This window comes from Plectrocnemia conspersa, unplaced genomic scaffold (assembly GCF_051122295.1).
Source record: "Plectrocnemia conspersa isolate PC_06_02 unplaced genomic scaffold, ASM5112229v1 ptg000009l, whole genome shotgun sequence".
Lineage (NCBI taxonomy): Eukaryota > Metazoa > Arthropoda > Insecta > Trichoptera > Polycentropodidae > Plectrocnemia > Plectrocnemia conspersa.
The window spans coordinates 14140716-14279833 of NW_028277173.1; the positions used below are offsets into that span (position 1 = coordinate 14140716).

Sequence of the window (139118 nt, forward strand, 5' to 3'; positions counted from 1 at the left end):
AACTTACATTATGAAATAGCTATTTATTTATGTAATATGTGTACACAATTATAATAATATTATAATATAATAATAATATTTTATTGTTGTAGAAAAATCTAAAGCACATCACTTATATTCATTATTTATGTATACAGCTCGGTATAAATTTAACGACACTTTGAATTTCAAAGACATCGATTAAACCTTTTCGAATTCATCATCGCATTTAGCCCTTGTCAGCTCAGTAAAAGAACTTCATTAAGATACATTATTTTTCTTACTCGAATCCCATTGCATTAAATCGCAATAGAAATGCTCAATCCTCCTAAATGATCATTACAACCCATTTGTAATTTTAGTCTTATAAAAAAATACAATTTTGAAACTCTTATATAAATATTGGTTTCACAATTTTAGCCTATACGTTTTATTATTAATATACTTAATATTTTTACGCTTTAAATGTTCAATATTTATATCGAGGTTTTTGCTATTTTATATAAATGTAGTTGTTTCCTTGCAGAAAAAAAAACTATAAATTTGATTATAAAATTACCTCCTTTATAAAGAATTACTCCCCTAGTCTTACTTTTGGGACTCGTTCATTATAATACTAGATAGCTTTATTTTAGTATTAATTTAATTTAATTTAAAATACACTAATATCATATATGAAATCTCACATACTCAACCAATTTTTTTACATCCAATCTCAAAATGTCCCTTTTGAGATCGTCAGAATATTCTGATGGTGAATGAGATTGACAAAAACTCCCGAAAGGGTGAAATACTCTTTTTACAATCGGCCGCCATAGATTACAAACTGTGTATGATCACTCAAATAATTCAAGAATAATCAATGTAGATCATCTGAGAAACCGAAATGCAACTTTTTTTTACTAATAACTTTGTCAAAGGCTTTTTCAAAATCAGTATATACGACTACATAAAGATATTTTGTGACCATTTTTTTCATTTATTGTACTCAACCATACTGTTGATTAAAATAAATAAACTCTATATAAAAAAAACGTATTTATTAATTAATTTTCTAACTATGAACATGCCTTTATAATTGCTCATTCTGCTACGCCACTGGGCGTCTGGATCCACTCACACCCAGATTTCATTATCGCCTCGAGAGCAAATGAATGAAACCTCTGAGGGTGCGTGATCTATGCCGGCTAATTAACAATTCTCCTCTAATGTAATCACATCCGGTCACCCCTGGTCCGCGCGCGCCTCGTTAACCTGCAACAGGGAATACTTACCCCGCGATCGCTTCCGCAGCTCGTTAATTGGATTTCCCATTTCAGATACTGAAATCAAAATGGCGAGTGCGATAGGGCCTAATACTCGCCCGAAGAGCGATTGAGTTTCCGGAAGAAATTTGCTTAAAACCGGACCATCTAATTGCGCCCTTAGGTCCCGAATGGCCATTTAGTTTCAATAATTGGTATGCCAATCGAGTATTTAACATGTATGTATGTATATATATACATATATGTATAATACAAGCAGTTCCTTTTTATAATACAAGCGATCGCGTCATTTCTTGTACTACAAGATATCAATCAAATTTAATGGAACAAAAAACAACTATACACTTGTTTCTTTCTATACCTTTTTTTGTAATCTTCAACTAGTAAATCGCTTTATCTACTGAAGACAAATACAGTAAAATGTTTTATTATTGCGGTTATGCATTAATGGGAATTTTTATGAGTCATCTAAACAGACCTAATACTCGGGCCAATTCTGGGTTCCCTAAAAGGCCGCCATTCCACGACGACAATGAGGAATTTGCTTCCGGTACCTCCAGGGCACCTGCAGAGGCAACTCTGCAAAAAGCCCCACAGAGCTCCACCCCTAGCCAAAATGACCCCTACTAACACTCAAAATCTACGCTACGGAGACTAGGCCTCTAGAAAACATGTCCCAGCTAGAGAAAGCTTATACCGTAGCGCCTGCCTCCCCTATAAAACCGATGCCACTAGAGCATCCCTCAGTGAATGAAGGCTTTAGATGTGTTAAGTGACGAGAGTGAGTGAGAAATAAATACATGCAATTGCACCTGCTTATCTCTCACTCACTCTCGTCACTTAAACGCGAGCGAGCGAAAGGAAAAATATCTCACCAACTGGCCCTACGTCTGAAGAGACACCGATATGCAATAGAAAATACGGATAACCGTGGTGTTGCTAGACATCTTTTTGACAAAATATTCCAAACGTAAATTTCAAATAAATTTAATGTTAGTTACTGTATCATTGCTAAGCAATTTTATATTTAAATTTATAAATATATTATATATATATACACATACCTACATTTACAGATGTCTGAGGGTCTCCAAAGTTGGTTCATCTAATCGGGCCCTAAGGTCTTTCGCGGCCATTCGTTTAAACTAATTAGAGTCCCGACTCCATTCCAAACATAGCGATTTGTGATTAACAATTGCGTATTGATAATATGAAACTTTTCCGAATGAAAAAAGTTAGACGCGTCACAGACCGTGTGATATTGGAAAAGTTTAGATGGCGTCAATCGCGAGTTCAGGATGTTAAATTCAAATTATTCTTGGATTTAAAATAGCACAGACCTTTATTTGTTACTAAAGCTATTGTATCATCAATTGGTTTATATACGTAAAATAATTACATTTTAAAATATACAACGCTTTATTTACAAGTTTATTTTTAATATTATTTAAAATGACTGAATGTTTTCTATCTCCACTTTTGTTTATTTTATATTATACTTTTTTGTGCGAAGTTAAAATAATAGTAAAAAATCAAATGATTTTTACTCGGTTGACAACGTTTGCGTTAGGATCTACGTGACGTAGCATAGTTCACAAGTCTTCTTAGAGTGAGAGAGGCAAGCCGAAGTCTAGCTACTTTGTAAACAAATATAAAAAGCAAATTACGGAGGACAGTCGTAGCGTAAATGAAGGTTTTACTGGGTAAGAACCTCATACTATCGCCGGGATTAATTAACATTGGCTAATAAAATCCCCTCCCCTTAATTAAAAAATATATTATCTGTTACAGCAGAGTTGCGCTTCAATTGTGAGTTTAAAATTATGTCGTGTTTTTAAACAGAAAGATATCTACTATAAAATATAATACAAAATATCGTTTTACTAAAAAATATTTAATTTCAATTAATGTCATTACTATTAACATAATTTATTTTATTAAACAAAAAAATCATCTTTAATTAAAATGATTTTAATATCCATAGCACGGCCCCTATTTTGACTTTACAGCGCTTCAGGCCTAACCTGTACCATCAGTCTCTCTTGCGGGCCAAGATTGTGACTGATGAACTCACTAAAAATATATTAATTTAAATACCTAATTAGGAAATATTATCAAATATTTTACTTACTATCAGAAACTATGCATGTGTTGAATTCTGGGAAATAGAGCAGACACAAGACTTATATGAAGTTGTAACAAAGAAACCTTTTTACAGACTTCATTGTAGTCAATGGTGACTATATTTAAAAACAAATATATATACATTACAACAATACCGTATAGATTCTGAAACAGGAATTCTAATTAAACGAAAAATGTATAATTTTGTCATCAATAAAAATCGAAACCTTGTAATAACCAAGTTTTTAAAAACCACCCAAAAAATGTAAAAGTTTATTGATTCAATAAATCAGTTGTAGTACTTTTATTTTACTACCAGTAAACCAGCAGTTTTAAACTCAGAATTAGCAGAAGCTTTGAATGTGGAATGCCTTATATATCGCAGATATATGTATTTATGTTCATTGAATTAATATGTAATGTATATTTTACAATGGAATCAAAATCTCATCAAATTATTAATAGTTAAAAAGTTCAAGAACGATTTCTTCCAATTTTTCATATTCTTAAATGATTCGCTTGGAATACAGACTTTGGTATTTATTATCTTTGCTAGTATTTTTGTAACTATATTTACAAAAAAAATCTTTAAAATAAACTTATAAAAAATTAATATCAATAGGCAAGAGGTTTGTGTATTTCTTTCTCGTTTTATTAAATTCCAGTTTACATGAATTTCTTACATATGTAAGTAAGAAGTTACTAAAAAACTTTTCAACAAAAATAAACATACCCTTTCCACAGATTTCACACTAAAACTGCAACAACCAAATCATTATTACAAATAGCAGTTCACTACTACACCTTTAGTAGAAACAAAGGTCTACTCTATAGTACGTATATTATTTAGTAAAATAAATGTGTAAAGTAGTTCACTACATTTAAAAAGAAACCATTGTCAAACAATAGATGTCACTCATACAATAAATTAATTTTATTATTAGTTGTATACATATATACAATGAATATGAAAGGCTTTTACTGACTAGTGTGTGAGAAATTTTTCATTTCTCGATTTCTTTAAAATCATTCCATCATCTCCCAGGGAATTGACCGTAAACACCGTAAATTTCATCTGAGAAAGAGTGTTGCACCAATATCATTGCACTTATAGACATTTCGTCAATGTTTCTAATTCAGATAGAAATAAAACTACAAATTTCAATTTTAATATAAAATCGTTTATTTTTTATATAATGTATGTATGTGCTATAATGCTACATAGATTTTTACCAACTTATGGCAACTGAATAATAGTATTTAGGCGTTTGTATTCGACATTATTACTAAATCATGCATTTATTGCTTCTCATATAAATCGAAAAATATATATGAAGTATATTTACCATATGTATATATGTAATATTTTCACATGTACACAATTACAACACGTGACGTTAGCTTATAAACTTTTTAAAGGCGAAAATGTTCATAGGATAAAATAGGACATGTTCCTTACTTCACATATGGTGCAAAATAACTAAAAACCTATCCATGTAAATATTCTTTTAAAAAAATATAAAACTGTTCACTATTTTTCGATAATTATTATTACATTCTCTTGACCTATATAAATCTCTCATTTTTAAATTTCATATATAAAAATATATATGAGATGCACCATCGACAAGATTCCACAACAACAAAAAACACATGAAACGCATTATGTAGTTGGTGATGTTTCCAAAGCACAAAGGAATGTACAGGTAACAATAACTCACAAGCATAAATGTAAACATACAAAAATATTAGTCAGCTTATGCTTTATGATTTTTAAAAGCTAATGAAAAAATATATATAATTTTATGTAATAAGGCATATATGAATATTTGACGAAATTTATACATTAACTAAAAAAGCATAAAAATATCATCTGTATTTTAATTATTTTATAAGATCAAAAAAATGAAGAATAGCAATAAATTAGTAATTTTAGGATTAAAACGTTAAAAACTCACTTTGCAAATAAAATACAGTTTTTCCCCCATGGAAGAGCATTTTAAACTAACTAGTTTTGGTATTTAACTCAAAACATTAAAGCACATTATGAAATCATTATCCATACCGGATACATGAAATCTGCAACATAATTAAAGTAAGTTTTAATAAAAGAACAGATCACTTCTAAAATTTACATCCACTTTTATATTATTTCTATTAATTACTTTTATTCAAAACGAATGATAGATAAATTTATTTACAAAACTAACCATAAAAGTGCACACAGCACTAATTATTATAAGTACAATATCTACATCTTCATATTTATAATACATTCAGTCCCTTTCAATTTTTTTTATTCTTTTCAATTTTCATACAAATTTTCGTACGTATATATTTCACAAAATTATATCATTCAGCATAATTATATATAAATAAATACAATGCACATTGACCGTCGCAATGTGAGCGCTCATCGTTTCTAATGAAATAATCTAAAATAAAAAATGGAAAATACATATGTATATAATTATTTAGCCTACTTTATTAATGAGTTCATCGCAAATAGAGGTCAACTCCTCGCAATTCTTTGTTTTTTGAGCTAAACTCTCTTGAAGTGATGTAATTTGAATTTCGGACTTTTTCAACATGGCTTGGTATTTTATTATCTCCGCTTGGCTAGATTTTCTAACTGCGTCAATTTCTTGACTAGCTCTGTAACAAATTAAAACATAATAAATATCTTTTTGGACAACAAACAAATATTAAATCAAATTATCAACTAACTTATCGAGCTGACTCATAGCGTGTTGCCGTAATTGTTCATATCTTTCCGTTTGCTTCTTTAAATTGTCCTCATTTCTTACCAGAGTTTGCTTAAGTATGTCTTCGTTAGTCTTATATGTATGTATAACAGTTTTGCATCTTTCATATTTCCTAAAAATTAACATAAAGATATTATTTTTTCCCTAGATGGAAAATGTGCGATAAACTTAGTAGTACATACGCATGAATATCATTAAACGAATGTTCAATATTAGCTAGATGCGAGCTTGCTTCGTCACGTTCTCGGATAAGTGTTGCCCGTTCTTCGAGCCATTGTCTCTTTTCTACTTCGCGTTCGCCAATCAACTGAGACATGGTGCGTTCGTATTCTTCCATCACCACACTAAAATCATAACTAACATTAACCACAAATCTAAAAATAAAAATCATGAATTATGAAAATATACAAACCTCATTTGCCTATGATTTTTATTTTTTTCATTTACACGTTCAATGAGGGCCTGCTCCCTCTCTGTACTTTCCGACAATTGTTGCTGTAAACTACAGACCATTTCTTTGGATTTTTGTAGTTCCTGCTCTTGATTGCCCCACAATTCTTTTACAGATTGCAACTCTTTCAAAAGCTGTGGATCCATTTCAGGTTCCTATTGACAAATAATGACGAAAGAACAATTTATATAAAGTTTGAAAATAAATATACCAAACACACACAACATAAATTAATTAATATGTTATATACAAATTAAATTAGATATTAGAGTAAATTAACCAAACCTTTGTAAACCATTGGATTATATAGTTAATAATATTAATTTAATATATATAATAATTTATAATATAAATTTTGAATACATGACAAACATAACTCTTTGATATTTGAAACAAATCTATTTTTTAATAAATTTACAACATATAACACAGCAAGGTGTAATTCAGCCCCTTTGAAGACTAAGCAGTGCAAACACGCATTATAACCAGTGTGAATTACCTTCGGCTGAATAACAGGTGGAGGCGGTGGTGGTGTATTAAGTCCTAAGTTGATCAAACGGTCTATTGCTGCAATAGCCGGTGATGATGGCTGAAATTTAAATGAGTATGTGACGAGACATGCATAGAAGTCGAAAATAAAACCAAAAGACAATGAATAAAGAGGGGAGTATATAGTTTGTATATTGAGCATGTACATGGAACTCTTCATATGTTCTTCTAAATTATTTGGAACGCTTCTTATTGTACATATAGACAAAAAATTATAAATCCTTCACCATGAGTATTAGAGGTACTTTTATGAATATGTTTAATAATAAATTTATTATCCAACTAATTTAATTAAAATTTATTAAATACTACTGAAAAATTGAATGACTGTGTCTTTAGATATCAAACTCGTCCAAATCACTAATATATCAGGTTGAGAAAACCTTTATTTTAGTATATTTATTATTATCTCACTAAGTGTGTTGAAAATATTTCTTCGAAAAAATCTAGCAAATGGTACAAATAAATTTAACGTTTGAAAATGAAGACAAATAAATATGATCATGAACAAAGTTTATTTACGTTCCAATTGATAAATATATTAAGAAAGTTTATTTACATTATAATTGATAAATATCTTATTGACCATCGACCGATTGATTTAGGCGAATTTGACATATAACGAGACACTTAATAATGTAAGAAGGAATAGATATACATATGTAATAAAATATATATTGCAGTTAAGAATGATATTTTCAATATAATACATTAGGTTAGGAATAATTATAATGAAAACTCACCATAGAGACTTTTGATGGTGGCGGCGGTGTACAGGGCTGATATTGCCTCGCATTTTTTGCTGGAGAAACCACCTAAAAGTAATAAATTATGTTCAATAAAGAGTAAAAAAAACACTGCAATGCAGATGCCTATTTTATTAAAAAATCTATTTACAAAAGATTCTTCATTGAAACACTCATGGCAAAACGCCAAATTAATCCTTTTGAATCAGATAATAACAACATCAGCTATCGTTACATAATAATACAACACGCCGGATCAAAAATCTCTTCGATTAGACTCATAAAAATAATATTTTATTACCTGAGTTGGTTTCTCTGACATTTGCAAGCTGGTGACGCTTTGCGGTATAGCAGGAACGCTCGCTATCAAAGGCTGCGTAGTCTGACTTTGTAATGAAAGTAGACCGAGACTCTGCTCTACGGATGACATAGTTCTGTAATTGCAACAAATTATTATAGTGGTGAAATAAAAGCTAAAATTGTAATACAGTTATGTTTTACTTTAATAGAAACATCACTAGATGTCGCTATTATTTTATCATAATCACTTAGAATGCCGATTTAAGCACCGAAGTATACAAGTTTTTTTTAGGAAAATGGGATAGATGAAGTGGTTTTCGGTTACCGTTTACTAGAGACATATTTTGTACATAATTGCAACTTTTTAATTAGGTGGTAAATAATTATTGTACATAAAGTAATTAATAGTTGCAATTAAAGTATGTATCTTTGGTGATAATCAGGCTTTTTAATTAATAGTGCAAATTATTAGATTTTACTATCGACGGTAATCAAAATAAGGACCTCTTAGAAGTTATGAGCAAGAGCATTTATCTACTTTTAACATTATAAGATAATACTTTGATTTTACATTAACCCTTTGAGCCATACATGTATGGTGGACATATAACTAAAGAAATAATATTTTTTTAATTTGATTTAATAAAAATGATTTATATAGAAAATAATACAAATAAATTAAAAAGTACGAAATAAATGAACATTAATTTTATAAAAAATATTGTGAACTTTTAAATTGATATAATAAAAGATGCCTGAAAAGCCAAATAATATATAAAAATAAATTGACGAAATTTAGTAACAAAAGTATTAAAATAAATAATTAAAACACACTAATTCAAAAAGTATTGAAATAAATCAATGCAATAAAACGTTGAGAACAACTATTTTTACTATAAATGCAATAAATAAATAACACCAGAAATATTTATGGATAAATACGTCAAATTAACTCACTCCCAGGTGTATACTAACAAATTAACAAATATGTATAATAAATTAACTCACTACTCAAAGGGTTAAGATTTAAAACAATTATATTTACCCTGATGCTTTCCCTTGCTCGGCACTTTGAGTTATACTGGAATCAGAACTACAACTCTCGGCTAAACCACTCGATGAACTCACATCATCTGAAAAAGAGTGTCATAATTATTATTACTAAATTTTATACAGCATAATATCAAAGCCTAAAAAACTCACCATTGACTTTACGTATAGATGATTCTTCGATCCTCGACCGTAGATCCGTTTCTCTTCCCGGCCTCACGCCTTGAGGCAATCGGTTGACCAAAGGATCAAATTTAACAAAGAGGCTCTCTTTTCCAAAGTCGCGCGTTGGCACACCGGAATTTGCTCCTGTCGTTGAATTTCCACAATTCAAGAGGAAGTCAAATGCAGCTGGATCTTTGAATACTGAAAATATAAAGAAAATACAAATTAATCTTACAGTGTCAATGAATGAATGGTAAATGTTCGAATGTATCAATAATTGACACTTGTTTACGACCTGATTCAATAATAAAGATTTGCTAAACGGTCATGCACTGACGCACACACGCAGGCAAATAGTTGACCAATAAATTGCTTTGGACAGGTATCGCGACTTCCTGTATGCTATTGTCTGTATATAGCACAAAGAGCATGTTTGATATATTAGCTGTTAACAGCAGCATCACAACAGGTGTGATCACAGACACAATGGATGTTTTGCATGATTGAACTTTGTGTAACATCTGTTTTTAAAACAGTGTCTAACTTATTTGCACTGCATTTGGTCTGCGAAGGTCTCGCAAACCATATTGCAGGCTGCGAATGATCGTGACATACTTACATCCACAGGAAAATGCATAAAAAAACTTTGCAAAAAATATATTTAAGGACTTTGCTCCTACAACAAACCATCTCAACTAACAAATTTATAAAATTTAACCTTGATTCGCTTCTAGAGCAATTTTCCGACAGAGTTCACACCTCCGCGAGCGAAAAAACAGTAAAAATAAGATGGGCAATTGAGATTAGAGAGGAGAGAACGATGGTAAGAAATTAAAACAATTGAAATTTCTGCCGCATCGTACATAATAATCATCATACTCGCAAAGTAAGCGGATGTATGAGTAATCGCGCATAGTTGAAGCTCATATAACGAAGTATAGTGATGTGACACACAAATTGACATTTAGCGAGAAAATGTAGTTTTCGCTATCTATAGAGCTCTTCATCCAATTAGCCCGGCGAACTGAATGTGTCCAATTGGAGGCAAAAAAATAATAATTAAAAGACACGGCGTGGGATGGTGACACCAATTAGATGTTGACGATCTGGAGCAATGTTATACGAATTCTCCTCCCAGACTCGAGTAATGCACCACACTCTCCATTCGGACATCTGTCACCAGAGTTTGTTTTTCGATTCGTTTTTGAGCCGCTCTGTGCGTCGCGAGTTTTTTTAGACGGTCTCGGATGCGTAACCAACAGCACACATATGTTTCTAAAACAATTTAGAAACCGAGATAAGGATAGTTTGAGATAACGCAACAATGGCCAGTTAAAATATTTACTGTTGTGTAACACCACATACGCCCATCGAACTATCCAAACAAACAGATTTTAGACAAGTTTCCATATACAAGCGCAGAAATTAGAACTTGAGCAATATACACTGCTTATATGGAAAATGCGGTCAAATGTTTAATAAAAAGTGCACTCGAATACTCCGAATTTCGTTCGGTGGTTCAATGAATAAATGGATAATAAAAAGGAATTTAGTCAACAGAAGGAAAAAACAGTCGCCTAAGTCTCACACGTGTGACTTTGGAGTTATGCCGTCTACTCCGCGGCATAATTAGACGCAATTTACAATATTGTCTTCGTAGGCAGCCTGCCAAACGCGCGTAGATGAACGAGCCTGTTTTTTTTGCCGACAAGCGAAAAAAAGCAACACTAGATTGAGCTGGATAACCGTAATTGCGGTCGAGCACGAGCGCGAGGTTCGCTCACGCGATGAACAGAGCGAATCTCGAGAATGGTCCAGTGGTAACAAAACCAGAAAGATAATCATAGAACGTATAACAGCAGCAGCACCGCACCGGGGCGAAAGCAACTCAATATCTAAAACTGCTTTCGAAGATCCGAACAGTCCCGAGTGAAGCAAGGAGCTCATCGATCAAACTACTTTCTCGACTCGGGGCTATACACAGCCGACGACTTTTTCATACTAAGCCTTAAACGGCGATAGTGTCAAGATAGGGAAAAAATAACTGCGTCACTAAGATCAAGGTGTTATAACGTGAGAAATCACGCGCGTAAGATTCAAGGTGGCATATATCGATTTCGATTGCAGATTGATTGCAATACCCGAGACTCGTAGATTGATTTCGTCTTCAAAAATAAACGCAAAATACTCGTGATTGCGTGAGAACAGGCGCTAAAACAAAGGAGACACTTTCTCTCTCACCGCAGAGACAAACGCAATAAAACACTTGAAGATAATCACATCTCTGTTTTAGAAATCGAACGCTGCTTGATGAATGTATCTACTATCAATATTCACCGTCAGCATTTTATCGCCGCGATAATTTATCTCCGCAAAAATAAGTAATATTAAAAAAAACATTATTTATCTAGTTAAAAGATAGAAAGCATAATTTTAAATTAAAATATCGAAAAAAACATATTATTTGTTTTAAACTATACCATACTTAACAATAAGCCATGTATGCACTATTTAAAATAATATGTCAAGACTATGAATTACTGGAGAAGTAAAATATTGAAAGTGAATGTTCCTAACTTAAACAAGTAAAGGATATCCTACAAAATCGAAATCAGCGTATGGTTTCGTAAGTGCATGCATGTGTATTTATATACGCAAATAATTATGCACGTATATATTATATTATATATATGTATACTATATCGAGCACGTTCGAACGGTATATCGCATCTGATAAAGGTATCGGCGATAAACAATGGAATTACAAAACATGTACTACCTATTACTTTAATTACTGTTAAGTGTAGACTTTCCTATTTAAGTTTTGCAATTATCCATAACAATTCGTACAATTTCGAATATTTCATTGTAACCCGGTTTTCTTTATAAAACAATGGTTTACTACAAATATTTAAATACATATTTCAGATCCGACGCAGATCAAGTTGTATGACTAAAATTGAGGTAAAATTGAACAAGGGCGGATTGATGCCGTGCATTTTCGTGTAAAACGGCCAACTTACGCAAAAAAATCGGTAGCCTCCACAGACTCGTGAACTGCAGGGTAAGATTTAATTTAAAAATTAAGGATGAAAGTACCGACGTCTCTAATAACACTTATTAGACATTAATTCTAATATAAAATAGAAGAGGATTTGCTATTTTATGATTCACTACCTTCGCGTACTATAGCTGAAGCCATGTTTAATAGTTTGTATCATTTTATAAGCAAAAATGAAATCGAATGTATAGTGTGTTGAAATTTGCACTGACAGAACTCATGCAATGCCAGGAAAATGAAATGGATTGATTGCTTTTATTAAGAGTATCGCACCTCAAGTCAATATGTCAATAGGTTTAGGAAAAAAAACATTGGATGAAGTTGGCAATTTTATTAAGGCTCGTCCACTTAATTCCTCAGTTTTTAAAGTTAGTTAGTAAGTCAACAAACGTATTTTTAGCACTCAGCGATTTTATATAAACTTTCAATTACTAGCTCTCTAATGAAACATTGCAGATTTTTGTTAAACATCTAATGGTTCTAAAAATCAGCTTTAGGAATTATTTTTCCAGTCCTGATTCTGGCAACAACTGGATTAGAGATCGATTGAACGTAGAAGTTACTAATACTAAACATTTATTTGTATTTAGACAAGATATTCTCGTTTAATTGTCATGAGATACATCTTTGAAACTACAATTCAACAAAACTTGACTCATAATTTTTTGAAACTAGCGTTAATGACTGTGACCAAAAATAATCATTCATCAATAAGGATAAACTAGACAATAGTGTAAATGATGGGACCACACAAAGGCCCTCGTTACGAATAGAAAAAATGATTTCACATAAATAACACGCAAGGATTCTCCGGTGCTTTGAATGAATATTCTTGTGTTACGAAACGGTCACAGGAAACAATATATATCACCGGAAGACAAAAACACCGTAAGGTCGCAATATTCCCGTTGTACAATTCGACCTCGGTGATGTCCAGCAAGCAAATGTCACTTTCTAAAGACGTATACATATGTTGATGTTCTAAGAAGCGAGTGCAACAATTGGCTGGATGATCTCTGCATCACTTCCCCACCACTGCTCGGAGAAAACGATACTCGCCCATCATAGCAACTCGCAATATAATATAATAAATTATTAGTTACTAAACCTTAAAGTTACTTCTCAGATCTGATAGCCATGTACTCGCAAATAAAGCCCTACAACTATTTTATGTTTTTTATTCTATATGGTAATAAAAATCTTCATTTCTATAAATGCGCAAGAATATTAATTTAAATAACCAGCGATACATTTTTACTTATATTTATCAATTACTGTGAGATATTTGAGCCAGAAATTCTCAAGAACAATGTAAAATGGGGTGGGGTCCGCAAATAAGAAGGAACTGACATTAAATATCTCCACGTCGATGTACAAGGTTCGCAACTCGACAACAACTGTAGTACATTTTACCCAAACAACAGTCATTCCCAATATATTCTTGGAAACATTAGATGAAAGTCGCAACCCGATAACAACCATTTATTCAGTGAAGATTAATCCAAACATCAAGCGATATCGCCGATTAATATTAAAAAAAAATAGATTAGGAATAAATCGACTTGCTTCATTAGAAACAGAAAGCACTATTTTGTAAAATTAAGAAAACACAGTTCCTCCTACGCACGTACTCAAAATATTGACAATGGACTCTTTATTTCCTGGTTAACTCCGCGATTAGCGGCGCTGCGCTAACAACACCGAGTGCGTCCACCGACCAACTAACTACAGCTCCTAAAATGCAAACACAAAAGTCGCATTTGTACTTGTGCAGTAAAAATGTGACCGTGTGGATATCGAACCGTCTGCGGGGGTTTTCTCGGAGCGATGAACTTTTCTCTCGGCGTCCACCAGAAATTGAGTCGGACGAGAAGATGCACCGCACAAATAATGTGGGCGAGACGTGTTCTCCTACGAAATCCGACTTTCGATTTTTCTTCTTTCTACGGAGAGTTCAAGGACTCTGCGCAAGTACTGACGGACGTCGGCACCATAATGACTATTATGTACTAGCGATAAAGCAATACGGATCGCGTGCGGACATCGCCGAAAAGATTGCAGAAAAAATAATAGCTAATGTAACGCTCTTATGTAGAATTACAAACCAATTATTCAATTAAAGTGTCTTCAACTGGTATGAATTTTCTAAATACATCTATATAATACAGTCGACGGCATAAAAATGAAAGGCAGTCTTCGCATCCCAGATTTTTAAAGCAACTTTATACATAAAGACCAACGAGCCGAGCAAGTGACGTTATTATCGTCATCGCGATGGCATTCGTTGCAAATTGCATCGGTCACGTTCTCTAATTGGCCGGTAAGTCATATTTTGTCATCGTGCATCACGAACATATTTTGGTACTAGTAGCACTTCTGATGGTCCGTTTATGAATTACATATATACGTATCTAATTTGTAACAGTAACATCTGTTTTCAACGAATTAGATAAACGTCGCGCTTAAACTACTTAAACTACTTTAACTAGCATGTTTAATCAGAGAAGAGATGACAGCTACGTTAAAATATCATTGTAACAATGTGGTAATTTGATAGTGAAAATCTTAAAATAGCTGCTGAATGATCACGGCCTTATCGTGTCAATTCTCAGATACGTGATTTATCAAAAGACGTTTTATCTTCTTTATAGCAGTACGAGCGGATGCATTCGTTCAATCGAGCGAACTCAAACTTTGATATTACGCCAGAAGAACGAGCGCTTGGCTGCCTACACCTATGTAAGGTCAAAATCCTACCACATCGAACAATTAATTTAACGTAAAGCCGTTGAGCCGTTACTTTCGGCTACGCCCTTCGACGATTACAGGTGGAAAATTTAGTTTAACGATGAGCACCACCAATATTTTAATTCACAAGGTCGATACGAGTATCATATCATCGTTTTAAATATAATATAAACGATGAATACTGAACGCTTTTGCAGCGTTAACGGACTATTAATAAAAAGGCACGCCCGGTGACTGGCGGTGGCTAGACCGCGAGACCACGCATAGGAAAATTCTCATCGAAAAACCATTTAACGACAAAACCATAAATTATAATATTTTGGATTGCAAATGTATGAGTTCCGAGAACTATACGTAAAAATAAGTTTATGCGAGGTAATAAAGTACGTGAGCTAAATTTATTTCATACTCAGAAACATACAAAATCCCGGATTTAAAGGCAGCGTGATAAAATTGTTATTAAATAATACGTATATGACTAATACGTATTCATATAACTAAAAATATAGTAAAAAGTCATGTGAATTGCAGACTGTAAATAAAGTTGCTCGATTAAAAACGGGACATTAATGACGGTTTATTATTTTACCTATTTGTAAACCGGACAAATCATTTTAAACTAGACAGTATAACACTTTCGTATTAAAAAAAAATAATTCACAAAATTCGTTCGTTCTAAGAACAAATTTGATTTGAGCGAGTCACAATACGCATAATGTAAATAATCTATATCATATTTGCTTTATGTGACGCCTAGAATCGATATCAAACATATCACGATTACTTATATGCAAAAAAAATGGCACTGCATTTGCTAAGCTAGTATTAGTTTGATAAAACTAAAATAAAACAACCAGTGATGATTTTAAAAAAATACTATTGCTGTATATTTAGTAAAGAAACCATAAAAATTGAAAGGTGTTATATTGAAACTAGACGTCACATATGATCCATTATTATCATACAATGTCGTGCGTTGTTTGTACACCATCATAATATTATCAAAAACGATTTGAATAACCTCCTTCGACGCGCACATTCCACACACTATGAATGACCAATTATTCAAGGCGTAGTTTATGTACGCGTGTTATTTGAATAAACATCGAGAGTCCCTCTCTGCGAGCGTAAGGTCTTTATCAAGGGTCACCAGAGTGGAGACTGTGTAGGATGTGTCCGTTTGCGTACACCGACGCGACGTGCTCCATATACGGGCACCGAGTGTATTGAGAAAAAAATGAAATAAAACATGCACTCAAGGAATTCGCAAGTGCTGCCTCCGTATGCGTAAAAAATGCCGTCCTCTCCTAATACGCAATGTTTAACAATCCACTCCAAAAGTATCCGCACAACGAGCGATCCGAACAAATTGTATATTATATGGTTTCGAACATATCATACCGAAGCAGAATTGCTTTACATAAAAATTGATAAAGGAAAAAACTGACAGATAAATTCCATATTGTCGCTCACCCTCGCAAACTTTCAATTGAAATAAAATAACCCCAACGTAATAACTTACAGAAATGAATCATCAAGCCACGCCTTAATAATAAAAAATTAGACAGATGCGCTTTTCTTTTAAACACCTCATATACAAGGTAGATTTAAATAACATTGAAATAATTCATGCAAAATAAATAGCATGTTATTTAAATTTTATTTAAAAATAAAATTCATCCATCTATATAAAAAATAACGTATGTCTATGCATACTCTATATACAATCATACGCATGTTTACCAATATTAAAATTTGCGTAGTTACTCTTAAAGATCTTACTCAATACATAGGCACTCTCCAGATTGTGATTTGTCGGTTGAATATTTAAGGCTCGTCTCCAATGAGGAGAGCGCAGACACCGGCACGCCTGGCAGACGCGCCCTTACCGACAGACGCGAAGATACGGCCTGAGACTCCCGAACACGATCATTGCAGCAAGAGGAACTGAACACGAGACACTGTCACTGCCACCTACTAAACCCCTGCGGATATTCTACGGACATCATCCCTGCGCCATCTTCTCCACCACTGCTCAGAGAAAACGATACTCGCCCATCATAGCAACTCGCAATATGTAATACAATCTAATAAAATTCTCACTAGTTTCCACCTGCGTCTTACTGCGAAGTCACGCCCCTCAGGGTTAGAATACGCGAAATATGCTAGCTTGAAAAGTGACGCTGAAGATAAATACTAAAAATCCCGTGTAAACTTAAGCGTTTGAATCTCCACTTCTTGCGAATAAATATGAATTAAAGTAGACTGAAAGCAAGGAAGGGGTAATCTGGAACTTGATAAGAATGGCTGACTCTCCGACGATACTTGTATTATATATAGGCGAATCACTTTGTAATTTAATTTCGCACTCGAGCAATAAAACCGAAAATTTTGCAATAAGTCGTGCTCGACCAGCAATTTGATTCGAATTAAACAACATGGCCTGAATTTCACTTGTTTTTTATGCTTCACACTATATCTTCTTTGCTGAGACATAATCCTATTAGCGCAATCTTGTTATGAATGGACATAGGACAGCTCGCGCCGATCGTTAACCCGGACCCGAAATTCCCGACCGCGCGTTTCGAATTCTCGGACGACATGTTTAAGTCCCCTTAGTCACAGTACCGCGAATAAAATGGTACAAATCTCGCGAATGCCCAGACGGCGCACCGTCGCTGCATTCATCGCGAATCCCGAAATAGCCGCCACTTCCGGCCGGCCAGTAGAAGTCCATAAACCGAGATCTGCCCGCCGGGAAATCCGGACTTAGATGAACATCGACTACTGAGTAACGGTACGCAGAGACGCGGCACTAGCCTACATGATCAGCGGATTCGAACGATCTTATCGAGTATGCCGAATTCGAAAAGTGGGACGGACGGCAGACGATCGGCTATAGGAAAACAGAAAACAGCCGAAATATTCCCGTCTCACGAACCCACATGATTGTACAATATTTTAAGGCCCGCAGTCGCCTAATGTTCATTTAATTGTTTGTTCAAACACTATAATTTAAAATGAGATTGCGGCACAATAAACAATTGATATTAATGCTTGAACATTTTATTCGACCCACTAAAAACGCTTGGTTGATTTAAAATACGTTTAAAATACAACAATCCATCTGATTGAGAGCAAGTATGGTATTTGTTACTATTTGTGAAGCATATAAACTTAATTGATAGGACGTGGTTCTCAATTTAAAACAGCGATTAAGGAGGCCGCATATGATTCATACTATGACAGTGACGTCTTGTCGGCCTAACCTCTCCGACGAGAGGGTCCAGTGACATAAGCATTCCTGGTCACGCTAGCTGCAAGATAGAAATGTAGACAAACTCGCAGAGTATGAGAACTGACCTACAACTTAACGGTTCGCCTGACAAATAAAAAACAACAGTTTTAAGTATTAAGAAACGAGCACATCTCATTTAATTAGTATCTAAATAAGGATTACAATCAAGGTGCTTACCCTTAATAAGCGGCAAACCTCCGCAATGAGGAATAACGTCGATTAAAAAAATATTGCACAATTGAATTTGGTAGAAAATGCTTTGCTTTGAAAGCATTACATTCATTTATGAACAAAATAAATTAAGTCGAAGTTGACTCGAGACTTGATTAAAGCAAACAAACCATGTGCGGGCGATAACTATTTAAGAAGAAAAATACTTTCTTGAAAATATCTATGCACATCGTAATGTTTTATAATCTTGTTTTACCATATTAACCCACCGTCGAGATTATTTTAAAACTATGAGTTAATTTATAACAGCTTGTAAGTGAATATGAATTGAAGAATTGCAAATCATATAAAAAACGCACTTTCATAAAAGAAAAATCAGAAGAAATACGCTTTCATCGAAGAAAGTGCAATTGAAAGTTGAAAATAGCCGGCACTTAAGGATAGCCTTATCATGCATCCCTAAGTGCCGGCTGATGCTTTTGGATTCATTTTGGTATAGTTCTTAGAGAAACCTCCACAAAAGTATAGCTTAGATTCGTGAAAAATTAAATACATACACACTATCGATCAATAACATTGCTTTAAATAATAATACCATAAGTATTTCGAAATTTTGTGACATGCTTCGAAATATTTATGGTATTCTACCGCATGGACTTTTTTTATTGACAATCCATAAATTCAGTCAATTTTCTAGCGATATGTTATCTCTACTGTAAACTCGTCGAAGATTCCAGATAGGCTTTCGCCATCAATTCCACAAATCCGATCTCTATATATTGTAAGCTATATGTAAACTTTGTAACAATAATCTACTCCAATAATACCAATTATATATTTCAGAAACTCATATTATTATATAATAACTAACATATGTAAAATTGCCTTCTACTAATATGTATAAACTACTTGAGAATTATCAGCGAAGCTGAATTCGTTTAAAAAGTGACACATACTTTAGGTCAAAAATTTTAGAATATTACGCCAAAACTACAGGAAAGATTTAAACGAAGTTTGCAAAACAACGCACTGAAAGCACGATTTACAACGGCGAATCATATGAAGCCCTGTAAGTTAAGAGGATCGTTACTGACGAATGTCCACCATCGGGATGACATAATAATAGCTATATATACATATGGCTACACCACCGGAGACACATGCTAAAGAAGAGCGGCATTATTTTATGTGCAACAGCAACGAAAGTAAGGCTATTCCATACAGTATGTGCTCTGTGGCAGACTGTACTAGAAACCAGAGAACATGCACAATACATTATTATTGTATAATTAGTAAACGAATCATTGAAAGATTTCAGACATCAAAAATTGCCAAAGCAAATGGAATTTGTGTACAAATTCTTCGCCATCTAATTAATCAGAAAAGGAAGTTGGATGAGTTCATAGGATATTGTGATATTAATGCAGGTACTACCAAACAAAAAAAATATGAATTTGTTATCACATCAAATATAACTACATATAATAATACCTCTTACGAAAGAAACGTACAGGTATTAAAAAATATTCTCATATTATGAAAAGATATTGTTCTCTGATAACTTAAATGAAGTATGTATTTTTTTAGATACGCATGCTTATCAACCAATACATTAATTATGACTTCCAATAATTCAGACCCACATACATTTCAATATGCAAAAAATACTTATTATTTCAATTTAAAAAAAATGACATTAATTGTTGTTTACCCCTGCGCGTGTTAAATAAGTTCATAAGCAAGAAAGACTTGTAAATGAGGAAAAACGTTTATTTGAAAATTTATTTTTCCTATATTTTTAAATTCAAATAGCTTTTTCTAAACTTGACGTCGATTAATTCATGACTTATGTTCTACTCTTTATAAAAAAATGTCGTTCTTGCATTAAGCTCAAATAAAATAAAAGACATCTTAAAAGTTATTATAATACAAACAAATTATACTGATTCTGCATCTGCATTACACTTTATAAATAGCCATAAAAATAAACATTCGCAAAGATGAACATAAATCTAACATTTTTAGACATGTAGATAACATCAAAAAACCTCCGTGAAAACTACTTCCATATAAATATCAACAACTGGGTAGATACTAGTTAAAAAGTATGGAATAGTAATTTCATTCCTCCCAAAAGCGAAATGAGCATAATAAAAGAGGCAATTCATTGAAGACGATTTCCACGCTTTGTATTATTTATAAGAAAATGTTTCACTGCGCGACCAGTTGAAGCAATCATCTATAAAATTTATAAAAAAAAGACCAATTAACCATCGACATCACCTTTAAATAAAATAGCAATTGAAAGTAACATTTAAATCTTCGCCACTGGTTTGACATAGGGCAAGAGTCGGCAGGAAGAACCAAATAAGAGTATCAAAATGATTTAGAATTTTCCAAGAGCTTTTTAAGGGAGTGTCTGTAACCTTTAGTTTAAATAAAATTATGAGCTGCGCAGAATATGTCAGTTTCCCACTGGCAATATAATTTAAAACAATAATGACTAGTGGATATTTTTCCATAAACTGATGAACTTTTTCAAATTGTTGTTGGCTGAGTTCTGGATATTTTAATTATAATTTGCTATTTTACCCATTCGTTTTTAATAGTCAGAAATTCATTTGATCATGTGCTATAAAAAAATATTTATTGCTGTGATTTGCTATTTTATTTAACAAAAATATCAAGGCCTAATTTTCAATTAGACCGTTAATTTTAAATTAGTTATTTAAATTATAGAGTGAGATATAAACGATAATTTACATTAGACAGTATGATAGTTTATTTGACCGTGCAGAGCAAAATTTTCTAAAAAGCAAAGACAATTTAAATGAGCAATATATAAAATGATTGTTCCATAAAACGAACTGTTTGTGCATTACTGTTGGACAGATTAGGTGCGAGCGAGCATTGGTCAAAACAGTGAACAGTTTTGAATAAAAGCAACGAATCCTTTTCCAAGGAAAAATCCGAAGATTTACCTAAAAAGGTAAACGCGATAGATTGCCCTCACCCCCTCCAACATTAGCCCAAATATTCAACAATATAATGTATCTAAAATGCACACTAGATAAATAATTATATTATGTCTATATCTATAATTAATGAAAAATAGCAGCTAAAAGTGTAACGCTAAAAGATTTCGATAATCGGGTTTCTGCAACCAGCACAGGCCAGTGGTATAAGTCAGTAACTAATAATCGAAAGACCCGAGTTCGAATCATATTTTGATGATTGTTATATAATTATAATTCCGATCAATTCCTAGATTTTCCCAAGCTCGCGGATGAATAATTAAAATAAATCGAGCAAGATCGAGCACAGTGACGTTTACTGATTGTAAGCTGTTACGTGTTACACATTGTTTTAAAAGTTTGATATCACACTACATACTTATTTAGTAGTTGTTGATTGTGTTCACTTAGTTGCATTCGGCAAACGCCTCTAATATTGCAACGGATTATTTAAAATAAAATAATAAAAAAACAGTTTAGGGAGGAGGCTTATTATGACATCATCGGACCCTTCATCACATTTTATTTAACTATTTTAACGGTTTTAGTGTCAATGCAAACAACAGCTTTAAACATGACCACAGATTGAACAATAAATAAACTAATCACTGAACAATTTATCGCACGACGTTTCGCTTTGTTTACTTCGTACATAAAAAAATGCACGTGCATTCCCAATGAACTCGACCGCCTTTCGAGACGTTCGTTTGTTGTATAAATACAACAAGCACCGTATCGAACCGCGTTGTCATCGACGAAACCAGGAAAAACTCGACAGCGGAAAACCGCACAAGTGCCGCATGGAGCTGCGCCGCATTGACGAGACCGGACGATGTATCACGCCGTCCGTACCGTTATCGCCGATCGATAGCCGCCTCCGCTTCCGACGTAAGACACTCGCTCACGTCAGATGGACGAATCTGACATGGGAACGCACAGGCACAACACCACCGACCTCACAGCACGGCCGGTCTTCGCCGACTGACTCACGCACGCGCGCACTACAGCGGACATGCCCGCGGATCAGCTTTTCATTTGGCCACAACAATATAAAAATCGCTTATCAACCACGACGAACATGCCAGGCATTCTCGCTCATTTAGACCGACAGCGGACGTTTATACGTCGCACAAACACAAACGCGGTTTGAATCATCGTCTGCGCATGCGCACTCTAACGGCGGTTGCTTAATTTATTTGAATAACTGTCAAAAGAAAGTTTTTGTATTGTAATATGATAATATGAAGCAATGTGACCCGATAGCTATATTATATCGCAACTTTCAACGATTTACGTCGATAAGATGAACATTTTCACAACAATTGTATTTTACGAGTGAAAGTCAATAAGCAAGTTACAAATTAAAGTAACAACATACGTTTGTCAATAAGTGCAAAACGGAAAAGCAGCTGATGCAAAATAGCGGCGCTTCTTAATGAGTGTACCGTTATTAATTAATAATTATGTACGAAGAATATGCATATATAATTCGATATAAAAGTTCACTAAAGAATGCAAAGTATCATCGAGATTGTATATCCCCGAACTTGCTCATAGTGATTTACTTTTCATTTCCTCCTCCATAAACAACATATTTCGGGGAACACTTCTGACAATTAAAGGAATAAGTAATTATTTTGGGATCCTTTTATATTAAATGTTGTTTTTAAGTTGAATGGTTAGTTATATTTTAACTATATGTTGTTATAACAGAGAACGATAATTTACCCCTGATATGCATAAAAAAATATAAAATATATACAATTATTATAAAGTCACACATAATTATTCGAATGTGAATGTATGTGATAAAAAGATGCAGTTTCGGTATTATCGTAATGGCGGGTTAATAACCACAATCGGAAAAAAATACTGAATGTTTGTGGTCAAGTTACCGTTAATTTTTTTTTAATTACTAATGTATGCTCTAAAAAAAACAATTATTTAATTTATTGCCATTTCTAACTCGCTTGCTCACTTTCCCTCACGTATTTTGTTCATTAATCAGAGATTAAATATAAACAAATTTAAAATTACAATTAAAATATAGTTTTTTTATAGTCACTTATAAAAATATAAGATAATCAGATACAAAAAAGTCAAATCATTCATATAAATATTAAGATTGATGATTAATTACCTACAAATAATGACAAACTTCAATAGATTATATCGTACGAGACGTTGAGAGTTCATTTTAACAAGGTTTCGTTTCTTTATCATAACAATATTCTTCAAACCTCGAAGAGTAACATATAATAAAGACGACTCCAGAATAAATCACAAAACATTTAAAATAAATTTTATATCAAATGCACTGGGAACTCAACACACAAGGCGTTATCTCCGACACCCTAACAATTCAGTAATCCGAATTTTGTCTTTATGCAGGTAGTCTTGACAAGGGTTTTGATAAGTTTTACATATTAATCATCTTTATTTGTTTCTTAAGCACTTCTCGGTCACATTACATTTTTAAAAAATGTCTCAAAAACTTCTTTCATGGACCCAACCTTTCCTATGCAGCACTATAAAAATATGCAGTCATTATAAATATTTAAAAATATTCGTACAAATTTAATTTTTAACAAAAAAAGGCTATAATAATTATCTCGAGAAATTTGCTAATTTTTGAGATGAGAATTCACAAAAAACAAATTTCCAAGTTAACTCGGGAATGACTGGGAAGAAGTTAAATTACCTAACCGGTTGACGGTTAATGTTAGTTTGTCCTTAATATTCTTAACGCATCATAAATATAATGTATCTAAAGTGATATAACGATGACTTAAAGTGTAAATTGTCTAACTCCACTTTTGGGTGAAAATTACTTAATAATGTCATCTTGTACCTTTAATCGAAATATACATGCTCAAAAATTACTATCTCTAAAATCTGCCATTTATAGCCATCGATATCTATTTTACATAATAATAGTATAAAATCTTTGTTGTTAAAAATAAAATGACAGCACCCTGAAAAAAACATTATTATCAAATAAAAATCAACAAAAATTTCCCTTACTCTCCTCTGGTCTACATTTTTCTTATAAATTTTCTAGAAATTCTGAAATAACTTGGAACGGTACATATAGGGTTTCATGGAGAAGCCCACATTGAGAAGCAATCCATATTATAAGAAATACAAATTAAAGACATTAGAAGTACTATTCATAATGTATCCTGCAGTTCTATGGGGAACATTGCTAGACATAATCAAAACTATCTGTAACTAGGAATGAACTATCAAAAATTAATATGCATATGCATGGAATGAAGTAGATCTAATTTTATTTTAAAATGGTAATGACTAAAAGAATATTAAAACGTATGTTAAAAACATATTTTATTACTAAGGATTAAGTAGTAGTACAAATATGTGCGTGTCGACATTAAATATTATTATTTGTTTGCATGCCATACACAAATTAATTATTAAATTTAATCGATCAATCGATTTTTTGGATGTCTCTCAGTCTCTGGAGTTTTAAGAATATTATTATGAAAAAAACACACTACACTTTTACTACTTACTATAAATATAATATTTAAATATTTTACTCGCTTTAGTAATGAAAATAATAATTTGAAAACCTCACAGAAATTCTAAACACCACACCATTGACCTGAGCGAAGGGATAATGACCACATGATGTTATAGTAGCAATTTATATAGCCACAATTCTAATTTTGCCCTTTATTCTAGAAGAAACAGTGTTTTTAGTAAGCACTAGAAAACTTGTATAAACAAAAATATTTAAGTTTCATTTGGCCAACCCTTCCACGACATATAACCTGATTTACACGTTAATATATGAATCTGTTTTACATACATACATTAATATAAATATTATCACAAACAACACAAAACAGTCTAAATCAACAATAACTTAAAAAACAATTTTCAAATAAAACAAAAGTAAATGATGAATGATGAACGACGAAAAGAACAAAGACAATCGTTAACGTTCACAAATTTGTTAGTAGATCAAGCTGTGATTGTTTTAATGCGTACGAATGCAGGATGATGATATATCCCCATTGCCGCCAAGTGTAAACAAAGATGAAATAAAAATATATAAATAAAAAAGAAAAGCAGTACAACACTCACATTCCTCGGGTGACGTGAATCCTTCGTCATCATCAATATTCAATCCCACGTCTGCGATGTCAGTGGGGAACGACTGACCCGTCAACAGGTCGTTCTCGTCCATTTCAACGTTAGCCGATAGAGCTTCGTTTTTGCGGCTCGGCAACGTCGGCGACATTCCCATCAGATCGCCGCACTTTGACATCGGTGACAAATTCAGTATGTTAGACAAACGAGCCGCCATCTTCTTATCTTGCGTCCAACTTTCGGATCTGACCATCGGCGAGAAAGGATTGTTTTGTAATTGTTCTTTATTGTTCTTGATTAATTCAATTTCCTTTTCGGGTGTTGTAGTTGGAACGTTTGGATAATATTTACCCCTGATTGTTGAATCGGAATTGCTCGACGCTGGACTATTGTCAGAATCTGGTGTGTTGCTATGAGACGGTTTTTCAATTACAGTTTTATCGACAAAATCAGGAGAGTTTGAGTCGTCATTTAAAAAATTAAAACTATCATTGGCTGAATCCGTTGTGAGAATCGCCGATCTACTGAGTTTCGAATAAGGTGTACTAACTTCCTTATTTTCTGTTTTACTAATTTTTTCAGCAATTTTTTCCGGCGATTTATCTTCAACATCATTCGCAGATCTATCTGGGGAACGATGTATTGAACGCCTAATTTTAAATGGATTTTCAGTATCATCAAATGATCCATTGCCATTTTTAGTATTCATCGTAGGAGATATATCTCGATCTAATGAGTTACGTAATTCCTTTTTATTGGCAAAGGGATTTGGAACATCATCTTCGTTGAAAGTCTCACTTTTGGTATCGCGATCTAATGAATTACGAATGGAACTTTTAATTTCAAAAGGATTTTCAACACTTTCAATTAAAATATCAGATTCTGGAACAAGTTTTTCTGATAACGGTTCTTCTGGAACACATTTTATTTCAACAGGAGTATCAATAACACCATTGTTGGTAGTTGATAGTGACGAGTTTTCCATCATATAAGAATCGAGCTTTTCTTCTTTAACATTATCTACTTCTAAAGCACAAGTATTAGATTCAACTGGAGTTTCATTATCAACCACTATTGATAGATTTTGCACTTCAATTGTAGCCAATGATTTAGGTAATGTTCCAATTTCGTTTTTTGTTGGCACTTCAGTATGAGTATTGAGTACATTACTTTGAATGTTATCATTATCAATGGAATTGGCCAATTGAGTCGACGATTCAATAACATCTATGCATTTCGTTTCCACCGAACTATCTTTGTGTATTGACAATGATGAAATATCTCCTTCTATCGAATTGCATAAAGCATGTTTGGATTCAAATGGACTTTGCATTTCGTCGCTAATTAAATCATCAGAGACATTTTCATTGTTTTGTTGAAGCATTAGTGTTGCATTAAAATCTATTGAATTGCGGAGAGCTTGTTTAGATTCAAATGGATTTTGCAACTCTTCGTTGTCTATATCATCAGAAGCAATTTCTATGTTTTGTTGAACCAAAGGAGCAGCTGTAAAATCCATTGAATTGCAGAGAGCATGTTTTGTTTCAAATGGACTTTGCAATTCTTCGTTTATCAAATCATCAGAAACATTTTTAATATTTTCTTGAATCAATGGTACTGCATTAAAATCTATTGAATTACGCAGAGCTTGTTTGGATTCAATTGGATTTTGCAACTCTTCTTTCCTTAAATCTTCAGAAACAATTTCTATATTTTGTGTTGCAATAAAATCTATTGAATTGCGGAGAGCTTGTTTAGATTCAAATGGATTTTGCAACTCTTCCTTGTCTATATCATCAGAAGCAATTTCTATGTTTTGTTGAACCAAAGGAGCAGCTGTAAAATCCATTGAATTGCAGAGAGCGTGTTTTGTTTCAAATGGATTTTGCAATTCTTCGTCTATCAAATCATCAGAAAAATTTTTTATATTTTGCTGAATCAATGATGTTGCATTAAAATCTATCGAATTACGCAGAGCTTGCTTGGATTCAAATGGATTTTGCGAATCTTCCTTCTCTAAATCGTCAGAAATAATTTCTATATTTTGCTGAATCAGTGATGTTGCATTAAAATCTATAGAATTACGCAGAGCTTGTTTGGATTCAAATGGATTTTGCGAATCTTCCTTCTCTAAATCGTCAGAAACAATTTCTAAATGTTGCTGAATCAGTGATGTTGCATTAAAATCTATCGAATTACGCAGAGCTTGTTTGGATTCAAATGGATTTTGCGAATCTTCCTTCTCTAAATCATTAGAAACAATTTCTATATTTTGTTGAATCACAGGGGCTGCATTAAAATCTATCGAGTTATATAGAGCATGTTTAGATTCAAATGGATTTTGCGAATCTTCATTCTCCAAAACATCAGAAACAATTTCTACATTTTGTCGAATCAAATGTGCTGAATTCGAATCTATTGAATTACTGAGGACCTGTTTCGTTTCAAATGGATTTTGCAATTTTTCTTTTAAGAAAACATCATCTTGCTTTAATGTTGTTGAATCTATCGAATTTCGCAGAGATTGATTTGTGTCAATAGGATTTTGCAATTCTTCTTTTATTATATCATCAGAAGCCTTTTCCGTATTTTGTTCAATCAAAGATACAGCGTTATAATCCATTGAATTATGTATAGACTGTTTGGTTTCAAATGGATTTTCAACATTTCCATATTCATTTAAAGTATCTTTTTGTGTGTTGTATTCAACTGATTCTTGCAAACAACACTTGGTATCAAACGGATTTTCAGTTTCGCCAGTGAAAAACTCAGTTTTTATAGTGTTCTCTATATCACTTGATAAGGCACTTTCTATTAAGCAAGTATCATTTAAAACATGTTTTTCTTCTTCAATATCTTCAAATGAAACGGTTTTATCTAAACTTTCAGGAAGGCTTGAATCATTAATTCCAACAGTCTCGTTTAATCTCCCACATTCTCCCGTCGATTCATTTTGCAGTTGTAACGATTCTACTACATTTAAAATTTGATTGTATGATCGAGTATCTACAGTGTCGACGTTATCGTTCAAGTTAACAGAAATATTTACATTATCAGCTTGCAACGATGGCACATCGAAAGTTTCATTCATGTCTTTTAACTGTGTTTCATCCATATCCACGTCCATCGGTTCATCTATTGTTATGTCGAATGAATTCTGAATTTTTGTTTTAGTAGCAAACGGATTTTGAATATCATTGAATTCAAAATTTACATTTTCTTGATGGATCATAATAGTACGATTCGGTAGTTGGGTTTGTGTTACAGCAAACGAATCATCACAGTCCATCGGTTCATAAAAATCGACATTTTGAGATGGTAAAGCATCATTAACAATATTACCATTGACTTCACATTTTACAATTTCTTGTGCTAAGAATTCTTTAGTTTCAACTACGTTAGAACTATGCAGATCCATAATTATTTTATCTTTACTTTCGATTTTTGATTCACTCGAATCGCCATTAAAAACCGCAGACGACTTATATCCATCTGCCATATCTGCATGACATTCATTTTGAATATCTAACTCATTATTTCGTAATATTTTTTTGTCGACATCTTCAATACTAGGTTCACTTTTAAATTCAACAGTGTGAGATTCAGTATTGTTATTTTTAACATTACTTAGTTCCATTTTTGAAGTTCCATTTTCTTCTGAATTTAAAGTTTCATTTATCTCATGTTCATGCAAGATTATTTCGGGCTCATTAGTATCTACAATACCATCAGAATGAATGACTAATATTGAAGCTCCTGAATCACGGCGTTCGTTAGAAATATGCTCAGAGTCTAAATCAAAATCTTCTTCTATATTTTCCCCAAATTCAGTTTTTAAATTGTTGTAATAATTTTCATAAAGCCCTGTAATAGGATTTAACACATCCGTTACGTGTACATCATTTAACACACCATCAAAGCTTGCTTGAATCGACTTTTGTATATCAAATTCGTTTTGCTCTGTGACTTCTTTTAAAATAACTTCAACTGAAGATTCCCGCTCCAAATTTCTTTCATAGTCAACATTTTTATCGATTTCTAAATCTTCGGAGAAAGAGTTGTCAGTCAAAGGCAGCGTTAGAGTATTATCAAGTGACGAATGATCTTCGCCTCCACGAACAGTGTAGATGTTCGATAACTGACGGTTATTATCCAGTGAGCGTATTTGAACTTCGGTCGTACAATTCAGCGGATCTTCGCCAATTTCACAATTATCACTTTCGTTTGACGTATCCAATATAGACGAATCTGGAGTCTCGAACGACTCGGTGAGCTCGTTATAAATTTTCTGTTTAACTTTAGTTTTCAACGGCTGATGAGCGATGTTCGCATCGAACGAATGAATCTCTTCATTAAGATTATCCGCTACTGTTTAGCAAAATAAAAAAGAAAAAATAAATAAATTTGAAATAAAAAAGAACTAATTATATAAAAAGAATAATACAAATATTTAAATATGTGCAATAGTAACAAAAAAATATTTTTGTGAACTATCATGCTATTAAACAACAGGTGGAATTTTACAACATAATGATGTGATCAAACATTTAATGGTGACAAATTAAGCTATGATTTAATAAATGCCAAAGTAGTATTTATAATTTTGTGTCTCACCAGATTGTGTGTTTATATTAATTTTATTGGAAGAAACACTCGAAATATCATCTCGAGACGAGTTATCCTCATTAGCACTCCCATAGTCTAATGAGCTATCGGACGAGTCTGCAATGTTAATGTATATAAGGAAGATTAGCAATGAAAGGGAATCACACATGATTTCAGTTAGTACGCGCAAGAGAAAAAAACTTAAATTGTAAGAACAGAATTATTTACAATGGTTTTAAAAATAATTTTGAATTTGTTAACAGTCCTTTTCTTTCCATCATACATCATATTTAAAATAAATATTCATTCAAACATTTTCATATGTCTTTAAATTAATATTACATGATATGAAAAATTATTGTTTCAGTGGGATATGATTCGTAAAGCCACTCTTGGTACTTTTAAATAAAATAAAATAAATACTCATGCTCACCATCTGATATTTTATTGTTCGCATTTATGCTAACAGATGAACTCAATTGTTCGCTGTATTTTGGAGCTACTGTCTTATCATTTGCTTTCTTATTCGTAGACTGATCTCCAGATGTATTCTGAAAATAAAAACAAAAAAATCATTAATTAATATACATAAATAATAATAATAAAAAATATCAACAAACAAAAGATTCTATTTAAAAACACGTGACGCGCGTTTTTCAGATAGGTCAAGGGCGATTTTGTACGAATATTAAATTGAACTGGTTCCAAGTTCTGTCAGATGTTGAGAAATAGCTCGAATCGTTCGTGGGGAGCAATGTCACTACACTTTAGATTCGCACGAAGCTTATGCATGAAATTTTCTCTATATATAAATAGATCGCAAAGACGCAATATTTTCAGTGCGACGTCAATTTATTTTGTATAAAAATAAAGTATTATGTTATTTCTATACCTTAAAAAATGGTCAATAAGAATCTAAACACAGTAAATTCTACAGTAGTGCTAATACTAGATCAATATCCCGCCACAGTAATAATTATCATATTCATTCGCATACACAATAAAGCCACTGTCGAGTTCACTCAACTGAAAAACAGTAAAAGAGTAAAACTTTTTTAGAAGATCGAAACTCGGATACATATATTCCTCCGAGACGGTAGACCACTAGAGAATTATTTTTAAGAAAAGCATTAATTTAGAATACATTAGCGCGAAATCCGATGATGCGAATGTTTACCTCGAAATAACCAGTCCGGTCAAGATTTTTAAATCGACATCGGAATTTTTCGAGTACGCGCCTCTACTATCCACAACGTTCCCAACGTCCATTATCCCGCAATATCCACACTTTTAATTCACGCACAGATACAACCTCCTCGCTGGCGAACATGTCCCTCGCCGGGCTCTTCCCGAGCAGTCTCGTCAAAAAGTCCATGGCGGCCGGAGTTCCGCTCGTTATTTATGCAACCATGACGTCCGGGAAGAAATCCGGGTAGGTTTGTTTTTGTGAACGTGACACCAAAGGGAAATTGGTACAAGCCCCCGGCTTGGCAGCAGCGTGCTAGTCGGTCAGCTGACCGAATCACAGTGAGCTAGCGTGGAGCCCCGAAGCCAACTTCGCTCTCTGCGCATTCACTCGTTAACGCTATCCATCTATCTGGATTTTCAAGTACACAAAGCTCTGAACAATCTGAAAGAACGCGTGGGACACGGTAAAATTCTGAAAAATTACGCGAAGGATCTCTTTGAAAGATTTGATGACGCAGTCACAAATCTATCGGACGGTCTTCAATGATCGAGAATGGTGGCGAACTGCCAAATATGCGATGAAGAGATTCGATAGATTCGTCAAGTCATGAAGGAAACATTTTTATTACAAAGACTTTTAATGCTTGGAAGGCAGCAAATTTATTTTTACGTGAAATAAATAAAGAAAAGCAAAACACGATTGTGCTGCTAACAAAATGATCTAAATCAGTGATGCATCATTAAACATTGACCTATTATAAATTTAACATACATTTTATGTACCACTATTCAAAGCACATTAACTCGAATGCTATAATTATGCATAGTGTGTAGCTGTAAATGCTTTCATTGTAAAAATGTACATTCAACTTAATAAGTTACAGATGTTCAAACATCTTAATGAACTGCAGATGTCAAAATTGTTTTTATTTACATATTTAACCATAAAGACGAAGAACCAAGTCGACATTTTCTACATATATTTGGAATAGAAACCGGAATCAAAATTTGTTTTTAGTACTAAAAACTCGCGAATGGAACACTAATTGTCATATGTTTTTTTTATAAACGGATCTGCTGCGAATTTATAGGGCAACGTATAAACGTAGATAATTATTTTAATCACAGCAATATATTATAGCTTAAATAATGGGCTTTCCAAACATACTTGAATACAAAAATATTATTATTTCGACTTTATTTTCGATAAATGGCTTCACAAACGAGCAATACTTGCAAAAATTAATGAAAATTCAATGTAATAAAATTATCAATTCAAGAGATGATTTCAGTTGCAGTGCGTATATTTTACTCAATCAGCAAAATAATGAAAGTAGAAGTAGACACCAGTTTTTCAGTTGAGTCGTTAGATTCTCTGAATCCAAGCGGATTATCGCGGCTCAAATTAACCTCAAGTAGTATATTATGCTGCATAGGAATTTGTATCCACTAAAACTGCACAATGGAACGATCCTGACACATTTAAAGGCGAATATTTGTTTACGTCCAAAACCTAATTAATCGATTTAATTTTTCGCTTCAACCCCAATTTCCTAGACCTTAGTCATGACAATAATATGTTACACGGACAGAAAGACGGTCAATGTGAATGCTTCACTCGTAATAAATTTAAATCGCAATCCAAAACACTTATTGATGAAAATCATACTATGATCAAGTGTCATAAAGCATACGATATAACCACTAGTACAAACAAGATATTTCAAAATTTGATCCACTCTATCGCAAAAACTTTTTTGGATGTCACATTTCACTCACCTTTTCTTCAATTAATAACGTGATTAGTATACAATAATTTGACTCAGTAAAGTCACGAATCAAATGCGAACAGTTAAGATATTTAAAACGAAAATTTAACAATCATTCAAGAACACTTCGAGGACTCTAAAAATGGCTTTGGTTTTCAAAGACAGCCCACAAGACATGTCGCTCCCTTCAAACGTAAAAGTTATATTTAAAGTTTAATTTGGAAATAGAAATAAGAGAGGAAACGGCGCGATTTGACGCTGCTGACTGCACCGAGTTGTCTGTTCTGCGATCGATGCGACCGAAATAAAACCGCAGCAGAAGTACTAGTCAGTAATCGAAGAAGCCCCAGAACCCGAAATTGAGGGCCGAAACACACTCGCGTGAATGTAGTTCGTGCAAATTCCTATAGGTATGTAGAGTAGCGGCAGAAGCATTCATGGAGCGCGGAAGTGACCCGCAATTGACAGCTGCCAAAATCTAGCACGATGCTCCTGCTGTAGGACACAGAGTGCGAACTATGAAAATATTTTGATTTAAAATTGCAACTAAGCCATAACGAACGTGTACTATTAAAATTGGAAACAAGATTCTCACGACAATAAAAAAATCATTGTGTTAAGATTGTAATTATCGCAAAAATGGAGCAGATTTTTAACATTTAATTAAGAGTAATTTACAGAGAAAACAATCGAGCTTCTCGCGACGATAGCTATCGATGAAAACGCCGAGAGAAATTTGAAAGAGCCGGTGAAAGTAAACCCTAAAAGATAGTAAAATAACGCTGCAAACTGCTTTGTTATGGGTCAATCACGACCTTGCTCTTCAATCTGTGCAATATTGCTGTTCTACATAAACATGATTATAGTGCCGATGTCAATTTCACAAAACAAAATTAACCGTCATACAGAATCTGTATTCAACAGTGGACACGTAAAATGTCAAAATTCGAATCATTCTGATGCGTTATTACAAACCCGTATAGTACTCGTTAAAAAATCAATTGAGAATTCGTAAAAGTAGTATTAATTAAGCGAAAATTGCCGATGTAAACTATGATTTACTAACAACACATAATTAATTAAAAAAAGGTATTAATTAAATTTTCAATATTGATGAATTTGTAGATAGGTAGCTATTTTATAAAAACAGCACAATTTTATGTGAATGACATATAAGAACAATATTATTATATTTTATAAAAATCAGACAGTATTTTATTGTATCTACTATCGTTATAATTTTTTTTATATAATTTGTACATATAGTACATATGTACATACGTATTTATTTAGATATATATGCACATATATACATAGATGAACAAAAAATAATTGGTAAATAAAGTTAACCATTAATTAAATATAGATTATTTCACAAGACAACATTATACAAGGATCTGGGTGCTTATTATATGAATTATAATAAAATAACATAAGTTAAAAGGATACTGCCTTTTTTCACACTAATATAGTATTTATATAAGCTAAATTTTCCAATTATGTATGTATGTACGACTAGGGAATGCAATACTGGTAGTACCGGAATTGGGATAAAAATCGATTTTCGATATTACATGTATTAAAAAATAAAAAACCAGCAGTACAGATTTTTTTCCTTCCCTTTCCATTTTTTTTTCAGAGCCGTACATTTTATTTGTTATAAACGAAAACTCCATAGTTTAGAACTACGAAAACGACAGTGATTAATAATTTTCTACGCACTCTTCTCATGTTCTTTCGGATAATCGTAACTGACAAAAAATAATGAGTAGCATAGGAATACATTTTATTGAAATAAATTGGCGAGTGGTGATCTGGCTCCTATTATGAAAATTTAGGAGGCACCAGAAGCGGTCGATCAAAAGCGATATTTTGTCAAAAACAATGTTCCCTATATTGTTCCAAACTTATTGATCCAAAAATGAAAGATTTAACGGAAATATATACAAAAATATTCTTTCTGACAATGTAATTAATGAAAATGGGACAAAAAGGTTTTTACACACAGTCATCCTATTTATTTTTATTAGTATTCGTAAAACATACTAAAGAATTAGCATATAGAGTATTTTTAAAAGTACCTGAGGTAAGAAATATTGTTTAAAAGCTCCTTATTGTATGAAACACGAAATACGCATAAATAGACAAACGGATAATTGATCATAAATGTCGGTAACTTAAGACGAAATATCTGCTTGAAATAAAATTTCCAAAAAAACATGATTTTTTCGAGAGTTCTTTAGAAATGTTAATATCATAATACATTATATTATTGAAGTTTTTATTTATCTAATTATTAACGTAGTTCTTAGATTATCAAAGTAAATCGGTCTTATCGGGACTCGATTAATTGAAAAAATCGTAGACAATTTTTTGCCATTCAAATACTTTCGATCTCATATTTTCAAACATCTGGCACGGACCCGTCCTTTTTGTGGAGCGGTATAAAACAATCAACAGGTATAAAGCATTTTAAAATAATTGCATTAAATTAATTTTCAAAGACAGTAATGATTACATCTAAAATTATAACATAATGTAGAGAAGATTTTGCTAGAAAACTAACACAAGCAATTTAGGGTGTCTTTCAGAGAATAAGACAACGCGTTCTCGCTTAAATCAATGTATAGCTTGAGCTTTTTCCAAAGCAACTGTTTATATGTTATAGTTGTTTCATTATCGCGAATGTTATTCAAATAGAAGAGACGTCGAAAATGTATTGATCATGTATACACATTATTTGCGTCATGTCATCTACGCATGGAGAAGCAACAGTTGAGCCGATATCGATTTGTGTTGGTAAAACTGATACCTAAAAATCAACTTCCCATATATCGAATACAAAGATATGAATAGACACTTATTATCTACTACGTGTAAACACATAAATCATAGTCATCCTAAGCGCCGTCAAGAAAACGCGACAGGTTTACACCATTACGATTTTCGCACGTCCATCAGAAACGTGCGTAAAAAACGAAGACACCGCGCACGATCTAGATAGAATAGCTGATCAGTAGTAGATCAATCACCTTCATCATCATCAGAATCTGTTATCCGTAGCCGGTCGACGGTATCGTTAAACAATTAAATACACAGTAAGCGAGCGCACGCCCGCATAAGATGAAATAGGTGAAACACGAAACGCACCATCGCACACACGGCGAACGATCTGCTGCTGCACCCGAGCAACCATTGAACAGACGAATTCTACGGATACAATCTACGTACGAAGATCTAACAGCAAGAGACGTGGACGAACGACGATGCGCATGACGAACCCGACGGAGAATGACCCGCGACTCGCAAACACAACAACGCCTACCGAGATATAAAGATACGAAGGAAAATACTAGAATGCGCATGCCCTGTGTCGAGGGACTACCCCAAGGTACGGGTAGGGGCACCGGGGCAAATCAATATGGGGCGAAGCGGGAAAATTAGCGGAATTGGGTCGTGGTTCGCAAGCACGCGATAAATGCACTATATGCAATCGGGGTGACTTAGAAGGCGCAATAAAACTCCTTGCAAGGCGCTCTGAATATTTGACGATGTTTTTTTTTAAACAAAGACAGATTTGGTATGTGTGCTATAAAATATACGTGCGAACTTGAAACTTAATATAAGTTTGAAAGATACTAATCTAGGCATTGCGTGCGCTCTTGAAAAAGTTCAATGTTAGCAATCCGTCAAATCGCAATCGACCCAAAACACGATTATAACACGTGAGTCTTAATTGGAATTTATGGCCGAACCACAAAAATACTTCACCCACATTAGATCACACACATATTAGAGCCTAATATTCGTTAAAATGAATTAAAACAATTAAAATGAACATTTGAAATACAACATATAATAGTACGACAATGACGCACATGCGCTCATAATTCCGTGTTATTCGCTCATATTGAATCAAGCAAAACTACGACATTTTGAAATATGTATAAATTTAAGAAACGTTCACTCGTTAGAAACTGGTTAAATTTACATTATATATGCGAATCTATGGAGCAATATTTTAAATTTTATTAATTACTGCTAAGTGGACAAACCTTCTACGTCGCGAGGACATACCCACAGAAGATGAGCTTATGAAGGGTGTTAGATAAGTTTGCGTAGATAAAATTGCGGTGAAAAAAACGACCTAACTACGGGACATTTGTATTATCCGACGATAGCCTATCGATGTAACCACTACACTAAACATCGAAAAGTGGAGACATTGATACCAGAAGATGACGGAAAATCCCCGATTTTTCTATTTTGAAAATATCTCATGATTTTTCCATTTTGAAAATATAATATTTTGGCATACAAGATTGCTCACGCCGCTTCGGAAGCAACACCGTGTCGCAGCAAATAATGTTATTAATTGAGTTCAAACAAATCAGTGCAGTGGCACAGGAAGGATGCACCACCCAACAAGATGTTTAAAATCGCAACTTCCTGGAATATCATGGGTATTCTGCTTATCGACTATAAAGAAAACGATATCAACACAAACAAAAACAGTAATTTTATATTTTTTAATTAAGTTATATTTTCACCTGCACGTAAAACTAGAACATTAGTTATTTATGCTAGCGAAAATGTAATTTAACTGGCAGGTAAATTATATGCTAAAATATATATATGAAATAATATGCTGTTATATAATTATACATTAGGTTTAGGTTTGCACGGCAAATGGACATTATACAATGCGTATTTTTCAGTGAAGTTATATTTTCATTATTAATATAATATAAGTTCACTAAAAATGTATCAAACAATTGATTTATAATTTCAAGACAAAACAGGATTTATTCACTATTTTTTGAAATAAGGCTCGTTATTTAAAGAGCACTACATACGTCACTTTTTTGTCAAATGACAGTTTAGAGCAGCATATAATTTCACAAAGCACTTGCAACATAAAGTATATTTTCACTTGTAGAAATATATGTACAGTGATTCAATTCGAGTTTCCTATGTTGGCAGCACTGTAAATCAGACAGCTGTCAATATTCACGCGTGTACAAAGTGTCAAATCTAGTTTGTAACAACACATTTACGAAATAGTGCTATAAAATTGTTCAATTGTTCTACATAATATACGGGAAGATTAGGTAAATATCGTCCTATTGAGCGAACAATTCGCAAAGTATTAAAAAATTAAGCGCTGGAAAAAGTGTGCATCATGGTGGCGCCCGTTCAGACGAGAATATTGCTGCTGTAAATGAAAGTGTTGTCAAAGACCGTGAATTGTCGATTCGTTGGCGTTCGCAGCTTTTGGGATTTTTTATGGCTCCCTTTGGCGCATTTTGCATCTGGACTTACACCTAGACTCGTATAAAATTCAGATAACACAACAACTGAAGCCCAGAGTTCATGGACAGCGAAGAATATGGGCGAGGAAAATTCACATATGAATTACGAGACCATTATATGCGCAAAAAATGACTGTTTGGTGCATATCGTGGTCAGGCTGCGTCATTGGGCCTTACTTTTTTGAAAACGATGAAAGTCGGACTGTAACAGTCAATGATAGGCGCTATAGGCGCATGATTCGATTATTTTAGACACGAAATCGAAAATATTGATGTGGAAGGTACACATCGGATGCAACGTTCAAAACTTAAAAAAAAAGGTTGGAAACTGAAATTGGATCAACCTTTAAATCTACCGGTGAAAATGTATTCCGATACGATTTCACTGAAATGCCAGTGAAAATATATTTTCATTGATAATACACATATTATATTAAACATATACAAATAATACTGTACTAATATGTACGTCGATTAAAAGAAGCTTTCGGGGGGAAACAGAGCTAGAAGGTAATTGTAGTTGTATTATAATATATTGGCTCCAATTTTCTATGAAGCGCATTGATGAGTAAATATTGAAATATACAATTTTGATTGATTTACCCACTTCCCCACTCCGCAAACAGTATTACAGAGCCTCGTAGTATACATTTTTATAAGAGTATAAAATCACGTGTTTATAGTAACAACTTTCGATCAAAATCGTATGTGACATTCCATAACGAACATCTAAATTCAAACTTGATTTCTCACAGCAAAAATAGTAATACCGAATCAAATAAATAAAGCCAGTTTTTTAAGTTCGTCATCATAAATTGGTATTAGAAAGCTATAAAGTTTAATTCATAAACTCATTCAACGAGAGCAAAACTAACGAGATGCCATCTAGCGAGCGTCTTCCAAATCGTAAAATAAAAGCGGTTGGAAACTTAGCTACCAAACTTCACACTTTATAAATAAATAATAAACAAACAAACACCAACACCCACTGTTTACACAACAAACTAAATTTTGATCAATATTCACCACTGTTAACACAAATCACCTTGCAGCTGGGAACCTTCCTGATCGACACGCCGTTGACTTGCATGTTCCACATGAGTGTTCCAGAGAACACCAGACCCGTGACGATCTTCTTGGTGTTGCTCTTCATCTTGCCGCGTCTTCAGACCCAGCGACATTCGATCGATTCGATTTCCTCTCCGCCCATCGATAGCTGAGCAACTGTCGGAATCTTGGCAGTACCAAAATAATTTTCTTCCAAATTTGCGACAAAGACTTGCCGATGGCGGGACGTGTGCACTCGCACGCCTCTCAACGCGAACAACGAAATGTCCTGGCGGAATCCAGAGACGACGGGGAAATAAGGGTAAATGGAGCGAGGAACGGTATGCATCGACTTTGCATTTCTGCCACAACGAGATGAAAATAAAAAAAAGAATCGTCACGTGCGGTGTTAAGAGTTATTGAGCAGAAGGTGAGTTTTTGCTCCTTTCGAGGTCGATAGCTCCACTAAGCAAACCGCAAATCCTAATACGGGCGACAATTGCGAATCGTGAAAAATACATACCGACCGAAAATGGAAGTCTACTTCTATGGGAGAGATACGAGCTTGCCGCGGTATTCTTTTTCAGTGTAAATTTTATAGCAATACCAGTTAACCAGTAAGTTCAGATCAAGCGCGAAGAGGTCGCACGATGTAATTCTAATTTTAGCAATCGATAATTCAAGTATGTGGTGCAGACGTGTCGCTTTAATCTAAAACAAAGACGAGCCGCGGAAAGAAAGTATCTTTTTTATTGCGAGAACATAAAAAAATACGAGCGTTAACATGCGACAATTAATTATGTCTTTGAAAGCGATATCATTGCGTGATGCGATCGTTCTGCATGCGTTTATCATAATCATCATAAGTGGCGCAACGAAATTGCTCTCCCGATCCAGATAAAACATCAAAGTTTGATGATCGATCAAATAAATGCGTAACTTCAGATGCGCGGAAGAAACGTGCATAGTCATAGCCATTTATGAAAGCTAATTCACAAATTACAACATGCTCTACCACTCGGAACATAAATTGAAAAAATATTCTTTATCATATGCCAAATTTATGTAACATAAATAAGCTAATCAGAATTGTATTATGTTAATAAGAATGTTGTTTTCGCGTACATTAATCATGTGTATGTGAAATAAACTCGATTTGATAAGATATTAGATTAGATCATTGAAAATCTTCAAAGATTAAATATATTTATTATGCATGTTTCACAATTTAATCTAAAAAGACCTAATTATCAAACAATAGATGATAATACGTATTTTTAGTCTGATAATACGTATTTTTTTTAAAAAAACACAAATTTATGGATATCTTCGAAAAAAAATATTAATCGAACATTTTATGCATTTCATTAATTAATAAAAATAATATCAATAAATAAAGCCCCTGATTATCCTCTCTACATAATATGTTCATACTTGAAGTAATGCATATTTAATATCAGTAAAATTCGGTTGTGGTTAAAAACACATTAAACCAATAATCTCAAATATCGATGAATATGACCAAATCATACTGAAATATGAAAATAAACATAAAACCACCAAGGTCTCTAATTAAATATATTTATTAAGATCGTGAAATATCAATTCTCAGTAAACTATTTTATTTTATTTGTTATTATTACAAAGTGAATGTAGTTCTCACAGCGAAAGAACAAACGGAGACTCGAACTTCTACAGAAAAGCACACAATCCGACATAAGACACATAATGTATCCGTTTCATGTAACGCAAATAATTTGCGTCTCCGCAAAAGGGGAAAAGTCAGGGTGGTTAACCTCACCGATGATTTCGGCAAGAGCAACTCGAACATCTTTTCAGTTATTTTTAACGCGCTATAGCACTAAATCAAAGACGGACGCCACAGGAAGCAGAAATTGTCCTTCTGAAGCAAATACAAAAACGAAGAAGCTCATGTTTCAGCACCTAAAAGCATTTGGATCGAAGAACGATTTCAATACACGGCGGCGTGCATTAAACCAAACTAAACTTCCGCGTTCTGGCAATGATGTTAGCATCTCGGTAAACATTATGAGCTTCTAAAAACGGAAGATGAAATAAACTGCATTCAGGCGTACTTCGTGTTTATTTATCGTTATGAAACTGCATTAGATATTATACTTTCGATTGCGCATACGTCAATACAATCAGTCCGTGAAAATAGATCTTGAGCAATGGCTTTATAATAAAAATATATTCACAAGAATGCTGCAAGATAAATTGTTATATATTTATACTTAAACGTTTTACTTGGAATCAACGTTAAAAATAACATGCGCTCAATGCCACGACGATATGCCTAATTAGTGGAAAGATATTTTACAGATTCGCTGCGCAAATAAAATAAGGAATTTAGGATACAAAACCAATAAGTAGTTATTTTTGCATCGGTGTGAAAAGAAACGTCCCAGATCAAGATTGTGAAAAACCATAAAGACGAAGTTTGACATACGGAATGAAATATCTATACCAATTTTTTTCATAATTTGATTTGAATAGCTAGTTTTACATTCAATTAATTCATATAAAACTTTTCGAAAATAATTATTAGATTTTTGTAACAAACAAAAATATTTCAAACAACGAGTTTCCTATATTGGCAGCATTATAAATCAGACAGTTGTCAATAATCACGCGTGTTAAAAGTGCCAAATGATATTTGAAAAACGCATTTACGAAATGGATCGCTTAAACACCGCTCAACGCGTCAAAACTATTCTACAGATATAACAATTTCGAAATTTACGAGAATATTATGGTCAATTTCATCGTCCTACTGATGGAATGATTCGCAACGTAGTGAAAAAATATCAGTTGAGAATATTGCTGCTGCAAATGGAACTATGGCCGTAGACCAGGAATTGTCGATTCGTCGGCGTTCGCAGCTTTTGGGTTTTTCTTATGGCTCCTATTGGCGCATTTTGCATCTGGACTTTAGATTATAAACATTAGATGCCACAAGAACTGAAGCCCAGAGACAGCGAAGAATTTAGGCATATTTAGTGTTTTTCTTAAAAACGATGAAGGTCGGAATGTAACAGTCAATGGCGAGCGCTATATGCGCATGATACCCGATTATTTTTGGCACGAAATCGAAGATTTTGACTTTGATTTAACACATCGGGTGCAACGTTAAATGTTTTTCGTGAAAAGTTTCCAGGTCGGATTATTTCACGTTTTGGTGGCCAATTTCATGCGATTTAATGCCGTTAGATTTTCTTTTTGTGGGGTTAGGCTAAGAGAGAAATGTACGAAAAATTCATAAAAATTGCATCGAAAGAATCGTCTGCCGTTCAATTGATTTGAATTTTTCAAAATTAATGAAACACATCAAATGTTCGATTAATAATAAAAAAATCCTAAGATATCCTAAAATGTTTATTTTTTAAAAGTTTGGAAACTGAAGTTGGATCAACTTCTAAACACGATTAACGAAATGTGCGTAACGAGAGAAATTAGCCTCAATAAAATATTTTATTATTATGGTATGAACTTTTCTGATAGTAATTTTTGTTTATAAATGTCTACATATGCATGTACAAATTTATATATAAAAAACTATATTGGTTGGAAATCTATATATGTACTATATAATAGCTTACTGGCTGTTTTTACAAAATACAACAACACACAGTTCATACATATTTAGGATAATAAATATTTCGTAAGTAATTTAAGTACTTTTATTTATTCTCTGATTATTTTTTTAAGGAACATGTACATTATGTATAAATTAAGACAATAATCATCGCTTTACTAAAATACAAAGTGTATTTATTCTCTAAAAAATGTTATTTATGATACAAATATTTGCAAGACTATTGAAAAACCATCATATTGCTCACCCTAAAATTTAAAACTGATTTTTGTAATTAGGGCAAAAATAAAATAGCACGCAAGAAGATGTATGAATACTGAAGCAGTAATAACATCCACCTAAAGAGCTTACTATAATATTTGAAAACTAAGTAGCTTAGCCGTTAAACAGTGCCATAACATACATACGTATGTTTATTTTTAACTATCTTTTCTATAACTACCTAAATGGTTTAAAACTGGATTTGAATAAGTTGTAAACATTATTGCAGTCATGAGTGTTAGCACATAAACTTGCACAATCATGGTAGACCTTTCAAAACGATCGATAGAATAGAAAAATAATAACAACTTAATAATTGTAAAACATATCTCAAGCCATTCAATTTAAGAATAAATAAGCCTTAACCTATAAATTGAAAAAGAAGTGACGCTTCTTTTTCGCACGCGTAATGAAACAATGAAACAACGCAAATCGATTATTGAAACAGTTCCAACGCGCTTCTTCTACACACCTACGCATTTCACTTTTGCATTTTGATCTAAAATTAACAGAAAATACTTTCGTTTTTACTACTAAATTACCTTGGCCATCGACGATCCCATACTGCTTGATGAGCACGCACGGACGAGATGCACATTAACGTCTCAATTTTGGCACAATTTACACATGCGAAAATAACGTAAATAACAACACAATGTCACCATCATACTATGATAAATTCAAGAACTGAGTGTTATTATTAACAGTGAGCGGTCAAGGTTTACGCGCTGTAGTCTTATATGGGAAGTGGCAATTAATTCTGCGCTAGATTCGCGTCGATAGGGAGCGCTCCCAAATTTTCGATACGCGGCCACAGCGTCGGTTTCGACTGGCTCCCGAGGATCGGATCCTGCCGTTCTTGTCACATGTTCGACTATGACTGAATCGCGTTCGTCCTGCGGAGACGACGACGGACGATACAAGAGGCGTCGCGACGCAACGGACACAAACAATGAAGTGCCAAACGCGACTGACTGACTGACTGACTATGTATTCGAAGCGATGATGCATCGTAGTTTTTTGTGTTAAAAAATTACGAACGTGACATAATGATAGGGCAGGGGCAGCCAAAGGCTGACGCGCGGTCAGCGATCAGATAAAAAAAACGAAAGGTAATGAACTCTGAAAAGATTACGACTAGTCCGGATCTTTGATACTACTAATACATATACAAGCAGAATTATCATTTATACAATTATATATTGACGTAATTAAAGCCAGTAGCGTATTTCGAACCACCCGAGCTCATCTGATAATTACCTCACATGCCACATACAATAACAATCATATCGCATCATGGCGATCAATCGTATAATACCACCACAATAAAAAAAAGTCAACGAGAACACCACCCATCGTCTGTAATTGGTATAATTTAATACGTAATTTCGATCGGGCAATAATTTTGCATCCACAGATACAGACAGGGCCTGCCACAATTAACTCCAATTGGAGCCGTTTAGTGCCACAATTTGCGGAGATAAAAACTCTAACCAATTGCGTTTTCTATACAGAGAACGAAACGAGACGCGAGAGCGAACAATCTGTCCGATTTAGTCTACTGCACAGTTGGCAAAGGAACGAATATAAAATGTTTATACAAAAATAATTCGTAACATCTGCGTAATCGCGAAAGCTTTCATCGACAATCGATCGTCGACTGTTGTGTAAATACGTGAACAAAATTTCAACCACAAATTAAACTGAGCTCGATTGTATTGAAAAATTCCATATATATAAATGTACAATTATAAAACGCACGACAATGCTACTGGGTGAAAGCGTTTAAGAAAAAATAATAATGATGTACTTTTACATAAACAATAGATATGTAAATGAAATATTCTGAAAACATAAATTGTTAACATTTATCATTCGTATTACTACAGGTGGCACGTGTATATGTAGCCTGCAATATATTTCAACCATCATAAATAGACACGAAAAACGAGAATAAGACCAAATTTTATAAAAAGTAAAAAAAATATATAAAATATGAACTGTTATGTGTGAAACAACTGTGGCATAAAAATTTGAATAGTAATGATTTTCTGATTGCATATATCATATGTGTACAGTAGAACCCCCAATAACACGGTAAATTGGGGACGTGCTATTTGAGTGCGTGTAGTTGGGGGACTAGAAAACACTCATACATTTTTTTGCAACACGTACATACGAATCAGACGCGTGTGGAGAAATATCCTCCCTTTGACTCGTTCACACATAAAGTAGCGGGCATCCAAATAGTACGTTCCCAATTTACCGTGTTATTGGGGGGTCTACTGTATTTAATAACTGTATGTTGAAGCAATGGAAATGGCGTCTAAGGAAAAAATCAGACCAACATTGAAGACAAGCGAAGAAAATTTGTAAAATAATACTTTTAGAAGTAAGTATCAATAATTGTGTAATAATGAAAGATATTTATCATTGCTCTTACGAACAAATTGAACATATTATAGTAATAATCGAGAAAAACTACAAAACTATTTTTACTACGCGGCCGAATTGAGGATGATATTTTTCTTTAAATAATATGCTAAATTGAATAAAATATTCAAAAATATTAGCCAAATATTCTATATTAAAACATACATATTTTTCAATTAAAAAAAACAATTAGTACAAAAATTACGGAATATTATATGTAATAATAATATACATAGTATGTATTATGTATATTATAAATTTGATTTAGTTTTTTTATGATATTGATTTAATATTTTTTTTGGAAGAGAAATTTTGAAGTTCCGCCATTGAAACATTTTGTTTTATTACATCCAGTCTTCACAAATTTGGTCATTGTCCTATTTCATTCATTCATGAAAATAGGACAATATCAAAATGTATTAAACGCTCTTGAAAACGATTAGACATATAAAACTATCGATTGAAGTAATCAAACAAAATTATACAACCCCTAATATATGATTGAGAGTTCCTGACTAAAGGCAAATCAAGAGGCCGATTGATTGAGCTTGCAAAGTATATCCATAACACAAAAAAAAAACACGGCAACGATTTATATAATATTACCCGTAAGCGTTTGAGTCACGCCATACAGTTTTTGCACATAGCTCACCTGAAAGTCGCTAAAGTTTTTACTGGGTTGCGAAACGGCGAATAACCGATTACCGTTCAAGTCCAAGACGTTAACCAAAAAACAGATCACAATAAAGCGAGCGTGAAATCGCAACGATACGCCAGACCGAGTGGAGACGTAAGGAAAACGAGAAGACAGTGAGCAGAACCCCATATCCCAAAACGCGAGAGGAGGATTTATAATTATAGTAGTCATCATCAGAAGCATGATTTATCTGATCGCGACAGCGAGTAACGAATGGGAGGACGATGCGTGTAAGCACTATTTACGTCCTCGGTTAATTTACGTCCACACCGAGCAATTCTCACTATTCAAAGACTATTAGGCTGGGGTAGCCAGGGACAAAGAGAAGAATCTTGACGACCATCCATCACTGGCTCAGGAAACCCAACGTCGTGATCGCACAAGCGATTTATCAATTAGATATAGAATATTAAACCTGCACTCGGTAGGAGAAGAGTCGAGTGTGTCGCTGGATGTAAAAAGAAGAAAAACACGCAAAGAATCTCAACGACGAATGCCTTTTGGAGAGAGTAACGGAAGCCGTTTTTTTTTGTTGGTCCGAGGGCGTAAATATTTTAAAAAAAAAATCAGCATACTTGGAGTCTTCCTGTGTGGGATTAAGAAACAGTAACAGTACTTAGGTCATGAAAATAAAACGTGTAATATCGCATTACAACCTGTTGTTTTAGACCTGATTAAAAACTGGATGGAAGATAAGTCGAGCGTTTAGGACGACGCTTTGTATGAAAATCAACACTCATCCTTTACGATGAATATAATATATTTAGGCCATGGCTATACTGCACTATATTTTACAAAACAATCCCATTAAACACTACCATGGCAACGATACGAAAACTATTTAATGATTTTATCTCAGCGTTAAGAGATGTTATCGGGAATGATGTATATATTCTTCTTACTCTAGAATACATCATAGAAAGGCTATAATAAATTTGTGTTATAGATTAAAATGTTTAATTTACACAACATTCGTTGCCAATATTGGACCAGCAAAAAATACTTTTGTCTACAAAAATAACTGAGTAAACATTTGACAAATAATTTAATTTGGCCAACTACCAAAAGTGATCACAAGTACATAACTCCCTGGTAAGTAACATACAGATATTTTTATTATTATAATTAATTGTAAGAATTTTAAATGTTCAATAACAAAAAGCTGCCCACTAAAAGCGGTTCAACCATTATTACTTCACCAATTACATTGCAATTAGTTCGACTCGTCGACGATTAGAGACCCACCACACCTTTCTTTGGGCACGATGCTTCTCAATTTGTGTGTAAGAATTCTCAAACTTTCTGACGATTTAAACCGTCTGCAACTCGTCGAGTCGTGCAAAAGCTTTTACCCTTTAACGACCGTTGCAAGAACGAACGAACGCAAATAAAAGCAGCAGATTTGCGTGCAACTGCATGCAGTTCGATACACTGCAACGAAAAAGGCAACGAACTTGCACTTTGCAACCAACAAGATTTCAGATCAATTATGCCGTCAAGATCGAACAATGGGTTAAAACGATGCCGCGCATAGTGCTTATCTAGCATTCAAAAACACAAGGACAATGAGAGCCCATTGTGTCATGATTAATTAGCGAAACCGGAAGTGAGACATGAAATATTCAAACATTGCACTCGCGGATGTCATATATATTCGAATGGGTACGACACCAAGCCTTGTTAGGTTTGGTTTGATATGTGAAAATGCAAATGTCCTGACACTAGACCAAAATTGCGCATACATTAGGAACACATTAGAAAAATACGGAATGTGTTGAGAATAAAAAACGCACACGCGATTGAAATACATATTAAAATATGTATATTATTAATTTCAACACCCACGAAGAAATTTTATACGAAATAATATCATACCAGTTAGAAAATCGATGAAATATTTTTAATATGAAAGTACTTTTCGCAAAATTTTATGTCGTCTAGTAATAGTGACATCTGGTTTATTTTAAAAAAATAGCTAAAACATTTATGAAGGCTACAAACAAAAAAATATGATATTTGACATGACTTCTCGAATAGAAAAAAATATGACTTCTTGAAGGGAAAAAAAATCTGTATTTGACTCTTCTCGTTAGAAATATAACTTCTAGCAGTGGCGGTACGGTTGAAGAAGTTGCGAGTAAATAAATACGCTAGTGAAAACTACAGTTGTGATCAGAATTTATATTAAATGGTTAGAATTTAAATTGGATTGGTCAGAATTTGTAATAAATGGTAAGAACTATTTTGACAGATGATCAGAATCATTTTTTTCAGTTAGCAATAGTGTTATAGTATAGTGCTGTTATCACTGTAACGCTGAAAATCGTTACTACTGCTTTATATGTCATTCGCATGTCGGCAGTTCATTATCATTATTAGTGTTTTAGGGCCAACTTATTTGGTTGGGCTCGCAACATTGGCAGATGACAACACAACAAGCCAAACGTACTCTCCGACGCCGCCCTGTCATTATTCCTGCTTCGTTCGTCGCTCTGAATACTTCTGCGTCTAACATACAATTAAATAGATTCATTGAAAGTTAATAATATTTTTTTAATTCACACCTATTCAACCTATATTTTTATTCTGACCGATTGAAATTTTTATTCTAACCATTTGACATTTATTCTGACCCAGAATATTATACCAGAATAGGTTTTTGATAAAATTCTGACCGAGATTTCATTTTTATTCTGACCCAAAGTTGATTTAAATTCTGATCATTTAATTTGTGCCATTTTTTTTCATTTATCCCGCACTTCAAACTATTATATCAAATCTGGTCACTATGTATACATAAGTCAACTAAACGCGTAATACAATACGCGACGGCGACAACAAAATTTTTTACATAATTGAAACACTTAATTGACCAATACTAGGCAAAAATATGAAAGTAAAATGGGTAATAGGAAATACGCTTAAAATATATTTTTCTTATAAGCGTTTGGGCAAAGTAGGTATATTGTGTTAACGTATTTTCAATAATTAGTTATTATCCTATTGAAAGTAGTTAACAAAAATGAAATTGGAAATAAAATAAACGTCGATATTGGATAAAAAAACTATTACTATTAAGACTTATTAATAAAAGCAACTGAAAACATCTATCAAAACATTGGAATTTACTATAACTGATGAGATACAGCCATATAGATAGATAAAGTATAACTATAAAAAATATAGTAATTGTCGAATTCGAACTATTTGTATACAATATTAAGCCTTTACGCACCGCCACTAGCAAATAATATCTAGCCTTATTTTTTTGGTATAAAACTTACACATTTTGCATTACAATAGACTTCTGAAAACCACGCTTCTACTCCTCATAAACACGAACTACATATTGCAAAAAATTGTGTAAGTTAGTGACAATAAATATTTTTTTCCGCAAAAAACAATTTTAACGTTTTTTTGTTGAAATGTATGTATTTTCTAATCCCCGAGTACACGCTCCCTATCTACATTGTTATCTGGGAGTCTACTGTAACTTAGTTATTACAACTAATTTTTAAAATTACTGCAATGTTTATCTGTTCCAGTAAAATACAACCTTTCTAGTTTAACTTTTTTGTAAAATCGCCACAGCTTTTGAAATAATGGCTCTAAATTTAAGATTTGTTTTTGAGTTGTACGTAAAACAAACTAATAAACACACAATAATCACCTAAAAAAAACGACTGTTGGCGCATGCATGACAGACATGTGAGCCATCGGGCTTTAATGGTTGGACCACCATCCATGGCACACATGTTGGACCACCGGACATTATGTGTTAGCCCTTTGAACGCACAAATCGACTAAAGTCGCCCAATTGATTTTTTATCTCTTGATTTATGATTTTTAAGAAAAAAACTTCTGTTGGTAAATAAACATAAAATATAATTTCAAATAAATAAAAATTAAAAAAATTAGTACATTTAAACACAGTAACGGGGTAAAAAACAATTTAATATTTATTTTTGATTAACGCGCCCAAAAGGTTAATGCCGGTTTATCTCATGTAAGTTGCAGTAAAATTTACATTTTTAATATGACAAATCAATGTAAGTTAATGATTAATTATTGTAAGTAATGTACGTTTGTAGAACTAACTAAATATTGTTATAAAAATGAAGAGCAAAAGGACCAAATTAAATTGAATAAACATACATTTTAGATCTTTGAAATGCATACTAAATCATCATTGATTGCTTTTATTTATAAAATTACAAATGAAAATTGAATTTATTTGAACACAATGTCTCGTTTTATAATATGATATACCTTTGGAGAGTGACAAATAATGTATTACAGAAGTGACACTTGACAAAGCAAAGGCAAATATAAATCTTAAAAAACGAGGCAATTGAACATGAAAGAGCCAAACTGAGAATTGTCACAATGCCAATAATGACCAATTGCCATGTCTCCAAAATATAAAAGAAGTCCAAAAGTCATAATAGCGGCGCATAGTTAATTAAATTTCGCATATACCACAATTTAACCTGCAGTAGCGATAACGGAACGTTTATCAGTATACAATACATTGAAACAATACGTAACAAACGCTGATTCTATTAAATACATACTGAACTTTATATAACCTTCAAATATAACTTGAAACGTCCTTATTTCGAACTTTCTAAACTGTGATACGTACATTACTATCATAAATGAAACCATTAATAATATGAAAATCGATTAAACAAAATCATGTGTTTATCGTATGAATTTTTCCCGTCCTATCGCGATTCCCAAAATAGATAATTTAGGCAATTTAGGGGTTAGGGGTTGGTTATGTTACTCCGGGGTGCGTTGGTGTGCTAACGTCAATAAGTACCTACCTACATGCCCCCGAGGGGGCGGAGCGCTAGCTTTTTATCGAAAATCAATACTGACAGTCGAAGCGGACGAAGTATGATGGACGATGAATACTAGCTTTCTTCTGATGGTTCAACTGTATAGTAACGAACGACGTCGCAGTCTTCGATAAAATTGATCGTGCAAAACCGCAAGGGGACGGACGGAGACGCCTGTCGGCGAACGGCGAAACAATTGTACAGCCGGTCAGCTGTCGCAAACAATTGTGCAAACATGTGTGCGCAAATATTATTTACATTCTCAGATTTAGATTTTCTTTTAGGTAAAATAACACCTTTAATTAACATGAAAAAATGCAAAATCATTATTCTACTTCAAATATAAGCATTGCCATCAGTGGTGTAGTGCTAAAAAAAATAAGTACCAGAGCGCTGAACTTACACCCTCTCCCCCCAATTTTTTTCGTGTATTTCTTAAAATTAGCCAATATTGATTTTATAAAACATTTTTATTTTTAAAATGTTTTTGTGAGAATAAAAAAAATATGTATTAAAAAGAGTATTTTTTTAACATAGCAGTATTTATGAAGAAAAATACATTATTATTGAATATAATAAATCAAATATATTTTAAACATTCAAATTTATGATTTTCATTGTTTAATATAATATTATGAAAGTCAAAAAACTACCTATAGAAATGGACCAACTAGTTGTTTTTATTACTCTTTCATTTTACACGTGCGCAGAAAAATATAACAATTATTCTTCTAGTTATAATTCAGGATATCAAGAACAAGATTAGCGACAAGCTATGGGTTTTGTAGTGGCGTTGTTTTCACACAACAAACAACAACAATTTACACCTCTTAGCAGCGGCTGGGTTTGACATATTATAGTATGAAATATTATATAATATATACGAGGTTTGTTCAAAAAAGTTTTTGACAATCATTTTTCGTGCGTAAATAAATGGAGCTATAGAGGCGTAGTTTGGTGCAAGTATTGTGGCGATCCTATTGCGCTAGCTTGATTTTTTCCTGGCTGCAGAATATAACTAACTTCGAATTAATGAACATAAATTAATTTTAAATGTTATTAAAGAAGAACAAAAGAAATAGGATGCATTGAAAAACCACTATGGCCGTTGAGCTAATGATGAGACTTCATGCGCTATTTAAAAGATGACGTACCACTGACGCAACGTTCAAATTCAAACTCAACGGTCGGACGCGTTCTGTCAGCGGCGAAATAAACATCAACAAACCGAACGTTGTAAATCGTAGAACGAATCAAAACGACGCGATAAGGGTGCGCTTGATAGATAATCAACGAACGAGTAAGCGTAAAAAGACAAATAAAAACTCACCAAATTAATCAAATCCCTCAAAACTTCTCTCTTGATGGGCGAAGTCAAAACGTTACCCTTAGAATAATTCTTGTTCTCCATTATAGAGAAGCGTCTGAGTTGTCGAACATATACTTCGGAAACGTTCGAGAGTTTGGGAAAGACGGCGTAAGTTAGAATAAAAGAAATCACGCAACAAAGACGCCGGCTTAACCGTTCACCGAAGACACGTTCGAACAATGGCATGAAGTTGGCAGAGCTCGAATTGTTTGGTCATAACAGACAATTTTATGACTTGGAATTTAAAATAAAAGTCAAACATAGGAAACATTTATTAAAAAATAATACCATATAAATGATAAATTAATTAATTCATAATATTAAAAAAAATAAAAAAAATATCAGACTTATTGCAAAAGATATATGCGGCATCCCATTATTAACATCATAACCTTGCATTTCTCACTTTTATATTTGAAATTAATTTACTATTACAGCTTAACAAGTATTTAGTGAAAATCAATCGATTACGTTTTCGAAACGCTAAATACCTACATTCAAAAACAATCATACTCGCTGTTAATGTTTTTTTATTTAATTTAAAATTATAAAATACATATTTTAATATATATATTAAACGTACTTACAGAAGTGGTGAGTAACCTATTTACGCGGTAGGCCGCAACTCTTGTATATTATTAGAATATCGGGATTAATCGCAATTTACACTTACTTTATTTTTATATTTAGGCTGTAATGCTCCAGCCATGGTCACGAATTTTCTGTAACTGTTAAAGAAAATTCTGAGGGCATATCTGGGTTAAACAAATATCAACACAAAATTATTTAAAATAAATCACTAGAGAAGATCGAACTTCTGTGCCACACTGCACTTTAATGACGAATACCAGCGTTAACGAATCAGCGACAGTCCTTAACCACTTAACAGTTGGTTTTTGTTAAAAAAAATTGTCCATAAATTGTCACATTTTTTAAAAAAAAATAACAAACTAAATTTTTTTAAGGAAAATAATTACAAAGTAATATAATTTTTTTTAAGGAAAATAATTAGCGACTAATATAAATAATTAACGAGTTATATATTTTTAAGATCTCAAAAAAAAAATTCAAAAAGTTACAATTAATTCAAAATTTTTTTGTATGATAAATTATAAAACTTTAAATGTTCAATCCTACATCACAATCCGGGCAATAATATCTACTGTTTTTTCCTAATTGATCAATTCTGTCAACACACCCATGAAATTTTTGTAGTCCTTAACAAGTTTCGGAATTATTTTCGAATCTCCCCTTCTCTCGATTTCTACCATTATTGGATTGTGTACTGTTGATAATAATGTTACGTCCTTTTTATCCTTCTACTTTATTATACAAACTTTCCCTCTCTGGTATGAACATATTTTTCCGCTCAGGGACATCCCCACCACTAAAATAAATCAAAACATGATAAGCCCAAACGTTTTTTGGGGAAATCACTACCAAACAAATCAAAACAAGTTTAGCCCGAGCGTGGCTCGGGCTAGTCAATACACGATCAAACTCCGCGCCCGAGTCGCACTCGGGCAAAACTGTCAAGTGGTTAAAAGAGACAGCGAGACAACGAAGTACACGCTACATCGCTTCTTCCTCTCATATACATGTACACGCACACAATAACAAACCGGCATCCTTATCCCGAGCGTACTCTACCTCTTAATAAATATAAATATCCGTTTGTAAATAATTGAATTACTTTTTACGATAATGTTATTGTCAGTTGGGGGTACGCGAATTTAACTTTTAAGACCACTGCATTAGATGATTGTGCTTGTTCATTCGTAATTGAAATTGATTTTCTTAAAAATTATAATTTGTGTAAATATTTTATAAATGTTATTCAGCTTGCATTTTTTGTGACTATGTATGAACATGGACCGAACAGAAATTATCTGATATTTTTTTCGGTTCAGCTCTGATTTTCGTTCTGAAAATAATAACGGTTTTTCAGGTTTTCGGTTCCGTTCCGGTTCGAAGCCCTGCAAAGTACTAAACTGAAAAATATATAAATCAACAATATAAAAAGTGGAAGCCTCCAAAAAACTTAGAATAATATATGTTTTTCCTGTCGAATAAATATTTTTTCCACACTGGCAGCACCTAAGTGGAATGTGAAGTTTCACTCCAGCTGACCTCGTCTATTGAATTTCTCTTCGGCGTTCGGATAAAATCTGGTAATTAGTATAACTAAAAATGTTTCTAAATAGAAAACATTTAAATTTATCATTGCACTTTAAGTCACGATTTTTCGTTTCACTATCAGAATTCGTGTAAAAAGTAACAGTCGTAAAATATTAATATTCAAGCTATTTTTATTTTTTTTGTGCTACTTCCTGTTTAAGACGGGTGTAAGTTAAATGTAAATGCTATTTTTTCCTTATTCTGTGATAATATAAATGTTACTATTGCTTAAACGTGTATACGTATTTGCATTATGACAAAAAAGTTTCATTAGCAGTGTTGAACAATCTTTTAATATTTATGAAAATGATTTTTTTATATATAATTTATGAATTTTTCTTATCTATATTTTTTATCTTATAATTAAGGTACCAAAGAACGTTTTTTTTCAAAGCGTTCAATTCAAGTTTTCCAACGCTTAGAAAGTGCATGAATATCTAGAAATACTAGCCTAATGTACCCTTTACTTCCATTGACTCTAAGTAGCCAAATTTATGAAAATCACTATGGGCGAGATCCATTGAGTACGGCGGATGCTCGTGCAAATCTTGGATCATTACGTTCACCTTGTTTTTACACCTTAAATACTATCTCTGAGTTTAGTATGAATTAAAGAGCATCAGCGACAACACGCTTCTTCGTCTTACTCCACTGTGAATTGCAGTACCATCTGTTTTTACATCTCCGTATTGTTTTCGTGTTTGTATAATTATTAACACCATGAAAAGTATTGTTCTATTAAAAATTACTTTTAATGTTTTTAGACATTCAATATGTTTGACAAGGAAGTAGTCATAATCACTGGCTCAAGAACTCCCGTTGGTAAGTTGTTTGTGTAATAATTTGTGATATAAATATAGTTTATTATTTATTATTATTTTGTGCAATTGTAGGTTCATTCAATGGTTCATTATCTACATTGAAAGCATCGGATCTTGGTACTATTGTAATTAAGGACGTCTTAAAAAAAGCGAATCTGAGTCCCGATGAAGTTTCCGAAGTCATAATGGGCCAAGTAAAATAATACAAAATTATATTTCATCTTATATTGGCATGTTAACAATTGAAAATACTGAACTTTAGATTCTGACTGCTGGTCAAGGCCAAAACCCATGCAGGCAAGCAGCTCTAAACGCAGATATACCTAATACTGTTCCAGCATATACTATAAACATGTTATGTGGATCTGGACTTAAGTAATACACTTTATTTTTTATTAATTAATAAATCGCAACTCCAGAAAAACAAGATAGCAATTGTATTTTTTTTTTAAATTACTAATTTTGCACATGCGTTCTACCGAAATGGTAATAGATACATTTATAAGTTGTTTAAATTTTCATTTTATTTAAAATGTAGAGAGTATCCATTAATATTTTTCTACATGTTACTTGTTTTATTTGGATTTTAATATTTTGTTGAAAAAAATAGCCACAATTAACTATATCTATTTGATATATTTCAGGAGCGTATTTCTTGGATATCAATCCATTCTTTGTGGATCTAGTGATATCATCGTTTGTGGTGGACAAGAGAGTATGAGTCAATCGCCGCATGTTACTTATATGAGAGCTGGAGTTAAAATAGGCAGCGTAGTATTATTGGATACGTTATTACACGATGGCTTGACAGATCCTATTCACAACATTCACATGGGAATTACAGGTATGATTGTATTATATAATATATATATTTATTGGCATACTTAATATTTATTTTTAATATATTAGCCGAAAATATACAAAAGAAGTATAACATCAGTAGAGAAGATCAGGATATCTTTGCTGCTGAATCTCAAAATAAAGTCGAAGATGCCCAGAAGCAAGGGCATTTTGATAAAGAAATCGTTCCAGTCGAAGTTAAAGTTGGAAGGAACATGGTTACATTGTCTGTAGATGAGTTTCCTAGACACGGTACTACACCAGAGAAACTTTCTAAACTGCGGCCTGCGTTTGATAAAGTATTTGCTTTTTAGTAAATGTTTATTTTAGAGAAATCATGCTTGCATAAACAACTTTTTGTCAATAGGACGGAACTGTCACTGCTGGTAATTCTTCGGGTGTAAACGACGGAGCTGCTGCTGTAATTTTGATGGATGGAAAACTCGCGAAAGAAAAGGGTTTGAAGCCAATGGCTGTTATTAAAGGCATTGCTCAAGTAGGGGTAGATCCTTTGATTATGGGTACAGGTCCTATTCCAGCTATTAAAAAAGTGGCAAGTATAATTGATATTTAATTTCTTCTTTCTCGTTGATTGAAACCGCTTAATCCACATGAACGAGTATACTCACCAAAAATACGTGATCCAATTTCCCCATGAACGAGTTAACGTTTTAGTAATGATTTTGATTTACGATATGGACAAAATATTCATGACTGAGTGTACTCACTAACTGAAAATTGAAATTTAAGATGTACTTAGTCATTTCCCAGCGGTTTTTAATTATTATATTGGGTTTCTACCTAATATAATATTTCAAAAAATAATTGAAGTGATCTAGAAATTGCCAGCAAAATCTCGTGTTGAATTTTAATATCGCAGAGTATTTCATTCGTGAATTTTTTTTTAGCACAGACAAATAGTAAAACAAACAGAATTTATAATAGTGATTTTTTGTCTTATCTCATAATATATGCACATAAATTTCAATAATGTTACTACCGACTACCTGAAATGTTATTTTATAAAACTTCATAATTTAACATAATACTAATCAAATGTTTAAAATATTATTTCATTAAAGATTTCAAACGTTGGCTGGACTACCGAAGAAGTAGATCTTTTCGAAGTAAACGAAGCGTTTGCAGCTCAATCAATCGCCGTTCTACGGGAGCTGAACTTAGACACGGATAAAGTCAATGTTTCTGGAGGAGCTATCGCACTTGGACATCCAGTGGGGGCTTCAGGTATTCATTTTAATTATGTAAATTTCACAAAGCAATATTTATATAAATCAAAATATATCCTACAGGTTGTAGAGTTCTGGTGACTTTGCTATATGCTCTCGAAAGATGCCAGAAGAAAAAGGGTATCGCTAGTCTTTGCATCGGAGGCGGAATGGGAGTCGCCATTGCTGTCGAAAGAATCTAAAATCAAATCAGTATTCTCGAACGACTCGAATATTATATGCATTTATTGATTAGAAAATTTTATGATGAGTAAGAGTATTTTGACAAATTTACATTTGGGAAAAGGTTGGTTTGAGGTTTGGTTTTTGTATTTTGCTTAATTTATATAAATTTTATGTTTAAGATAAATCTTTAATCTTGTTGACAATATAATATATTTTATATGGACAATCGGACCAATGAATACTTAAATCATTTAATGCTTAAATATTATTCTAAAAATATATATCGGTGCTATACAAATATGCTTTTTATATATGCGTATATAAAATAATTGCTTTTTCAATGTTAAAATGGATATCGAAGTTATGTCAGTAATATAAACAAATCGTTGTTTGATGTTATATAGATTATAAATTTAAGGTATATGTTATGAAAACACAAAATCATATATTACTCATAAAAAAGTAATAGATTAAAAAAGCATTTATACATTATTGATCTGCTATTGAATCTAAGATTAATTACTTAAAAAAAGTATTAAAACTATTTATTTGTGAATGTCACATTTTTTATAAGAAGCTTTATTTTACATGTTTTTGTTAATGTCGTTGTATGCATTTTAAATAGATTATATTTATATTTAACTACCTCTGTTGGAATACCAAGGATTTTTTATTATTGTGCAATACTAATTATTATACAATAATAAAATATATATAAAATCTTTCAAGTTACCGCTCGAATAAAAACTTGGGACCAATATTATTTTTGTAATTTTTTGCCCTGTTGACTTTGTATTAAAATATATATCATTGAATTGAATTCATAAGAAAAAATAATATTCTTATTAATAAAATAGAAAAAATAATATCTATTTTAGTAAAAATTAATGTAACAATACTTTGGAAGCATCTGTTATTATTGTGTGTTTTTTATAATATAATTTCAGTTATCAAATTACTTTTGAAGCTCTTGGTGTTTTTATTAATAGTGTTATTTGAACCGTAAAGACGGCGGTGTCTGCTTACGAACAACGACATGAACGCCACTAGAACGTGGATGTTCGTTTCTAGTTTTATATTTTTTTTGTTGTAAAATTATAAAAGAATTTTTTTCTATACTTTTTGTGTATTGACTTGTATAAACTGGATTTAATTTTGTTTCTATAATAAATAGTGGTTCATACAAAAAATGAAAATTTTCAGAAATATTTTTTGAAATATATAAAATCATCAATATTTGCCAAAAAAATGCTTGGCATTCTTAGCATACATCGCCTAATTTCGCTTGGCACTAAAATAATTAAATAGTAAAATTTAATTCTTCTCATGGAAATTAAACATATAATGTCTTAAAAGATATGCTGTAATCTTAATTAGATAAATATTTATTATATTTATCAGATATAATATACTTTTATCTAAAAAATAAAACGAGCAATACATTAGGTGATTAACATTTATGATAAAAATATTTTTTACTATATAGAACGTACAATGTCACAATATATTCTTAAATTTCATGCATTAAATTTTTTCATAAACTAAAAATGTATATGTTCCACAAAGATGATTGAACTTATGAGTTTCAATTGACATTGTAGTTTTATGAACAACTAATTGAATGATTTGAATACATATCTGTGATTATTGTCAGTATCTCTAAAATGTTTTTTTCTGTTAGTTCAAATTAAAAACTGTGCATAAATAAAAATTATCTGGTTTTGAAATATATTTTGTGCATTGTTTTTATTCAAGAACCTAATATTTCACTTCTTGGAAATCCTGATCTCGATAGTACATGTCAAATAGTGAGTGGCATTGGGAGGCAAGATCACACACAGAGTGATTGTTTACGTTAATGAGAGCTCGGTAGTAGATAAAAAAAGTATTTGCTACACTGAATATATTTAAGGGTTTGTTATAAAAAATAAAAAGGCTTCTATGACTAAATTAAAATTAAAAATGCTGATCTATAATACAAAGAATATAGTAAAAAAGGTTAAGAATATTGTTTCAATTTATTTAATTGCATAATAAAACATTTTATGATTTTTTCTTAAAAAATGTTAATAAGGTCAATATTGTAAAACAGACATTTTAAAACTTTTTTTACTAAAAATGTGACGTATGAAATGATTGGCCTACATATCTCTGTTTTACAATGTTCGTATACCTCTAGTCAAAGATATGGATTTATGACTAAAGAATTCCAAATTATAGTAATGTAAGAATGTATCAATAATGGAAAAGCAGATAATCAGGAGAAAATAATTTAATTTTAAGAACATAATTTTGTAAAAACTTTTCCAGTTTTGTAATTCTGTGGTTGCGGGATAAGTATATTTCAAACGATACAAGTTTTAGATCACTACACACACATAAAATGTTAAGACACACTCGCAAATTGTAATTTAATGGAGTGAGGGGGCGGATTCCTCAACGTTCCCCTTAGGTACTACCCCCCAGTCGTCGTAGGCTGCAAATACCTCGATGTTCCCTTGCATTCTTTGAAGACCTAGAAGTAAGTCTGAATCTTACAAACCTTTATTCCTTCAAAGTATGACCAGTTTCAGAATCTATGAGAGTAGTCAGAAGAAATGACAGTCAAGCAGGCTATTTTAAACCAATTCTTAAGCAGAGGAATGATGTAGCAGCTTTGGGGAGACATCACGAGTATTTTCTAGTCGTCCAACTGCACGTACCCAATATACCTTGTTATTGGGGGGGTCTACTGTAATAACATAATTTTCCCCTTCTTTATCAATATGTATCCTTTTATAAATAAACCCATGTTTTTTATTAACAAGTATGATTTAATAAGATGACACTGTTCATCACAAGTTAAGCAACAAATTCATATAATCATTTTTTTATATCTGTAACAATTATTTGTTTTGTGCAATTCGGATAACCGACGTTATACTGTATATATAAAAGATAAATTTTCAGTTTAATCATTTATCAGTTACACATTATCATTGAATTACTCAGAACTGTGGTATCTTCTATCAGTATAAGTATACGAAAAAAGTGTGAACATTATTATATGCATTTAATAATTGTATTACATGGAAGATAGAGGTTAGATTAAAAAATCGTATCCATGTAGGTTTATAAAATATAATTTTTAATAAATAAATAAAACACATTTATTATAAATAATATATATTTGTATTATGAAATATAGTATTTAACAATATCACGAGTTTTATTTTTAAGTAACAAATAAAAATATAAAAATATATTCACGATTGTACAATTCTTAAATGAAAATGTTGAGCATGATTGAATCAAGTATCCGATTGATCTTGTAAGGACGAAACTATTTCCATTTGTCTCATTAAAGTTTTTTTTTGTTTTAAACTTGGTTTAGTCTTTTCCACGTGCTTGTACTTCATATTCTTCAAGTGCTTCTTGATTAGAGCCACAATATTCTTCTGCAAAATAAGACAAAATACATGAGCGCCAAATAAGATAAAAAATATTCTCCAATAAAATCTAACCTATCCCATATAATTTATCGGTTCACTCGGATAGAATCCGAGGGACGGAAACTTATCGTCTGAAAAAGTGGTATAAACATGATCGAGCGGCATGGTCGCCACTGACTTTAACGACGGTATGCATATTTTGGCATACTTTCTGATCATTTCGCTCCAAAGCGACGGAACTGCTTTTCCATTTCGATCGATTATAGTGAAGAAAGATCCCCATTTTTCAGAAATTAATAAGTCGGAATCCGGATGAGGATCTAGACTTCCGCATATTACGCCTTCAGCGGACATTTCTTCGCATAACGCGATAGTATCAAAGTTGCTTATTTTTGCCGGAGTATACACGTCTTGGATTAAATTGTCACCGATGTATACGATCTTAGGGTTATTTTTACCGGAGATGTGTGAAATTAACTTCGTTAAAGAATTCCAATTGCCTTGACTGTAATAATGTTTATTTTTAGTCAAGTCTATTTCGACGTGATCAGTTTCGGTAATGCCTTCGATTCCATAAAACGGTCTATTTTGAGTGAAGAATCCTGGTTTTCGTGAGAAAAAAACTATGACATCGAACAAATCTCTCCAACCTTCACCCATGCTGTTATCTGCTGAGAATGAAGCAAAATCAACGTGCGATCCAGTTATGAGGAAAGTAGTTTTATTTTGCCTTTTTAAAGACTTTAACCAAGATAATACGACGTCGTCGCATTTATTGTAGTACTTTTGAGGATTGGCTTTTATATCAGCGTAGTACCCTTTGTTTTGCATAAAGTATTCTCTTGAGTATATCTCTTTTAAGCCGTCCCAAATGTCTTCTATGATACTGTGATTGATATTTCTCTTTCCGTATTTGCTGATGAGCGAATCGACGCAATTTGCGAAGCATAACGGAGTCATCACATCGAAGAAGTCCGAACATGCTCTTATCTGGTTCTCGAGTTGAGAGTTCCACGCCGATAACGGATTCGTAACATAATCGTTGGCAGCTTTCCAATATCGTTCAGTACCGTAACAGTCGTCTAATTCTTGCTCCGTCATAGGAGTCGTGCCGTAAGAGCCCATCAAAACTTTGCCGTCCGGCGCTAATCGCACAACGTTATTATTAACGAGATCCAATATCAGACCTTTCTGTAGAAAGTCATAGTTTTCTTCGATCGGCCTCAAGAGATACTTCGGATCGTAGTCTTTCTTCTCCACCAGGAATTTACTCAGCAATTCGTATTCGTGATGAACTAAAGCACCCACTTTGTATCTGCATATTGTGTGATCGAGATCGAAACCTATGCAGTCATAATTGCTGAACGAGAAATGATGATCGGCGCTCATGATTGTGCTCGCAGCGTATCTCGAGTACTTTCTCGGTGAAAAAGACAACTGTTTCAGCTGCTGGAACTGTCCAGTGCATACTGAAAATATTTGCCGAGATAATTTGTAATATGTACCACTAGACATTTTTTATGATTATCTGAACTGATAACGATAAGGTTTTGCAAAAAAATAAGTTAAGCAACAGAATAACAGCGATGAAACTAACTAATCATAGAGATAAAATTATTTACAACAAAGAAAACGTCAGCAGCGGCGTTCAACTGTCGATTATATGAAAAATATCCATAACCTCAAAGTGTCAAATTAGTGGGTGGCCATATATAAAAAAAATGTATTTTATACAGTACAAAAATATAAGATTTACATACAAATTAAGAGCTTGATTTCAAATCTGGTATAGATTTCGATAGATTTTGTCATGTATTATGGCTGGTGAGAAATATTGCAAATTATCATATTTTCATCAAATATTTTTATCACAAAGTTAAGTTAACTTGAATAATATGTAAACTAAGAAGTAAATCTTAAATATATGATTGGTTTCTTGCTATATATGATATCATTTTAAAAAATGGATTTCTAATACTTTTGCATTGACAAAAAAACTAATTTTGTTTTTAATATTGATAGATTTTAATTATAGATATTTGAAGATATTTTTTGTATTATTTTTTTGCAACTATAAAAAAATTATCATTTTGTTGCTTTTTAGAAATAAAATATTTTAAAATCTATTTAAAAAATAAAATAAAAACTAATTACAATAAATAAGTACATTACGAAGATAACGAAATATATTATTTGCAAAAATATTATTGAGCACATTTTTGTAGTTATTATTTTGTAGAACCCAAAACTAATATGTAAGTAAATGTAACACGAACTATGCATACAAATATTAAATATTAAGTATTTTGCTAAAGCAAAAATATTTCAAAATTATTATTATTGAATTATTATTATGAATTATTATTAATTATTGAATTATTATTATGGAATCAAATTCATTAATTAAATTTAATCATGACTGGTGTGAGGGAGACAAGAGGAGAATCACTTCTATCTGTTGGCTCATTCGAATCTTTTTCTTTTTGTTAAACTAACAAAGAGCTTATCCAATGATCCTTGCTTTTGCTTTGGTTTGAGGATTTTGCGGAAATGTGACATTGCATTGTCATTAAACAGATTCATCGATCGGACTGCTACAGCCTTTTTCAGGTGGTGCTTGTCTGTTTCCCACATTTTACATAACATGTTTCATGTAGCTCCACCAGGTTTTGAATGTTATTCTCGTTGACCTAATGATCTTTCACAGTTTTATCGACAGCTGGTGTCATAAGCAAACCCCTCAATGCAGTCGAACACAGTTTTATACAAGAAAAATTGAGGGTTCTCTAGGTTTATCAATAATCTTGAAGCGTTTTACAATGTAGAAATGATTTTTTCAAAACTCTCAAAAGGGTAAAGTTTGTTCCAATGGTTACCTCGAAGCATCAATGACATAGTGCTTTGGTGTCAAGCTTTTTAAAGTTTGAAATAGCCTGCTTATCTATAAATCAGCAAAACATTGAGTGACAAATTATTTTCTAATATGTATTTCTTCACTTCAGGACTGAAGACCTCGTTGATCCAATCAACAAATCAGATATGAGTGACAAAAGTAAAGTTTACCTGACTCTTTTGCATTTTGCATATCTTGAAGGCTCGTGGATTCTTGCAATGATACACAAGCAGGGCTTTACTATGAAATCACCACCTACATTGGTACACAACAAGAGTGAAACGGTCTTTCATGCGGACATTGCATTCTCTTCTGCTGTAATTTATGTCCTTTTATTCCACACTCCCATAGCGAGAGGGAGAGAGAGAGAGAAAATAACCATCGGCTTAATTGTAATCATGTGATGCTCGGCAGATAAAGTATTGTAAAATCTCGCTCTTTATCAAATTAAAATGTATTAAAAGAAATTGACGTAGTATTGTGCGTTATCATTTCGAACTGATACACTATTCTGACCACATACGTATGTATATATTTTTTTAGACTTAAGATTCTACCTGTTGAGCGACAAGGTTTGTGCTATTATAGATTTGATCTCATAATAATAGGAATTAGAGCCATTATCGAACTGTATAGTCGATCAAGTTTTAATATAACACACTAACTACATTAAATTTCAACAAGTATACATTATTTAATTTGATTAAGAAAAAAAACATATGTACTTACATTTTCAGGTACATGTATGTATCTCACAGAGCGAGCTTTGATGAAGAAAGATTCAAAACCATAATGATCGCCACGCAGATCAGTATATATTGCGTCGGTCACAGTGATATTCATAAAACTGTTGAAAAAACACACTTATTAATATTTTTTATTAAATATGAATGAGTTTTAAATTAAAATGATTATAAACAATGTTTGGTGGATATGAAGTTGGGATAAAATTCATTTCATTACTTTCATATGTAAATATACGTATATTTTTGTTTTGTTAACAATTACCCATCAACATGATCTATTTCTCCAGTGACTGAAGAATCGTTTAGCAAATCGATAGTTGTACATTCACCCTCTAAAGCCTTCGCTAATCCTGTCAAGTCGTTATATAATCTATATCTTTCACGAGACATCCCAAAATCTGCCGCCATATTCGGAACGGACTTTAAATTTTTGACAGTTCGTTTGCCAGTTATTAATTTGTTGCCAGTGTAAAAAACTTTTTCCTAATATAAATAGGCTCGTATTTTCAGGTCAGAATTTTAATACGGTTGTGGTCAGAATTTATATTGTATGGGTCAGAATTTCTATTACATGAGTCAGAATTTATATTAAAAAGTCAGAATAAGCGGCCAGAATAAATATTGGTAAACATATTTCGTTGGATAAACCATCAAGCAATGCAATTGGCCCATCAACATCCGCATCTGTGAAGCGTAGAGGCGTCTCGAAACATAAATATAAAATATGTGACACTTTATCACATCGGCAGACGATCAAACGATTCGAGACAAGAAACGATCAGAGACGAGCTCAGACAGGCAGACGGTATTTGCGACAGTAAACAATATCCGAGGTAAACCGAGGGATACTTAAACTGAATAAATTAATCTTAAATGTTTTTTCGGCTCCAAAACCCGAAAAAATATTAAGGATTAATTTATACAGTTCAAAAAATGAAAGAACGAAATTTTAAAATTTATAATTTCAGAATGTTCTATCTTTACTTTAAGACATTAAAAAAATAATCTAAAAACTTTTTTAATGATTTTCTAAAGCACTTCTAATTAGATTACTGTAAATTATTATTATTAATAGTATATTATATCTTATCTATATTTTTACAAAATAATTTAGAAGTGAAATGGGAAAAAAATATGTAATTATTTTTATGGTTTATATGTATTTTATTTATCAAATTTAAAAATTACATTCTTAAATTAAAATAATTTTTTTAACATAATTAAACTACAATATAACACATTAGCTATTAAATACAGGGCCGACCCTAGGTTATTTGGCGCCCCAGGCAAAAACTAAATTTGCCCCCCCCCCCTATTAATACTTTAATAACTTATTACATGAGCGCAAAACTATAATTCAAATGATTATATTTGACACCATACTCTTTTTTGCAATTGTGGGTATTTAAGAATTTGTAGTTTTATTTTCGTCTCAATTTTACGCGTGAAATAATCTAAAGAGTGCACAGTAGTGTATACAAAAAAATAATATCAGATTATATTCTTTAACAATATTGTTTGATAATTTTAAGTGAATATTGCGCCATTATTTGGTATCACGATGCCACACAAGATCTAGCGCCCCAGGCGATCGCCTGTACTGCCTGCCCCTCGGGCCGGCCCTGATTAAATATAATATGTTTGCTTAAGTAAAAATAATTAAAACACAGACTAGAAATGTTCACAATGAACAATTAATATTAATTATAAACATAATAAATAGTAAGGATTACTCTATGAGTACACATTATTACAAAATATATTTATTAAACACTTAAATATTTTGCTTATCAAAATAATGTTATATTGATATGTACATACATACATATATATAAAAATATGCTTCTTTAAAATTTAACACAAAGTAATGAAATAATTATGTTAATAAAACGCCTTTATATTGTTTAGGTAAAAAAGTTTTTATAAGTGCGGAATGTGTTTGTAAATATAAATACTTAACATAATGTATTTTATTTTTCGTATTATGACGGTATTTCAAAGTTTTATAAAAAATATATTTATTTTTTTATAATTGTTGAGATGAAATCACAGCTATATGGATCCATATGTTTTTTTACTATTTACATACATACATATTATACAATGAGATCAACTACAGTTTTTTATTATTATTTTATATTAAAAATATATGTAATACTTACTTTAAAAAAATACTATGTATTATGTTTAAAATATATCTGTCTGAATATGATAGTTATTGCACGTGCTTGTTAAAATTACTATTTATTCTGTCAACTAGATATATTTTTACATATTTGTTTTATAATATAAAAAAATGTGTGTACGTAAACATGCAGTACACATACATAAATTATTAGTTTATTTTAAAGAAAATTCAATTACGGATACCACATAAAACCGACGATTTTGGAACGCTTTTATCTTATTTTAATGTTTTCATAGTAATGATAAATATTGAAAAAAATAAAAGAATTGCTTATTATTGTGTGCTACATCAAAAGAAAGTGCTTAATTTTTTTTCTCTTAGTAGTTGCTTTTTTTCTTAAGCATTCATAATTGATAACATATTAGCATTTAAAATCCATCGGATTTACTGATATTTAATTATAAAATTGAATTATTGAAAACCAAACTATTTTACTAACAATATAATAGGCACATGCTGTATTGTAAAGTTATATACATAAGATACTGCCTATCAATGAGAAATAGCACAGATACTTTTACAATTATTTTTTAATTTATGTGCAGTAAAGCAATACAACAATGGAATAGATGTTACTGTTTCTTATCATTGAATTTAACAGCTACATATATTTTAACATGTGTTGACCTAAGTGTTAAACAATCCATTTCTACGTAATATAAAAGTGTGGTGTTTAAGTTAATCTAATTTCAAAATCATCTCAAAACCTTCCTTAAATTAAACACATTTAATTTAATTTAATTTTGTGGGTTAGAAACATATATACTAAAATTTATTCCACTTTTTGAATCTTTAGCACTGTATCTTTTCAATTTTATTATTTTAACACAAAATTTCACACAAACTTTTACACAATAGACAGATTGTTCTTTTTGGTTAAATTATATATCGCGTATTTAAGTTCACTGGTTGACGACTTTTTAACATATGAGGTAGTTGTGTCTTGCAGCTGCTGCATGTCTTCTGGTATCGGCTCCAAAATCATCGATTGAGGTAGAGCCGGAGACAATTCTGGGGAGCTATCACTTAATACAATTGGGGATTTCTTTGGCCATGGAGGTGAGTTATTTGCTGTAGTTGGTGGGGTGATTTCTATGGTGGTGAGAGCGGTAAGACCGTCCTGTTGACTAGCTAACTTTAAAGAATCTTGATTTGCACATTGCTGAAAATGGAAAATATAACAATTATTGTTAAATATGGAAGTGGAAGAGTTACTGAAATTTATATTCAATTTTATTAACGACTGGCTAACAATAAATGCCCAGCGTTTCCTAAGATTAAGCGGTTAAATCTGTTATATTTACATACATAGATTGGTTCTTCAGAAAGTATACACAAATGTAAACTTATTCAAGGTTAACAAGACATAATGCTGTGAAATGTGTATTTACCGTAAAACAAATTTCTTTTCATAACTTATGTCATCCACAAACTCTATCAAACATGATTTTGCTAGTAAGTACAGCTTTATTTTGCTAACTCATAATAAATATCGTCAGCATCATCATCATCGTCATCGATAACTTCCCAGTCCATTATCCATCTCTGTGATATCTTTATATATGATTATACTTTGTTGAGGAATATGTTAGTGAGCACTACTAGTTTTACCAACGTTTTATAAATTTATACATTTATACATTTTGTGATGAAAAGAGACGAAGTAGAGCAGAGTCACCAATATAAATTAACTTGATTTCATTATGTTTAGAATTCATCCTCAAACCTATATTTCTAGTTGATAACTAGAAATAGCTTTCAAATATTATACTTATGTATAGTATCAATATTGTTGTTATTAGCAGAAAATTGTATTAATTTATGCTCTGTTTTAGTAACACATCAAGCTTCTTTCAAAGCAATATTTAACAAAAGTTAATGTTTGTTTGAAAGAAAGTGTATAAGAAGCATATTCGGATCATATAGACATTGTTAATAACAAAATAGTCTATGAAAGGTGTGGCAAACTTTTTCTTTTCGCTTATTTTCCAGAAAAGACGAAGATTAGTCTCAGATTGTGCAACGTCTCACATACACCGGGATGGTTATTTTCAGTTCTTGAGTTCCAAAAAATATTTTTTTAATCATTGAAGATCGTTATCGAGATCCACCAGATTGTCATATTAAGATTTTTGTTTGTAAGGAAATATCTGATAAATATGCAGTCGTGTAATTTGTAAGCAAGTTAGAAAGGATGGCCTATAAAAACTTGGATTTCATGTCTATGTTCGAACAATCCCGTAAGGACTTCTGTATGAAACAGCAGAATAGAATGGACTCTTTGTGAATCTTGATATTTGACATATGGCACTATTGATATCAGATACACTGCGGGAATAAATTTGCATTATTGCACATTAGCCTTCAAATACCAACAATTAAAGAACACTTTAATTTTCATACCAGAAAATAATATGAAAAATATTTCGTGAAATCACACTAACTCACTAAACTCGTGTATCGATGACTATGACAAAAACAACCATAAATTTAAATACAAATACAAAATGATAAAGCACATATTGCTTTAAAGGCTAAAGACAACATATCAATGCTACCAGATATTTAGTGAAATGTACTCAAATTATCACATATTTTATTGTTTTTTTTCTATATTTTCCTTTTTCTTTCGCCTAAATTGTAAAAGGTTTTTAGTTTTTTTCCTTAAATTATAACCATTGAAGTTTTATTTTATATCATTATATTTTATCAAACTGTGAATATGATAATGCTTATAAACTAGTAGAATGTAAAGGTGATCCAATTTCAGTTTCCGAACTTTTTTTTAATATAAATAAAAAATATAAGGATATCTTCGGATTTCTCATTATTAATCAAACATTATGTATTTTATTAATTATGAAAAATAATATCAATTAAATGGCCGCATCTGGACCTTTTTCAGCAGCCGATCCTTTCGATGACTTTTTCGTATATTTCGGGTGGTATCTCGGCTATAACTTGGCGGATGTTGGTTTTTAGGTGCTCAAACGTTCGGGTTTATCAGCGTAGACATGACTCATAGTGTAACCCTACAAAAACAATTCAACGGTGATTAATTGCATGATTTTGGCGTCCAGTTGATATCACCAAAACATGATATAATGCGATCTGGAAACTTCTCACGCAAAACATCCAACTTTTCACCCGATGTGTGGCAAGTTGCGCCATCTTGTTGGAACCACATATCTTCCACATCAATATCTTCGATTTTGTGTCAAAAATAATCAGGTATCATGCGCATGTAGCGTGCACCCTTGACTATTACAGTCCTACCTTCATCGTTTACAAAAAAGTATGGCCTAATGTATATCAGTATAAGGTTTAAGGTATCAGCCATAAGAAGCCCAAATCCAAAATAGTTGCGAACGCCGACGAATCAACAATTCCGGGTCTTCGGTCACACTTTTACTTACAGCAGCAATATGATACACATGCCTTACCCTATCTCCAACGGTTCCAGTACCTTCAATTTTTTCACTACGTTGCGAATTGTTCGCTCAGTAGGACGATGAAATTGATCATAATCTTCTTGTAAATTTCAATACACAGCTCGTACAGAATTATATTTCTGTAGAATGATTGAACAATTTAATGTGTTGAGCAGTGGTTAAGCGGTCCATTTCATAAATGTGTTGTAGCAAACTAAAATTTGACACTTTGAACACGTGTGATTATTGACAGCTATCTGATTTGCACTACTGTTAACATAGGAAACTGGAATTGGATCACTCTGTATAGTTAGTATGTTTGTAAAATTAATTATAATATTGAAATAAACGTATTAAAAAAAAATGTTTCTGTTTTTTTTAATTTGTCTCTACATACCTTTCCGAATAACCTTGAACGAAAAATTGTTTTTACACATCTTGGAAATGGTTTATTGTTGCCTCTTAATAGTACATATATGTACGGATCTAGGGTGTAATTGAGGAGCATCAACATGTCTGCAATTTGAAACATGATAAGATGAAGACCTGGACGACTGTTTGGTGGATTTAACTGTGCCAACATTATAGATATCTGAAATAGATATTATAAGCATTTATATGTTATATAAATATGAATGAGGAATATTTTATTTAGTTAAATAACGCACCATTTGTGGCATCCAGCATATAATAAAGCACACCGAGAGGGTCGCCATCAATTTGCTGAAGGCGATCTCATCAGCCGTTGCAGCGTTGTAGGTAATAGGGTCGTTCAGATTAGAAGCTGCCAATGGTTTTCCTTTATTTGAGTTCCTAGATATTCTTCTGACGAGCAGACGTTGATCACCGCTCTTGGAGCAACTGCGGCATAGCACTCTAATCACAGCCAAGTTGCACCAAACTAAGCATACGCACAGTAGAGTACCTATGGACAATATTTTGTGTTAGCAATTTTAGTTTACTATTTTATGGCAAAACACATAATTAAATCAATAAACACATCATGCTAACGTTAACATACACTTAGATATAGAAAAATAAATACCGAATGCAAAGTAGACAAATGCATAGGCTACGTCGATCGGTTCGGTGGCGTCCCTGTACCGCAGACAGCGGTACCTGGGTGCCTCATGATCAAAGTATATTCCAAATCCTAAGAACGGAAGGCACGTGAGCAGGGCTGCCCAGCCCCACAACACAATTAGAGCCTTCCGCACCACATAGTATGTCACATGCTGTAAAATAATGCAACATACATGTTATAAAGATGTGAATGAAAAATCTATCTATATAATATAATAATACTAATGAATATTAATGTCACTTGTACAAAATGGGCCCATATTTTGGAATCTTTACAATTATAGGTGTAGCTTAATAATATGTTATTTACAGGAAATAAATATGGAAGAGTGTGCTAAACTGAACCTATTCATTTCTAACGGTTATATAAAAATAGTGGTGGTTTTTCTATATTTATAGATATTGTATAGTAAATATTGCTTATATATTTGATACTATGTTAAGTATGTCAAAATATATAAATACCAAGATAATATCGTTCATTCTACGAAATATAAGGGTGTAATTAATCAAATAGTTGTGGTTGTGTTACTTCCATCATACAGATTGCTAATCTAAATTAAATCGATTAATTAACTTTTGTGAGTCGAATATATATGTAATGTGAATACACATCATTTTAGAATTTAATTTATTAGTAATTTATTTGTCTACTAGTTTATCTTATATAGTATTTTCTAAATAGAGTTTGAGTGCATCTTGACTTGAACTTGAATCTTTCGATTATATAATTCAGGTATTTTGAATTTTTTTGGTGAAAATATATGTTTCGGTTTAATAATTTTTTTGAGTAGTTGAGGGTTCAAGAATTATGAGTTAAAAATCATAATTATAGCTAAGAGCTCAAAGCTTTAAAACATCCAAATATGATGATGTACAATTCTTGGTTAAAATCAATTATAAAAATTAAGTTAAAATTATTTTTGAGTATTTTATTAAAGGAAATGGTTAAACAAATAAGAACGACGTTAAAAAAATCAGCATATATTTTAATATGTGTATTAATAAAGTTATCTTATATTTATGGAAAACATTTTATTATAAGCTTTTATTGAATAAATATTCGATTTATTTTAATTAATCATTCTTAAGACCATATAGTAAATTTGATTGAAAACATTATATATTATAAGTTAATTAATATAACTGGTTTTTTCGAGAGTTGATTAAATAAAATAAACGTAAAATTGTGTTAATTAAATATAAATTCACTTTATTTATAAACTTGTCCTCTTATACATTATGAGATAATTGATTTAATTGCGGTCAAGTATTTCGACCTTGACATCTAATTATTATCAACTTGTTATATGTACATGTTGAATAAAATCGACAAGAGGATGCATCATTGTCGTACACCCTTTTGATTAACATTTATGAGACTAACAATAACTTCATACCATTGGGTTTATTGCGATTCTTTGACCTTCTACTCCTTGCATGAGTGACTCCAACGATACGGGGTTGAAACAAGGGTTCAATGAGGGTTGATAGATCGAGGGTTTCGTAATGCTTGCAATCCGATTAATGCAAGTTACAAAATTGGGTCACAAATCGAACTGGCGATGGACTAGGTTGTGCAAACTGTAAACGGTGTTTTTTAAACAGTAGTTTATATTCACGAAGATATTTTATAGGGAGTATGATTTTGATTAATACTATTGTATGATCCTACATTCAACTTGAAGCGTTACCACTAATAATTTAAAATTACAGATTTTCATGTAAAATTAAATATTTATACTATAGAGAGGGTAATTATTTCATTATGAACAGTTTTCAATACCCATTGCTATTAGTTTATCGATTGTTAGGGACATATCTTTATTTTTTTAAATTGTCTTATCAGTAAAAACGGATGGCCTTCAACATCATTTCATGCTGCTTTTAATTTGCAATATTTCCAGTCGTATATAAAAAATTGAAGATAATAGTTATCGATAATAATAAATAGTTAAATAAATAATGCTCTTTTAATAAATAATTGAATCCACAACAATAAATAATACTAATCTATACTTAGGCAAGAGATAAAATGATAAAATTATTTCAAGGAAAACGAAACCATTTTTGATAGCTATTAATAAAGAAAAACATTTTTATTGTAATAAATATAAATAAGGAAAATATTTTATTATTTACTACGGCTCTTACTACAGCTTATTTTTTTTATTTAGATATGCATTTTATTTTTAAAATAAATAGCACTTGAACTTTTTCTAGGTCGAATATGAATATAGAACGAGATTCAGCAATCAATCATCACCACTTATTACATATGTATAATATATATTTGTTTATTGTTGTTATCTGTGTTTCTCAAATATTCGACAAAAAGTATAAAATACATTAGAATAAACGTTCCAAGGAATCGTTCGCTCCTAGAATAGTAAATTGCGAAAATTTATCTTCGTTGACTTTTCATCTCATTCCTAATAGTCGCCGATGAAAAATATTTCAATCGAATAAAATGTCGCTGTGTTGTTTCGTTTGTCATCTCAGATTGATTTTCTTTATTAATTTTGCTAATAGCATTTTGAAGGACTAAGAGAAAGATATAATTTAACTCAGTTGCGAAACCTAATCGGCTTACGGTTCAACGGGCCAATTTGTTGAAAGTCGGACAAAATTTTGTTTAATACGCTTTCATGTTTAATATATGAAAATAATCGTAAATATAACTTATATACAGTATGGTTCAAAAACAGCAAAACATATTATATTTATTATGTAGCACTGTCCTACTTCTCTAGAAATATACTTAGAACGCATAAACAAGTGTAGTTATCAATTTGGTTTAAATAAAAGTAAAATATTTGCTCCTTATTTGCTTAGCGTTCCGATGGCAGGTCTTTGAAGTCGGAGTCTTCGCTGACATGTCGAGTTGTATTATTGTCGGCTGTGATTTCATGGAGCAGCTGGGACCTGTCGTGATGTGTTCATATGATCCACTGATGTGCTTCATGACCATGCATAGCGTCTTTTCTAGTCTGTCTTTAGCATTTCTCACCGCGTGTCTCATATTTTATAATACGAGACAGCTCTGGCGAATCGCAAATGAGGATGTTTGCGGGGCAATTGCATCGCATCGCATTCAGGAGGATACACTCATAAAATGTGTTTAAACATTAAATTAGAAATGGTCCAGATCGGTAAGCAAATGGTAGAATAACAATAATAATGATACATGTTTTACCAATCTCAAAGCTTTTTTATATTTTACTAATATAAATAATATATTTAACATACTTAAATATTTACAAAAATGATTGCAAAAATAAATACAATATAGATATTTTACATATACCTCATTATTATAGTCACATACTAAATATATTACATATATTTTTTTATTTATCGAATATATCGAGAATTCTCGAGGAAATGGAGAAGTGAAATGAATAACAACGAGAAACTATAATACCTATGAATAAAGCGGTATTTAAAATTATTTTCTTTTTTAGAATAGTAAAGAAAAATGTTTATTCTCCCATTAGAAAAATAAGGAAAAGAAAGAATTGTCATAAATAATATGAATTATTAATCAATTTGTTTTTAATAGAATTATTTACTATACAATTTAATTTATAATATAATTTTATTAATAATATGTATTATATATTGTACATTAAGTAGTTGTTTAAGGATGTTATTAAAAATAATTTGAAATGTCTTTCAAGTGTCTAAAGAATGAAGGAATGCTGAAAATTGATGATATAAAAAACTCTCTTGTGGAATGGAAATCTTAGAAAAGCTTGATTGAAAAGCCTTAAATTCAATTTATAATTGAAAAGGTAAATAGATTAAATTGAATTTAAATTTTTAATATTAGGAAAATCTCATCTCCGTTGAAAGCATGTACTTTTCGTAATAGGCAGGAAACGGCTTATAAAGAAGTCTTAGTAGATAAACAAATTCTGTTCATTATATCGAATACACACATAAAATCACACATAAGTGAAAAAATACAAGAGGTAGAATATTAATTTTCAATTCAATTAAGGTCAGTGCTATTTCTAGATTCCAAGGGATGTATCTGTTGTGGATGCGCGATAGGAATTTTGATGAAATTTACCTTGGCATATAAAAAAGAGTATTGAGTACATAAGGAATCGTGAGAAGTTTGAAACTCTCGCACAATTTTATATGAGCATTTTATATCTTTCTCTATAGCGAGTGGCTCGAATACCACAGTTTATTGGCTTTTCAACGCTATTTCTGGGGATCAACATGAAAAGTATTCATTTTTTATATAATGTAAATATTTTTTATGGGTTTGCTGCTTTATTTATATTTATTAAAATAATAAATTATCGTGATTTATATCAAGGTACCGTTTATTATTTTAATTGTTCTATTCATAGGACATTTATGTATTCTGTTTTATACAATGTTTGCTTATTTATTTCCATATTACGTCACAAACCTTGTTTGCATATTTAACAATAGATAAACATGACGATACAAAGTTATAAAACAACGACTTTTGTCTAACTTTCCAAATTTACATAGATTATTTACATTTGATATTAAGAAAACTCGACTGTAATTTTAATCAAATCGTATTTTATCATAGTTGAGTATATGCACACATATACACTGTTTAAATAATGTTTATATATTATTTAAATATATATGTATATTTATTTAAATATTATAAAAATAAGAATATCAAACGTTAATTTCCATTAAATTTTGCATTTTGTATAGGGGGAAAAAGCTACAGTAGATTTAATTTCAGTCTAAATACCAAAAAACTTTTAGACGTTCAATAATATGACAATATTAAAATTTGTTTTCATTATATATGAGTATATTTGATAATACCCTAAATTAAGATTGTTATCAATAGCAGTTTTTGAATATATTGTCAGAGTAAAGTGTTGAAAGTCCATGAATTTGACTGAATCAAGGTGTTTATAAAATGAACTCCCTATTCTTATATAGAAACTATATTGCTTTAGTTAGACATTATAGATTCTCGATGTTTTTCATTTTTCGAGAAGTAAAAATTCTCAGTTACACATCTCGATTTTCTCGAAAATTTTTTGATAAATTTAAATAAAAAATATTAATATAATAAATAGTATATGAGAAAACAGGATAAACGTTGAAGAGAAAAAAACTTCAATAGGATGATGATTTGATTTAATAGACGCAAATAATCGAAGGACCAGAACGAATCGATCAACTTTGATTGATTACAGAGCTTTGAGCTACGAAAGACTTTCGGGCTCTCGTATTTATATCTAAACCATAGAGAAAATCATCAATATTTTTCATATTTCATATTTCAAACAAGATAATTACAAAAAATCTCTTTGTAGTATTGAAAATCGATATTTAAGTTCACCAACAGATTAATGTTATGGAGTAACTCTAGAAAGCCCCCATACATTTTTGCAATCTGCCGATATTAACGGTGATAATTTCTTCTTATCTAAATACTAACGTAGTTTTTAGGTTACTAAAGCAAATATAAGGCCGATTAGAGTACTTGAGAAAATCGTAAACAATTTTTTGCTATTCAAATACTTAAAAGCTTTCAATAAAACATGCAATCATCTGGCATGGACCCACCTTATTTATGCAGTGGTTGTAAAACATTAAAAACATTTGTAGAAATTTAATTTTTAATAAAAAAAAGGCTTGGAAAATTCTTGATATATTATAATATATCAACAAATTGCTTGAGAAATGAAAATTCTCGATTTGTGGTTTTTACAGAAATTCTGGAGAAATAATTCTCGAGAAAAAACACCAGTTATGTATAATATTATTTTTGTATATACATATGTAGAAAGCATTATAAATATTAAATTATAATTTAGATAAAATAAATAAATATACTATAAATTAAATATATGTATTTAATTAAATATTTAAAGGATCAAATCTCCCAAAACACATACAGTTTCAAATGCTCTTAACTTCAAAGGGTACAAATTTAATTTATATCAAAATTAATAAAATATAACTGTATACGCAATCAACAACTATTTATACATTTATTTTGCAAGTCCAATCACTAGAGAAAAGAAGTGCAGAATCTCAACGAAATTAAACATCCATGTGCATTTTTTTCTCAGAATTGTTTTATATTCAGATCCGTGTGTTGTGGACAATAAACACAAATATGCAAAAGGCTAGACAAAACAAGGAAATGATTAATGCAATAGTGTAAGATGCTTTGAATAATAGGATTTTAACCCCGTATCTTATGAATACGATAGTACACGTTACATATACAAAATTATTCAAGATCCATTTAGAAAGTGATTCGATAAATTCTGGGGTTAACATTTTGATAAAAACATGGTTAACAGAAAAGCTAAAAATAATTTTATGTTAAATATATGTATATTTTTTTCGGGTTTTTATTTTTCTGTATCATCGACGGTTTGTATAAAATTGTTAATATTAAAAATATGCTCACGTTGTTAGTTATTTATATTCTATTAATATATATTTTTTCAATAAATTTATTCGCAAAACCTTAAATATCGCTAAAAGGTCAGAATTATTAAACGGTTCGAATCGGTAAAAATTAAAGTACAAAAGAAAAATCATTATAAAGTATAATAATGAGATAATATGTATCAGTTATAAGCGAATAAAAATTCGCATAATTGACAGTCACTTAGTTTAATATAACGGTTGAGTTCACGTGAGGTTTGAGTCGATTACAAAAATTGTAATTGACACAAGGAGAGCTAGGAATCAGCATTGTATGTATTATGTGTTCGTAAGAAATTATTGTTTAAGTTAATTAATTAACGAAATACGGAGTAATAGTAAAATGGCATCTAATAATATAATTAATTAACGTAATGCAAAAAGCAGATACATCTCAATCAAAAGCTGTAACTCTCTTTGTCTGTCGTGTTAAACTGTGTGTTTGTTTTATCCAAATTTCTTTATATTACATATATATCAAAAAATATTATTTTGTTGCATCTAATTATAATAAAGGCCGCTGAAAAACTTAAAATATTATATAAACAAGAAAACAAACAGTTAAAAAAATACAATATAAAATAATTTCGACATTTTGACCATTAAAATCCAATTATTATTTTTTTGTGGAAAACGAGTACAAAATTTTAATGATCAAAATGTTTTTAGTTAAATACTGGGTTTCCAATTAAATTGTATAATACATATTTTACGCTGAAAAAACATCGTTATATAATATTAAATAAACAATCGAAATTTTCTCAATGCATAGCTTACATAATTTGAGTGTTAAAGAGTTGAATTGAAAAAAAATCAAATGTTCATTAAAAATATTAGTATTTGTATACTTAAGTCAAACCAGTTTAAATTGTGTAATAAAACGTATAATTCAAAGAAAAACATTTATATAATCATATCGAATTCAATACACAGGATTTAACACTAGATTTTATATTTCTAGATTTATATATTAGATGTTTTAATATGAAGTTGTTAAATGAAAAGCATTTTTTAAATAAAATAATAATTTTATTTAGCAAAATTTGATCCATTAAAGATATAAAAATTGCTCCGTAATAAAACGGCGAAGAACACAATAGCAGTGACAAAACAGCGCAGCGTCAAAACAACGCAATATATTGGACGATATTTATTTATCTTATCATTTATCTTTACAATAAAGGAATATTATCAATATTTTGTAGGTCCACTACTATCCCATACAACTCATACTAGTAATAATTTAATGTTAAATATCTAAATTTAGATTAGATTTCACGTATAGCAAATATATGTCAAATATGCGCCCCATTAGAGATGACAAAGCTTTGTTTGACATTGTGTGAAATTTTATCGAGAAAATCCATTAAGGCAGAAGCGGTACGAATTTAGATTATTAATTATATGAATTTAAAATCTTGCTTATAAATATAAGCACTTTGATTATGGCTCGTGTATCCGTTTCGACATTGTCTCATGATGATAAATTCGTCACATATCCAAATTGGAGTCCATGAGGTCAACGTATCTTCCGATAAAACTGTGTACAAACAAGCACATGGTTCTTTAGTATTGATTAAGTATATTTTGGACACAAACTGAGGAATCCGTCGGTATGTAATGTATATTGTCTAGAGACCCATTCTTATTAGTCTTTTTCCTTGTTTACTATGGTATTTCATGTTGTGTTAATTTGTGTAGTCTAAAGAGAATTATGGGGGTTGGTGTAAATTCGTTTATTAATCATCCATGTCAGCGAAAAAAAATGCTTAATGAACAATAACACTTCCTTCGTATTTTTGTGCTTTTTACGGGAAAAGCTCGCGTGTCACCATTCAGTGAAAATGTGTCAATGAAAATTGAAAAGTCGATTGAAAAAATAAATCACCCTTATCGCTTTAATAATAGTGATAAATGAAGTAATCTAGTTTTCTCTATATATTATAATCTATCTATATATCATAATTCTCAAAGGACATTTGTCTAATACTTTAGCAATATGATTTTTTTTACAAAACGTATTTTGTGGTGAATGAATTTTCAAAAAATATTTAATATTGTACTATTATTGCATTATTATTGTATTTTCTTTAATGAGAATGCGCGTGAACTCAAAATATAGCTTTTGGTGATTGGAAAAACAGAAAAAACTAAATCATTTAATGGGACTGAAATAAAAAAAAGTGTTGATTATTATAATCAAAAAGCACCATGAATGCATAGAGATTTTCTGGATCTACGTGTATTACTATAATATCAACTAATTTTCAAGGTTTGTATCCCTATAATGCTACTAAAGAATTTGCATGAACTAATATTGTTAAATAACAAGAAATGAACATGAGAGTTTTTATAGAAGGACAAACAATTGTGATTATATACTAAAAATAGGGTTTGAAAAAAAATATTGATCATGATTAAATATGATGGTCCACATAAAATAGGGTGTGTTAAATGACTATTGCTTAAAATCTAGACTATTACAGGTTTAGATGCTGCCATCCAATGTCACCTTCACACGAGTAACTCAAAATATGGTAAGCGTTATTTTATATGCTCATATTTTTTGCGGTAAAGTAAAGGGGTCAAGTTTGGCGATCCGTTTATAGGGAAATGATATCCCAAATAAAATGTTGAAAGGATAATTCAATTTATATCTAAACAGTGTTTTCGTACGGTAAGTACACATATGTACATTGCCCCGCAAACCCATAAAGATGTACACGTTTACGTTGAATAAACAAAAATGTTTATATATCAAGAAATGTACATAGTTTTCAGGAATTAAATTCATCATCCAAAAACTTCGCACGACGGTAATAACATTAGATAAGAAAAAAGCGATCTAACCTTCCTACATATTTATATAATCAAAAAATCATAAATACATCTAAATGGCTTAAAATCAGATCTTAGAAAAAATAGGAACCAATGTTTCCTAAATGAGGTTCGACAAAACTGCAAGGAACATCTTTATGAACAGCAATCACTGCTCGTACTGACGTTAAAATTGTATATTTACGACAGTGATATATTCTCGATATTTACGACAGTGATATTTTATCTGTATATATACTCAATGTCACACTATGATTTCAATTACCTGCACAAGTAATTTAGAAATCATTCTAATGATCGCTTCGTACAAATAAAAAGAAAAAGCAATTTGTCTCGAAAGTAAGCCCTAACAATGAAAGAGAAATCTCGGGACTAAACAATTGCGTTATTAATTGATAATATTTTACGGACCATCTATTAGCACATCCCTCCTGAGACGTTAATCACTTGTAATCACTCGGATAAATTATTTTGTGTAAAAAAGATGCGCGATAGACAATGCGTTCCACCCTTCTCAAATGTATTTATTCTACTCCATTGTTAATGACCACCGGAGTGGGAATATGTCCGTTTTACTTTTAAGGCGTAAACACATTTCGTGGATGCGTCCAAGAAGCGCCCGCCAACATCATCATCTGCAATTTGCCAGAGCTGTCTCGAGCCAGTTATATAAAAGATTTGATACTTGGTTACAGGTGGGCCAGACAAAGAAGCAAGAAGATGAGTAGATGGAGGAAAACACGTCCAGGGACGCACTAGGAGTGACGCCAATCAGCGTATCGTCAAGAACATATTATAACAGATCACAGCCGACAATAATTTAGCTTGACACTCCAGCGAAAACTCTCTTGACTTTCAAGACTTACCATTTTGACTCCACCACCTGATCTGCGGCATCTATATTTTTATATATATGTGATCATTTATATATGTTTATAAAATAAACTGTTACCAGATTTTTCGGCGTTTATTTTGACTTATTATCAAGAAACCCTTTACAAGTCGATTAAGACAGATCTGATCTAATTAAAATATAAACGGACCTTCAATGTAAAAATACATATAGAGATACATACTGGCATTATATATTATTTTTATAAATACAAGAAAAGTATTAAATGGATTTTATAAACAGATCTTAATGTCGATATTAAACAGGTTTCAATTTACATAAATTCCTTTACTCGTTTCGCTTATCCAAAATTCCTATAAGACCGTACTTAATAATCGGCTCGCTTTATGGTATTATAATAATGTAATACTGTTTGTGAAAGCAATGATAAATTCTACAGATGAGTGCTGCAATTTATCATGTACGAATTGTGTACTTGCAAGAAATGGCGAAACTGCACGAAAGCTCTGCTCGTAGTTGTAAATTGAACTTGAATACTATGTGTGTAAAAAGCAATTTTTGTTGTAAGTGTACAAAAGTGCTTTTGTGCACAGGGGTATCGTATTTGGTTTCAAACATACACATAAACAAACGTGTGAAAAGTGTATGGTGAGCTTTTTCAATTTTCTAAGAAAAACTGTTTGTTGAAATAGGATAAGAGAATTTGTCCCGAGAAAAGCTGTCGATGAGACTTTAAAATAAATACCATATAAAACAATATTATGATAGATAATATTGAAAGCATAAGATTCAGAATAAAAATTATATATTATAATATATTAGTTTAATATAATTATTACTTTCTAGCTAGTAACAAAAAATAGAGGATTGAGATCAAAAATAGCTTTGTCAGTGTCTTAAAAATTACTTTATTGTTTGTCATATCTTATATTTAGTATATTACCACAAAAACTCGTTTTTACATATTCATTGTTACTGAAGTAAGTCTTATAGTGAATTAAAATTAAGGGTAAACATTTTCAGAAAATATATGAATTTGTGTAACAATGCCAATTATATAACAATAACGGTATATTTTTTTATAAAATATGTTTAACGTAGCATAATAGAAAGAACCTTATATTTATATGAAGCTTAATAAAGTATTCTTACAAAAACTTATTTATAAGATTTATTTGTATTTAAATTAAAGGAAATGTGAAAGCATAAAAGTGAATTATTGAAAAACATGTATAATTTCGCAGAATTTATTAATAAAATTTGATCACGTTCTCGCCATTTTATCAATGCTTTGCTTTTTAATATCATAAAAAAATAAAAACTAAGTTAGCGATACTTTTAGCTTTTTTTAAATGCAAATTAGCCGTGAATCTTGCGTGATAAACAATTCTCGTATAAGGTGATTGTGTTGCGAAACATTTATAATCCATTATGGAATAATAGATTATTAGGGAATAAATCATGAGATTACGTGACTATGAATAATTTATAAATTACAATATTCCCATAAATAAATTATGCTATACTATAAGTTTAACTTAAGCTATATATAAGCCAAAAAAATCTATTAAAAGCTCGTTAAAGAGTAGATTTCACCTCACATCCAAACATCCTGAGATTAATTCCTCTTGATTTGGTATTGTATAATATTATACGTATATTAGTATGAAATATATTATTAGGTACTTAACTTTTTTACAATAGCATTTTTCGGCACATGGTATTAAAAGTAAATAATATAATAAAAAAATCTATTGTTCGAATGTTTTTTTCCTCAGCATTTTTGTATTACTTATATAATACAATGTGGTGTGTATGAAAATAGATGATGATACAATGAAAACATATATAATATAAATGTATGTATATACAATGTGTTCAAACACGACTTTCACAAAAATAAAGTCATATATCTCAGTAATTCGCTATCCGTTATTCAGCTGAAAGAACCGCTTTTATGATTAACACAATGGCAGAAAATTCAGTCTGAGTTTTAGAAGAGCCTTCATAAGTAAATTATGAATATATGGATGTGTGTATGGGCTGTACCGAAAGCCTTTTATTGTGGGAATAATAAGTATTTTACTAAAATTTATTTTATTTGCCAGGAAATAATATAGCAAATAACAGGATTTTCATTATATTATAATTTGCTTAATAATATAATGATGCGATAAATATCTTAGATATTTATATTATAATAGTAGCCAAAATACTAAATGATATTTCAATTCCTGTTAAATCGCGAATCTTTAACAATAAGATCAAATTTACGGCAATACATCGTAAACTTAAAAATAGATAAGTTTCGTCTAGTTGTGTATATTTGGTATAATATAAAACACAAGATCTAAAGGCTTAAATGTATATAATTATAAATACATTATTTATATTTTTATAAAAAATTCTTTATATAAAAAGTAAAATACAATATAGAAAAAAAAGAAAAGATTTTTTTACCACATAAATACTTTATATAGATAAGAAATAAAATCATTACACATATTATAAGCACTCATGCTATAATTATTTTAGGTTTATTAAAAATGTTTAGCGAATTTACAATATTATTAAAATTCTATTCTCCATAATGCATAATATTACCATACGAGTACTCTCTCGCTTTGGTATAATCATCCTAGCTCAATTTTCATTTAAACGTTCTTTGAATAATATAATGTCATCTCCTTTTACATACATCTAAAAGTGTCGTTTCTTAACTTTCAAAATTCCATTCGGAAATTATAGTTTCTGTCACATTAACACGAAAGCTCAACACCGATATTTCTCCCCCTGTCGAACATCGCCTACGATCAATATATTATTATGTGCTATATGAATATAGAGTAGGTCTTTCATTTTTATTTTTACGAAATATCGACGAGTCTTTGGCACAGACTCTCACATTCTGAATACCTGAGCAGAAATTAACGACCGTAAAGGTATTTCACTACGTGGTCAAAAGATACCGCAATTTATGCATGACATAAATTGTCGAATTAGTCTTGAAAGAAATGAATCAGTCCATATTTTTGACATACATGATAGTTATAATTGTATTAATTTAAAACAAAACTAGCTGCAAAAAGCTCTAGGGAGCTTAAAACAATCCTTGACTTTTAAATCCATCTAAACCAATTAGTTAGACATACGAGTAAAATACAAAGCAAATACTCACTTCTTAGTTAAGATCAATGAAGTACTAACTTTACCATGTAAGTTTAACGTAACCCAAGGGCTAAAACAAGAATACAGACGGTCTAGAATGGAAATCTAATTCAATATAGTATAGAAAATATTTGCATTTATTTTTAAGATTAATAGAAAGCCAATATGTTAAATTAGCATATTTATATGTATGTATATGATGTTGTTTTCAGCTACATTTTCCCGCATGTTTTGATTGTTTTTCACCAGCTTGAATTTAAAATGATATTGGTCTATTAATCTGTTATAACATTGCGTTCCACGAAATCAACCACTAAAGAGTCGGTAAGGCGTATTATTTTTACTTGGAATTATGTTCTCAGGAATACTTTAATTGAATTTCATTTTATAATATAATAACAACGCTTTGTTGAATCATAAAATTCTGAATAGCAAATTTATTACGTCTACACTGTTCGATTATATATAGAATTAATATTATTTACAAGTGATAATCTAAATAGTATAATAAATTCAATAAACGATAACTAGAGTAAAATTTAAAAAGAGTTAAAAGGTAATGAATTATGATTTCAAGAAAAAAGTTATGTTAAAATGTAAATTGTAATTTAGGTATAGTTGATAGATTATTTGCATGTACCAATTGTTAAAAAACGTAAATATAGTAAATATACTGAGTAGGTTAAGAAATAATATAATATGAGAAAATAATGCTACATCATTTATTTCATAGCGCAACAACTTTGGAGGTATTACATTAATAAAAACATTAAGGTAATACCTTTGTATTTTTTTAAATATGTTGAATAATTTTATTACAATATAATAACTATTAGTTTGTACCTAATTAGATTAAGATGTATATTTATAGTAAGTTTATTTTTGGCAGTCCGGTTAAAAGAAACAATGATACTTTAGAACATTACTAGCATTCTATCGTATTTTTTAATTACATTATTTTTAACAAGACGATCTGGACACTTATTTTTATCGCTGAACTTACTCTACTTGGAACAATGGGTGGAGATAATATGGTTATCCTTTATTCTAGGAAGTCGTATCCTAAATTGGAACAATCGCCCATCAGCACACAAAAAAGGCAAGGGTTGGATTTATAATATGAATGAGTGTATAACATAGTAAATCAATGGTGTTTTGACCACATTCAACCATACAAATATGGATTGATGTCCATATTATATTACATATAACACAATCGGCTCTGATTCATCACACTTAAATTCAATCGTTTTGTAAGAATAGCAGATAATTGCATATATAATCAAGTAATAGCAATCAATACGCAGTAAAAATAAATTCGTTAATGTATCATCATGTGCATAGCTTGTATTTTTACCAAGAAAAGAAATGTTGTAAGCATATTAAATGTCAATCTAATATTAGTCCGATTCGATAAAATGGAAAATTTATCGTCGCTAGCCAAGTTTGTATTTGCGTCTAGTTTACCACACCCAAAGACGGTTAGAATTAATTGAAACGAAATTAGGGACTCGAAGGCTAGGGTCTGAAATGTCGTTATTAGGTTTCCGAGTCATTTCACGCGGATTACTAAAGATTTCGTATGTATAGATAAAACTTGACCTTGTGGCTTTTCTTATCGATGACAGTATCTCAAACAATAAAAGTCGACGTACACTGTAAGAAAATAAGAAAATTTTGTAAAGAAGTTAATACAAAAAGAAGAGAAAATCCACGGTTCAAAGCTTTACATGAAATATCATATTTAAACTTTTTGCAGGCATTTTTATTATAAACAGAATTAAAATATGTTTATCTACGATACGGTAAAAGAATCTGACAATATTGTTAAAAAGTTATACTGCTTTGAAATTAAACTTTATGTTTATTAAATAATTAAAAATATTTGTTTATGAAAACTAGTAAATAATTTTATTTTATTTTACAAAATTTTAAACCTTCATGTTATTTAAAAATTTTCACGTTATTAGTCATTAATAATACATATATAGTACAAATAAATAAAATAAACAAATCTAGATCTATTTTATAAGATATAATAATTCAACATCGTATTATTCTGTTCTTAACCAAGAAGTTTTGTAAATTTATCTATTTATTCTCAACAATAAAAATTCAAAAGTATAGGCAATTAAAGATGCCCTAATTTATAATAATATGTAAGGATAATATTGTTGTATTTTATAAAATTAGGTAATTAATAGTTGATATTTTTGAAAGAATTACGTCTAATTTTGAGTTTTACTTTAAAATTCGCATAAAAAACTGTTTTAATGTATTGCGAAAAAAAATGTTTTTCATCTATCATTAATTTTTAATTGACACTATAACTATTGATAATTTTAGTATTAACGTGTTTTATAAACGAAATAGTAGTTATGTTATCATTATATGCATTCTAATATATTATCTCATCTAATGCAGTAGACTATGTATATTTACATATAGTGATCTAAACACGAAACTAGGTATATCAATAAAAGCCATTGTCATTAATAAAAGTTGACAATTTTAACGCAAAAAAGTTAAATGTAAAATTGTACATATACACTGTATAATCATAACACGGTTAAATGTTATCACAATAATTAATTTTAAACTTAATAACAATAAATCAATAGTAATATTTACACTATATGTGTGGAGAATATTTGTTACTGATATAATTATATCTCTCAAGTTTTGGGTTGCTTCAGAATTTGTTCAAAAGTAATTTCACGTAGTGTTATTTATTTTCAGACCTTATTAGTATGTTGAACTTCATCACGTTACGTTCCTAATAAAACCGAAATGTTTCATCGAATTAATAGAGTACATTTATATTTATTTGCAACATAAAATGGTTTTCATATAATGGATCGTAATATATAAAATATCTCAGTCTATATATTTCGCTATTTTAAATACATGATGATACATATTATATAAATTAAATTAGTGGCAAATATACTCGAGACATAGATTATATACAAAGCACGTAAATATAAAAATATATAATTTTATTTTCACGTATCATAAGACATTTATTATAAATCTGTTGTGTAACAGTGTGGCAGTAAAAGTTGACAGTAAAAACAATGAATAAATATAAATTATATCGTTTCATGTTATGTGTTTTAAGTTTCAATTGCACATAGTTCATGTTAAAACTTAATTAATCTCTGAAAAATGTTAAAATAGTTGGATTGTGTCCACCTGTTCCACAAAAGCTTACGTGACACGTCACATGGTGCTTTTATAGTTAATAAAAAGTATCTACGTCCAAGGCACGACTATAAAGATCGCAGTTTCAGAGTCAAACCTAACCATTTATTTATTTCATGATCGAATACAGACGTTAAAAGAAAATACTATGAAAAATAGTAATATTTAAGGACAACTTGAGACTTATATTTTTATTGTTATATTATTTGTCTGGCAAAATAAAAGCGAAGTGTGTAATTATGTCTTAAGAAATGTAACATTATATACTTTTTAAAGCAATTTAAACGCTTACTATTCTTCACGTATTAACATTTAGACAGTAAATAATACCTTCGTAATTATCACTTACTCTTACTTAACGAACGTACGTCTAAAGTATAGTTTATCACACATACTATTTGTAAGTTCGCACCTGCATGACTATTTCTTAAGCAAAAAATTAATTAATAATTGTAAGGTTTATTAACTACAGATCTCGAGAGCTATTTAAAATATAAATATTATATTGGCCATACTGTATGTATATTCTACTAATTATTTCAATATATTCTGGGGACCGTTGTAAATGGAAACGGTTGAATTAGTTAAGCAATAGGATCACTTCCTTCGTAGTCCCAAAACTGATTATATTATATATGTGTACATTTATAGAGTATATAATTCCATTTAAAACATAATTTTATATTTAATATATATACATTTATATAGTATATAACTCCATTTAAAATATCATTTTATGTAATAAACTTTAACACTGCGTTAAGTGGGCATGAGAGTAACACAACTACCCTAAATGCTCGTCTTTTCAGAACTAACTTTAACTCGAAACCTTTTTTTATTAACTCATATTACCCATGGGAAATTCAATACCTATGACGGGTTTCCATTCAAGCGTCCTATCTGATTTCACTATGCTAATAAAACCGTGTGTTGTGATTTCATTTGTGAAAAAAGCATAATCCATTTTCGAAACCACACTGTAATACAATTTATTTCAATAATAATTGGAGCTTAATTTTCAATTTTTATTAAACAATATAAGTTCCTAATGTAAGTGTTGTTTTATAGTTTTTCTCCCTTTTATACTACATAATAAAAATAATTGCTTAGTTATTAAAGCTTGCTTTTTTTAAACACATTTAGGAATTTTCCACTTAATAATTTCGCTCAATTTTCCCCAGTTTTGTGTAATGAAAGGTCTCTATTTCAGATCCAGGGGTTCTTAACCTCCTATCCGAGTCTAATCGCGGTACAATATTGTCGACGTGACTGAACTGTCTAGAATCCAGGAGTCGTCAACTGTCCAGACGTGGGGCTCGCGTGTCGTCTCAAATAACACATGATTGATGAACGGCGTCAATTGCTATTGTGTCAAAATTATATAAAATATAATAAAAATACAACGGAAGAAACAGAAAATAGCAGTATAACTTGAACCAACAATACAGGGGTGAAAACTAGAGTCGATTAATTTCAGTTACATACGTTTAACTGTAACTCTGTTATCTATGAGGGATCCGAAAATGTCAATTTTATGATTGCGTTTGAACGTAATTTTAAGCTTGTGGAATAAAATAAAAATTAAAGCTTTTTTGAGAATATATATAAGAACATAAAAAGGCAGTTAAATTTTAAATTAAATGGAGTTAAAAGTAACAATTTAAATGATTTTCATTACATTATTTTATTTAAATAAAACTTACTTATTTTAGTTTATTACAGTTTTCCGACTCTAAGCAATGTTTTGAGTGATTCATGAAATCTAATAATGTACTCAATAAATACATACTATTTAAAATAAGCCGTAAAATACATTTTCCGATTAACGATTGCGGATTTAGTAGCAAAAAATCTAAAAATTATTATGGGCAATTAATAGTAAAATATAAAAAAAAAAATGTTTATATTTAATTAAAAAATATATTATCTCTGCCATTTATCAAATACATTTTCATTACTTTTTTATTATTGACTAAATTTAATTATCACCAATTTTTTTTCTATTTTAAGTTAAATTAAAATAGTTAAAATTTTTAATTATAATCGCTTTAATTGACACTTTATTGAAGAATATAAAACGCAGCAATAATTCTAAATTAAATTAATATATACTAATATTTATTAATAATAATTTAGTTGAATTAAAAATACTCAATGAGATCGTATAACATATATACAATAAAATGTATAATATTATATAATTCATTGAAATAAAAATGACCCATTTTTTCTAAAATATATGTTGTGTATTTATTATAAAATAATAATTGATGAGACGTCTTATATATAGAATGCGTTACATGTAGCTTTTCAGGATTAAAAAAAATGCGGAAAACCTTCATAGAACTAGGACAAGTCGTAGAGATAATATCCTTGAAAAATCGTCGTTCTTGATAAAAGTATTAATAATAAACTACAATATAAGAAACTGATACTTTAATTATTAATTCATTAATAATAAACTGAAACAGTTGACTCTCGTGTAATTTTTTGAGGTCATATTGACCTTTGTTTTTTCTTGCGATTCCAGTACATAGTACTTAAACCAGTTTCACATGTTCTATAGAACGCTATTCGCGAAAGTTGGTATAAAGAATAAGATTATTTATACAAAATATATTTTAATTAATAAATAAAAAAACATAATAATACAAGTCGTGTTATTATTGAAATAATTGACTAAATATGACATTTGGGTCAAATATATTAGTGCTTCTTTGTGTGATATCAGTCTCATTAAAACCCTCATAGGAGTTCAATGATTGTTTTCTGTTTTATTATGTAACTGAAAGCAGTATCTGGTATTCGATCTCTGAGCTTTCAAATTGAGACATCGTTCGAAAGTCAATGATCCGTATTCGAAATTCAGACGAGGACAAATTATTCAAATGGAAAGTTTGACGTCCTGAAATCCTTGAAAATTGACTGTTTACACAAATCGTAAATTTTCTCACGTGCGAATCCCATGAGAATTAACTAGTAACGCCAGAAATCAAACCCGAAACAGACTTGTTATTTTGGATCACAAGTTGATTGATATATTTATTATGTAAATCATAAAACGTGAACAATTTAGCAATGAATGTGTGTGAAAATATATTTATTGCATTTATTTTACTGTAACGTAAATAGTTATATAAAGTTGTCATCAGATCATATAATGCTATGATCTTAAAATCATGAAACGATAGAAACAGATTGAATCGAGCTTTATAAAGTCTGCGAGATAAATGTGTATAAAAATTCATTTAATAATTTGCTTTTTTTCTGTTAAATCAACAGTTATATATAGTTGCTACGATATTAGTCATGAGATATAAAAAAATAATGCTTTGATCTGAATATCATAATTGATTAAAAATAATATAATTGGGATTTTATTTAGCGCAATTTTTTGGAGCTTTTAAACTTTGCCAGATATTTTTATATTTTTTATTCAGTAAACGTATGTATTGTTTGAGTGAAAAACAAATAATACATGTTACATATTCGAACTAAATTTACATTGATATAATTTTGAACAGTGCCATATGGAAAAGAGAAAAAACTTTGAGAATACAGAATGAAAATTTTTCTATATCAATCATAAGTTCGTAACTTGACGTATTTGGTAAAATAATAACAGAATTTTAAAATACAAAATTTTCTACAATTGGTATTTTTAATAAAATAATATATAATATTCTGTAATGTATAAAAAATAATATGAATACATACATATTTAATAAAATAAGTATCAAATTAGCACCTACCGCGGGGTATGTGATAATTTATTTTAATATATGTATGTGCTACTGTAAATAATCTTTCAATTAAATTGAAAATAAGCTTAAAAAAATGTTTTTAAGTGGTTATAATTAAGTCACAATTCATTAATAATATAAATACAATTATGTAAAATTTAATTTAATACAACAATGAAAATGTATTTTATTTTACTATGTGAAAAAAAACTACAAATTTCGAAGATTTTGAATCCATTATGTTATCAACAACAATTTTCTATATATAATTTGATATTATATTGTATATTATAATACAAAAATTATATTAACAATGTATTATTAAACGGTTCAATAAGCAACATAATTATAACACAATAGTATCATATTTATTCACAATAAAATTTAAAGGTAAAAGCCTTAAAAAATAATTAAAATTATTGTAAAATATTTTATATTAAATATCATTTTATAATTTATATATAATAAATACTTTTAATTTTAAATGCAATATAGTGAATTTATTATATTATTACAAGTATAGATATTGATTTAAAACATCGTTAAGTATATAAAAAGTATGTAACTTTTCCATATTCTCAAGCATTTTTCCTACTAAATGATGACTACAATTTTATTTTATAGAATCTTTTATGTACATACTATGTATGTCTTGTCATCGTGGTGTGAGAGAATACTCAATGGAAATCATTTTCTCTTTCCCGTCTTTTGAAGTTTTCTACCGCTAGAGCTTTTAGTGTTCAATCTTTTTTAGCTATGTACTTATATGATAAAATTGTGTCTTTTTTATAATATTTGACTTTAAATTATTAAATATTTGTATATAGTGTAGATACACAAACATAATTTATATATAGTGTACATAGCTATTTATCACACTAAAAAATTTGTTATTGAATTTTAGAATTGCGAAATAAGCAATTATATTTTTTCATTAATTTACAAGAAAACCTAATTCTGGTTATATTTCATTTAATAAGCTAAACGTGAATTTGCAGCTAAATTAAATTACATACCTCGACTGAAAAATTTAATATAACCAAACGTTTCGTTTGCATGAAATATTCCTCGTTATTTATTTTGTGTTTGTTGTGTTTGACAAACGTTACAGAAACAAATTTTTAAACTTTGTTGAATGGAACTTAAATTAATGGAATTTCGTGTTTCGCTTCAACTTGAACTCCTTATCAAATGCAAATTGAATTTCTTTAGTTGGATAAGATAACCATGTTAATTTTCAGCAAATTGATCAAAGAAATAATATTTTTAGCGATTGTATTTCACTATTGTATAGAAATCTGATTTCACGTCGAAGATGAGTCAATTAACATATTTTTTAAATAAAATATTATTGCTTTTGTAATTAGGTACTTGTTATTATATACATAAAGGTAATCAAAAGTAATTATGTTACGCTAGCGAATCATCAAATTATAAAATATATTAATTCAGAAAATTAGAAACTGTTCGCTGAGATTTTGATTTAATATTTAATCCAATTTATCATTGAAAATATTCTCAGAAGCAAGAGTTAGCAAAAACAATTTTTTCTTTGACTTATTAGGTTTCATACGATTCCATTGAAAATTGAGAAATTAATTAATTTTAAATGTTTTCATTTCATATTGTTATTATTGATACACAACTGTTATGATTAAAATTGGGAAAATAAAAATTAAAGATTTCTCGCGACTAAATATTGAAATTAAATAAAAAAAATCCAAGAAATATAGAAATTCTGGATTAATTACCTTCTTTTGTATTTCTTAAAATATCAAATATTTGAGTTTCACTAATTTTTGTTGGAAAATTAATTACCTTTAGCAATATTATTTTCAGTAAGTGAACTACGTAAATCGTCGCTACGATGATTATTTAGCTCATTCTGGAGTACTACAAGGATTAAATCTGGGTCATCATAAAGCAATAGACATTATTCCAGTAAAAAAGCCTATTAAATATATGTATATTCTTATATTTTATAACGCACAAAATTCAGACTGAAATAATATTTTATTTTAAGACCCACTCTGTATAGGTAATTAATCAATAAAATTTATAATAAATGATATATATTTTTAATACATTTTTTATGCACATAAATGAAAGATTATATAAAAAAATATATTTATATATAATCCTCTTTTTTAATGATATTGTTGGTATGCTACACATTCTTAATATTTAATATCTAATGTGATTTATGTATGGATAGATACGTGTATGGTCTTAATTAAATTTAGACTGATTAGTAAAATTATGGAGGGAAATCCGTCATGTTATAGATATTTATGTACATACACATATATTCTATAGAAATGTGACTCCGAAACGATCCCCATTTTCCTCTCCCCGGGGGACATTCCTCAAAGACTCAAAGAAGTTGACGAGATCAAATTAGAGTCCTATTATATTGGATAATTTAATTATAGGAGCAAAATACATTTGTTGCACGTGTCTGTTCACGATCAAAAAGAAAAAATATCGAACAAAGTATAAAAGTATTTCGCGATTGGAGTGTGTATACTACATAGGTAGATTACAAATAATCGGTTTTTTCTCGACCTTTTTATCTAATTAAAAAATACCTAAATCGTTCTGATATTGACAGATTTTTTTTACATTTCAAACACACGACTGCTTTTCGTTGCTATGTAGAAAAAATATTGAAGCTACTATATGTAGATGTATGTATGTACTCAATTGATTTAAAATAATTTAGTAATACTAATACTGTTAAAAGAAAAGCCATAATATTATAACTTTTCGATCTATGTATCTTAGTCATAAAATAAAAATAGCTGAGATAAATCTGAAAATATTTGCACCGGAATTAAACCCATAGATCTAGATTATCAATCCAGCGCATTATGGATCAAGCCTATAAATAAATTTAATATTAAGAATAATTTTAATTTATATATTATGCAAGGCATTACAAAAAATAGCTTTTATATAATAAATCCTGCATAGTAAAAATTTAATCCTATTAATTTTCAGTGGTAAAGGGTTGTCTAAATAACATATAAAACAATGAGATTATTCTATTAGAAACCTTTAAATCATGCAAAGCCATGTTGGGGTTTAATTTTACTTTATGCAAATGGTAAATTTTGTAATGTATATTAAATATTATGAAATCGCTCATATTCTTTGAGTTAAGTTAAACATTTTAAGTAATATGTATTCGTTTTAATTAATATATTTCTATGAATTTAACATCATAACTATCAACGGTTAGCTTAGTAGTTTTATCTAAAAAAAATGGATCATTATATGTAATAAATTAAAAATATATCAATATATAAATGAGCAAGCGCAGCTTCGAACTTTAATTAAAGCGATGAACATGCGGTTCTAAAATAGTTAAGTTAAACACTTTTTTACTGTATCGTTAAGATTAATCGAACGAAGTTCTTCTTTCATCGTTTTATCTGGTTTGGCGAATATTTGTATTAAATAAATATTTATATAATGATAGAATTACAAAGTCATGTCATTCCACGTTTTTTATTTATATTAATATAAAAGCTCAGATTCCAGCTGTGAAGGTTAATACCTATTACAAATAAGCTTTTAGTGTAAATTAGGATTTATATTAAAATATTTAAAATAAGTTTAAGAAAAATAGATTTAAAAATATCATGCATTTTTAAATATTTTCGGTGTCAATTTTTTTTCTAGCTTATATGATGCTTTTATTCAAAAATATAGACCCTGCTGCTTTTGACACTAATGACCTTTCACAAACGTGAAAAAGGATACTAGACTTTACATTAAAGCTATTATTTGCACTCATGGCCCAAATAATATACGGACAGATAAGCGTAAAAATGTCTTAAATTTTTTACACCTAATAAAAAATAAGGTTAATAAAAAAACTCTTGAAATAATTTACAGCTATTTTCGTAATGGGAAAAAAGATTCAATCTACATCATATGAGACATCTCTACGCATATTTTATTATTACATTTCATATTGCCAATATGTTATTACTTTCAAAAGGTAGGAAAGCATTTGATTAAATAAAAAAAAATTGAAATATATACACATATTTTACACGTTTTTGCTTTATATAACATTACAATACAAACAATTACTAATGTAATGCCCAATACATGTGTTTCATTAAAATCAATAGATTAAAATAAATATTGATAAAATATTTCTAGTTGTATGTATTTTATATATAATACATATGTATGTATAATAAAAGTGGGTATTACTTTAGATTAATCAAATGAGATATTTTAAATTAAAAACAGGGTTAATCCAAAATCCATTACTTTTGAATTCATCGATAATCGAATTCGTTCAGCTGTCAAAACAATTTAAGCCCTGGGACTACTTCAAATACACATTAATTTATGAATAGTATTGTACCAGTAAATGACTTTCTCGCGATATTAAACCTTAGAAGGTAAACACTGACTTATTAAATCTTAAAGGGTCAACATGAAATTGTGAATGTTATTATTTATGAATGGATAAACATTTATTAAGCCTGAAAAATTACGATAACGATAAAACAAAACATGTGACTCGATAAAACGGTACCTACATATAACAAAAGGATTTTCCCTAGGATATTTGGATAAAAAAATCATAAATGTATGTATGTTTTATACTGCGAAAATTTTTATTATAAAAAAATATTCCCCATATATTTTTGCAATCTGCCGATCTATATGCAGAGTGGGTTTTTATCTGATTATTATTGTAGTTCTAAGATTACCAAAACAAAGATAAGGCCTATTAGAGTTGTTGAGAAAATAGTAAAAAAAATGCTATTCAAATACGATTTCTATAAAAAGTTTACAAAAAAAGCATGCATATTTTAAAAGATATGGCACGGATCCATCTTTTTTATGCAGCGGTACATAAAAAGTCAGCGGTTGTATAACAATTAAAAATATTCGTACAAATTTATTTTTATTTATTAGAGCATCTTATTGTATGAATATTTTCCACGTACGCAAGAGACGCTTACTAATCTTAGATAATACATAAACAAAGTAATTTAGCAAGAAGTTGCCATTAAAAAATATAAAGAAGTAATTTGTAAAACATTTTTTAAAAAAACGTTTGTAGAATTTTAATGAAATAATATTGTTCACTTGAATCTGTATTTGTCTTTCTACAATTCAACTACTTTTTGAGATAAGCTTACAACACATGTAGTGGTGTAAAATATGTATACTACCAAAATGCTAACTAATGTATTAGCTCCAAGGAATATTTTTTGTATCGTTTATATTAACATGTGTTTCCAACCCTTGGAGGCTGGCGCAGACATGTGCAAAAAATTCAAGATAAACTAAGTAACCATGAAATTTCTGCTCCATATAATATAGTGTAATTACAATTTTCACATAAATAAACAAGAAAATGTTCTATATAGAAAAATACATACACAATACATTGTAATATAATATTAGTTACTGCATGACTGAGCGCAAACACGAAGTAAATCGCAGCCGTTCTTCGATCCTTGATTTTCCGGTTAAAAGCTTAGATGCTATCAAAATATGCAAGAATTGAAGCCTTTTGCCATTGAGAATATCTGAATAAATACTCTGAAACGACACTGGGAAGCGCCCGAGAAAATCCACTTTAGAAAATACGTTCTTTAGAGCAAAACATATTTATGTATAATAATATAGAAATTGCTACAAGATGCGCTCCGATGGTTCAATAAAAAAATATATTAGTTATTAGCAGTTTTTCTTAAGTTGTAGACTCTTGGATTAAATGCATTAGAAATCACACGACCTTCTGAATGCAACTAAGAGGTAGGCAATATTATTGTATCGTGAGATGATACATATGTAACAAAATAAAATAAAATGAGCGGTCTGTCAGAACGCTGATAATAGTTAGGGATTAGATCAATACGGATCGAAGATTGTGGAGCAAAATAGAGCAAAATAAAAGACCGACAATAACAACTAGATTTTGGATGGGAAACTGGAAAGGCAATAACGCGAATCGCGAATCAAATATGGTGTGATCAAAAGCCCATGACGTCATGCGTTAGGGTGTAAATGTACGTCAACGAAGCACGTTAGTAAATCAGTGTTTCTTAACTTTTTTGATCCGCGACCCACAGAGTAATAATTCTGCTTTTGAGATCCAGGCAATTAATAATAAAAATAAAAATAACAATATAAATATATTTACTTAATACAAAATATTAAAAGTCTAGTAAAAAATGAAGCGATTCGCGTGAGAATGTCGGCACTTTCATTGTTGTTACGAGATCTTTTTTATATTGTTGTGAAAATAACTCTTGAGACTTTTTATTTCTCTTTTCGTTGTTTGAAGTTGTTGTTAGAATGACCTCTAAATTTTAACCTCCGCAACGCGATTTTCTAGCCGGGTATAAAAACTACCGTTAAGTCCGTGTGACGTGGCAGAGTTCATAATTTGCGAAAGAAAAATCCGCTCCTGCAATTCATCACTATGAAATAGCGCTGTAAATTTAAACAAATGAGAAGTTACACAATAAAGAAAGTATTTAAAGGCATTGGTTTTAAAAATTAGAGAAAAAAAATTGACGGTCTGTAAACATAGGCCAAATGTATCGGTTGCAAAATTTACTTGAAATCAATTAATTTATTTTAAGGCTTAACAAAACAAAAATCTATGATGACTAGATTTTTGTTTTGTTAAAAATCTATTAGTTCATAAAAATCTATATATATATCTTTTGCTAAAAATCTATGTAGAAAAATTGATATAAATGTGTTTTAAAGAAAATTAAAATTGTAGTAAAGTACCTTGTCCTTGCATAGTTTAATAACATTAAGAGTACCTTCTCACTATTCATTTACTGCAATATAAAATTGCTCTATAGAATTATTTAAAGACTTCTGGATCATATCATTTAAATTCTATATGTAGGTTATATGCCAGTTAAAAATAAAATTAATATTTTATCTTCTTTCGGTTTTAAATACCGAGTGGTGTGACTAAATAAAATGCTGGCACAATTTACGTTTACCAATATATAAATGTAAGATTAGATGTTTTGGCGAAACATTTCTATTTCTTGAACATTAATTTGGTTTATATTATTCGGACGTGGCAAATAGCTATAGAAATATTGACTAAAACATTTAATGTTTGAAGGAAGCTATTTGAAAACGTAATTTGTTTACGCTTTCGAATGTTTGTGGCCATTTTTACTTCTGAGGGCTATCATATCGTGTATTGTTTGAATAGGGACTATTATCGAGGGTATATTCCTGAAAAGTCTTTATTTAAATTATGTTTCTATTATGTAAAATCTTTTACACTTCAATAAGTTGATCAAAGGGTCGTGATAGAATGGATAAAAATTTGCTACGTCACACAGAAGTGGAAACCGATTTAAGTGTTATATTTCAAGAGGACTACATATTTTATCAGCAGATTTGTCTTACAAAACGCGCATCATTATACCAGAGAGTGATTTTTTTAGTAACGTAGCATAAATGTTGTTATTGTGGAAGATATTTTGTGACTTACTCAATATTGGTTTGCGACCAATAGTTAAGAAACTACGGTAAACTGTAAATAAACACGAAGAAACGTTGTTTTTCCTCTTTGTGGGCGTGAGAAAACAAATATATTTCCGTTTCAATTCCGGTCAATATCAACGGGCTCTTTATTACTTAAAGCGTAAGTTAAACTTATAGATAACACAAACATATATTATTTTATATAATAAAAAGTGTGAAAAACTGCTTTTATACATAGGGCTCTAAAAGAAATATACATTTATTTCAGTTATGTTTTCGCATAATCTTATCAGGGAAAAATTATTTAAATTGGCTACTATTTACTTCATAAGTAAATTTCTCTCACATAATACTCGTGTATAAATTAAGTTAATTGTTGTAAAGCACTATAAATTATATGAAAATTAGATTTAAGAGTGGCATGTTAGTAATTAACATTATTTAAAAAAATAAATTATTATTTGGAATCTTTTGGTATCAAAGTGTCTTTTTCCACCACGCATGTTATTGGGAAATCATCAAAAATTTCATCACTACTTTATATAACTTCAAACAAACTACCGTTTTCAATACATTTTTTTATAGCCTGGCAAAAATTTTTAAGCGTTTTAATTAAATTAAATTTTTAATATTTAATTTTATTTAATATAAAAAATAATATAGCGTATTTTACAAAAATCAAACTAAAATTTTATTCACGCTCGCTGTATTAAACATGGCTTTTCAATTAAGATTCGAGGCAAAGCGACGTACAAACACAATAATTTCGACTCACAATATGTATTTTTTAATACGATTACAAATTTGATGATTGATGAGCTATTCATAAATAAAATTTAATTGCATAGCTTGAATATAAAGTGGATTTAGATAAATTAAATAAAATGTTACTGTACAAGTATATAACATAAAATTACAGCTTATGTCACTTAGGCTTGCCATTTAAATACATATTCACTAAATAACCACAAAGAAGTAATAAAAGTGACAGTCACTGCTCTTATCATATAAGTTTGGGGTAAAATACCAATACAACGGTAGCCCTTAGGCAGTTGTTAAATGTAGCGTTACAATATTATATATATATATAATATTTTTATTTTAATAATTTTATATCTTAATTTAGCTAATTTTTACACTAAACAATGTGTGAATTTAAAATACATACTTGTGCTTAATACATGTATAATAATATAGCTTTATTTAATAATATTTATAATAAATATTTTATATGAAACAATCAGTATGCAAAAAAACAAATTTAAACTTTTTTGAAGCTTGATTTAATACTTTTTTCCTTGGGAAAAGTTGTTCTACAAAGATATCAAATTTGAGAGCAACAATTTTATAAAATACACGTAAAGACGAGCTTCGTGACGACGCTTTTAATGGGGGTAGCTAAAAATATCCTAGATATTCCCCTATAATCTCCTTTTTCGAGTTCATTGCGAGCCATGGCTTATATAAAACTCTTTTCGATCAATGCAGTTATAATTAACTATTGTATAATTAAACAATCTATTGTTTAATAAATTTTATTTATAATTATGTTAATGTCAATGTTAAATTGTCAACATTTAAATAACACATAGTTCATCGTTAATATGAAATAACTAATCTGCCTCTGTGTGCATAATAATGTATAATATATTTATGCATAATAATGTAAATCTTATTGTTAAATTGTTACTAATAATATTGAAAACAGATGATCGCAATAAAAATATAGATAAGTGTGTTATCAATAATTTACTCAATATTTATATAAGTAATAATAAACATACAAAATATCTTTTAATTTAAAGCACAACTAAAACTATTTTTTTTAATTTTTGACCAAAATCGAAACTGAACTGATGTATGTTTCAGCTTCAATTTAAAATTAATCTATACTAAATATATGTTATAACGAAAGCACACACAGGTTATAAATAAAATAAATTAATATAATTTTTCTTCATTTGAAATTTTAATATTAACTTATCTTAGCAATCTAAAATTTTTCCAAAAAAAATTTGCTAGACATAATATAAACGACTTGTGTTGAGCGGCTAATATTCCAACTGTTTTTTAAACATTGAATAATTTTACTGAAATCTAACATAGCAGTGGTTTAGTAGTTGGCTTCTCAAATTTGATAGAGCACGGACAGCAGACAGACGGCGGACAAACAAATCTGTGTCTTTTCACACCACACACAATCGGATTAACCGCCAGACATCCGCGACGGACAGATCCGTCGGACAAATCCGTGCGTGTATGGCCAGCTAATTCACTATTAACCATAGGTAAAATAAAAGTGTAATGAACACGCATTTAATTTCTATTCTAAAAAAAACAACAATCATTTTTAATATCTTTAGCTAAAACAGGATCAAATATAATAAGTAATAATCAAGTTACCATCAAAATATATATTACTATTTATTTCTAAGCGTTTGAGTAAATAACGGTTTTTATCTAAATATCAATAGTTACTTTGATAATCTAATAGTCTTAATTTAAATTTGTAATATCAATAAAATATGTTTAATACATCACGTCCATTACAAATAAAGTTTCGGTAAATGTTCGTTTGTCGATAGAAAGGGTCAAAATCGAATAAAAACAAATATCATACTTTGTTCTAGTATGGAATGTCTTTTATATCAATACAGAGGCTTTCAATATTTTTTTATAAAATATTTTTCGTAATGTTAATTTATTTCGTACTATCTAATTTATTGGTATTATTTTGTATAGAAATCATTTTATAGTGTTAATGTTTTTTATTTATTCAGTAATATATGTAAAAATATAATAATTATATTATATGTAAATATATAACTATCTGGGGTACCTCAAAACAGTGAAATATCGACCGCCGTACATGTACGGCGATACTCCTCAAAGGGTTAAGATGACCACAAAAGACGCATGAATAACGACAAAAAAATAGTACGGCAATCGAAGACAATACTGTATTTATGTAGCACATATTCATCAGTTAGCTGTGAATATAAGACTATATAATAAATAAAATCAAAAGCACATAACAAACATAAATTATTATGGATTTACAATTACAAAACCTAATATTTATAATAATACAAGTTCATATTGATATTTAAACATGATATTTGGTGAGGTTACACAATAAATATGGCGACGTAAAGGGAATTAATTGTAAATTCATTTAATTACACCAAAATATAGCAGATTGCATTGTCTTTGAAGATGTAATGAAATTTTGAAGCAGTTCTAATTATTATTTCAAAACTAAATAGAGAAAGTGGCGCTTCCATGGATTATTTGGACATACATACAAGTTGTTAATTACAGGTATAAATATACGAAATATACAAAGTGCTAAATCTAATTTTATTGTAATATTTTAAGTGCAATATAACCTATATTTGTATAATAATAGTATTCATTGTAATGATTAAAGAACATACTTTCAGTTTAGCTTGATGTACTTTCATATTATCGAACATTTTAAACTTTTTTTAAATTATACACCCATCCTTAATAGATAGTTGTTGAGATTAACGGCACACCTATCTACTGCTTATAAAACATATTTAATGAAGAATTACAGTTCCTTAACAAAAGTTTTATATTTTTCTTATAAAAGTAGAAAACTAATTATTCTATCCAACTTGCAACACTCATAAAGGTCATAGATGATACCAAAAGCACCATTGACCTCGATAAGGGAAATTGAATCACTAATAAAATCGTTATTTGACTCGGAATACATCGATTGGTTTATTCTCCGTTCCAACAAAATCATAGAATTAAATACAATTCATTTTGGTTAATTTTAAACCGGTAAGTTAACAGTTAATTAGAATTTATTAATAACGTCAACATGGCTAATTAATAATCACGAATTATTTGAGTCCTTAAAATAAAAGGGTTTACGACAATTCATCATGTCTGACAGATCGGGATTAAATAAATCTGTCAACTTCACATGAGTCAGGTTTTTAATTAAGTAATAAAATATAAAATAAATTAAAATTGCAATCATTATACGAATACATTTATGGTTACACATTAGTAAAAGACAATGGCAATGTTTAAATTTCAGCTTAATTTAAATACAATGGTTCTATTGCTATATAAGCAATACGAATGTTAAGAATAATTGTTTTATTATTATTTATTTTATATGTAATTAGTACTACATTTTTTTAAGTTCGGTACTAAAACTTATTTACATACAGAAATTAATATAAACTGCCGTAATTTGGCTTAAGCAAATTTTTAACCAAAGGAAAACTTTATTTCATGTAAATACAAAATTTTCAGAACTGCGAAATACGTATATTTTTTTCTGTGACAACGACCTTTAATATTTTATAAATAAACAATGAAAATCAAAACAAAGAAAGATACACAAACCCTATTATAAGCATTTCTAAAATAAATTAATAACATTTCCTATTAATAATAATATATATCGTATACTTTGCATTAAATGGTAAATCTTAGAACTAGTAATTGAATGCTGTTTTAATCAAGATCAAATTTAAGCATTGCTTAAATTGAAGTAAGTAATTTGTCAATAAGGATGTCCTTAGTTTGTTAATCAGTCTGTTTTAATCGTTTTTAATTAAAGGTGACTTTGTAATGAATTAATTATGTTAAAAACATGTTTCTTAGGATCGCCTTAAGTTAAAATATTTTTTTCGTCACATGGGAGGTATGAAATTACTACGTGTAACAGTAACTGCTTTATCTATTTTTTATATACAATTAAATAAGAAACAATAGTCGTTAACGAGCATTAAAATACATAGTTAATTAAAAACACTATCATTATAGCCATATGAAACAAATAAGATATCATTTGACATTAATCGCTCGTTTGAGTGTTTTGATTACAATCTTATACTTGCTGCTTTATTGTAATTTAACACTACATTTAGTAGTGATAATCGTATTATATGAATAAGTCTATCAAGTTAGTGGTAAGTATGAATTGCCTAAAGTTCGACCTTCGGGGTTAAACCTTAAACCCTGACCTGAATCAAGAAACGCCCCTTCTTGACTAGCTAGATTAATGTATACTATTAGATTGGAAGAATAATAGCTAAAATTCATCAAAGCTAAGTTACGTGTAAAATATTATCTAGACTCCGAAAAAATGTAATATAAAATATGTGCGTTGTGGAATTCTATTACCATGTATAGCGAGATGAAATTGTTGTACAGACGAATTGAGAAAAGTGATTACATGCCAAATTATGGGTGCTGCGTGTGTCGTACAACTTTGTTTTGGCAAATTTACTTCAAAAAAAAAGAAGCGGTAAGCACGAGAGCTTATTAGGTTGTAGCATAAGTTGATATAACTTGAAATAATAAACTTTGGATATTCTCAATGTCAAAAACAAGGGCTTTTACAATAAGTAATTACATCATATTATATTAATCAAAAATAATATTTTAATGCGTATCGGTGAAGTATGTCAAACCTATGTCAAAGATACGATGGGCAAAGAGACGAGGTCAAGTGATCCATATACATGTGGAAATTTTCTCAATATTTGATTAGTGTATAATATAAAATTTTTAATTTTAAATAAATAGAGAAATATTACAATAAATTTTAAAAATATACTGAAATTGTTTTAAATTATTTAGTTATTCAATAAACATATAAACCTCATTCTATAATATAATTCTAAAAGTTGCCATTCACTATAAATTCAATCTGGTAAGTTCCCAGTTCAAGGTAACTTAAACAAAAATATTGTAAAGGTTATTACTTACAAAAATATTATATTTAAATTATATCTAGTATAGATTTACTAACGGATGCCCTAAACACCTAATTTTTTTATTATTTTTATTAATTTTTTGGCACGTAATCAACGAATCACATTAGAAAAATATTTGCACCAATCAATGTAAAAATCGTTAAAATAAATTCTCTGTTTAAGAGATTATGCCAGATGCAGCATCTCATTTTATTTAATTGAAAAGATAATAAAAAAAGCTATCGATTATTTAGTTGAGTTCTTACATTTCCTGATTCCGAGTGGGTTATACCACATTATGAACTGATCCTCAACGTCGGTATTCCTATTATACCAAAACGTATTAATTCCCAAATTAAATTGTCTTTTCAAATAAGTTTAAGTTACTTAATATGATTCGGAATTGACATCAAAAATGTAAGTTTTTCTTATATTCAATTGTATACAATCTCATAAGCAGAGCATAATATAACATACATAATATGTTATTATAAACACAACTAATAATTGTAACGTTGAAAAAGTATGGAATTTTTAAACATTTAACTAGATTTGTATTAATAATAATTAATTATTTAATATTATATAACAGAGAGTAGTGAATTAAACTTAATAGTCTGAGCTATAGTCTGTCTAATGACTGAAGATAGTCAATTTTAGGCTATTTGAAGCATTTTTTTTTTATAAGAAAAATTTAAATAATATGACAAGTTGTTTAAGCTATAATAATCAATATCAAACGTGTGTGTAATACTCTGCAGATAAGCAATATGTGTTCTTTGTGCTACGACTGTTAATTAAAAATATAAATTATCTATAGATTTTTCTAGATCATTGCCTCTTCGCATTCCTTACTTACAATTATGCTATTGAAAGATGATTTTATCGAGTCTAACAAAAAAGTTAATAAATTGTATAAATACCTTCTGATAAAGAAACGGTTGAGTCAAAGCCAGCCATCGTTCCAGTGCCATCACAATAGCTATGCAGACAGAGCCTAACCCAAAGATCCTGAAGACTACCCTCAAAGCGCAGAACCACCTGGTGAGCACGGCCTCGGGTATGAAGAAAGGTATGGTCATCAGCATCATCATACCCATCAGAGCGACCAGGTCGTTGATTGCCAAGCTCTTGAGCATTAAAGCGTGCTTCCTGTTCTTGATTTTCTTGTCCCCCTTGCACAGGAATATGATGGCCGCTGCGTTGCCTATTATGCCGACGATATAACTAACCATCACAATCACCAAGCAAGGCAATGGCATAGTCTGATTACGCACTGCGGCGGTCACATTGTCCACTACACCCTGTTCCATAAGCGTAGTGTTTAACTTTGGCCACGCTCTGGTCACGTTGGACATGTCAAACATGTCCTCGGACAAGACCGCGGCATCCATCTGATTGAGCATGATTAGCTACATTTTTGGGTACTACTGTTGCACTAAAATGTGTTCAAACCTAGATGCTATCGACCTTCGTCTAAATGCACTCATTCGCCTTGTTTTCTCTGCGTCTCTCTCTCTCTTGAGCGTTCTCACATGGCAGCATCTCGCTCGCACACTTGAAATATTGTTTATTAAATACACATTTCACATTTTGTTTGTTGTCGTAACGCACTTACATAAATTTGTTTATACAACCAATTGATATGAATCCATAAACATTTAAATAACGACCGTTATGTTTGTGAAACTGACGGGCCACTATCCCTTTCCGGAAGCAGGTACAAACACCTTTCAATATTTAAAATACTGTTTACATACGCAACGTTGCATGCATTTATTTTTTATTTAAATCAGATTCACTTGTTTTCAATTGTTTTTGTTTTGACGTGTTCCTATAATTTTATCACTGTTTTGTCGTACGTGCGCGCTGTGTATCGCTGTTTAATCGACTGCTTTTGGAGTTGCTCTCCAAACTACTTGTTGACGATGTTGTTTGTTGCTCAAGATTGTGGAGTTACGACTCCGGTTTTTGAAACTGGCGTGCCGGTCCAACTGCCGCGCGAAGACTGAACTGTTCCGGCGCTTCTGTACCAATGCGACCCCTACGACTCATCACAGTGCGTTCGCGGTGCGCGTGGCAGAATTCTGTAACCCCTTTGAACATATGACAAAAAAGGATTACCAAATAAATTTACTGTAAGCATATTTTAAAATATTGTTATGTGCAGTTTCATAAAAAATATTAGTCCGATTTTACTAAAATATTTTTTTATACGATTGCGTATTATATTCAGGCATCGAAACGTTATTTTTTTCGTTCCGGTTTAATTAAAAAAATATATATCGGTTCTGTTCCGGAATAAATATCGGTTTTTAGGGTTTTCGGTTTTCGGTTCAGCTCTGAGTAATTATTTTTTAAAAGTTTTTATTTGTATTAAAAAATAATTTTCTACCATATTTTACAAGCAAACTATATTAATTGATACAATAAATTGTCTCTTCTGCGTCTCTCACCGCGTCTCAGTCTCTGTGCCTCTGTGAGAATGTTTGACAGACAGTTATATCGCTTCTTGGACACACCCACGAAATGTGTTCACGCCTTAAAAAAAATTGCCCAGATGTGCACTCTGCCAATTTGTAACTAAATAGTAGAAGAACAATAGTTTTTTTATGCGCAGGATTTAATTTATTTTCTAGCGGTCGTCCTTTCCAAACAAAAAGTATTTTTCGGCGGAATTTATTAGTGACTAAATTACTGAAATAGATGTACTATTAAAATATGATCCATGCTATATTTATTAACGCAATTGTTTGGTCACGAGATCTCTCTTCCATTGTTGTGTGAAATCCCAATTATATACTACCTACTATTTAGTATGGTACAATAGCTTTGTAACAAATTTATATATTTTTCTGATAATTTATGCTATATTAAACTAAATAAATTATAGATAAAAGCATGCGTCTGTTTAATAAAAACAGCAAATATGGAATAGAGGCTTAAATAGCTACAGTGGTATATTTAATACAATAATACTATTTACTTTAATTAATAAAAATTGCTAGTTAATCTTTTAATATTATATGCTAAAAAAAATATTTAATATATATTATAAGTTTATTATTTAAAAAAATAAAGGACTATTTCATTGGTGTAACAAGGCACATTAAAATTCTTGTGTAACATTCACGGTTATAAAACGCACCATTAACGATTAAATGAGTTTCGTTTTATAACCCGCATTGGTAGCCTATCTCGTGAAGTGTAAATGTTTCATCCCATAAACGCGCATGTTTGTCTCAATAAATATATGTAAATTTCTCTAAAATATAATTAAAATTTGCGCAAAAATATGAATCACCATTTCGAGAGTAATTTCGCAATTGGCGAAATTCATTTACAAATCGCACGAAAGGAAAAGAGCGACGTGGTTAATATCACATTTTTATACCATCCTTTAACAAATATTACATTTTTAAGTATCTGCAGCACGTTTTTTTTATGACGATTTGGTTTAAAATGGCTTTTTATATCAACGAAAAAATGTGTGTCAATGTCACGAACAGTACTTTTTTTGATTGTTTGTTTATAAATGCAAATAAACTAATGCCAACCTTTCAAGGTTGATGTTTATAATATATTCAAATTTTACATAGCTAAATATTCACAAAATTACATTAGTTTTGTTGGCATTGTTGTAGTCACATATTTTTGAGTCAGCCTTCTGGGTTAAAGATGAGTCTCTTATATAAAAACAAAGTGTAGTACTAATCATTTTGTACGATAAATTATTACTTTTATGCGTACTGCAAAATAACAACGCATTATTCTAAGAAATGTATTATTACAAATATATGTACACGTGGAGTAAATATTTACAAATAGATGGAATTAATTTACTTTAATATATTAGGCGAAAAATGTTCTTTGTTATATATTATAATACAAAGTATTATTTTATTAATAGTTGTATAAACCAATGCTTCCTAATTGACTTAAAAAGTTGAACACATTTATCTCTGAGAACATATATTCCAAATCGATGGGTTTTCCTCATTAACTTCCGAATTCGAAAGCACCTTCGATGATCCCACATGACCTGTATGTACACTTCCAACGCCTACGAAATGAGGCGATAAACATACCGTACGTGACATGTGTATGCAATATCCGACATATGTATACATGAATATGTACATATTACGTTTCGACTAATGCGAAAATGGCGAAACGAGAGACAAGTTGGCAAAATGCATACCGATGATTGATGCATTCAGGTTGAAGAATGCAAGGTCATGTTTAAATTATTAATAGCGGAAAATATTTACTGTAGTATTGTTATTTTGTGTTGTTGCTGCCAAGCGATTGCGAGCGCGCTATTACGCATCTTTACCCCTAATAACCAAAGTGACGTTGAGCAAGTTAAAAGTAAGGCTGCGAAACTGGAGGTGCTAGATTCAGACAAATTTAGGTTGCTGGAATAGGTGAAATAATACTAGTGTCTGACTCCTGTCATTTGAGATTCATCTTTTCCAAAAAGTTTTTCTTGAAGTGAAAAGCTTATTTTTATATATGTATATCTATAGATATCCATATGTATTGCTAATAATAAAAATATATAGAAAGCAGAAAATATTTCGCCTAAAAATTTAATTATGATCAATCAATTTTATGATTTAGATATAGGTTATTATTATTGTTCATTCAAACATTTTTTTGAGTTTACAAACAGTTGGTGTATTTACTATATTAAATACTCGAAGTTCTCTTAGCTTTGTCTGCATCTCGTAATTCCGTCGTCTTCGAGGATCAGTTTGTACTCTGGATTTTGAGCGTTGTAGATGGATCAAAGTTGACGTAAAGAGGGAAGCGGCTGCTTTCTCGGTCTCTTTCACAGTCTCTTCCAAGTCAGCGTAGCTCCACTTGGTGAAAGTTCAGATGAACTCTTGAAGTTATCATCGGTAGTAAATTTCTAATGGAAGTTTCAAAATCGGGTATATATAAGCTTATAAACGCTTGGTAGGACTGAAGAAAATTTCATTGCTTGCTCACTCTCAACGCGACGGACAATTATAAAGATTTAGGGGTGTAATTAAATTTGTTTATTTTTGTCTGTGTTATTATTAAAATATTTATATTAAGCATGTATAAATTTGACAACTTCGCACTTGTAATTTCGCATTCCGTTTGGCAATTCAATACAATAGAATTTCTATTAGGTCCCAAACGGCCGTTAGTTATGCTTTTGGCCAATTCCCTTGAAATATAATATCTTCGCGTACGAAAGCACTTGTCGAAGAGTCATAAAAAAGTCTCAGTTTTGTTTATTGTGCTTTTAACGCATATTGCGAAGTTTTCTCGTTCTCAATGCAGCAATTTCAATAAGAGCTTTTTACCGGGCTGATTGTAGCACGTAATACATAAAGGCATTTAAGTTTCTCAACGTTTATTTCTCAAGGAACAAGAATTACAATTTTCATGAATTTCTTGAGAATTCTTGAGAAATTTAAAGAAATAAAAAAAAATATATGTCATATATTGTATGTGATTATATTACTGTATATATTTGTATTATATAATACAGTATATAATTGTAGATATCTTTATACATATATGTGAAGAATCTTCACTGTTTTTATTATTGCAATATTTTTTTGCTAAAAATCAAATCTGTTAATTATAATGTTTAAAATAATTATAATTGAAAACAAATTTTGAATAGTTGATCATTTATTAAAACATATTAGTAGGTACAATATTACAAACTTAAAATAACTTTTTATTGAGCACATATCTTTTAAAGTAGAATAGGCCATTCTTGTTCGTTTTTTGAAAAAAAAAATTCAGTGGAAAGCCTCCATACGTTTCTGTAATCTGTCGATTCCCACGCAGAGCGGTTTTCTCTTATCTGATTATTAATGTAATTATTAGACTACAAAATTAAATCAAACTTCTTTGGAGTGTTGAAAAAGCCAGATTCAAGTTCGCTGACATGCAAATTTAATGGAATAACACGGTAGAAAGCCCCCATATATTTTTTCAATCTGCTGATATTAACGCAGAGCAGATTTTTACATCTGATTATTAATTAAGTTTTTAGTTTATTTTTTTTTCAAAGTTTAGAAAACCGTAAATATTGTTTTGATATTCAAATACTTCCGACCTCTAATAAAAGCCTGCAAGTTTTTAAACATCTGGCAAGGATTCACCTTTTTTTATACAATAGTATAAAAAAGTTGTAAAAGAAGACTGTAAAACATTTCAAAATATTCGTACAAATTTAATTTATAACGAAAAGAGTCTATATAAACATTTTTGAGAAATGAGAATTCTCGACTTAGCTTTTGTCTCTAGAAATTTTCTCGAGTAAAACATTAAATGTATATATCACTGGCATGTGGGGTAGTTTGAGTACACAGAAGATAGACAGATATAGAAAGTACTTTTTTAGAAAAAACCACAGACGTTAAATAAAATGGCAAATTAGTTCTTAAATTAACTATATAAAATACTGGTTTTGGATTATTATTTCGATTTAAGATATATTAAATAGTCATAAATAACATATAATTATTAGAAGCAATTGTATTTAATTAATTTAGAGAACTCTAAATTGAAGTTGGAAAATATGTGCTGTAACTCAGGAGCCTTGGTAAAAAGCACTAGCGTAAATTACACGCCCGTTTCTAATTTAGCCTCTTGCGAAAAATTATCTGCGCTGTAGGTTTACTTCTGTAATTAGTTTTGGTAATTTTGGTTCTAATCATTGCTTTTGTGATAATTTATAATTAAATATTTTGGAGACGGAAAATACATGGATAGAACCTTAATTATGAATTGTTATAAACTTTTGTATTTCTCGATTCTTAAATATGTACTTCGTTTTTCTAAAAAGTTAATTTCAGTTTTTTAATTAAAAAAGTGTACTCAAACAACATACCACTCAACTGCAAAGCATAACATTTTCAATACATATTTAAAAAAATATTAACTAATTGATTATATGTACATTATAGGAATAAACTACAGGACTATGTAATAGTCAAACTATATAAATATTTATATAGGAAGTGTGATTATATTATAATATTGTGTAATTTTATATTTTAAAGGTGAAAGATGAAATCAATTAGTTTCATATGCTAGCACATACAATAGGTATGTTGAATGCTTAACTTGTGACATTGTGACATAAAATTAACCACGAGAGAAGCATTTATATCTCAAGTAACTTTTTGACACATTATTCATTGTCATGGCGAAGGAAATGCGTATTGGGAACTTTGTTAATTATTTATATTATGTAACGAGGAAAAAAATAAATTATTCATTCACTGTGTTCTATTAAAATACTATATTATTCACAGTATTCATTCTAAAAATATTTCATGATAGTTGTGTTTGTGAGATAGATATATGTACATATGGACAATCACTGAAAATACAAAAAAAAAATTAGTTATATAAAGAGTATATGTGTACATAATGATGTGACACTACTACTTATTTGAATGAAAACAATTTTAGCGATATATTTCAATCCATTTTAGTTCATTTCTGAGTCAGAAATAATTTAGGTTTAATTTTACAACATTTTGAAAAATAGGTTAAATATTTAAACAATTGCGTACCGCACATTTTTCACGTCAAGGTTTGGTTAAATATTTTTTTAAACTTATATATTATAACTTTATAGCATATATTATCAATATCTATCAAGTTATATTACTGATATATAGATTTTTTAACTATTTAAAATATTGCAAATATTTATAGTATAGATTATGTGCTGTGTATTCCAAAAATATATTAAAATATAAATATTAAAATGAACATTGAATTTACGAGGGTATTACATTAAATCGTATATGCAATTAACATACATCTTACCATTTAATTACATATTTAATGTGTAATCGAAAACTATTGTTAGAAATAAAACATTATTAGAACGTTCACGTAACATGTGTAATATTTTTATATACGAAAGCACTCACAGACGTACGTTTTTATTGAGCATTCATAGGAAAGGATACACCAAGACAATATATAAGATACAGTTAAGGCTCTCACCCACAAAGTATATTAATACCACTGTGATGAAAGTTTATTGTGAACTGCTTTTGATCGTTATGTTTTTGTGTTATATAGAACCCTCAACAAAACCGCTTCTTTTCTCGATAAATTTCTGAATAGCTTGCTCCTTAAATATACTGAATATTTTATCATCTGCTAGCACACGAAATACAGGTTAATCAATTAGTTAATAATTAATATAATACGTGTTTAAAATTTATAGAAGTGATTTATGGTATATGTTTTATATAAGTCCTGTTTAAGTCTCCAGAGAAAATTGTAATAAATCATAGTTAAAGATCTTTAACAATTGCCCTATAAATCACGATTTGTTTATGAGCATGTAATAATACAAATAGAAAGGCAAATCTTTCCCACTCTATAAATATTACATTTGCAGTGGAATATTTTTTATGTCTCAATATTTCACTGTTGAGACTATCGTATAATGAGAAGATTCTTACAACTAGGATAAAATCTTTATCCATTCATCGTTCTTGTGTTTCTCTACGCTTATTAATATACAAGTCTCGTGCCAAATTGTACCATTGCTATAATTGTGTTGTTTATTATATAATCATATATTATTTGAATAATCATATTTTATAATTCATAAAATATTGTCAATTTATTTATTTTTACGTATTGTATGTGAATCAAGCGCTAGTGGACCAACAACACGGGTTTCGTCCGCATCGCTCCACGATCACTATCCTTTTGCGCCTTTTAAAGACGGATACAAAACCTCTGGATTCAAAAATCCATGTCGATATAGTCTATATCGACTTTCAAAAACCATTCGACAATGTTTCTCATGAGCTATTTCTTTGAAAGGTAAGCAACATCGAATTTTTCGAGTTTCTTGAGTTAAGAAAATGACAAAACAAATAGAATTCAGTCTTTAAGAGGCGTAACCCAAGGGGTGGTTGACCTCGCGGCCAATGAGACTCTTCGGTGAATTCTATTAGATTGTTTATTAAGTTATAATTACAATTTTGACTATCGACGATTACGGCGTGACGTTTCTCGCGATAAAGGTGTACTTGGCGCAGGTGGTGATGGCCGTAGATGATGCTCAGGGTTCTTAGGCTGCGTGCGGCGAGTGTCAGGTGTGTTCCTCCGGATGGCTGCTGGTAGATCTTGGTTCTCTGGTCGTCTGCGTCGCGGGCTCTGCTGTCTGGGCCGTCTCTTGTCTCGTGCCTAAGCCGTCTCGTATCTCCTCGTCGGAGTCCGGGCTTATATCCTTCAGGGGGATGCACGCTAGCTGGCCAATCGCGATTGTGCATCGATCTCCTAGCCAATCGCTGCAGTGGCTTCTTAGAATTCGATAAATCGGATGTGTATTTGCGAAAGCGAGTTTTTTGCTTGGCTTCAGACTTTCGAATTCTTCGGAAAGGTTTTGCATTGTGGTGATTGATTGCGCCCGTACAGTTTTGTCATAAAAGGGATTCTCTTAACGACCCGTGTTGTGTGTGGTCAAAAGAAATCCCTCTTGTGCCATTAATGAATGAACGTTTTTGGTCACGGTCATTAACAATGAGACAATCACCCTTTTAAATGTGCCTATATGTGTGGTCGCCACAACTCGTATTAAATATAAAACAACACAATTTCTTCAAATTCGAAGTGAAAATGTTTGAAGTTGATATTGGAAATTTTGCACAGTAGGGCATCTATACAATTTATAATAAATTGATGAGAAAAATATGTTTTTTTTTATTTATTCGCTTATTTTTTAAATGCTTCAACCAAATATTATTTTCAAAGATATTAATTACATCTCTATTTTTCCATGAAAGAAACGTAGAAAATATTTTAAAAATAAATCACTCCTTAAAGTTATTATTTGGTTTTGTCCTGATTCTAAAAAATACTGTGAAAAGGGTGGAAAATAAGTACTAATTTTTTTTCAATATTTGATTTCAGCGCTGCATGAATTTCTAATGTTAAAGTAATTTCAGACCACTTTTTCAATAGAAAATCAAAAAGTCTCGAGCGTTAGTTCTTTTTTTCAAGTACCAGTACATGAAACGACACAAAAACCGAGAATTTCCTATTTATATAGTTCCTATAATTCGGGAATTAATTCCCGAGAATGTCTCATCTGGTAGAATATATTGATGAAAATTTCTCGTGGAAGTTCCTTCCGAATGGAAGTGTCCGATGTACGTTATGTACACGCTTATATTATATATAGTAAGATTTTTACTGTCTACTTTAAAGTTTTTAATCATTGGTTTTAAAAAATCACCATTTCAACATTTAATGAATTGCAGCATAATTTAAAATAAAGTTTGAGTGTTGTACTAGAAGCATAACAAGCTAACGGATTTATATTCAAAATTTATCTCTGAAGTCCATTATTTTTCTTTTCACATTAACCCCCATTTTCCTCTGCAATTTTCAAAGCTTGTCTTCTCTGCCTGTCTGTAACGCCGACGCTATATACATATTCTCTAAAGTTTGTGTTAGTAATGGTAATATGTTAATATTTTTTTTTTAATGAAATTATATAATTTTGCTGTGTAAAGGTTAAAGGTACAGGATACAAATAGAAGATTCTTCACAGCTCTAGTGTCAATACTATTATACATATGTATATTTTGGAATGATAATCAAAAAAGTTCCCTAACCACAGCTAAATATTTGATAATCATCTGAAAGTTTAAGGTTTAAGGGCTTTTGGTTAAATCCGCAATTTTAAATGTTTGGGTTATAAGCGCTCACCTTTAACGAGATATATTTAACTTTACGAAAAAGCAAATTCTACAACAACCCAAAGACGCTTAGGGAATTTAAGGTTTATCAAACATTAACATTAAATTTATATAGAAAGGTAATTTGTATCCGTACTTTATGTTAATAATCCGTCTATTATAAATACGTTAACATAATAAAATCCTTTTAGTTTTAGTGTGCCATATCCTATCATCAGGCAACCTATTGTATTTTGTAATTATTATTCATATATCATTTATTAAATGACACATAGCATAATAATAATTATCTTTAATAACTTTGCCTATAATCCTTTTGTAAGTTAATTCGTAGCATTTGAGCCATACTACGATTAATAAAATATTAATAATCTCGCTTTCTGCGAAAGACATTTCAAATGTGTAAGAGCTAGTACGTTTTATACTCGTATAAATAATATCTGCTCTCAGCGATAATCCTCTGTTGAATTACTTCAATTGTTTCACCGAAAGTGACGGTTGATAATTCATCATTCGTCTGAAATAATAATAGTAGAGCGTCTTTGTGACCCTTGCCACGGTGCATCGCTCCATTTTTATACGTACTACGTATCGGATTATACGTACAACGCTAAATTTGTTTACGCGATAAAGTTGAACTGACGTGAAAGTGTGTCGTATATTGATGATTAAATTAAACCATGAACTGCAATACGAAAACAATAACAAGCATTTTTTAAATTAAAATATATCTATAATATAATCAGGACTCTGATATCAAAGTTTTGTGTATTTGTTATATAGTTAATAAATATTACCAGTAAAGCTATATTTTCACTAGTACAAAAATAATTTTACGAACTCAGACAGTTAAATGTATTAAACAATTGATTAAAAATTTCACTGCTCAGTATCAGTAAAACTGTATTTGCTCACAAATAAATGATCCACATGATCGACAATATATTAAAATATATTAAATATATTAAACCAAACCCAAATCTAACTTTGTGAAAATTCCGAAACTATATTAAGTTTTTAAACATTCATTGCGTCAAGTTGGGGTTGTCTAGGTTTTGGTTTGAACAGCAAATGGATGTTTCACAACTGTCAAATTAAGTTTCAATGATGCTTATAATTCCACTAGCGCCCAGAAACGTCATTTCCTAAAGCTGGTGAGTTGGTGATTTCATTGAGATTTATTAAATAACATGCATTTTTTTGGCCAAATCTACGCCAAAGCAATAACAGTGGAAACGTCCGGTTCATCTAGCGTTCATATTGAAACTTTTTATAGCATTATTACGACTTAAAATAAGTGAGAATCGAATGAAGCACATCTAAACCGAATTTTGACCAATAGGAGAACGTAAAAAACAATTATCCCTTCTCAGAAGTAAAATATCCACGACAAAAGCAATAAAATTGCGACGGCTCCGACACGATTTAATTGCTTTTGACGTGAATTTTTGACTTCTGAGAAGTGATAATTGTTTTTACGCCCTCGATTTTTTTGTTAACTATATTAACGCACATATTCTAATAAACCTATTCATTCAAATTGGAAATGTATTTCCATTATAATAATAAAATCAACTTAAATTCTACGTATAGCTGCGTTTTAAAAAGGTCTGTCTAATTCCCATTTGAGCTTTGATGTAGGTTAAGGTATTGTATCGAACATTCTGTAAACGTATACATTAGAGTTTTCTCTAGTAATTTATATTAGAACCTTAAAGGAAAATCGCTCTCGGACGAACATTTAATTATTCTCTTTAATGTTTATTCAACTTTAAACGTCCTGAAATGGCAACTTCCATAATAAACGTACTTTGGGAAAATCTGGTGATTGTAGATACGAGAATGGCGCAGTAGTCCAAGGATTATATGAGATCAAATTAAACGTAGGGTTTAAAATTAACGTGTGTTTTCAAAAACATTAATAAATAACGATAATTGTTTTAAATTAAAACGTTTACTACATGAAAGGCTCTATGCTGGTTTCATGGCGATATAGTAATTTTGCAACGTTTTTTAAAACTTTAAGATAATATCTACGTGAGTTTTGCACGATTCGCACACAAAATTGCGTTGTAACGTCACGTACTGATATTGCCTAACTTTTGTTTTAAAATCAACGCAAAATTGTTATTACTTAGGCGGTAAATACTTCTAAAAAGTGGCACAAATAGGGCAAAACACTTGAGTTTTAATTATAATTAAAACCCAATCGTAATATATCTTCAAAATATTAGAAATTTATGCTACATTTTACTTGAGACCTTTTATGTAATAATATATTTGATTAGGGTTAAAATTTAGTTCATTTTATACTGAAATTCTAATTTTACATCCATGAAAAGTTCCTTTATGAATACAAATAAATTGAAGGAGGCTGCAGAAACACTGTCAGTGACACATAAATATATATGAATCGTACAATATATTATAATTATTTGCTGATGTATTTATGTAACTGTTTGTTCACATTAAGTGATCGTTTTTAACTCTTTTTGAAATATAAATAACCAAGATAATATAATATAATATTTATACCGTACAAAGTTATTGTTTTAATATTTATTTATTTATTTATTCATTATTTAAAGTTTGAGCTATGGCCCAAAAATATTAACAAATCTCTTCTGATATTTTTACTCGGATTTTCTCAATATTTTCGCGTTATCATTATCCTCGCTTGTGTAAATTCTTAGCAAAGAATTTGTCGTCCGATAATGCTTATTTAAAAACACATAAACTACTGTCGTACTGTCCAACGGTAACTATTAAAACGACTATATTACGTTTGCGTTCCTAAATTCCAGTTTGTTGAAGAATAGCTAATGGACAAATTCTGTGTGACACGCAAGATAAGCCAAGCTAAATTGTCTTTGAGACGGAATGATAAAAATGTACCGTATTATATTCATATACTAGTTGAAAATCCACATGTAACTTTCTTATAAGTGGCAAAAATTTTATCTTTCCACTGTGTTGAAAGCGACTATATTCATGTTTAGTTTTTCAATTGCTTTTGAACTGTGGCCCTCTATCTTAATGGCTTCTCGGGAGCTACGTACTTTTATAATTTTACTGAAAAAAATCCGTTACAGTTCGGTAATAGGGCATTGTCCGATAAATAAACAAATAATGAGATTTCACGTTGAATTATGTTTGAATGTCACTTTATATTGACATTTTTCTGAATCCATCAATGACTTAAGCCTTTGATGCTTCTTGAAAATTTTAAAGATATGACACTTATTAATCCGGACTTTAAAAAATAATGGATTTTGAAAGATTCGCGAGTACTAATATTTTTGAAATCTCGGGATTTATCGCGATTTTTGCTTACTTTCTTTCTTTATTTCGGCTGCGGTTCTCCAGCCATGGTCACGAATTATCCGTAACGGATAATTCGTTCTACAATAATAAACAAAACTATGAACTTTTCAATGTTTGGATAAATGATAAGATATTATCGTTTATTTATACAGTGCCAATCATAATTTTATTTGTTTTTATAAAATAGAGATTTTCTGCTATTATAAGTGAGCGATCACATGGCAGACCCTTGTGTATATTATATCTTTAATTACCTGGAAAAGGTAAATCATAAAATGTAAATTAACATACATACTTAAACAAATACATATTTTTTTACTCAATCTATATAAATTCAATTCTTAAACGTTTAATACGCCAATGGCTCTTATATACTTTAATGATTAAATTTACGGTCTGTCTACGATACATATTGGTAGAAATTTTCACACACGATCCGTTAGCATGACCGTTAAATAGTTACAATTTTTGGGTTGTCTGTGAGAAATCTCGCCACTTACGTCTGAAAAATATTCCCTGTTGTTGATCACGAAGAATCTACTATGACTATGGTAAACCGACCACCTTCAATCGACAATACATCAAAAGGGCTATTTAAAACGAATTCGGATTGTTATTTTGCGTAAATCACTCAAGGGAATTCAATCGTGTTCGTTATACCTCGACAAATTTGATTTGTTGCTTAAAATATGCTTGCGCAATACCTTTGAACATAATTTATTCAATTCAATCCGTGGCGATACTCTTGAGTGACGTCGATGTAAAAGAGGTATACTAAAAATATTTTAAAATCGTTTATTCACTTATTTCTATTTGTTACTTATTTTCATAAGTCGGTTTTAAGCCCTCTCGTTTTTTCGTACGAAGGGTTCATAATCTTACAATTTTGCGTAATAAGTAACCGCTTATAGTATATCTAATTGGACGAATATTAACATTCAAAATAACTATGTAATAAATCAATGATAAAATTTCTAACTTTTTGGTTAGAGTCTCGAGTGACTTATGTGTGTCTGTGGGGTATTTGCCTGATCTGGGAGGCCAAAATTATTTCTCCACTTTAGTTGATTCCATAAGTGCTCTTAGTATTATATAGTATTATAAGTGTTAAAAAATACATTACATAAAAAAAAAAAAATTTAATATTTTTTTTTTATATTTTTCATGCAATAATTCATGTAATTTTATTTAAAAAAAGTATTTGAAGTATTTCTTAAATTGAAGGCCCGATGAAAAGGAATTCCGCGTTGAGCGGTCGTGCGAATTTCATGAACAATTTCAAATCATCTGCACACAGAAAAAAACTTGAATTGTAACCGCCGTTTTTATGTCATTAAAAAATAAGGTGAAGAGCAGAGGGCCCGGGTTGCATCCTTGAAGAACCCCTGAAGGGAAGAAATATTTTTCTCTCTACCTACAAGTGTTTAAGCGATCTGACGATCGATAAATTCCCGTGCGTGCCGCAAATCGTCGTCGTCGTTCAACAATGAATAATAACATTATTTTAATATAATTTATTTATAAACCCAAATTAACAGTACATACTTATTATTTATAAATGCCAAATAATAAAATCAATAAACTAAATTAATGCTCATTTTAAGCACCTTTTCTTTCTACGTTAATGCCATTGATCTATTCCTCTTTAACAACTAATATTATTCAATATCCACAGCGCAGATATTGAATTGATAAAGTGAAGCATAAATAAATATCTTTTATATTTGATTAACGATTAAGCAATTCGGTTACGGCGATATATGTATGTATGCGATATTAAATAATACCAACAAATATATTTACCCGCTTAAGATTTGTGGTTATTAATATTATATAAATATAGTATAATGTATATATATTATCAAACCTTGATTAATCTTAATGGAGCAAAAATAGCTTTATTTTAAGAGAGTGATATTTTTAATGAATTGCCTTTGTTAAATTAACTGTGAAGTGTCACAAGGGGAGAGATTAATGACACTTTGAGCAATTATTACACTTTGCTCATTTTTGTCTTTCTTTTGAAAATCCTTAATTTTTTTATATGTACATATGTATATAATATTGGCAACTAAGTTTATCACTTTCGTTATATATATATTAAAATATACATTTTACATAAATACTCTCTATTTTTATTATATAATTATGCCTAAATATGTCTAGTTAAAACTCTTTTTTTTCATAAAAAAATCGTTTAAATACGAAAGTGGCAAATATAATTAAAAATAATTTAATTTACGCGTTGTCACTTAGTAGAGCAAAAAAAGGGTTTATCAAGTGAGATTATTTTTCCACGAATCGCTCAAAGAAAAACTAATTTGCGTGTCAAATTCTCAATACCCCTTTTTAGATAGAATATAATATTATATCGACATCGACTAAGATTGAGTATATCTATATAAAATGTTGACTTGAAAATTAAACCACGGACGTCTAAATTGGCATCGAGTATCGTTGGAAACCTCTCGTTAACAGCTGAGTTATGTTTTGCAGACAAATGTCTAGTTTTGTTATATCAAGTAGAAAATCAAGTTACACCATCCTTCACTGAGCGAAATGTACAAGGAGATATATACGGGATGACCTTTATTAAATTAGCTTTTAAAAATATTCAACAAAAGCCTGGTTATTGATTAAAATTTGTATCCATCAAAACTTGAATCCACGTGCCTAAGATGATAGTCTCGATTAGTCATTCTTATGTAAGAGTATACAATGCAAAAGTAATTTTATAAAATTTATATTATATTTAAAAAAACGAAAGTATTTTCAATTTGAAAGTTGCCTAGATCTATACACTATATTTAACCATGGAGGTATTTATTCGCTGGTCCGGTTTCGTTCCGGATCCGTTTCGCTTTCGCTGCAGTGTGCTAGGCGTGAGAGATTTATAGTCACCGCAAGGTCTTCACTCCCCTGGGGGTTTCTTAAGAACAAAGTGTAGCAGCGATGACGATGAAGTACGGGCAGATAGTTTTATTTTTCAAGAGGGTCTGGAATTCTTCCTTCGCAATTCGTAATTTTTCGAGAGCTGGTCTTCGGAGTCGATTTAATACTGGCGGTTCGAGTTTGTCGTCCGAGTGTAATGCACAGTTGCGTGGTGCGATGGTTTGCATCCGATTGGTTGAATCTCCAGAAACTCTTTCAGAAGGGCGCGGTAGCTGCTGTCTACGCACATGATCTTGATGTATGGTTCATCTGCGGTATATACTTTCTCTCAAGGTTCACTATCTTGGCCCAGTTGATAGACGAGGAAGAAGAGGCCAAAACGAATCGATGTTCACAACTGCAAAGCTCCATGAATCTTCCTCATTCGAAAACGCCGCCCGATACAGACACCCGCGTTTATATGATATGTACATATATCGGTATAAATTATGTATAATATTTTTTGTATATCAATTAGCTTTTTTAAAGTGTAACCGGCTGCGAAATTCGGCCACATAATCCAGAAATTTATTCCGATTTTGAATATTGTTTTAAACTTAACCTAAGTTTGAATAGTCCCTTTATAAAATATATCAAGTGATACGCACTTAATCCGCAATATGAAAAAACCCGATTGAGATGTCTTTTGATCGTCACTCGGGTGTCGAAAAATAAAATGCAATCATTGTCTCAGTATTGTATATCACTTGTAAACGAATATCCATCTCTCAGTTACATAGCTTTACAATTGTCAATCGTATTTTCAATTACTGAAAATGTTGCTCGAAGCTAAGAAGTTCTATTATCAGCATTTTTGTTTACTGCTTGGTTTCTTATTATTTTAAATTAATATAGAGTTTTATTTTTATAATATTGATTTAATGATTTAGAATTGAATATACAAAACTGATTAATGTCGTATTATATATAATATTATTTATAATTCATCATTAAAATATTAAACAAAAAAGTTTATATTCACTTAATAATAGTATTGAGTGATTTACCCCTCTTTTTAATATAATATTTTACAAAGACTTAAAATACAGTGATTGAAAATTTGATCCACTGGAATATCACACTGGACGTCGGCAGTAACAATGCAAAATTTGCCGAGAGAGCACGACGACGCTGAGTTTGAACAATCTAATTTTATAACTTCAGCTAAAAATAATTTTTCGTGATGTGCACGGAAGTTGAAAGTGTGCGGTTGGCTAATGGTGTGATATTGAGTGAAACTTCAAGTGCTTTATAGTGACAAAGCTCATCAAAGCACGCAGTCGTTATAAGGTATAATTTGCACATTCGGTGGTAATTGCGGTGTAAGATTTCGATTTTTGGACACTCGACTCTGAATTTGCGAACACGTGCGTACTCTCAAATTACACATTAACAATTTTTATTTATATTTATTCATATATAATAAGTATATATAACATTTTTTGTATATTTGTATATAGTGTAACGTTATTTAATACATTTATTTTAAATTTTGACATAAAATTTTATGGCCAGATTTAGATATGTTATGTTTATTCATCTTATTTAAAAATATATGAGTATTTGCTTATTTTTGATCGAATGGGTAATCGTTGTAAACATGCTGTATCAAGTCACGTAGGCATTTAGGTTATGTATAAAAATAATTTATTTAAATATAGAATATTTATCTGATGCTAATTATTTTAAAATTGCTGAAATTCTACATGAAATATTCTGATGTTTGCTCAAAACCGTTAAGAGATGTCACCACTATCGACGATTATCGATAAAACAGTACTCATAGTTACCGACTTCACATTAAGACAATGTCTGCCCGCAGGTGTCTCTACCGATTCGACTGATCACCGGCTTCTTTTTGATTTTTCCGCTTATTCTGACCGAAACTTGTGAAAAATCTCATCAGACGTCATGGCGGATCAACCTGAACCGGGTGAAAATATGGACAATGACGTCAAAGACATCGTAAGTGCCATTGAATGTTTCTAACCTTAAAATAGCAATCCGGGTTTTGTTTACTAACTCTTTATGGCTAATTTTATACATAAATGATTAAAAATATTCTATGTGAACACGTTTATAACATAAATATAGCGTATTTCTACTTTTAACGTACCTCACAGATTACAATAAAACAATTGTATTATTAAAATCGATTAAATAATACATCAGTGAGTAGTAAATAATCGCGTTTTTTACGATTACTTAATTCAAGTTGTACTTAAAGGTCTCATTGTTTAGTATATGTAGAGATTTGTGGTATCGTCCAGATATAAGGGTTCGAAATTAGATATTTTCTTTACATTCCAGTGTTTGTAGAAACAACTTTTTAAAAATATGCAATACCTTAGTCTGAAATATTTTATTTGGCTATCCAAAAAAAATTGCGAGATTGAATCCATACGTCTAATTTATTTTTCTGAGATGTTTGCATTAATTTTTGGCTTCTTTTCTATTTTAATATCTTTTATATAAATTAAACAAAGTCTATACACATATGCTGACTCCAGTTCAGGGGTATGGTTCTTTCAGCCTAATTGGTGAAAATAAACCTGTTCAGGATTCATCAGAACTGCTAATCATTAATCATATAAAAGGACTTTTCGCAAACACAACGGCGCTTAGACATCACTCTTACATTTAACATGACTCCGGAGCACTTACTCAAAAATCTACTACATCTTCCTACGACTCATCCAAACACTTTCATCGAGGCCTGTATTCTAATGATTTATTTGTTAAACGTGAATTATTTGTGCAATAACAAACACATACAAACAAATCAATAAAATATTCCATTGGGAAGTCACACTAATTCGCCCCCTAAATCTGAAACATGAAACTTGTATTTTTTTCTTTATTTTTTCTATTGCTTCCATTGTGTCATAGTTTGTGGTTCTCTGAATTGCAGTAATTTTTATAATACTGTTATTTATAATTTAACCATCCATCTATGTAGTACAGAAATATTATGAGCAATATGTTTTTGTACTACATAGATGTAAGGTATTATCAAACTACAATTGTGGTATTTTTGGCAACTAGACAAAACATAACATTTTATGACAAAACATGATATAACATAAAATGACCAAACGTCCTCAAAAATTTTGTCTTCCTTTAGTCCTCCTTTTGTCTTTCTTTGTACTCCTTGAACAAAAATTTCCTAAAAGACCCTTTGTTTTACTACAGTAGCAGTTTCTTCTCTAAAAAAATTTTGGAGATCCTTTGAACAAAATTTTCGAAATGATTTTTTTAAGCTCCCGCAGCAAGTTGTCCTTCTCAATCAAAATTTCCGAGATGGTTTTTGAACAAAAATTTCCGAGATAACTTTTTTTTAGCTCCCGCAGCAATAATGACCTTTTTATTTTTAGTGTTCTTTGATATTTTCAAAATCTGGGCACCGTATACAACAGAATATGTCAAATCAGAACTGTGACAAAACAGAACAATGACAATTTAGAAAAAGTTAATTTTAGTTAGATTTGTAAGTATTTGACAAGTAAATAATTCCATAAATGATTAATCAAAAAATAAAAAGTGATCACTATTGAATAATAAAACAGATCAGTAAAATAAAATAAACGATCAGAAAAATAAAAAAAATCGTCAGTAAATAATACAATACATTTTTGATCAGTAAATACTAATTCAGCTTTTGATCAGTAAAATAAAATAAATGGTTTGTAAATATAATTAAATAATCAGTAGACATAATATTATACATGATCAGTTATTGTTAATTCTTGTACTGCACTAGCGAATTTCGTTTTAAAAAAGAAATGTAGGGTGACTGTTAAGACCAAAATGTTCCAAACGTACGTGTCGTTTAGGTTAGGTTTTGGTTTGAACAGCAAGATCAGCAGACATTCTACAACTTTAATTAATTTAAAAACCAACCATTTATTGTAATTATCAATCATATATGCCGATCATTTTGTTTTAATTACTGATTATTTTATTTAAATACTGATTATTTATTTTCATAACTGATCACTTTTTATTTCTTATCGAATAATTAGTTGCCAATATAAAATTAATTATAAATATATTTTTTAACTTGTTCTGAATTGTCATGGTTCTGTTTATTGCTGTTCTCAATTGCCACAGTTCTGATTCGACACATTCTGTTTTTTCATGTTTTGTATATTCATGAAACTGGTATTTTTGACCCTTTTTACAATCGATTGTTGTAAATCTATATATGTATTCCATATAATTAATATTTGGTTAAACTTCTGTGTCAACTACTACGAATAATGAACATCACTCAATCCAGTATATACTTGAAATCCATAAGGCAGTGTCATAAACAAATAAATCCGGTATTTAATACATATTACAGAGATCACAATGCCCACATTTGCAAATAATACAGCTCTATGTGCCTCACACAATGATCTCTTAGTTTCAATAGGATAATTACAGGAAAGTCTATGCAAGATATAGAACCTGTTGAAAATCTAAGTAATTAGAGCTAATAAGACTAAGTAAACAAATTGTTTTTGTACAAAACTATTGTAAAGTCAATATAGAATTAAAATCTGGAGTAGAGACAAAAAATCTAATATTGAAATAATCCAAAGATTTCAAATGAAAACATTGAGATTTATTACAAACGAACCACTTCATCAAGATCTTTATGTGAAGACATAAAAAAAACATTAGCAAGACAGCTCTTAGAGATTGATGCAGTATGTAGGTTTGCAGTTTATAGGTCTAGCTATTTGCCAAATAGAGAATGATAACATTTGACTATTGAATTGTGTATTTAAAGCAGGTTAATATAAATATTTATTAAATATCATTCATATATAAATTAGACAGAAAAATGTCACTAATTCTCACTCAAGATCATTTAGCAGTTTTATCCACAACTAAAGTTGAAAATGCTATTAAATTTCTTCGTAATTATGTTTTAATGTTATTAGAACCACAAATTGAAAATCTTATTGTTCCTTTTAATTCAAAACTTATTAGCGCTGTGCGAAATATTCGCAAAACTTTCCATTGTTATGCAGCAGGCGGTGAAAATACGACCTATCGATTAACATTTAACAGCATTGTTTTGAACAGTAAGGTGTCAATTCAAAAAACTTGTTTTCAAAATAAACTTTTATGTACTGCATAATATAAATATTGAAATCCTACCAATATAACAATGCTAAACTTTTGCGCCGAGACTCCAATGAGCGCAGGTGAGCAGGATCAGCGAATATGGTTGACGAGCTCTCCCAAAATTATACAATTTGTTAATGACTTTTTTGCTTAAATCGCTTCATATTTATACTAAATATTTAATACGATACACGTGTACATGTACTAATGACAATTACTTATTAATGAGCAACAATAAAATATTAATTACATTTAATTAATTTGTAACATGTGTCTATTCGTTGTTGCTATTCAAATTTATTTTATGAAAATAATATGCAGTTAACTTGTCCGTTCCGACATAACTATTATATTTTATTGTTTCAGACAGAGGAGATCGTTTCTGATATGGTGTTGAAAAAGAAAGATCTCCGTAAAGCTGAGGAGAAAGCGTCTGAATATTCATTAAAGTTTCTTAATAGCTTATCAACACCTGAAGAAAAATTAACGGCGTTAACCAAAAAGTACAATACTGTAGTAGATGAGCTCAAAAAATCGCATCTATATACCAAACAATGGGAAAAGAAGTTTGCATTGATGCAGAGGGAGAAAGATAAAGTGCTAGCGGCTTACAATAAAGCTGTTTTATTGAAAAGTAAATTAGAAAATTTGTGCAGAGAGCTGCAAAAACAAATTAAAATGGTGAAGGTATAGTATTAATATTTTTTTAAATTATATATTAAATATATGTATATGTGTCATATCAATAATAAGATCGAATTACAGGAAGAGTCTCTTTTGAAGGTGAAAAAGGAAGACATAAGACGAGAGGAGACGTTATCGATATTCCAAAAAACCATAGATCAGTTGACATCTGCTGTTGAGCATAACAACGAAAAGAATTCGAAGCTCATGGACGCCAATATTGATATGAAGGAAAAGTTTAAGAACGTAATGGAGCAGTATGAGTTGCGCGAACATCATGTGGATAAAATGACGAAGCAGATGCATATCGAGGCGCAGCTTTCGGAGGCCAAGTTGGCTAAAGCTAGTTTGGAAGCTCAGGCTGAGAGAGAAAAGCTCCTGGCTGAGAAGAAACAATTGCTGATTGAGTTGACGCAATATCAAGCGCGTTGTAATGATTTGCAAGCGGCGGAAGTGGTACTGCGGAGCCAAGTTGCAATGTACTCGGATAAGTATGATGAGTTTCAAAATGCTTTGACTAAGAGTAGCGAAGTTTTTGGCGGATTTAAGGGAGAGATGGAGAAGGTTGTACAAATTAAGTTAATCTTAAATTGATGGTAAATGGGTTAGTATTTTAATATAGTTTTAATGTTCTAGATGTCGAAGAAAGTTGAGAAACAACAAAAAGAAGCTGTAATTTGGAAACAGAGATGGGAAAAATCGCATTCAACGCTATTAAAAATGATGGCAGAAAAACAACAGTTGGATAGTACATATACTTTACAGGCAAAGCAACTTGCTCAGTTACAGAAACTATGTAGAACTATGCAGGTTTGTATTATTCATATATCCTATTGTTTGTCTCCAATCGGTTAGTGATGCCGGAGACCATCAACAGAATTTCGCGACGGTAGACCCGTTCATGGTCGTCAATCGCGAATACCAAGGAAGGGGTCTGGCCTAGCACCGGAGTGCGCAGTACTCCGGAGCGAACGCCAGGCTGGGTCGGATCTCAGTTGCCCATTGGCTGAAACTCCCGAGCCTAATGTAACTGCGGGACGCGGGCGTGGTGCCCGAGAAGTACCCAAATATCCTATTGTAAATATTATATTTTTCTTCTTTCTCTGACGTCGAGGTACTAGTCCAGTATCAGGAATTTTGCGAATCAATTGTACGATTTTTTGTGTAATTATTTAATATATTTAGTAGGTTCTCTAGTTTTAATTACGTGAAATGAACAATTAATTTATTGTTCACCCAAGAATAAGTTTTCCTAGATTTCTTTAATCACATCGAAAAGAAGAAATATGCTATGAATTATATTTTATTGTAGGCTGAAAGGTCAATCTTGCTAACCACATTGAAAGAAAATAACATTGAAAGCCCGCCGCTACCACAACTTCCACCAGAACCTGAACCAGTTCTCAATAAAGGAATGGATAAGGTGCAGTATTATTTATTTTATATTTTACACTGTTGTATATTTTATACATATACATATTTAATTCCAGGTTGATGTAATGGCTGCAAATTGTGCTCAACTCAAGCAAAGTCTGAGTCAACTACAGGGCCAACTTAACGATTTAACTTCCAAAAAGAAAGCAGATACACCACCAGTTATAGAGCCTCCTGTTGAAGCACCACAGAAGAAATCTAAAAAATCTAAAAACAAAAAGTCAAAAGCAGCTAAGGGAATAGTTGATACAACTAATGAGGTGGTCGAAGTTGAGATCAAAGAAGTCGAAGAAAACACTGTCAAAGCTGATTCTAATACAAATATAGATTCCATCACAAATGGAGTAGATTCTACTACAAAGAGTGAAGATGAAGAACGATTGAAGGAGGCTGTTGAAAGTCCGGTTATAAACCAGAAAACTGAGGATTTGACAAATAATTGCATTGTTGACAAAACTGATGGTGTGGTTATCGAATCGATCGAAATAATTAAAGAGAGTGCAACTGTTGACATTGGTGATGTGCCTGTCGTAGATACTATTGCCTTAGGTCATGAGTCATGTGAGCTCAAGCTCGTTAACGAACCTCTCTTAAAAATTCAGGCTGACCCTTTGTAGTTTGTTCTTGTTAAGGAATATTTATATTATATATAAAGATATGTATTATATAGTCATTTTAGAAATCAGTATTGATAACGTCGTCAAAAGAATGATTCGTGATTCTATATTTTTTTTTGTGTGTATTATTATGTTTTAATTTTTGGTTTTGACGCTTTTCATATTGTTATTTAATATTTATTGCACTTTTATGCTTTAATATTTTACTTGATAACTGATTTAAGTTGTTTGATTGATAGACTCAATTAATATCGTATTTATTTTCTTTCAAACGATAAGTAACTGTATTTTTTTTCAGTATTGTCTTTGTATGTATATGCATGAAGTATACATATTTTTTTTATGTAGTAGTCATTTTCAACAGTATATTTTTTATTTAATATTTATTATGTGTATTTTTAAATATAAAAATAAAATATGTATGTAATTTAGTCTTTATATTCAAAAATAAACATTTTGAGTTCAAAAATAAATTGCAGTAATTTTTTTTGAATTTTCTATTATCCTGTAAAAACTCCTGTTTCTCTAAATATAATATTAGATTGTGTACAAAGTCGAGTCTAAATTGTAGTATGAAACTTCTTTTTACCTTTTGTTGTTATGGTTGAAACAGTGCTGAGTTGCAGTCGGAAATTTTAGGTGTGCTATTTATATTTTCAATTGAATAAATGCGTTTTGACAATTTATTTTTCAATGAATATCTAAAACATTATTTTGCTTTTTAGAATAAAACTATTTTTATTATACTCTTGAATATATGTAACGGATTGTATACACTACTTAAAATATTTTACATTAAATTGAACTACCATTTAAATAATATCTATAAGATATTCCCTATTACAAAACCTTCCTTGCCTTCTATGTTTTGAGTGTATATTTTTGACAAAAAACATTAATCAATCTTAACTATAAAATGATAAACATTTTTATTTAGTTACATAAATTAAACCCATAATATTTTCATGCTTTTTATATATTTGAGGTCAGGTAGTATCATTCATAAAAACCTTTTTAGTTTTCTTAAAATATAAATAGACCTCAGAAAAAGCATTTCTGCTAATTATACATTATTTTAAGATTGGTCTGAAAAGATATTATTTTTATTTATTTATTGCAAACCTTCCGTTGTAACATTAAAAGCGTGAGCCCAATGCTTTACAATGGGGTAAGCACAATCCGGATAATTTCTAAGTATTACATCTACATTTGAATGATATGAAAACAAAACATACCGTCCAATAATGTGCAAGTAAGTAATTAGCAGTCGTGATCATGATCATTACCCAACAAACATTTTTTTCTTACACTCTGTTACTTAAATCAGTTTCCGAATGTATAAATCAGTTTTACCTTGACCTAATGAAAGTTCTCTTGAACTTGACCCAATGAAAGTTCTAAAACTATAATTAGGTGTACGATCTGAATTTCTACTAATTTACTGCTACTAATTTACAAATTCAAAAAGCAACAATAATTTGCAAACAAATTTTAATACAAATGGAGACGTGTCAAAAACTACAATCTGTTCCTTTGAATAATAATGTTTATTGTGAAAGTAGTACCTATAAACTGGGTGCTTTTGAAGCCAATGTTCCACTCCCTTTATTTCTTGTGTGTATAAAAAAGGCTGAAGGAACTTATACCTGAAATACATACATTCAAACAACTGTAGTTTAGTTCAGATTCATTATTTGAGGTCTGTTTTTACTTCTTTTTATGAATATATTCTTACTATGATTTTTCCAGAGTCGGGCCCGTCAAGGAGAACGGGTCCTGGGAATTTGTACCCTCTTCCCCCCTCTCGGCAGGCCTAATCCTAACTTTCGTTTAAATTGTAGCTATCCGTTTTTGCATGTGAAAGATGCAATTGTTGTACCATACATACACTATTAAGCATACATATGTATAAAAATAATACCATTTTATGCATGGTTTAACTAATAGGTATTCACAAATTGTAGACACAGTGTACCTTTGATTATTTATGGAACAAAGTGTACTTTACACACTTGAGCAATTTTGAAAGTCTTTACGGTATTGAACTCAAATGCCACATCAAGTGCTATAAATATAATATTTTTAAATTAATTTTCAGAACAAATCGTCCATGCATAGTTTTCTAAATAATACATAACATGAACCTAAAGGGTTTAACTTCGTCATCTTCCTAGTGCTAGTATCATATAATTATTTCTTTGCAAGTCACTTTCATTTATGCATATTATATTTTGTATGCAGTTCCACTCATATATACAAAAACAATTCTGAAAGTAAGGATTCAGTTTTTAAAACGTGTAAAGGGCATCTTATTTTAAGGTCGACTTGTAATACATAAAGACCACCCCTTAATTAGTCATGGATTAGTGATTTCAGGAATAAATTTCTTTGATTCTTCACTTAGTGTATGCAGTTTTGAATAGTCTAATCTTTTGGTAATAAATATCAGGACGTCAACGCTTGAGAACGTTCTTCTTGAACGAGCCATCCAGTTTCTCAAGCACAAATATGTTTTCGGCGATAACTATGACGACTAAACCATTTAAAAAAAAAATGTTTAATGCCTTAATAATTGTTTGTAATAAAAAATACATATATTTTACAATGGTATATATATTGTAATCATAATTCAGAAACTATACGACATTCATTTACCAGTGTGGTGCTTTTAAAACTAATGATTGAAAAATAATGTTTTGCAACCGAAGCTTTTTTCTTATCAACGAATACAAATGGGAATATATGAAAGAACAGCTGCTGCTTCACCATGATAATGCACCAGCTCACACCACAGCATGTGTGATGATCTTTTGCATCTAATTGTTGCTAGAAATCTTATTACAGATACTTTTTCTTTATATAAATAAGAGCTATTGAGCAATAATTCATGGGAATATTAGTATCATATATGCATTAAGTTAAGCTATTTCGTAGTTTGCAAAGCCACAAAGTATATTTCGATAAAACATAGGTGTATGAAATATTGTATAAAGTAGTTAAAAGTTTAAAAATAAAGTAATATATATTTTTCAATGAAATATGTTATTCAAAAATATTATATACAAATGAAACTCTTCACAAATATATATATGACGAATATAATACATAGGTACATACTTTTATAAGATTTAAATCGCATAACTTTAAGAAATATTTTGAAATCCATTATGATATTGTAAATTCCATTAATGAAAAATAATAATTTATCCCATTTTTACTTTTATTTTCTTTACTATAAATCATAAACACTTTCCAATAATTCCAATGTCAGGTTGTAGTTATAGTAGTAGATAAATCTGACTTAATTATTTCAATTGGATACCATATAATATCTACGGTCTAATATATCAGTTTTATTGGTGTTCTTTAATTGACCATATCAAATGTATCTGGAATTTATGTACAAGGCAGGGTTCATAAATTATTTATTTTTTACTAATTATTTTTAAATATTAAATAATGTTTTTGTGTCTTTGGAAAATGTCTCAGAGGTACTTTTAAATGCGTCTTTCTTTATTGTTTTATAATAAGGTATATTTACTATATTCCAAATGTATAATTTATCAAGACTCTGAAATGGAAAATGACTGAGATTGATAACTCCCATAATTAATAATATTTAAATAAAATAAAAAGATTTATGTACTTTGACTGCATAATTTATAGTTAATTATTTATAAGAAAGTTTAGGTTTTGCATTTTTTTTTGCAAATTTCAACAATTTCCTGTGTGTTTTTTATACGTACCTATGTACAGAATATTTTTTATAGCCACGATTTTTTATGTTATCAATAATAAATTTAATAGTTTGAAATGCGCGATCGATCTATGTTTCAAGTTATGGATAAAAAGTATCTTTAGCCTCAAATATTTTAAGCTTTAACGAAATTTCTTGTATGTATTGATTTTTAAGTTACGAACGATAAAACCATAAAAAATGGATCTTTAAAGTGCGCCAAAATATAATATGATTTACGATCCTTTGTGAATCGCGTTTTCTTTGTGATTGTATTGAACAAATCTGATTTTTAATTATATGTTTTACATAAATCGATTTCCGATTCAATACAGAAACTTAGTTTTGACACGCACGACCTATATTTATTCGAATAATTATTCAATGTTTTAAATGTAAAAAACACGACATTTCATATATACCTTTGTTTAAATTACGATGGTATTTGGGGATGAGTTATGTATTAACTGTTTTATTTATTTTGAAGTCTATTTGCTTAGACGACTGTATTTTATTATTAAAATCCAAACAAAACGACTTATTTGTGTGAAATATTACAAGTTCCATTTATAGTATTTCCTGGGGTAATGTTTAAAGAGGTTGCAAAATTATTGTTGGATATTTGGATAGTGTCAATAGTGCTCGTTCAATACTATTGCGAGATTGAAGATTTTGACCCTAAGTTATGTCTATGTCTTGAATTACACAATGTGTAGATATTATGCAAAATATTATTTAAAACTTATCTTGAGCTCAACGATCGGAAAAGGTAAATGAATCAATTTCGATCTTTGGAACGATAATAAGACCGGCTGTGCTACGTGGATAAAAATGTTTTCGTTCCACAAACCCATTTTCTTAAACCTGTTAAATGTAAGTCAAAGATGTGAGGATGCATGTAATTGCTTAACTTGAAATAAAGGCAAAATTAAAGATGGAAGAGAAAAAAATGTATGCCAACGGTAGCATTTTCGCATCTTTAAGGATCCATATAGTATGCAAAAATATTCATAAGAAAGATTTTCTCTTGCGTCTTAGTCGCCAAGATTGATTATTTTTTGCTGTAAAAAGTGTATTGTAAAATATGCAATTGAACCAAGAAGTGTTTTTAGTCTTGTCCAAAAAATAAATAGCAATTGAGATCTTGCTGAATAGTAGGTTATATTTATAATTTTATGCTTATGCTTTTGGCCTACTGCACTTCGCTACTATTGACTCTTGGATTGTTGATGCTGGAAATTGAACATCTGCTAATTCCTAATACAAGTGGGACATACAATAATTTTATATATATGCAATTTAAATAAAATGATTCAATTTGTTTTATTACTTGATACATTTCTAATCCGTTCCGTATAAAAATATGATTAATGCTTAAAATGATTCTGGTCTAAGCTTTATGCTAAATTAGCATTTTAATGCTTAATTATTTACACAATTTCCGTTATTTTTGTAAAGAAATATTGTTTAGTTTTTACTTCAATATCACGAGTAATTTGTTTACAAGATATCCGGTGCATTTCTGTGTGATGAAACGAAACTTCGTGTTCGGCTCCAACTATTTTAAAGAGTCTGATTAAAGCTCGAGATCATAAGAAGTGTGTATATGAAACCTCGTTAATCTATGTATAATATATGAAACCCAATTTCGTTATATTTATTTATACGTAATTCGTTCTTTAGTTGGAACACATCAGGAGTTATTTGTTAGTAGTTCATGGAAATAATCTTCCAAGAAAAAACAAGAGTTAGCTGCATAAATTTTCATCAGTGCTTTCAGCTAGTGTTTCTTCTTGAGACTCTCGAGAAAAATGTCAAATCGATAATTTTTATAAAGGTTTTTCTAGGTTAAATTTGTACGAATATTTTTAAATGTTTTACAACCGCTGAATAAGAAAGGATGGGCCCGTGTCAGATGTTTAAAAATATTCATGGTTTCTTGAAAGCTTTTAATAGAGGTCGAAAGTTTTTTAATTGCAAAAAATGTTTACGATTTTTTCAACTACTTTATTCGGTCTTATCTTTGCCTTGGTAAACTAAAAACTGCATTAATAACCAAATAATTAGGAACCGCACCGCATGGGAATTGTTGTACTAAAAACAACTTGGACTATTTTAAGAGGTCAAGATTCGATCAGTGTTTAGCCGATCATATGAAGCTTTTATTCTATTGGGATTCTATATGTTTCAAAACAGATCTTGACTGTTAGTGCCGCTAAGAAAATCGCTCGCTTTCTGCTGTTGTTGGTTTAATTGTGGGCAAATATTTATATAAATAATTTGGATTTTAATTGTCAACTACATTTATTATTTTTTACCGGAGAAATATTCTAGTGGTTTAATAGTTACTTATTTAATTATTCTTCAATTGTTAACATCGTATTAATAAAATCATCATAAGTATTTTCTTCATTACATATTTAATTCGATTATTCCGATTTCAAACTATCAAAATTATAAAAAAATCGTTTTCATTGACAAAATATTTGGACTTTTGTAAAAAGGTGCATTAAATCAATGAGCATAGTTTTTTCAATTTTTTATTTTTTTATTTTATCACTAAAGAATTCTAGTGATAAAGTTGTATTATATTTAGACAAATTTTTAAGTGTCATGAGTTATTTTTTTCGAAAAAACATAAAAGGCTGGAATTTCCAAAACAGAAGTTAATACATGTAATAATAATAAAAAAATACTTTTTACCAAAATTGGATAATTATTTATTTATTTTTAATATGTGCTTTAAATTTTTATATTAGTACTAGCATATTTAATTAACGAATAACACTTTTACGTAATAAAAAAAAGAATAATATAATATTATATTTACACATATTTTATATTTTTTAATTAAAAAGTAATACATTTATATGTATAAAATAGTAGTACTATAAAACTAATTCTATAACAATATATTATTGTAAAATCATATTGACCAATTTTACCATCGAACTGAAAACACCTGTTCCGGAATCATATCCGTCCGTTATATCAGGTGTGTCAAATCGCATCGTCATATTACTTTACGTGGGCTTATAACCCAAACCACTAACCGATCCTATCTAAACATTTTAGTATGCGGTTATAATTTTCAAATTTAAAATGCAAATTTTACACGCCCATAGAAACTCAAAACGCCACCGATAAATATGCTGCTATATGTATGTTAGCAATGTAATTTTATGTGAAATAATTACACACATTAACTTAAATATTTTTATTAGCGGTCACGAAGCCTCAAGTGCATATAGGATGTTTCTTTGTGTTTTTCGTTATTAAAAATAAGTAGATCAATTAAAAATATTATAAATTCCAATCGATGACCTTGACCGTAATTTTGTATTAATTTAAAATAATAATAAATATGTAAATAATTCTTACAACAAAAATCTTCAAATTTAGCATTAACTAAACAAGGGATTTTTTAAATGAGCCACAAACTAAATATATTGCTATAATTATAGCCGGAATAGTATTTATATACTTAAGTATACTTCTTTTCCTCATTCACTGCTAATGATGGTTTTCCGATGCCTTCTACACTGGTTATGTTGTGAAGGAAATTCGTAAAGGATAAGAATTAATTATTTAAATAATTTATACTACAATTACTAAGTAATTATATTAAGCAATACATTCTTACACATCAATTACATTATGCCAATTTTTGTTTAAACCCAAGAGCTTTTATCAGGCACAAACTAAATTGTATAATTACTTACGTATACTATATTATTATACATAAGTGTAGATTTAATTAAAGCGATGCATGACTTAACTTAATTTTATTTTAATTATTCATTCGCAAGATTAGCAAAATTAATCTAAGCACACCTTATCTTTGATGATCGATTTAAATTATAATTATACAGTAATCACTAATTCTGATCTCCCAAAATTTATATAAAGTAAAAAACAATAGAGTTCATATAGGATTCAAACCCAGGTCTTGCAGGTATTAGTCCCTGACCTGGACCACTTGTCTATCGTGCTGATATATTTGATATATTTTACATTTTAAAACTACATAAAATGTTTCAGTATGCGCTATAACGGAACGGAAACATTTTATGGAGGAATTGCGGGATGACCGTATGTGGTGCTCCTATTCAGTGACGTAGCTATGGGGGGGCGGAGGGGGCGGGCCGCCCCGGGCGGCACTTGCTTGGGGGCGGCATATTCGCGATGGAATCGTCTAGTGTGGATCTTAACCCTGAATAAACTAAAATGTATGTTAATCTACGAATAGCAAGAGCTTAACAATAATCAATTTATTATTTTAAGAAATGCTGATTTTATGACCCTGCAAAAAAATGTATGGGGGGGGGCGGCAATTTTAAGGATTGCCCCGGGCGGCACTTACCCTAGCTACGCCACTGCTCCTATTGCTTCTAGTTCAACTGTGACGTATAATTTGACAGTCTTGTCGTGTAACGTTTTTTTGCAATATTTCGTTCTCATTTTATTACCCGTAAATATTCATCATGTTCCTGACATAAAGTGTCAGAGAAACGGATTTTCGGCGAAGATAGTTGCTGAAAGAATTAAGCACATTGTGAGTAACATCAATAGGCAATTGTAAAGCAAAGCGAATGATTTCAAGTGGTGTTTTGCTCTCACCCAGTGATTAACGAATTATTTCGACTCTCGATCCTCTTGCTAAATCCAGACTTTTCCACTACTTCCTATGTCAAATTATATCTACCCTTTACTAAAAATTTATTATTTGGTATAATTAAAGGGTTAGGTAAAATTAGTAACAGTAATTACTCATTTTCAAAAGCTTCTTCAAGCAGTTAGTTACTGGTTTGCACTAGATTATATATTCAAGCGGTCAGTTGTATTTTTAAAGTGACGAAAAATTATTTTTCATTAATTAATCTGCTTGAAACAACTACAAACATTTTTTTAATGAATTTAAAAAAACGTTGATAAAGTAAATTCTGAAGTAAATCGACTAAAATGTGTCACATCCAATGGTGATAAAAATATAAGCAGTAAAGTCTTGTTTGGAAAAAAATATGAGGCTTGTGAAAATTCAGAGCCTTTGATTATTTAAT

At 30.5% G+C, this 139118-nt stretch overlaps 5 protein-coding genes across 35 annotated transcripts; 2 read left to right on the forward strand and 3 right to left on the reverse strand.

The window, feature by feature from the left end:
• Window positions 1–4527: 4527 nt before the first annotated feature.
• LOC148231974 (uncharacterized) lies at window positions 4528–53124 on the reverse strand. 23 transcript variants are annotated; one of them, XM_088193107.1, is made up of 14 exons: window positions 52905–53119; window positions 30841–30958; window positions 30417–30524; window positions 25797–30170; window positions 9383–9595; window positions 9225–9312; window positions 8181–8313; window positions 7877–7948; window positions 7084–7173; window positions 6546–6739; window positions 6316–6477; window positions 6096–6245; window positions 5852–6023; window positions 4528–5447 (listed from the first exon to the last, which is right to left on the reverse strand). In XM_088193107.1, the coding sequence occupies exons 1-14, from the start codon at window positions 52983–52985 to the stop codon at window positions 5424–5426; spliced, it is 5979 nt and encodes a 1992-aa protein (XP_088049233.1). In that variant the 5' UTR covers window positions 52986–53119; the 3' UTR covers window positions 4528–5423. The 23 variants fall into 23 exon arrangements, with proteins under 23 accessions (XP_088049233.1, XP_088049244.1, XP_088049239.1 ...); XM_088193118.1 differs by lacking the exon at window positions 52905–53119 and adding an exon at window positions 51560–51746; XM_088193113.1 differs by lacking the exon at window positions 52905–53119 and adding an exon at window positions 44143–44572.
• A 1902-nt stretch (window positions 53125–55026) lies between these two features.
• Acat2 (Acetyl-CoA acetyltransferase 2) lies at window positions 55027–58954 on the forward strand. Of its 3 annotated transcripts, none has more exons than XM_088193132.1 (9): window positions 55027–55114; window positions 55886–55943; window positions 56015–56136; window positions 56205–56317; window positions 56587–56786; window positions 56852–57081; window positions 57150–57335; window positions 57865–58027; window positions 58093–58954. In XM_088193132.1, the coding sequence occupies exons 2-9, from the start codon at window positions 55895–55897 to the stop codon at window positions 58209–58211; spliced, it is 1182 nt and encodes a 393-aa protein (XP_088049258.1). In that variant the 5' UTR covers window positions 55027–55114; window positions 55886–55894; the 3' UTR covers window positions 58212–58954. The 3 variants fall into 3 exon arrangements, with proteins under 3 accessions (XP_088049258.1, XP_088049260.1, XP_088049259.1); XM_088193133.1 differs by lacking the exon at window positions 55027–55114 and adding an exon at window positions 55749–55807; XM_088193134.1 differs by lacking the exons at window positions 57865–58027; window positions 58093–58954 and having other exon boundaries at window positions 57150–57441.
• Window positions 58955–61342: 2388 nt separating this feature from the next.
• On the reverse strand, window positions 61343–65720 carry Nt5a (5' nucleotidase A). 3 transcript variants are annotated; one of them, XM_088193137.1, is made up of 3 exons: window positions 65527–65720; window positions 65248–65365; window positions 61343–61631 (listed from the first exon to the last, which is right to left on the reverse strand). In XM_088193137.1, the coding sequence occupies exons 1-3, from the start codon at window positions 65670–65672 to the stop codon at window positions 61485–61487; spliced, it is 411 nt and encodes a 136-aa protein (XP_088049263.1). In that variant the 5' UTR covers window positions 65673–65720; the 3' UTR covers window positions 61343–61484. The 3 variants fall into 3 exon arrangements, with proteins under 3 accessions (XP_088049263.1, XP_088049262.1, XP_088049261.1); XM_088193136.1 differs by lacking the exons at window positions 65248–65365; window positions 65527–65720 and adding exons at window positions 61698–63094; window positions 63248–63329; XM_088193135.1 differs by lacking the exons at window positions 65248–65365; window positions 65527–65720 and adding an exon at window positions 61698–63329.
• Window positions 65721–68264: 2544 nt separating this feature from the next.
• LOC148231977 (prostaglandin E2 receptor EP3 subtype) lies at window positions 68265–107488 on the reverse strand. Of its 2 annotated transcripts, XM_088191529.1 has the most exons (5): window positions 106402–107488; window positions 71929–72118; window positions 71552–71808; window positions 71281–71475; window positions 68265–68614 (listed from the first exon to the last, which is right to left on the reverse strand). In XM_088191529.1, the coding sequence occupies exons 1-5, from the start codon at window positions 106882–106884 to the stop codon at window positions 68300–68302; spliced, it is 1440 nt and encodes a 479-aa protein (XP_088047655.1). In that variant the 5' UTR covers window positions 106885–107488; the 3' UTR covers window positions 68265–68299. The 2 variants fall into 2 exon arrangements, with proteins under 2 accessions (XP_088047655.1, XP_088047656.1); XM_088191530.1 differs by lacking the exon at window positions 71929–72118.
• Window positions 107489–123562: 16074 nt separating this feature from the next.
• On the forward strand, window positions 123563–130795 carry LOC148231978 (beta-taxilin-like). Of its 4 annotated transcripts, none has more exons than XM_088191532.1 (7): window positions 123563–123836; window positions 124292–124434; window positions 127954–128274; window positions 128341–128835; window positions 128908–129081; window positions 129584–129694; window positions 129762–130795. In XM_088191532.1, exons 2-7 carry the CDS (start codon window positions 124381–124383, stop codon window positions 130320–130322), a joined length of 1716 nt encoding a protein of 571 aa, XP_088047658.1. In that variant the 5' UTR covers window positions 123563–123836; window positions 124292–124380; the 3' UTR covers window positions 130323–130795. The 4 variants fall into 4 exon arrangements, with proteins under 4 accessions (XP_088047658.1, XP_088047660.1, XP_088047657.1 ...); XM_088191534.1 differs by having other exon boundaries at window positions 128353–128835; XM_088191531.1 differs by having other exon boundaries at window positions 123563–123759.
• The last annotated feature ends 8323 nt before the right edge of the window (window positions 130796–139118 follow it).

Excerpts from the sequence above, each read along its gene's own strand:
- Acat2 (XM_088193132.1), top strand. The coding sequence starts at position 55,895 with ATGTTTGACAAGGAAGTAGTCATAATCACTGGCTCAAGAACTCCCGTT. Across the intron at positions 56,318-56,586 it reads TTATGTGGATCTGGACTTAA|GAGCGTATTTCTTGGATATC; the intron begins GTAATACACTTT and ends GATATATTTCAG. Across the intron at positions 56,787-56,851 it reads CATTCACATGGGAATTACAG|CCGAAAATATACAAAAGAAG; the intron begins GTATGATTGTAT and ends TTAATATATTAG.
- LOC148231977 (XM_088191529.1), bottom strand. The coding sequence starts at position 106,884 with ATGCTCAATCAGATGGATGCCGCGGTCTTGTCCGAGGACATGTTTGAC. Across the intron at positions 72,119-106,401 it reads AACCGTTTCTTTATCAGAAG|CATGTGACATACTATGTGGT; the intron begins GTATTTATACAA and ends ATTATTTTACAG. Across the intron at positions 71,476-71,551 it reads TATGCTGGATGCCACAAATG|ATATCTATAATGTTGGCACA; the intron begins GTGCGTTATTTA and ends TATCTATTTCAG.
- LOC148231978 (XM_088191532.1), top strand. The coding sequence starts at position 124,381 with ATGGCGGATCAACCTGAACCGGGTGAAAATATGGACAATGACGTCAAA. Across the intron at positions 129,082-129,583 it reads AACTATGTAGAACTATGCAG|GCTGAAAGGTCAATCTTGCT; the intron begins GTTTGTATTATT and ends ATTTTATTGTAG. Across the intron at positions 129,695-129,761 it reads TCAATAAAGGAATGGATAAG|GTTGATGTAATGGCTGCAAA; the intron begins GTGCAGTATTAT and ends ATTTAATTCCAG.
- Nt5a (XM_088193135.1), bottom strand. The coding sequence starts at position 63,140 with ATGTCTAGTGGTACATATTACAAATTATCTCGGCAAATATTTTCAGTA.
- LOC148231974 (XM_088193109.1), bottom strand. The coding sequence starts at position 39,829 with ATGAAGAGCAACACCAAGAAGATCGTCACGGGTCTGGTGTTCTCTGGA. Across the intron at positions 6,246-6,315 it reads TCGTTTAATGATATTCATGC|GAAATATGAAAGATGCAAAA; the intron begins GTATGTACTACT and ends GTTAATTTTTAG. Across the intron at positions 5,448-5,851 it reads GCGATGAACTCATTAATAAA|ATTTCATGTATCCGGTATGG; the intron begins GTAGGCTAAATA and ends ATTATGTTGCAG.